At 32.2% G+C, this 144,179-nt stretch overlaps 2 protein-coding genes and 2 long non-coding RNA genes across 9 annotated transcripts; 2 read left to right on the top strand and 2 right to left on the bottom strand.

Annotated features, from left to right (window-relative positions):
* Window positions 1–50,565: 50,565 nt before the first annotated feature.
* Window positions 50,566–51,853, bottom strand: LOC148600282 (uncharacterized). The gene is made up of 3 exons (XR_015918286.1): window positions 51,663–51,853; window positions 51,199–51,304; window positions 50,566–50,692 (listed from the first exon to the last, which is right to left on the bottom strand). It is a non-coding gene; the product is annotated as an uncharacterized LOC148600282 (long non-coding RNA).
* A 5,142-nt stretch (window positions 51,854–56,995) lies between these two features.
* Window positions 56,996–115,215, top strand: LOC148600280 (uncharacterized). Of its 6 annotated transcripts, none has more exons than XR_015917778.1 (4): window positions 56,996–57,124; window positions 57,616–57,675; window positions 64,109–64,224; window positions 114,536–115,215. XR_015917778.1 is itself a non-coding variant. In XM_088557584.1 (4 exons), the coding sequence occupies exon 4, from the start codon at window positions 107,301–107,303 to the stop codon at window positions 107,967–107,969; it is 669 nt and encodes a 222-aa protein (XP_088413710.1). In that variant the 5' UTR covers window positions 56,996–57,124; window positions 57,616–57,675; window positions 64,109–64,224; the 3' UTR covers window positions 107,970–108,241. The 6 variants fall into 6 exon arrangements, 4 of the variants coding, with proteins under 4 accessions (XP_088413710.1, XP_088413712.1, XP_088413711.1 ...); XR_015917779.1 differs by lacking the exon at window positions 114,536–115,215 and adding an exon at window positions 65,554–66,589; XM_088557584.1 differs by lacking the exon at window positions 114,536–115,215 and adding an exon at window positions 107,301–108,241.
* LOC148600281 (uncharacterized) lies at window positions 88,368–93,987 on the bottom strand. The gene is made up of 2 exons (XR_015917780.1): window positions 93,417–93,987; window positions 88,368–90,131 (listed from the first exon to the last, which is right to left on the bottom strand). It is a non-coding gene; the product is annotated as an uncharacterized LOC148600281 (long non-coding RNA).
* Window positions 115,216–132,134: 16,919 nt separating the features above from the next.
* Window positions 132,135–140,065, top strand: LOC148600279 (uncharacterized). Its single transcript, XM_088558644.1, has 4 exons — window positions 132,135–132,443; window positions 133,169–133,270; window positions 137,942–138,154; window positions 139,197–140,065. Exons 1-4 carry the CDS (start codon window positions 132,170–132,172, stop codon window positions 139,421–139,423), a joined length of 816 nt encoding a protein of 271 aa, XP_088414770.1. The 5' UTR covers window positions 132,135–132,169; the 3' UTR covers window positions 139,424–140,065.
* Window positions 140,066–144,179: the final 4,114 nt, after the last annotated feature.

Genomic DNA, 144,179 nt, shown 5'->3' with positions numbered 1-144,179 from the left:
TTTTCTTTATTTCCATTGCATTGCATGTTTCTGAAGTAGAAAAGACCAGCTAGTCAGCTTTCCATCTGATTTAAGACAGAAATATGTGTTTTAATACATGACACTGCAATATTAGAGCATTTTCACATAGTGCAGGGGTACTTATATAAAAACTCCTTTTTAGAAGCTAAAAAAGAATGAATCAACCCAAACTTGCTTCCAAAGTGCTATAGACACATTGAATGTACTTTAAAAAGAACCAGAGGCAGTGTTTTAGAGTAAACTATCAGATGGGGTAATTAAAATCGAGCCAGGACCAGGGTTGTAAAACTGCGGGTTTTGGTAAATATGCCATTTATACTAAGATTTTATCCCTACAGCCACAATATAGTGATAGATATTTTAAAATGCATGTTTTGATGCTTATGTGGTACATATGAACTCATCTGGATGTTTCTTTTTCATATCAAGTCAGGTTTTTTTCTGCTTTTAGGCTTTTTAGTGTATGACCGGCTCCAAAATAAGTGTTTTTCATCAACTCAGTAGGGGTTTAAGTGACACATTTATTCAAAATATATGTAAAAGAATGGGAAATCATGGTTGTTTTTACATTTTTAAGACATTACCCTCCCATAATCCAGAATTTCATACCAATGCAGTGCAAGGGAGTATTCCAAGAAGTTGAGACAATTGACTAACACTGTAATTTTGCCAAATGACCTTTGCCGCAGGTTAAAAACAGATTCTAAATGTTAAATTTTTCACCTTTACCCTGTCCACTGCTTATGAATAGTGTTTATTTGCTGTTATTATGACACTGTGTGTGCAAAAAACTGAAAATGAGACAATAATTAGCTCATTTGCCCAATTGTACCCTGATGCCATAAGCAATTATGAGTTTTACATTGAAAGTCCCATAGAAACCCATTTTTGGACTAAAATGCAAAAAATGAGAAAAGAAATAGTTTTTTTTGCTGCATTTCATGTTTATTCCATGAATTCTGAGAAATAAACTCCCAAAACATAGAAAAATAGCATGTTTTACAAAAATGCGACCTCTCTTATATTAGATCGGCTTATTTTGAAACTCAAGTAAAGGCTTCATCTGTGGAAAGCCTATTCATTTCTAATTCTAACTGCAAAGTTTTACAGAGATTTGTTGAAAAATAAATGATTTATGGCAATTTTTATATCAATGGTATATGTCGCGACTTCAACTTTTTGCAGATTGGGTGAGGAAGTGTCCTCTAAATAGCCACAATTCAAATATTTGACAGATTTTCTCCTTCTTTTTCCCTTTATTTCCATTGCATTGCATGTTTCTGAAGTAGAAAAGACCAGCTAGTCAGCTTTCCATCTGATTTAAGACAGAAATATGTGTTTTAATACATGACACTGCAATATTAGAGCATTTTCACATAGTGCAGGGGTACTTATATAAAAACTCCTTTTTAGAAGCTAAAAAAGAATGAATCAACCCAAACTTGCTTCCAAAGTGCTATAGACACATTGAATGTACTTTAAAAAGAACCAGAGGCAGTGTTTTAGAGTAAACTATCAGATGGGGTAATTAAAATCGAGCCAGGACCAGGGTTGTAAAACTGCGGGTTTTGGTAAATATGCCATTTATACTAAGATTTTATCCCTACAGCCACAATATAGTGATAGATATTTTAAAATGCATGTTTTGATGCTTATGTGGTACATATGAACTCATCTGGATGTTTCTTTTTCATATCAAGTCAGGTTTTTTTCTGCTTTTAGGCTTTTTAGTGTATGACCGGCTCCAAAATAAGTGTTTTTCATCAACTCAGTAGGGGTTTAAGTGACACATTTATTCAAAATATATGTAAAAGAATGGGAAATCATGGTTGTTTTTACATTTTTAAGACATTACCCTCCCATAATCCAGAATTTCATACCAATGCAGTGCAAGGGAGTATTCCAAGAAGTTGAGACAATTGACTAACACTGTAATTTTGCCAAATGACCTTTGCCGCAGGTTAAAAACAGATTCTAAATGTTAAATTTTTCACCTTTACCCTGTCCACTGCTTATGAATAGTGTTTATTTGCTGTTATTATGACACTGTGTGTGCAAAAAACTGAAAATGAGACAATAATTAGCTCATTTGCCCAATTGTACCCTGATGCCATAAGCAATTATGAGTTTTACATTGAAAGTCCCATAGAAACCCATTTTTGGACTAAAATGCAAAAAATGAGAAAAGAAATAGTTTTTTTTGCTGCATTTCATGTTTATTCCATGAATTCTGAGAAATAAACTCCCAAAACATAGAAAAATAGCATGTTTTACAAAAATGCGACCTCTCTTATATTAGATCGGCTTATTTTGAAACTCAAGTAAAGGCTTCATCTGTGGAAAGCCTATTCATTTCTAATTCTAACTGCAAAGTTTTACAGAGATTTGTTGAAAAATAAATGATTTATGGCAATTTTTATATCAATGGTATATGTCGCGACTTCAACTTTTTGCAGATTGGGTGAGGAAGTGTCCTCTAAATAGCCACAATTCAAATATTTGACAGATTTTCTCCTTCTTTTTCCCTTTATTTCCATTGCATTGCATGTTTCTGAAGTAGAAAAGACCAGCTAGTCAGCTTTCCATCTGATTTAAGACAGAAATATGTGTTTTAATACATGACACTGCAATATTAGAGCATTTTCACATAGTGCAGGGGTACTTATATAAAAACTCCTTTTTAGAAGCTAAAAAAGAATGAATCAACCCAAACTTGCTTCCAAAGTGCTATAGACACATTGAATGTACTTTAAAAAGAACCAGAGGCAGTGTTTTAGAGTAAACTATCAGATGGGGTAATTAAAATCGAGCCAGGACCAGGGTTGTAAAACTGCGGGTTTTGGTAAATATGCCATTTATACTAAGATTTTATCCCTACAGCCACAATATAGTGATAGATATTTTAAAATGCATGTTTTGATGCTTATGTGGTACATATGAACTCATCTGGATGTTTCTTTTTCATATCAAGTCAGGTTTTTTTCTGCTTTTAGGCTTTTTAGTGTATGACCGGCTCCAAAATAAGTGTTTTTCATCAACTCAGTAGGGGTTTAAGTGACACATTTATTCAAAATATATGTAAAAGAATGGGAAATCATGGTTGTTTTTACATTTTTAAGACATTACCCTCCCATAATCCAGAATTTCATACCAATGCAGTGCAAGGGAGTATTCCAAGAAGTTGAGACAATTGACTAACACTGTAATTTTGCCAAATGACCTTTGCCGCAGGTTAAAAACAGATTCTAAATGTTAAATTTTTCACCTTTACCCTGTCCACTGCTTATGAATAGTGTTTATTTGCTGTTATTATGACACTGTGTGTGCAAAAAACTCAAAATGAGACAATAATTAGCTCATTTGCCCAATTGTACCCTGATGCCATAAGCAACTATGAGTTTTACATTGAAAGTCCCATAGAAACCCATTTTTGGACTAAAATGCAAAAAATGAGAAAAGAAATAGTGTTTTTTGCTGCATTTCATGTTTATTCCATGAATTCTGAGAAATAAACTCCCAAAACATAGAAAAATAGCATGTTTTACAAAAATGCGACCTCTCTTATATTAGATCGGCTTATTTTGAAACTCAAGTAAAGGCTTCATCTGTGGAAAGCCTATTCATTTCTAATTCTAACTGCAAAGTTTTACAGAGATTTGTTGAAAAATAAATGATTTATGGCAATTTTTATATCAATGGTATATGTCGCGACTTCAACTTTTTGCAGATTGGGTGAGGAAGTGTCCTCTAAATAGCCACAATTCAAATATTTGACAGATTTTCTCCTTCTTTTTCCCTTTATTTCCATTGCATTGCATGTTTCTGAAGTAGAAAAGACCAGCTAGTCAGCTTTCCATCTGATTTAAGACAGAAATATGTGTTTTAATACATGACACTGCAATATTAGAGCATTTTCACATAGTGCAGGGGTACTTATATAAAAACTCCTTTTTAGAAGCTAAAAAAGAATGAATCAACCCAAACTTGCTTCCAAAGTGCTATAGACACATTGAATGTACTTTAAAAAGAACCAGAGGCAGTGTTTTAGAGTAAACTATCAGATGGGGTAATTAAAATCGAGCCAGGACCAGGGTTGTAAAACTGCGGGTTTTGGTAAATATGCCATTTATACTAAGATTTTATCCCTACAGCCACAATATAGTGATAGATATTTTAAAATGCATGTTTTGATGCTTATGTGGTACATATGAACTCATCTGGATGTTTCTTTTTCATATCAAGTCAGGTTTTTTTCTGCTTTTAGGCTTTTTAGTGTATGACCGGCTCCAAAATAAGTGTTTTTCATCAACTCAGTAGGGGTTTAAGTGACACATTTATTCAAAATATATGTAAAAGAATGGGAAATCATGGTTGTTTTTACATTTTTAAGACATTACCCTCCCATAATCCAGAATTTCATACCAATGCAGTGCAAGGGAGTATTCCAAGAAGTTGAGACAATTGACTAACACTGTAATTTTGCCAAATGACCTTTGCCGCAGGTTAAAAACAGATTCTAAATGTTAAATTTTTCACCTTTACCCTGTCCACTGCTTATGAATAGTGTTTATTTGCTGTTATTATGACACTGTGTGTGCAAAAAACTCAAAATGAGACAATAATTAGCTCATTTGCCCAATTGTACCCTGATGCCATAAGCAACTATGAGTTTTACATTGAAAGTCCCATAGAAACCCATTTTTGGACTAAAATGCAAAAAATGAGAAAAGAAATAGTTTTTTTTGCTGCATTTCATGTTTATTCCATGAATTCTGAGAAATAAACTCCCAAAACATAGAAAAATAGCATGTTTTACAAAAATGCGACCTCTCTTATATTAGATCGGCTTATTTTGAAACTCAAGTAAAGGCTTCATCTGTGGAAAGCCTATTCATTTCTAATTCTAACTGCAAAGTTTTACAGAGATTTGTTGAAAAATAAATGATTTATGGCAATTTTTATATCAATGGTATATGTCGCGACTTCAACTTTTTGCAGATTGGGTGAGGAAGTGTCCTCTAAATAGCCACAATTCAAATATTTGACAGATTTTCTCCTTCTTTTTCCCTTTATTTCCATTGCATTGCATGTTTCTGAAGTAGAAAAGACCAGCTAGTCAGCTTTCCATCTGATTTAAGACAGAAATATGTGTTTTAATACATGACACTGCAATATTAGAGCATTTTCACATAGTGCAGGGGTACTTATATAAAAACTCCTTTTTAGAAGCTAAAAAAGAATGAATCAACCCAAACTTGCTTCCAAAGTGCTATAGACACATTGAATGTACTTTAAAAAGAACCAGAGGCAGTGTTTTAGAGTAAACTATCAGATGGGGTAATTAAAATCGAGCCAGGACCAGGGTTGTAAAACTGCGGGTTTTGGTAAATATGCCATTTATACTAAGATTTTATCCCTACAGCCACAATATAGTGATAGATATTTTAAAATGCATGTTTTGATGCTTATGTGGTACATATGAACTCATCTGGATGTTTCTTTTTCATATCAAGTCAGGTTTTTTTCTGCTTTTAGGCTTTTTAGTGTATGACCGGCTCCAAAATAAGTGTTTTTCATCAACTCAGTAGGGGTTTAAGTGACACATTTATTCAAAATATATGTAAAAGAATGGGAAATCATGGTTGTTTTTACATTTTTAAGACATTACCCTCCCATAATCCAGAATTTCATACCAATGCAGTGCAAGGGAGTATTCCAAGAAGTTGAGACAATTGACTAACACTGTAATTTTGCCAAATGACCTTTGCCGCAGGTTAAAAACAGATTCTAAATGTTAAATTTTTCACCTTTACCCTGTCCACTGCTTATGAATAGTGTTTATTTGCTGTTATTATGACACTGTGTGTGCAAAAAACTCAAAATGAGACAATAATTAGCTCATTTGCCCAATTGTACCCTGATGCCATAAGCAATTATGAGTTTTACATTGAAAGTCCCATAGAAACCCATTTTTGGACTAAAATGCAAAAAATGAGAAAAGAAAAAAGTTTTTTTTGCTGCATTTCATGTTTATTCCATGAATTCTGAGAAATAAACTCCAAAACATAGAAAAATAGCATATTTTACAAAAATGCGACCTCTCTTATATTAGATCGGCTTATTTTGAAATTCAAGTAAAGGCTTCATCTGTGGAAAGCCTATTCATTTCTAATTCTAACTGCAAAGTTTTACAGAGATTTGTTGAAAAATAAATGATTTATGGCAATTTTTATATCAATGGTATATGTCGCGACTTCAACTTTTTGCAGATTGGGTGAGGAAGTGTCCTCTAAATAGCCACAATTCAAATATTTGACAGATTTTCTCCTTCTTTTTCCCTTTATTTCCATTGCATTGCATGTTTCTGAAGTAGAAAAGACCAGCTAGTCAGCTTTCCATCTGATTTAAGACAGAAATATGTGTTTTAATACATGACACTGCAATATTAGAGCATTTTCACATAGTGCAGGGGTACTTATATAAAAACTCCTTTTTAGAAGCTAAAAAAGAATGAATCAACCCAAACTTGCTTCCAAAGTGCTATAGACACATTGAATGTACTTTAAAAAGAACCAGAGGCAGTGTTTTAGAGTAAACTATCAGATGGGGTAATTAAAATCGAGCCAGGACCAGGGTTGTAAAACTGCGGGTTTTGGTAAATATGCCATTTATACTAAGATTTTATCCCTACAGCCACAATATAGTGATAGATATTTTAAAATGCATGTTTTGATGCTTATGTGGTACATATGAACTCATCTGGATGTTTCTTTTTCATATCAAGTCAGGTTTTTTTCTGCTTTTAGGCTTTTTAGTGTATGACCGGCTCCAAAATAAGTGTTTTTCATCAACTCAGTAGGGGTTTAAGTGACACATTTATTCAAAATATATGTAAAAGAATGGGAAATCATGGTTGTTTTTACATTTTTAAGACATTACCCTCCCATAATCCAGAATTTCATACCAATGCAGTGCAAGGGAGTATTCCAAGAAGTTGAGACAATTGACTAACACTGTAATTTTGCCAAATGACCTTTGCCGCAGGTTAAAAACAGATTCTAAATGTTAAATTTTTCACCTTTACCCTGTCCACTGCTTATGAATAGTGTTTATTTGCTGTTATTATGACACTGTGTGTGCAAAAAACTCAAAATGAGACAATAATTAGCTCATTTGCCCAATTGTACCCTGATGCCATAAGCAACTATGAGTTTTACATTGAAAGTCCCATAGAAACCCATTTTTGGACTAAAATGCAAAAAATGAGAAAAGAAATAGTTTTTTTTGCTGCATTTCATGTTTATTCCATGAATTCTGAGAAATAAACTCCCAAAACATAGAAAAATAGCATGTTTTACAAAAATGCGACCTCTCTTATATTAGATCGGCTTATTTTGAAACTCAAGTAAAGGCTTCATCTGTGGAAAGCCTATTCATTTCTAATTCTAACTGCAAAGTTTTACAGAGATTTGTTGAAAAATAAATGATTTATGGCAATTTTTATATCAATGGTATATGTCGCGACTTCAACTTTTTGCAGATTGGGTGAGGAAGTGTCCTCTAAATAGCCACAATTCAAATATTTGACAGATTTTCTCTTTTTTTTTTTCTTTATTTCCATTGCATTGCATGTTTCTGAAGTAGAAAAGACCAGCTAGTCAGCTTTCCATCTGATTTAAGACAGAAATATGTGTTTTAATACATGACACTGCAATATTAGAGCATTTTCACATAGTGCAGGGGTACTTATATAAAAACTCCTTTTTAGAAGCTAAAAAAGAATGAATCAACCCAAACTTGCTTCCAAAGTGCTATAGACACATTGAATGTACTTTAAAAAGAACCAGAGGCAGTGTTTTAGAGTAAACTATCAGATGGGGTAATTAAAATCAAGCCAGGAACAGGGTTGTAAAACTGCGGGTTTTGGTAAATATGCCATTTATACTAAGATTTTATCCCTACAGCCACAATATAGTGATAGATATTTTAAAATGCATGTTTTGATGCTTATGTGGTACATATGAACTCATCTGGATGTTTCTTTTTCATATCAAGTCAGGTTTTTTTCTGCTTTTAGGCTTTTTAGTGTATGACCGGCTCCAAAATAAGTGTTTTTCATCAACTCAGTAGGGGTTTAAGTGACACATTTATTCAAAATATATGTAAAAGAATGGGAAATCATGGTTGTTTTTACATTTTTAAGACATTACCCTCCCATAATCCAGAATTTCATACCAATGCAGTGCAAGGGAGTATTCCAAGAAGTTGAGACAATTGACTAACACTGTAATTTTGCCAAATGACCTTTGCCGCAGGTTAAAAACAGATTCTAAATGTTAAATTTTTCACCTTTACCCTGTCCACTGCTTATGAATAGTGTTTATTTGCTGTTATTATGACACTGTGTGTGCAAAAACTCAAAATGAGACAATAATTAGCTCATTTGCCCAATTGTACCCTGATGCCATAAGCAATTATGAGTTTTACATTGAAAGTCCCATAGAAACCCATTTTTGGACTAAAATGCAAAAAATGAGAAAAGAAATAGGTTTTTTTGCTGCATTTCATGTTTATTCCATGAATTCTGAGAAATAAACTCCCAAAACATAGAAAAATAGCATGTTTTACAAAAATGCGACCTCTCTTATATTAGATCGGCTTATTTTGAAACTCAAGTAAAGGCTTCATCTGTGGAAAGCCTATTCATTTCTAATTCTAACTGCAAAGTTTTACAGAGATTTGTTGAAAAATAAATGATTTATGGCAATTTTTATATCAATGGTATATGTCGCAACTTCAACTTTTTGCAGATTGGGTGAAGAAGTGTCCTCTAAATAGCCACAATTGAAATATTTGACAGATTTTCTCATTTGGTTTTTTTATCTCCAACGCATTGCATGTTTTTGAAGTAGAAAAGACCAGCTAGTCAGCTTTCCATCTGATTTAAGACAGAAATATGTGTTTTAATACATGACACTGCAATATTAGAGCATTTTCACATAGTGCAGGGGTACTTATATAAAAACTCCTTTTTAGAAGCTAAAAAAGAATGAATCAACCCAAACTTGCTTCCAAAGTGCTATAGACACATTGAATGTACTTTAAAAAGAACCAGAGGCAGTGTTTTAGAGTAAACTATCAGATGGGGTAATTAAAATCGAGCCAGGACCAGGGTTGTAAAACTGCGGGTTTTGGTAAATATGCCATTTATACTAAGATTTTATCCCTACAGCCACAATATAGTGATAGATATTTTAAAATGCATGTTTTGATGCTTATGTGGTACATATGAACTCATCTGGATGTTTCTTTTTCATATCAAGTCAGGTTTTTTTCTGCTTTTAGGCTTTTTAGTGTATGACCGGCTCCAAAATAAGTGTTTTTCATCAACTCAGTAGGGGTTTAAGTGACACATTTATTCAAAATATATGTAAAAGAATGGGAAATCATGGTTGTTTTTACATTTTTAAGACATTACCCTCCCATAATCCAGAATTTCATACCAATGCAGTGCAAGGGAGTATTCCAAGAAGTTGAGACAATTGACTAACACTGTAATTTTGCCAAATGACCTTTGCCGCAGGTTAAAAACAGATTCTAAATGTTAAATTTTTTACCTTTACCCTGTCCACTGCTTATGAATAGTGTTTATTTGCTGTTATTATGACACTGTGTGTGCAAAAAACTCAAAATGAGACAATAATTAGCTCATTTGCCCAATTGTACCCTGATGCCATAAGCAATTATGAGTTTTACATTGAAAGTCCCATAGAAACCCATTTTTGGACTAAAATGCAAAAAATGAGAAAAGAAATAGTTTTTTTTGCTGCATTTCATGTTTATTCCATGAATTCTGAGAAATAAACTCCCAAAACATAGAAAAATAGCATGTTTTACAAAAATGCGACCTCTCTTATATTAGATCGGCTTATTTTGAAACTCAAGTAAAGGCTTCATCTGTGGAAAGCCTATTCATTTCTAATTCTAACTGCAAAGTTTTACAGAGATTTGTTGAAAAATAAATGATTTATGGCAATTTTTATATCAATGGTATATGTCGCGACTTCAACTTTTTGCAGATTGGGTGAGGAAGTGTCCTCTAAATAGCCACAATTCAAATATTTGACAGATTTTCTCCTTCTTTTTCCCTTTATTTCCATTGCATTGCATGTTTCTGAAGTAGAAAAGACCAGCTAGTCAGCTTTCCATCTGATTTAAGACAGAAATATGTGTTTTAATACATGACACTGCAATATTAGAGCATTTTCACATAGTGCAGGGGTACTTATATAAAAACTCCTTTTTAGAAGCTAAAAAAGAATGAATCAACCCAAACTTGCTTCCAAAGTGCTATAGACACATTGAATGTACTTTAAAAAGAACCAGAGGCAGTGTTTTAGAGTAAACTATCAGATGGGGTAATTAAAATCGAGCCAGGACCAGGGTTGTAAAACTGCGGGTTTTGGTAAATATGCCATTTATACTAAGATTTTATCCCTACAGCCACAATATAGTGATAGATATTTTAAAATGCATGTTTTGATGCTTATGTGGTACATATGAACTCATCTGGATGTTTCTTTTTCATATCAAGTCAGGTTTTTTTCTGCTTTTAGGCTTTTTAGTGTATGACCGGCTCCAAAATAAGTGTTTTTCATCAACTCAGTAGGGGTTTAAGTGACACATTTATTCAAAATATATGTAAAAGAATGGGAAATCATGGTTGTTTTTACATTTTTAAGACATTACCCTCCCATAATCCAGAATTTCATACCAATGCAGTGCAAGGGAGTATTCCAAGAAGTTGAGACAATTGACTAACACTGTAATTTTGCCAAATGACCTTTGCCGCAGGTTAAAAACAGATTCTAAATGTTAAATTTTTCACCTTTACCCTGTCCACTGCTTATGAATAGTGTTTATTTGCTGTTATTATGACACTGTGTGTGCAAAAAACTCAAAATGAGACAATAATTAGCTCATTTGCCCAATTGTACCCTGATGCCATAAGCAATTATGAGTTTTACATTGAAAGTCCCATAGAAACCCATTTTTGGACTAAAATGCAAAAAATGAGAAAAGAAATAGGTTTTTTTGCTGCATTTCATGTTTTTTCCATGAATTCTGAGAAATAAACTCCCAAAACATAGAAAAATAGCATGTTTTACAAAAATGCGACCTCTCTTATATTAGATCGGCTTATTTTGAAACTCAAGTAAAGGCTTCATCTGTGGAAAGCCTATTCATTTCTAATTCTAACTGCAAAGTTTTACAGAGATTTGTTGAAAAATAAATGATTTATGGCAATTTTTATATCAATGGTATATGTCGCGACTTCAACTTTTTGCAGATTGGGTGAGGAAGTGTCCTCTAAATAGCCACAATTCAAATATTTGACAGATTTTCTCCTTCTTTTTCCCTTTATTTCCATTGCATTGCATGTTTCTGAAGTAGAAAAGACCAGCTAGTCAGCTTTCCATCTGATTTAAGACAGAAATATGTGTTTTAATACATGACACTGCAATATTAGAGCATTTTCACATAGTGCAGGGGTACTTATATAAAAACTCCTTTTTAGAAGCTAAAAAAGAATGAATCAACCCAAACTTGCTTCCAAAGTGCTATAGACACATTGAATGTACTTTAAAAAGAACCAGAGGCAGTGTTTTAGAGTAAACTATCAGATGGGGTAATTAAAATCGAGCCAGGACCAGGGTTGTAAAACTGCGGGTTTTGGTAAATATGCCATTTATACTAAGATTTTATCCCTACAGCCACAATATAGTGATAGATATTTTAAAATGCATGTTTTGATGCTTATGTGGTACATATGAACTCATCTGGATGTTTCTTTTTCATATCAAGTCAGGTTTTTTTCTGCTTTTAGGCTTTTTAGTGTATGACCGGCTCCAAAATAAGTGTTTTTCATCAACTCAGTAGGGGTTTAAGTGACACATTTATTCAAAATATATGTAAAAGAATGGGAAATCATGGTTGTTTTTACATTTTTAAGACATTACCCTCCCATAATCCAGAATTTCATACCAATGCAGTGCAAGGGAGTATTCCAAGAAGTTGAGACAATTGACTAACACTGTAATTTTGCCAAATGACCTTTGCCGCAGGTTAAAAACAGATTCTAAATGTTAAATTTTTCACCTTTACCCTGTCCACTGCTTATGAATAGTGTTTATTTGCTGTTATTATGACACTGTGTGTGCAAAAAACTGAAAATGAGACAATAATTAGCTCATTTGCCCAATTGTACCCTGATGCCATAAGCAATTATGAGTTTTACATTGAAAGTCCCATAGAAACCCATTTTTGGACTAAAATGCAAAAAATGAGAAAAGAAATAGTTTTTTTTGCTGCATTTCATGTTTATTCCATGAATTCTGAGAAATAAACTCCCAAAACATAGAAAAATAGCATGTTTTACAAAAATGCGACCTCTCTTATATTAGATCGGCTTATTTTGAAACTCAAGTAAAGGCTTCATCTGTGGAAAGCCTATTCATTTCTAATTCTAACTGCAAAGTTTTACAGAGATTTGTTGAAAAATAAATGATTTATGGCAATTTTTATATCAATGGTATATGTCGCGACTTCAACTTTTTGCAGATTGGGTGAGGAAGTGTCCTCTAAATAGCCACAATTCAAATATTTGACAGATTTTCTCTTTTTTTTTTTCTTTATTTCCATTGCATTGCATGTTTCTGAAGTAGAAAAGACCAGCTAGTCAGCTTTCCATCTGATTTAAGACAGAAATATGTGTTTTAATACATGACACTGCAATATTAGAGCATTTTCACATAGTGCAGGGGTACTTATATAAAAACTCCTTTTTAGAAGCTAAAAAAGAATGAATCAACCCAAACTTGCTTCCAAAGTGCTATAGACACATTGAATGTACTTTAAAAAGAACCAGAGGCAGTGTTTTAGAGTAAACTATCAGATGGGGTAATTAAAATCAAGCCAGGAACAGGGTTGTAAAACTGCGGGTTTTGGTAAATATGCCATTTATACTAAGATTTTATCCCTACAGCCACAATATAGTGATAGATATTTTAAAATGCATGTTTTGATGCTTATGTGGTACATATGAACTCATCTGGATGTTTCTTTTTCATATCAAGTCAGGTTTTTTTCTGCTTTTAGGCTTTTTAGTGTATGACCGGCTCCAAAATAAGTGTTTTTCATCAACTCAGTAGGGGTTTAAGTGACACATTTATTCAAAATATATGTAAAAGAATGGGAAATCATGGTTGTTTTTACATTTTTAAGACATTACCCTCCCATAATCCAGAATTTCATACCAATGCAGTGCAAGGGAGTATTCCAAGAAGTTGAGACAATTGACTAACACTGTAATTTTGCCAAATGACCTTTGCCGCAGGTTAAAAACAGATTCTAAATGTTAAATTTTTCACCTTTACCCTGTCCACTGCTTATGAATAGTGTTTATTTGCTGTTATTATGACACTGTGTGTGCAAAAAACTCAAAATGAGACAATAATTAGCTCATTTGCCCAATTGTACCCTGATGCCATAAGCAATTATGAGTTTTACATTGAAAGTCCCATAGAAACCCATTTTTGGACTAAAATGCAAAAAATGAGAAAAGAAATAGGTTTTTTTGCTGCATTTCATGTTTATTCCATGAATTCTGAGAAATAAACTCCCAAAACATAGAAAAATAGCATGTTTTACAAAAATGCGACCTCTCTTATATTAGATCGGCTTATTTTGAAACTCAAGTAAAGGCTTCATCTGTGGAAAGCCTATTCATTTCTAATTCTAACTGCAAAGTTTTACAGAGATTTGTTGAAAAATAAATGATTTATGGCAATTTTTATATCAATGGTATATGTCGCAACTTCAACTTTTTGCAGATTGGGTGAAGAAGTGTCCTCTAAATAGCCACAATTGAAATATTTGACAGATTTTCTCATTTGGTTTTTTTATCTCCAACGCATTGCATGTTTTTGAAGTAGAAAAGACCAGCTAGTCAGCTTTCCATCTGATTTAAGACAGAAATATGTGTTTTAATACATGACACTGCAATATTAGAGCATTTTCACATAGTGCAGGGGTACTTATATAAAAACTCCTTTTTAGAAGCTAAAAAAGAATGAATCAACCCAAACTTGCTTCCAAAGTGCTATAGACACATTGAATGTACTTTAAAAAGAACCAGAGGCAGTGTTTTAGAGTAAACTATCAGATGGGGTAATTAAAATCGAGCCAGGACCAGGGTTGTAAAACTGCGGGTTTTGGTAAATATGCCATTTATACTAAGATTTTATCCCTACAGCCACAATATAGTGATAGATATTTTAAAATGCATGTTTTGATGCTTATGTGGTACATATGAACTCATCTGGATGTTTCTTTTTCATATCAAGTCAGGTTTTTTTCTGCTTTTAGGCTTTTTAGTGTATGACCGGCTCCAAAATAAGTGTTTTTCATCAACTCAGTAGGGGTTTAAGTGACACATTTATTCAAAATATATGTAAAAGAATGGGAAATCATGGTTGTTTTTACATTTTTAAGACATTACCCTCCCATAATCCAGAATTTCATACCAATGCAGTGCAAGGGAGTATTCCAAGAAGTTGAGACAATTGACTAACACTGTAATTTTGCCAAATGACCTTTGCCGCAGGTTAAAAACAGATTCTAAATGTTAAATTTTTCACCTTTACCCTGTCCACTGCTTATGAATAGTGTTTATTTGCTGTTATTATGACACTGTGTGTGCAAAAACTCAAAATGAGACAATAATTAGCTCATTTGCCCAATTGTACCCTGATGCCATAAGCAATTATGAGTTTTACATTGAAAGTCCCATAGAAACCCATTTTTGGACTAAAATGCAAAAAATGAGAAAAGAAATAGGTTTTTTTGCTGCATTTCATGTTTATTCCATGAATTCTGAGAAATAAACTCCCAAAACATAGAAAAATAGCATGTTTTACAAAAATGCGACCTCTCTTATATTAGATCGGCTTATTTTGAAACTCAAGTAAAGGCTTCATCTGTGGAAAGCCTATTCATTTCTAATTCTAACTGCAAAGTTTTACAGAGATTTGTTGAAAAATAAATGATTTATGGCAATTTTTATATCAATGGTATATGTCGCGACTTCAACTTTTTGCAGATTGGGTGAAGAAGTGTCCTCTAAATAGCCACAATTGAAATATTTGACAGATTTTCTCATTTGGTTTTTTTATCTCCAACGCATTGCATGTTTTTGAAGTAGAAAAGACCAGCTAGTCAGCTTTCCATCTGATTTAAGACAGAAATATGTGTTTTAATACATGACACTGCAGTATTAGAGCATTTTCACATAGTGCAGGGGTACTTATATAAAAACTCCTTTTTAGAAGCTAAAAAAGAATGAATCAACCCAAACTTGCTTCCAAAGTGCTATAGACACATTGAATGTACTTTAAAAAGAACCAGAGGCAGTGTTTTAGAGTAAACTATCAGATGGGGTAATTAAAATCGAGCCAGGACCAGGGTTGTAAAACTGCGGGTTTTGGTAAATATGCCATTTATACTAAGATTTTATCCCTACAGCCACAATATAGTGATAGATATTTTAAAATGCATGTTTTGATGCTTATGTGGTACATATGAACTCATCTGGATGTTTCTTTTTCATATCAAGTCAGGTTTTTTTCTGCTTTTAGGCTTTTTAGTGTATGACCGGCTCCAAAATAAGTGTTTTTCATCAACTCAGTAGGGGTTTAAGTGACACATTTATTCAAAATATATGTAAAAGAATGGGAAATCATGGTTGTTTTTACATTTTTAAGACATTACCCTCCCATAATCCAGAATTTCATACCAATGCAGTGCAAGGGAGTATTCCAAGAAGTTGAGACAATTGACTAACACTGTAATTTTGCCAAATGACCTTTGCCGCAGGTTAAAAACAGATTCTAAATGTTAAATGTTTTACCTTTACCCTGTCCACTGCTTATGAATAGTGTTTATTTGCTGTTATTATGACACTGTGTGTGCAAAAAACTCAAAATGAGACAATAATTAGCTCATTTGCCCAATTGTACCCTGATGCCATAAGCAATTATGAGTTTTACATTGAAAGTCCCATAGAAACCCATTTTTGGACTAAAATGCAAAAAATGAGAAAAGAAATAGTTTTTTTTGCTGCATTTCATGTTTATTCCATGAATTCTGAGAAATAAACTCCCAAAACATAGAAAAATAGCATGTTTTACAAAAATGCGACCTCTCTTATATTAGATCGGCTTATTTTGAAACTCAAGTAAAGGCTTCATCTGTGGAAAGCCTATTCATTTCTAATTCTAACTGCAAAGTTTTACAGAGATTTGTTGAAAAATAAATGATTTATGGCAATTTTTATATCAATGGTATATGTCGCGACTTCAACTTTTTGCAGATTGGGTGAGGAAGTGTCCTCTAAATAGCCACAATTCAAATATTTGACAGATTTTCTCCTTCTTTTTCCCTTTATTTCCATTGCATTGCATGTTTCTGAAGTAGAAAAGACCAGCTAGTCAGCTTTCCATCTGATTTAAGACAGAAATATGTGTTTTAATACATGACACTGCAATATTAGAGCATTTTCACATAGTGCAGGGGTACTTATATAAAAACTCCTTTTTAGAAGCTAAAAAAGAATGAATCAACCCAAACTTGCTTCCAAAGTGCTATAGACACATTGAATGTACTTTAAAAAGAACCAGAGGCAGTGTTTTAGAGTAAACTATCAGATGGGGTAATTAAAATCGAGCCAGGACCAGGGTTGTAAAACTGCGGGTTTTGGTAAATATGCCATTTATACTAAGATTTTATCCCTACAGCCACAATATAGTGATAGATATTTTAAAATGCATGTTTTGATGCTTATGTGGTACATATGAACTCATCTGGATGTTTCTTTTTCATATCAAGTCAGGTTTTTTTCTGCTTTTAGGCTTTTTAGTGTATGACCGGCTCCAAAATAAGTGTTTTTCATCAACTCAGTAGGGGTTTAAGTGACACATTTATTCAAAATATATGTAAAAGAATGGGAAATCATGGTTGTTTTTACATTTTTAAGACATTACCCTCCCATAATCCAGAATTTCATACCAATGCAGTGCAAGGGAGTATTCCAAGAAGTTGAGACAATTGACTAACACTGTAATTTTGCCAAATGACCTTTGCCGCAGGTTAAAAACAGATTCTAAATGTTAAATTTTTCACCTTTACCCTGTCCACTGCTTATGAATAGTGTTTATTTGCTGTTATTATGACACTGTGTGTGCAAAAAACTCAAAATGAGACAATAATTAGCTCATTTGCCCAATTGTACCCTGATGCCATAAGCAATTATGAGTTTTACATTGAAAGTCCCATAGAAACCCATTTTTGGACTAAAATGCAAAAAATGAGAAAAGAAATAGTTTTTTTTGCTGCATTTCATGTTTATTCCATGAATTCTGAGAAATAAACTCCCAAAACATAGAAAAATAGCATGTTTTACAAAAATGCGACCTCTCTTATATTAGATCGGCTTATTTTGAAACTCAAGTAAAGGCTTCATCTGTGGAAAGCCTATTCATTTCTAATTCTAACTGCAAAGTTTTACAGAGATTTGTTGAAAAATAAATGATTTATGGCAATTTTTATATCAATGGTATATGTCGCGACTTCAACTTTTTGCAGATTGGGTGAGGAAGTGTCCTCTAAATAGCCACAATTCAAATATTTGACAGATTTTCTGTTTTTTTTTTTCTTTATTTCCATTGCATTGCATGTTTCTGAAGTAGAAAAGACCAGCTAGTCAGCTTTCCATCTGATTTAAGACAGAAATATGTGTTTTAATACATGACACTGCAATATTAGAGCATTTTCACATAGTGCAGGGGTACTTATATAAAAACTCCTTTTTAGAAGCTAAAAAAGAATGAATCAACCCAAACTTGCTTCCAAAGTGCTATAGACACATTGAATGTACTTTAAAAAGAACCAGAGGCAGTGTTTTAGAGTAAACTATCAGATGGGGTAATTAAAATCGAGCCAGGAACAGGGTTGTAAAACTGCGGGTTTTGGTAAATATGCCATTTATACTAAGATTTTATCCCTACAGCCACAATATAGTGATAGATATTTTAAAATGCATGTTTTGATGCTTATGTGGTACATATGAACTCATCTGGATGTTTCTTTTTCATATCAAGTCAGGTTTTTTTCTGCTTTTAGGCTTTTTAGTGTATGACCGGCTCCAAAATAAGTGTTTTTCATCAACTCAGTAGGGGTTTAAGTGACACATTTATTCAAAATATATGTAAAAGAATGGGAAATCATGGTTGTTTTTACATTTTTAAGACATTACCCTCCCATAATCCAGAATTTCATACCAATGCAGTGCAAGGGAGTATTCCAAGAAGTTGAGACAATTGACTAACACTGTAATTTTGCCAAATGACCTTTGCCGCAGGTTAAAAACAGATTCTAAATGTTAAATTTTTCACCTTTACCCTGTCCACTGCTTATGAATAGTGTTTATTTGCTGTTATTATGACACTGTGTGTGCAAAAAACTCAAAATGAGACAATAATTAGCTCATTTGCCCAATTGTACCCTGATGCCATAAGCAACTATGAGTTTTACATTGAAAGTCCCATAGAAACCCATTTTTGGACTAAAATGCAAAAAATGAGAAAAGAAATAGTTTTTTTTGCTGCATTTCATGTTTATTCCATGAATTCTGAGAAATAAAGTCCCAAAACATAGAAAAATAGCATGTTTTACAAAAATGCGACCTCTCTTATATTAGATCGGCTTATTTTGAAACTCAAGTAAAGGCTTCATCTGTGGAAAGCCTATTCATTTCTAATTCTAACTGCAAAGTTTTACAGAGATTTGTTGAAAAATAAATGATTTATGGCAATTTTTATATCAATGGTATATGTCGCGACTTCAACTTTTTGCAGATTGGGTGAGGAAGTGTCCTCTAAATAGCCACAATTCAAATATTTGACAGATTTTCTCTTTTTTTTTTTCTTTATTTCCATTGCATTGCATGTTTCTGAAGTAGAAAAGACCAGCTAGTCAGCTTTCCATCTGATTTAAGACAGAAATATGTGTTTTAATACATGACACTGCAATATTAGAGCATTTTCACATAGTGCAGGGGTACTTATATAAAAACTCCTTTTTAGAAGCTAAAAAAGAATGAATCAACCCAAACTTGCTTCCAAAGTGCTATAGACACATTGAATGTACTTTAAAAAGAACCAGAGGCAGTGTTTTAGAGTAAACTATCAGATGGGGTAATTAAAATCAAGCCAGGAACAGGGTTGTAAAACTGCGGGTTTTGGTAAATATGCCATTTATACTAAGATTTTATCCCTACAGCCACAATATAGTGATAGATATTTTAAAATGCATGTTTTGATGCTTATGTGGTACATATGAACTCATCTGGATGTTTCTTTTTCATATCAAGTCAGGTTTTTTTCTGCTTTTAGGCTTTTTAGTGTATGACCGGCTCCAAAATAAGTGTTTTTCATCAACTCAGTAGGGGTTTAAGTGACACATTTATTCAAAATATATGTAAAAGAATGGGAAATCATGGTTGTTTTTACATTTTTAAGACATTACCCTCCCATAATCCAGAATTTCATACCAATGCAGTGCAAGGGAGTATTCCAAGAAGTTGAGACAATTGACTAACACTGTAATTTTGCCAAATGACCTTTGCCGCAGGTTAAAAACAGATTCTAAATGTTAAATTTTTCACCTTTACCCTGTCCACTGCTTATGAATAGTGTTTATTTGCTGTTATTATGACACTGTGTGTGCAAAAAACTGAAAATGAGACAATAATTAGCTCATTTGCCCAATTGTACCCTGATGCCATTAGCAATTATGAGTTTTACATTGAAAGTCCCATAGAAACCCATTTTTGGACTAAAATGCAAAAAATGAGAAAAGAAATAGGTTTTTTTGCTGCATTTCATGTTTATTCCATGAATTCTGAGAAATAAACTCCCAAAACATAGAAAAATAGCATGTTTTACAAAAATGCGACCTCTCTTATATTAGATCGGCTTATTTTGAAACTCAAGTAAAGGCTTCATCTGTGGAAAGCCTATTCATTTCTAATTCTAACTGCAAAGTTTTACAGAGATTTGTTGAAAAATAAATGATTTATGGCAATTTTTATATCAATGGTATATGTCGCGACTTCAACTTTTTGCAGATTGGGTGAGGAAGTGTCCTCTAAATAGCCACAATTCAAATATTTGACAGATTTTCTCTTTTTTTTTTCTTTATTTCCATTGCATTGCATGTTTCTGAAGTAGAAAAGACCAGCTAGTCAGCTTTCCATCTGATTTAAGACAGAAATATGTGTTTTAATACATGACACTGCAATATTAGAGCATTTTCACATAGTGCAGGGGTACTTATATAAAAACTCCTTTTTAGAAGCTAAAAAAGAATGAATCAACCCAAACTTGCTTCCAAAGTGCTATAGACACATTGAATGTACTTTAAAAAGAACCAGAGGCAGTGTTTTAGAGTAAACTATCAGATGGGGTAATTAAAATCGAGCCAGGACCAGGGTTGTAAAACTGCGGGTTTTGGTAAATATGCCATTTATACTAAGATTTTATCCCTACAGCCACAATATAGTGATAGATATTTTAAAATGCATGTTTTGATGCTTATGTGGTACATATGAACTCATCTGGATGTTTCTTTTTCATATCAAGTCAGGTTTTTTTCTGCTTTTAGGCTTTTTAGTGTATGACCGGCTCCAAAATAAGTGTTTTTCATCAACTCAGTAGGGGTTTAAGTGACACATTTATTCAAAATATATGTAAAAGAATGGGAAATCATGGTTGTTTTTACATTTTTAAGACATTACCCTCCCATAATCCAGAATTTCATACCAATGCAGTGCAAGGGAGTATTCCAAGAAGTTGAGACAATTGACTAACACTGTAATTTTGCCAAATGACCTTTGCCGCAGGTTAAAAACAGATTCTAAATGTTAAATTTTTCACCTTTACCCTGTCCACTGCTTATGAATAGTGTTTATTTGCTGTTATTATGACACTGTGTGTGCAAAAACTCAAAATGAGACAATAATTAGCTCATTTGCCCAATTGTACCCTGATGCCATAAGCAATTATGAGTTTTACATTGAAAGTCCCATAGAAACCCATTTTTGGACTAAAATGCAAAAAATGAGAAAAGAAATAGGTTTTTTTGCTGCATTTCATGTTTATTCCATGAATTCTGAGAAATAAACTCCCAAAACATAGAAAAATAGCATGTTTTACAAAAATGCGACCTCTCTTATATTAGATCGGCTTATTTTGAAACTCAAGTAAAGGCTTCATCTGTGGAAAGCCTATTCATTTCTAATTCTAACTGCAAAGTTTTACAGAGATTTGTTGAAAAATAAATGATTTATGGCAATTTTTATATCAATGGTATATGTCGCGACTTCAACTTTTTGCAGATTGGGTGAGGAAGTGTCCTCTAAATAGCCACAATTCAAATATTTGACAGATTTTCTCTTTTTTTTTTTCTTTATTTCCATTGCATTGCATGTTTCTGAAGTAGAAAAGACCAGCTAGTCAGCTTTCCATCTGATTTAAGACAGAAATATGTGTTTTAATACATGACACTGCAATATTAGAGCATTTTCACATAGTGCAGGGGTACTTATATAAAAACTCCTTTTTAGAAGCTAAAAAAGAATGAATCAACCCAAACTTGCTTCCAAAGTGCTATAGACACATTGAATGTACTTTAAAAAGAACCAGAGGCAGTGTTTTAGAGTAAACTATCAGATGGGGTAATTAAAATCGAGCCAGGACCAGGGTTGTAAAACTGCGGGTTTTGGTAAATATGCCATTTATACTAAGATTTTATCCCTACAGCCACAATATAGTGATAGATATTTTAAAATGCATGTTTTGATGCTTATGTGGTACATATGAACTCATCTGGATGTTTCTTTTTCATATCAAGTCAGGTTTTTTTCTGCTTTTAGGCTTTTTAGTGTATGACCGGCTCCAAAATAAGTGTTTTTCATCAACTCAGTAGGGGTTTAAGTGACACATTTATTCAAAATATATGTAAAAGAATGGGAAATCATGGTTGTTTTTACATTTTTAAGACATTACCCTCCCATAATCCAGAATTTCATACCAATGCAGTGCAAGGGAGTATTCCAAGAAGTTGAGACAATTGACTAACACTGTAATTTTGCCAAATGACCTTTGCCGCAGGTTAAAAACAGATTCTAAATGTTAAATTTTTCACCTTTACCCTGTCCACTGCTTATGAATAGTGTTTATTTGCTGTTATTATGACACTGTGTGTGCAAAAAACTCAAAATGAGACAATAATTAGCTCATTTGCCCAATTGTACCCTGATGCCATAAGCAATTATGAGTTTTACATTGAAAGTCCCATAGAAACCCATTTTTGGACTAAAATGCAAAAAATGAGAAAAGAAATAGTTTTTTTTGCTGCATTTCATGTTTATTCCATGAATTCTGAGAAATAAACTCCCAAAACATAGAAAAATAGCATGTTTTACAAAAATGCGACCTCTCTTATATTAGATCGGCTTATTTTGAAACTCAAGTAAAGGCTTCATCTGTGGAAAGCCTATTCATTTCTAATTCTAACTGCAAAGTTTTACAGAGATTTGTTGAAAAATAAATGATTTATGGCAATTTTTATATCAATGGTATATGTCGCGACTTCAACTTTTTGCAGATTGGGTGAGGAAGTGTCCTCTAAATAGCCACAATTCAAATATTTGACAGATTTTCTCCTTCTTTTTCCCTTTATTTCCATTGCATTGCATGTTTCTGAAGTAGAAAAGACCAGCTAGTCAGCTTTCCATCTGATTTAAGACAGAAATATGTGTTTTAATACATGACACTGCAATATTAGAGCATTTTCACATAGTGCAGGGGTACTTATATAAAAACTCCTTTTTAGAAGCTAAAAAAGAATGAATCAACCCAAACTTGCTTCCAAAGTGCTATAGACACATTGAATGTACTTTAAAAAGAACCAGAGGCAGTGTTTTAGAGTAAACTATCAGATGGGGTAATTAAAATCGAGCCAGGACCAGGGTTGTAAAACTGCGGGTTTTGGTAAATATGCCATTTATACTAAGATTTTATCCCTACAGCCACAATATAGTGATAGATATTTTAAAATGCATGTTTTGATGCTTATGTGGTACATATGAACTCATCTGGATGTTTCTTTTTCATATCAAGTCAGGTTTTTTTCTGCTTTTAGGCTTTTTAGTGTATGACCGGCTCCAAAATAAGTGTTTTTCATCAACTCAGTAGGGGTTTAAGTGACACATTTATTCAAAATATATGTAAAAGAATGGGAAATCATGGTTGTTTTTACATTTTTAAGACATTACCCTCCCATAATCCAGAATTTCATACCAATGCAGTGCAAGGGAGTATTCCAAGAAGTTGAGACAATTGACTAACACTGTAATTTTGCCAAATGACCTTTGCCGCAGGTTAAAAACAGATTCTAAATGTTAAATTTTTCACCTTTACCCTGTCCACTGCTTATGAATAGTGTTTATTTGCTGTTATTATGACACTGTGTGTGCAAAAAACTCAAAATGAGACAATAATTAGCTCATTTGCCCAATTGTACCCTGATGCCATAAGCAATTATGAGTTTTACATTGAAAGTCCCATAGAAACCCATTTTTGGACTAAAATGCAAAAAATGAGAAAAGAAATAGTTTTTTTTGCTGCATTTCATGTTTATTCCATGAATTCTGAGAAATAAACTCCCAAAACATAGAAAAATAGCATGTTTTACAAAAATGCGACCTCTCTTATATTAGATCGGCTTATTTTGAAACTCAAGTAAAGGCTTCATCTGTGGAAAGCCTATTCATTTCTAATTCTAACTGCAAAGTTTTACAGAGATTTGTTGAAAAATAAATGATTTATGGCAATTTTTATATCAATGGTATATGTCGCGACTTCAACTTTTTGCAGATTGGGTGAGGAAGTGTCCTCTAAATAGCCACAATTCAAATATTTGACAGATTTTCTCCTTCTTTTTCCCTTTATTTCCATTGCATTGCATGTTTCTGAAGTAGAAAAGACCAGCTAGTCAGCTTTCCATCTGATTTAAGACAGAAATATGTGTTTTAATACATGACACTGCAATATTAGAGCATTTTCACATAGTGCAGGGGTACTTATATAAAAACTCCTTTTTAGAAGCTAAAAAAGAATGAATCAACCCAAACTTGCTTCCAAAGTGCTATAGACACATTGAATGTACTTTAAAAAGAACCAGAGGCAGTGTTTTAGAGTAAACTATCAGATGGGGTAATTAAAATCGAGCCAGGACCAGGGTTGTAAAACTGCGGGTTTTGGTAAATATGCCATTTATACTAAGATTTTATCCCTACAGCCACAATATAGTGATAGATATTTTAAAATGCATGTTTTGATGCTTATGTGGTACATATGAACTCATCTGGATGTTTCTTTTTCATATCAAGTCAGGTTTTTTTCTGCTTTTAGGCTTTTTAGTGTATGACCGGCTCCAAAATAAGTGTTTTTCATCAACTCAGTAGGGGTTTAAGTGACACATTTATTCAAAATATATGTAAAAGAATGGGAAATCATGGTTGTTTTTACATTTTTAAGACATTACCCTCCCATAATCCAGAATTTCATACCAATGCAGTGCAAGGGAGTATTCCAAGAAGTTGAGACAATTGACTAACACTGTAATTTTGCCAAATGACCTTTGCCGCAGGTTAAAAACAGATTCTAAATGTTAAATTTTTCACCTTTACCCTGTCCACTGCTTATGAATAGTGTTTATTTGCTGTTATTATGACACTGTGTGTGCAAAAAACTGAAAATGAGACAATAATTAGCTCATTTGCCCAATTGTACCCTGATGCCATAAGCAATTATGAGTTTTACATTGAAAGTCCCATAGAAACCCATTTTTGGACTAAAATGCAAAAAATGAGAAAAGAAAAAAGTTTTTTTTGCTGCATTTCATGTTTATTCCATGAATTCTGAGAAATAAACTCCAAAACATAGAAAAATAGCATGTTTTACAAAAATGCGACCTCTCTTATATTAGATCGGCTTATTTTGAAATTCAAGTAAAGGCTTCATCTGTGGAAAGCCTATTCATTTCTAATTCTAACTGCAAAGTTTTACAGAGATTTGTTGAAAAATAAATGATTTATGGCAATTTTTATATCAATGGTATATGTCGCGACTTCAACTTTTTGCAGATTGGGTGAGGAAGTGTCCTCTAAATAGCCACAATTCAAATATTTGACAGATTTTCTCCTTCTTTTTCCCTTTATTTCCATTGCATTGCATGTTTCTGAAGTAGAAAAGACCAGCTAGTCAGCTTTCCATCTGATTTAAGACAGAAATATGTGTTTTAATACATGACACTGCAATATTAGAGCATTTTCACATAGTGCAGGGGTACTTATATAAAAACTCCTTTTTAGAAGCTAAAAAAGAATGAATCAACCCAAACTTGCTTCCAAAGTGCTATAGACACATTGAATGTACTTTAAAAAGAACCAGAGGCAGTGTTTTAGAGTAAACTATCAGATGGGGTAATTAAAATCAAGCCAGGAACAGGGTTGCAAAACTGTGGGTTTTGGTGAATATGCCATTTATACTAAGATTTTATTCCTGCAGCCACAATATAGTGAAAGATATTTTAAAATGCATGTTTTGATGCTTATGTGGTACATATGAACTCATCTGGATGTTTCTTTTTCATATCAAGTCAGGTTTTTTTCTGCTTTTAGGCTTTTTAGTGTATGACCGGCTCCAAAATAAGTGTTTTTCATCAACTCAGTAGGGGTTTAAGTGACACATTTATTCAAAATATATGTAAAAGAATGGGAAATCATGGTTGTTTTTACATTTTTAAGACATTACCCTCCCATAATCCAGAATTTCATACCAATGCAGTGCAAGGGAGTATTCCAAGAAGTTGAGACAATTGACTAACACTGTAATTTTGCCAAATGACCTTTGCTGCAGGTTAAAAACAGATTCTAAATGTTAAATTTTTCACCTTTACCCTGTCCACTGCTTATGAATAGTGTTTATTTGCTGTTATTATGACACTGTGTGTGCAAAAAACTCAAAATGAGACAATAATTAGCTCATTTGCCCAATTGTACCCTGATGCCATAGGCAATTATGAGTTTTACATTGAAAGTCCCATAGAAACCCATTTTTGGACTAAAATGCAAAAAATGAGAAAAGAAATAGGTTTTTTTGCTGCATTTCATGTTTTTTCCATGAATTCTGAGAAATAAACTCCCAAAACATAGAAAAATAGCATGTTTTACAAAAATGCGACCTCTCTTATATTAGATCGGCTTATTTTGAAACTCAAGTAAAGGCTTCATCTGTGGAAAGCCTATTCATTTCTAATTCTAACTGCAAAGTTTTACAGAGATTTGTTGAAAAATAAATGATTTATGGCAATTTTTATATCAATGGTATATGTCGCGACTTCAACTTTTTGCAGATTGGGTGAGGAAGTGTCCTCTAAATAGCCACAATTCAAATATTTGACAGATTTTCTCCTTCTTTTTCCCTTTATTTCCATTGCATTGCATGTTTCTGAAGTAGAAAAGACCAGCTAGTCAGCTTTCCATCTGATTTAAGACAGAAATATGTGTTTTAATACATGACACTGCAATATTAGAGCATTTTCACATAGTGCAGGGGTACTTATATAAAAACTCCTTTTTAGAAGCTAAAAAAGAATGAATCAACCCAAACTTGCTTCCAAAGTGCTATAGACACATTGAATGTACTTTAAAAAGAACCAGAGGCAGTGTTTTAGAGTAAACTATCAGATGGGGTAATTAAAATCAAGCCAGGAACAGGGTTGTAAAACTGCGGGTTTTGGTAAATATGCCATTTATACTAAGATTTTATCCCTACAGCCACAATATAGTGAAAGATATTTTAAAATGCATGTTTTGATGCTTATGTGGTACATATGAACTCATCTGGATGTTTCTTTTTCATATCAAGTCAGGTTTTTTTCTGCTTTTAGGCTTTTTAGTGTATGACCGGCTCCAAAATAAGTGTTTTTCATCAACTCAGTAGGGGTTTAAGTGACACATTTATTCAAAATATATGTAAAAGAATGGGAAATCATGGTTGTTTTTACATTTTTAAGACATTACCCTCCCATAATCCAGAATTTCATACCAATGCAGTGCAAGGGAGTATTCCAAGAAGTTGAGACAATTGACTAACACTGTAATTTTGCCAAATGACCTTTGCCGCAGGTTAAAAACAGATTCTAAATGTTAAATTTTTCACCTTTACCCTGTCCACTGCTTATGAATAGTGTTTATTTGCTGTTATTATGACACTGTGTGTGCAAAAAACTGAAAATGAGACAATAATTAGCTCATTTGCCCAATTGTACCCTGATGCCATTAGCAATTATGAGTTTTACATTGAAAGTCCCATAGAAACCCATTTTTGGACTAAAATGCAAAAAATGAGAAAAGAAATAGGTTTTTTTGCTGCATTTCATGTTTATTCCATGAATTCTGAGAAATAAACTCCCAAAACATAGAAAAATAGCATGTTTTACAAAAATGCGACCTCTCTTATATTAGATCGGCTTATTTTGAAACTCAAGTAAAGGCTTCATCTGTGGAAAGCCTATTCATTTCTAATTCTAACTGCAAAGTTTTACAGAGATTTGTTGAAAAATAAATGATTTATGGCAATTTTTATATCAATGGTATATGTCGCGACTTCAACTTTTTGCAGATTGGGTGAGGAAGTGTCCTCTAAATAGCCACAATTCAAATATTTGACAGATTTTCTCTTTTTTTTTTCTTTATTTCCATTGCATTGCATGTTTCTGAAGTAGAAAAGACCAGCTAGTCAGCTTTCCATCTGATTTAAGACAGAAATATGTGTTTTAATACATGACACTGCAATATTAGAGCATTTTCACATAGTGCAGGGGTACTTATATAAAAACTCCTTTTTAGAAGCTAAAAAAGAATGAATCAACCCAAACTTGCTTCCAAAGTGCTATAGACACATTGAATGTACTTTAAAAAGAACCAGAGGCAGTGTTTTAGAGTAAACTATCAGATGGGGTAATTAAAATCGAGCCAGGACCAGGGTTGTAAAACTGCGGGTTTTGGTAAATATGCCATTTATACTAAGATTTTATCCCTACAGCCACAATATAGTGATAGATATTTTAAAATGCATGTTTTGATGCTTATGTGGTACATATGAACTCATCTGGATGTTTCTTTTTCATATCAAGTCAGGTTTTTTTCTGCTTTTAGGCTTTTTAGTGTATGACCGGCTCCAAAATAAGTGTTTTTCATCAACTCAGTAGGGGTTTAAGTGACACATTTATTCAAAATATATGTAAAAGAATGGGAAATCATGGTTGTTTTTACATTTTTAAGACATTACCCTCCCATAATCCAGAATTTCATACCAATGCAGTGCAAGGGAGTATTCCAAGAAGTTGAGACAATTGACTAACACTGTAATTTTGCCAAATGACCTTTGCCGCAGGTTAAAAACAGATTCTAAATGTTAAATTTTTCACCTTTACCCTGTCCACTGCTTATGAATAGTGTTTATTTGCTGTTATTATGACACTGTGTGTGCAAAAAACTCAAAATGAGACAATAATTAGCTCATTTGCCCTATTGTACCCTGATGCCATAAGCAATTATGAGTTTTACATTGAAAGTCCCATAGAAACCCATTTTTGGACTAAAATGCAAAAAATGAGAAAAGAAATAGGTTTTTTTGCTGCATTTCATGTTTATTCCATGAATTCTGAGAAATAAACTCCCAAAACATAGAAAAATAGCATGTTTTACAAAAATGCGACCTCTCTTATATTAGATCGGCTTATTTTGAAACTCAAGTAAAGGCTTCATCTGTGGAAAGCCTATTCATTTCTAATTCTAACTGCAAAGTTTTACAGAGATTTGTTGAAAAATAAATGATTTATGGCAATTTTTATATCAATGGTATATGTCGCGACTTCAACTTTTTGCAGATTGGGTGAGGAAGTGTCCTCTAAATAGCCACAATTCAAATATTTGACAGATTTTCTCTTTTTTTTTTCTTTATTTCCATTGCATTGCATGTTTCTGAAGTAGAAAAGACCAGCTAGTCAGCTTTCCATCTGATTTAAGACAGAAATATGTGTTTTAATACATGACACTGCAATATTAGAGCATTTTCACATAGTGCAGGGGTACTTATATAAAAACTCCTTTTTAGAAGCTAAAAAAGAATGAATCAACCCAAACTTGCTTCCAAAGTGCTATAGACACATTGAATGTACTTTAAAAAGAACCAGAGGCAGTGTTTTAGAGTAAACTATCAGATGGGGTAATTAAAATCGAGCCAGGACCAGGGTTGTAAAACTGCGGGTTTTGGTAAATATGCCATTTATACTAAGATTTTATCCCTACAGCCACAATATAGTGATAGATATTTTAAAATGCATGTTTTGATGCTTATGTGGTACATATGAACTCATCTGGATGTTTCTTTTTCATATCAAGTCAGGTTTTTTTCTGCTTTTAGGCTTTTTAGTGTATGACCGGCTCCAAAATAAGTGTTTTTCATCAACTCAGTAGGGGTTTAAGTGACACATTTATTCAAAATATATGTAAAAGAATGGGAAATCATGGTTGTTTTTACATTTTTAAGACATTACCCTCCCATAATCCAGAATTTCATACCAATGCAGTGCAAGGGAGTATTCCAAGAAGTTGAGACAATTGACTAACACTGTAATTTTGCCAAATGACCTTTGCCGCAGGTTAAAAACAGATTCTAAATGTTAAATTTTTCACCTTTACCCTGTCCACTGCTTATGAATAGTGTTTATTTGCTGTTATTATGACACTGTGTGTGCAAAAAACTGAAAATGAGACAATAATTAGCTCATTTGCCCAATTGTACCCTGATGCCATAAGCAATTATGAGTTTTACATTGAAAGTCCCATAGAAACCCATTTTTGGACTAAAATGCAAAAAATGAGAAAAGAAAAAAGTTTTTTTTGCTGCATTTCATGTTTATTCCATGAATTCTGAGAAATAAACTCCAAAACATAGAAAAATAGCATGTTTTACAAAAATGCGACCTCTCTTATATTAGATCGGCTTATTTTGAAATTCAAGTAAAGGCTTCATCTGTGGAAAGCCTATTCATTTCTAATTCTAACTGCAAAGTTTTACAGAGATTTGTTGAAAAATAAATGATTTATGGCAATTTTTATATCAATGGTATATGTCGCGACTTCAACTTTTTGCAGATTGGGTGAGGAAGTGTCCTCTAAATAGCCACAATTCAAATATTTGACAGATTTTCTCCTTCTTTTTCCCTTTATTTCCATTGCATTGCATGTTTCTGAAGTAGAAAAGACCAGCTAGTCAGCTTTCCATCTGATTTAAGACAGAAATATGTGTTTTAATACATGACACTGCAATATTAGAGCATTTTCACATAGTGCAGGGGTACTTATATAAAAACTCCTTTTTAGAAGCTAAAAAAGAATGAATCAACCCAAACTTGCTTCCAAAGTGCTATAGACACATTGAATGTACTTTAAAAAGAACCAGAGGCAGTGTTTTAGAGTAAACTATCAGATGGGGTAATTAAAATCGAGCCAGGACCAGGGTTGTAAAACTGCGGGTTTTGGTAAATATGCCATTTATACTAAGATTTTATCCCTACAGCCACAATATAGTGATAGATATTTTAAAATGCATGTTTTGATGCTTATGTGGTACATATGAACTCATCTGGATGTTTCTTTTTCATATCAAGTCAGGTTTTTTTCTGCTTTTAGGCTTTTTAGTGTATGACCGGCTCCAAAATAAGTGTTTTTCATCAACTCAGTAGGGGTTTAAGTGACACATTTATTCAAAATATATGTAAAAGAATGGGAAATCATGGTTGTTTTTACATTTTTAAGACATTACCCTCCCATAATCCAGAATTTCATACCAATGCAGTGCAAGGGAGTATTCCAAGAAGTTGAGACAATTGACTAACACTGTAATTTTGCCAAATGACCTTTGCCGCAGGTTAAAAACAGATTCTAAATGTTAAATTTTTCACCTTTACCCTGTCCACTGCTTATGAATAGTGTTTATTTGCTGTTATTATGACACTGTGTGTGCAAAAAACTGAAAATGAGACAATAATTAGCTCATTTGCCCAATTGTACCCTGATGCCATTAGCAATTATGAGTTTTACATTGAAAGTCCCATAGAAACCCATTTTTGGACTAAAATGCAAAAAATGAGAAAAGAAATAGGTTTTTTTGCTGCATTTCATGTTTATTCCATGAATTCTGAGAAATAAACTCCCAAAACATAGAAAAATAGCATGTTTTACAAAAATGCGACCTCTCTTATATTAGATCGGCTTATTTTGAAACTCAAGTAAAGGCTTCATCTGTGGAAAGCCTATTCATTTCTAATTCTAACTGCAAAGTTTTACAGAGATTTGTTGAAAAATAAATGATTTATGGCAATTTTTATATCAATGGTATATGTCGCGACTTCAACTTTTTGCAGATTGGGTGAGGAAGTGTCCTCTAAATAGCCACAATTCAAATATTTGACAGATTTTCTCTTTTTTTTTTCTTTATTTCCATTGCATTGCATGTTTCTGAAGTAGAAAAGACCAGCTAGTCAGCTTTCCATCTGATTTAAGACAGAAATATGTGTTTTAATACATGACACTGCAATATTAGAGCATTTTCACATAGTGCAGGGGTACTTATATAAAAACTCCTTTTTAGAAGCTAAAAAAGAATGAATCAACCCAAACTTGCTTCCAAAGTGCTATAGACACATTGAATGTACTTTAAAAAGAACCAGAGGCAGTGTTTTAGAGTAAACTATCAGATGGGGTAATTAAAATCGAGCCAGGACCAGGGTTGTAAAACTGCGGGTTTTGGTAAATATGCCATTTATACTAAGATTTTATCCCTACAGCCACAATATAGTGATAGATATTTTAAAATGCATGTTTTGATGCTTATGTGGTACATATGAACTCATCTGGATGTTTCTTTTTCATATCAAGTCAGGTTTTTTTCTGCTTTTAGGCTTTTTAGTGTATGACCGGCTCCAAAATAAGTGTTTTTCATCAACTCAGTAGGGGTTTAAGTGACACATTTATTCAAAATATATGTAAAAGAATGGGAAATCATGGTTGTTTTTACATTTTTAAGACATTACCCTCCCATAATCCAGAATTTCATACCAATGCAGTGCAAGGGAGTATTCCAAGAAGTTGAGACAATTGACTAACACTGTAATTTTGCCAAATGACCTTTGCCGCAGGTTAAAAACAGATTCTAAATGTTAAATTTTTCACCTTTACCCTGTCCACTGCTTATGAATAGTGTTTATTTGCTGTTATTATGACACTGTGTGTGCAAAAAACTCAAAATGAGACAATAATTAGCTCATTTGCCCAATTGTACCCTGATGCCATAAGCAATTATGAGTTTTACATTGAAAGTCCCATAGAAACCCATTTTTGGACTAAAATGCAAAAAATGAGAAAAGAAATAGTTTTTTTTGCTGCATTTCATGTTTATTCCATGAATTCTGAGAAATAAACTCCCAAAACATAGAAAAATAGCATGTTTTACAAAAATGCGACCTCTCTTATATTAGATCGGCTTATTTTGAAACTCAAGTAAAGGCTTCATCTGTGGAAAGCCTATTCATTTCTAATTCTAACTGCAAAGTTTTACAGAGATTTGTTGAAAAATAAATGATTTATGGCAATTTTTATATCAATGGTATATGTCGCGACTTCAACTTTTTGCAGATTGGGTGAGGAAGTGTCCTCTAAATAGCCACAATTCAAATATTTGACAGATTTTCTCCTTCTTTTTCCCTTTATTTCCATTGCATTGCATGTTTCTGAAGTAGAAAAGACCAGCTAGTCAGCTTTCCATCTGATTTAAGACAGAAATATGTGTTTTAATACATGACACTGCAATATTAGAGCATTTTCACATAGTGCAGGGGTACTTATATAAAAACTCCTTTTTAGAAGCTAAAAAAGAATGAATCAACCCAAACTTGCTTCCAAAGTGCTATAGACACATTGAATGTACTTTAAAAAGAACCAGAGGCAGTGTTTTAGAGTAAACTATCAGATGGGGTAATTAAAATCGAGCCAGGACCAGGGTTGTAAAACTGCGGGTTTTGGTAAATATGCCATTTATACTAAGATTTTATCCCTACAGCCACAATATAGTGATAGATATTTTAAAATGCATGTTTTGATGCTTATGTGGTACATATGAACTCATCTGGATGTTTCTTTTTCATATCAAGTCAGGTTTTTTTCTGCTTTTAGGCTTTTTAGTGTATGACCGGCTCCAAAATAAGTGTTTTTCATCAACTCAGTAGGGGTTTAAGTGACACATTTATTCAAAATATATGTAAAAGAATGGGAAATCATGGTTGTTTTTACATTTTTAAGACATTACCCTCCCATAATCCAGAATTTCATACCAATGCAGTGCAAGGGAGTATTCCAAGAAGTTGAGACAATTGACTAACACTGTAATTTTGCCAAATGACCTTTGCCGCAGGTTAAAAACAGATTCTAAATGTTAAATTTTTCACCTTTACCCTGTCCACTGCTTATGAATAGTGTTTATTTGCTGTTATTATGACACTGTGTGTGCAAAAAACTCAAAATGAGACAATAATTAGCTCATTTGCCCAATTGTACCCTGATGCCATAAGCAATTATGAGTTTTACATTGAAAGTCCCATAGAAACCCATTTTTGGACTAAAATGCAAAAAATGAGAAAAGAAAAAAGTTTTTTTTGCTGCATTTCATGTTTATTCCATGAATTCTGAGAAATAAACTCCAAAACATAGAAAAATAGCATGTTTTACAAAAATGCGACCTCTCTTATATTAGATCGGCTTATTTTGAAATTCAAGTAAAGGCTTCATCTGTGGAAAGCCTATTCATTTCTAATTCTAACTGCAAAGTTTTACAGAGATTTGTTGAAAAATAAATGATTTATGGCAATTTTTATATCAATGGTATATGTCGCGACTTCAACTTTTTGCAGATTGGGTGAGGAAGTGTCCTCTAAATAGCCACAATTCAAATATTTGACAGATTTTCTCCTTCTTTTTCCCTTTATTTCCATTGCATTGCATGTTTCTGAAGTAGAAAAGACCAGCTAGTCAGCTTTCCATCTGATTTAAGACAGAAATATGTGTTTTAATACATGACACTGCAATATTAGAGCATTTTCACATAGTGCAGGGGTACTTATATAAAAACTCCTTTTTAGAAGCTAAAAAAGAATGAATCAACCCAAACTTGCTTCCAAAGTGCTATAGACACATTGAATGTACTTTAAAAAGAACCAGAGGCAGTGTTTTAGAGTAAACTATCAGATGGGGTAATTAAAATCAAGCCAGGAACAGGGTTGTAAAACTGTGGGTTTTGGTGAATATGCCATTTATACTAAGATTTTATTCCTGCAGCCACAATATAGTGAAAGATATTTTAAAATGCATGTTTTGATGCTTATGTGGTACATATGAACTCATCTGGATGTTTCTTTTTCATATCAAGTCAGGTTTTTTTCTGCTTTTAGGCTTTTTAGTGTATGACCGGCTCCAAAATAAGTGTTTTTCATCAACTCAGTAGGGGTTTAAGTGACACATTTATTCAAAATATATGTAAAAGAATGGGAAATCATGGTTGTTTTTACATTTTTAAGACATTACCCTCCCATAATCCAGAATTTCATACCAATGCAGTGCAAGGGAGTATTCCAAGAAGTTGAGACAATTGACTAACACTGTAATTTTGCCAAATGACCTTTGCTGCAGGTTAAAAACAGATTCTAAATGTTAAATTTTTCACCTTTACCCTGTCCACTGCTTATGAATAGTGTTTATTTGCTGTTATTATGACACTGTGTGTGCAAAAAACTCAAAATGAGACAATAATTAGCTCATTTGCCCAATTGTACCCTGATGCCATAGGCAATTATGAGTTTTACATTGAAAGTCCCATAGAAACCCATTTTTGGACTAAAATGCAAAAAATGAGAAAAGAAATAGGTTTTTTTGCTGCATTTCATGTTTATTCCATGAATTCTGAGAAATAAACTCCCAAAACATAGAAAAATAGCATGTTTTACAAAAATGCGACCTCTCTTATATTAGATCGGCTTATTTTGAAACTCAAGTAAAGGCTTCATCTGTGGAAAGCCTATTCATTTCTAATTCTAACTGCAAAGTTTTACAGAGATTTGTTGAAAAATAAATGATTTATGGCAATTTTTATATCAATGGTATATGTCGCGACTTCAACTTTTTGCAGATTGGGTGAGGAAGTGTCCTCTAAATAGCCACAATTCAAATATTTGACAGATTTTCTCTTTTTTTTTTCTTTATTTCCATTGCATTGCATGTTTCTGAAGTAGAAAAGACCAGCTAGTCAGCTTTCCATCTGATTTAAGACAGAAATATGTGTTTTAATACATGACACTGCAATATTAGAGCATTTTCACATAGTGCAGGGGTACTTATATAAAAACTCCTTTTTAGAAGCTAAAAAAGAATGAATCAACCCAAACTTGCTTCCAAAGTGCTATAGACACATTGAATGTACTTTAAAAAGAACCAGAGGCAGTGTTTTAGAGTAAACTATCAGATGGGGTAATTAAAATCGAGCCAGGACCAGGGTTGTAAAACTGCGGGTTTTGGTAAATATGCCATTTATACTAAGATTTTATCCCTACAGCCACAATATAGTGATAGATATTTTAAAATGCATGTTTTGATGCTTATGTGGTACATATGAACTCATCTGGATGTTTCTTTTTCATATCAAGTCAGGTTTTTTTCTGCTTTTAGGCTTTTTAGTGTATGACCGGCTCCAAAATAAGTGTTTTTCATCAACTCAGTAGGGGTTTAAGTGACACATTTATTCAAAATATATGTAAAAGAATGGGAAATCATGGTTGTTTTTACATTTTTAAGACATTACCCTCCCATAATCCAGAATTTCATACCAATGCAGTGCAAGGGAGTATTCCAAGAAGTTGAGACAATTGACTAACACTGTAATTTTGCCAAATGACCTTTGCCGCAGGTTAAAAACAGATTCTAAATGTTAAATTTTTCACCTTTACCCTGTCCACTGCTTATGAATAGTGTTTATTTGCTGTTATTATGACACTGTGTGTGCAAAAAACTGAAAATGAGACAATAATTAGCTCATTTGCCCAATTGTACCCTGATGCCATAAGCAATTATGAGTTTTACATTGAAAGTCCCATAGAAACCCATTTTTGGACTAAAATGCAAAAAATGAGAAAAGAAATAGGTTTTTTTGCTGCATTTCATGTTTATTCCATGAATTCTGAGAAATAAACTCCCAAAACATAGAAAAATAGCATGTTTTACAAAAATGCGACCTCTCTTATATTAGATCGGCTTATTTTGAAACTCAAGTAAAGGCTTCATCTGTGGAAAGCCTATTCATTTCTAATTCTAACTGCAAAGTTTTACAGAGATTTGTTGAAAAATAAATGATTTATGGCAATTTTTATATCAATGGTATATGTCGCGACTTCAACTTTTTGCAGATTGGGTGAGGAAGTGTCCTCTAAATAGCCACAATTCAAATATTTGACAGATTTTCTCTTTTTTTTTTCTTTATTTCCATTGCATTGCATGTTTCTGAAGTAGAAAAGACCAGCTAGTCAGCTTTCCATCTGATTTAAGACAGAAATATGTGTTTTAATACATGACACTGCAATATTAGAGCATTTTCACATAGTGCAGGGGTACTTATATAAAAACTCCTTTTTAGAAGCTAAAAAAGAATGAATCAACCCAAACTTGCTTCCAAAGTGCTATAGACACATTGAATGTACTTTAAAAAGAACCAGAGGCAGTGTTTTTGAGTAAACTATCAGATGGGGTAATTAAAATCGAGCCAGGACCAGGGTTGTAAAACTGCGGGTTTTGGTAAATATGCCATTTATACTAAGATTTTATCCCTACAGCCACAATATAGTGATAGATATTTTAAAATGCATGTTTTGATGCTTATGTGGTACATATGAACTCATCTGGATGTTTCTTTTTCATATCAAGTCAGGTTTTTTTCTGCTTTTAGGCTTTTTAGTGTATGACCGGCTCCAAAATAAGTGTTTTTCATCAACTCAGTAGGGGTTTAAGTGACACATTTATTCAAAATATATGTAAAAGAATGGGAAATCATGGTTGTTTTTACATTTTTAAGACATTACCCTCCCATAATCCAGAATTTCATACCAATGCAGTGCAAGGGAGTATTCCAAGAAGTTGAGACAATTGACTAACACTGTAATTTTGCCAAATGACCTTTGCCGCAGGTTAAAAACAGATTCTAAATGTTAAATTTTTCACCTTTACCCTGTCCACTGCTTATGAATAGTGTTTATTTGCTGTTATTATGACACTGTGTGTGCAAAAACTCAAAATGAGACAATAATTAGCTCATTTGCCCAATTGTACCCTGATGCCATAAGCAATTATGAGTTTTACATTGAAAGTCCCATAGAAACCCATTTTTGGACTAAAATGCAAAAAATGAGAAAAGAAATAGGTTTTTTTGCTGCATTTCATGTTTATTCCATGAATTCTGAGAAATAAACTCCCAAAACATAGAAAAATAGCATGTTTTACAAAAATGCGACCTCTCTTATATTAGATCGGCTTATTTTGAAACTCAAGTAAAGGCTTCATCTGTGGAAAGCCTATTCATTTCTAATTCTAACTGCAAAGTTTTACAGAGATTTGTTGAAAAATAAATGATTTATGGCAATTTTTATATCAATGGTATATGTCGCGACTTCAACTTTTTGCAGATTGGGTGAGGAAGTGTCCTCTAAATAGCCACAATTCAAATATTTGACAGATTTTCTCTTTTTTTTTTCTTTATTTCCATTGCATTGCATGTTTCTGAAGTAGAAAAGACCAGCTAGTCAGCTTTCCATCTGATTTAAGACAGAAATATGTGTTTTAATACATGACACTGCAATATTAGAGCATTTTCACATAGTGCAGGGGTACTTATATAAAAACTCCTTTTTAGAAGCTAAAAAAGAATGAATCAACCCAAACTTGCTTCCAAAGTGCTATAGACACATTGAATGTACTTTAAAAAGAACCAGAGGCAGTGTTTTAGAGTAAACTATCAGATGGGGTAATTAAAATCGAGCCAGGACCAGGGTTGTAAAACTGCGGGTTTTGGTAAATATGCCATTTATACTAAGATTTTATCCCTACAGCCACAATATAGTGATAGATATTTTAAAATGCATGTTTTGATGCTTATGTGGTACATATGAACTCATCTGGATGTTTCTTTTTCATATCAAGTCAGGTTTTTTTCTGCTTTTAGGCTTTTTAGTGTATGACCGGCTCCAAAATAAGTGTTTTTCATCAACTCAGTAGGGGTTTAAGTGACACATTTATTCAAAATTTATGTAAAAGAATGGGAAATCATGGTTGTTTTTACATTTTTAAGACATTACCCTCCCATAATCCAGAATTTCATACCAATGCAGTGCAAGGGAGTATTCCAAGAAGTTGAGACAATTGACTAACACTGTAATTTTGCCAAATGACCTTTGCCGCAGGTTAAAAACAGATTCTAAATGTTAAATTTTTCACCTTTACCCTGTCCACTGCTTATGAATAGTGTTTATTTGCTGTTATTATGACACTGTGTGTGCAAAAAACTCAAAATGAGACAATAATTAGCTCATTTGCCCAATTGTACCCTGATGCCATAAGCAATTATGAGTTTTACATTGAAAGTCCCATAGAAACCCATTTTTGGACTAAAATGCAAAAAATGAGAAAAGAAATAGGTTTTTTTGCTGCATTTCATGTTTATTCCATGAATTCTGAGAAATAAACTCCCAAAACATAGAAAAATAGCATGTTTTACAAAAATGCGACCTCTCTTATATTAGATCGGCTTATTTTGAAACTCAAGTAAAGGCTTCATCTGTGGAAAGCCTATTCATTTCTAATTCTAACTGCAAAGTTTTACAGAGATTTGTTGAAAAATAAATGATTTATGGCAATTTTTATATCAATGGTATATGTCGCGACTTCAACTTTTTGCAGATTGGGTGAGGAAGTGTCCTCTAAATAGCCACAATTCAAATATTTGACAGATTTTCTCTTTTTTTTTCTTTATTTCCATTGCATTGCATGTTTCTGAAGTAGAAAAGACCAGCTAGTCAGCTTTCCATCTGATTTAAGACAGAAATATGTGTTTTAATACATGACACTGCAATATTAGAGCATTTTCACATAGTGCAGGGGTACTTATATAAAAACTCCTTTTTAGAAGCTAAAAAAGAATGAATCAACCCAAACTTGCTTCCAAAGTGCTATAGACACATTGAATGTACTTTAAAAAGAACCAGAGGCAGTGTTTTAGAGTAAACTATCAGATGGGGTAATTAAAATCGAGCCAGGACCAGGGTTGTAAAACTGCGGGTTTTGGTAAATATGCCATTTATACTAAGATTTTATCCCTACAGCCACAATATAGTGATAGATATTTTAAAATGCATGTTTTGATGCTTATGTGGTACATATGAACTCATCTGGATGTTTCTTTTTCATATCAAGTCAGGTTTTTTTCTGCTTTTAGGCTTTTTAGTGTATGACCGGCTCCAAAATAAGTGTTTTTCATCAACTCAGTAGGGGTTTAAGTGACACATTTATTCAAAATATATGTAAAAGAATGGGAAATCATGGTTGTTTTTACATTTTTAAGACATTACCCTCCCATAATCCAGAATTTCATACCAATGCAGTGCAAGGGAGTATTCCAAGAAGTTGAGACAATTGACTAACACTGTAATTTTGCCAAATGACCTTTGCCGCAGGTTAAAAACAGATTCTAAATGTTAAATTTTTCACCTTTACCCTGTCCACTGCTTATGAATAGTGTTTATTTGCTGTTGTTATGACACTGTGTGCAAAAAACTCAAAATGAGACAATAATTAGCTCATTTGCCCTATTGTACCCTGATGCCATAAGCAATTATGAGTTTTACATTGAAAGTCCCATAGAAACCCATTTTTGGACTAAAATGCAAAAAATGAGAAAAGAAATAGGTTTTTTTGCTGCATTTCATGTTTATTCCATGAATTCTGAGAAATAAACTCCCAAAACATAGAAAAATAGCATGTTTTACAAAAATGCGACCTCTCTTATATTAGATCGGCTTATTTTGAAACTCAAGTAAAGGCTTCATCTGTGGAAAGCCTATTCATTTCTAATTCTAACTGCAAAGTTTTACAGAGATTTGTTGAAAAATAAATGATTTATGGCAATTTTTATATCAATGGTATATGTCGCGACTTCAACTTTTTGCAGATTGGGTGAGGAAGTGTCCTCTAAATAGCCACAATTCAAATATTTGACAGATTTTCTCTTTTTTTTTTTCTTTATTTCCATTGCATTGCATGTTTCTGAAGTAGAAAAGACCAGCTAGTCAGCTTTCCATCTGATTTAAGACAGAAATATGTGTTTTAATACATGACACTGCAATATTAGAGCATTTTCACATAGTGCAGGGGTACTTATATAAAAACTCCTTTTTAGAAGCTAAAAAAGAATGAATCAACCCAAACTTGCTTCCAAAGTGCTATAGACACATTGAATGTACTTTAAAAAGAACCAGAGGCAGTGTTTTAGAGTAAACTATCAGATGGGGTAATTAAAATCGAGCCAGGACCAGGGTTGTAAAACTGCGGGTTTTGGTAAATATGCCATTTATACTAAGATTTTATCCCTACAGCCACAATATAGTGATAGATATTTTAAAATGCATGTTTTGATGCTTATGTGGTACATATGAACTCATCTGGATGTTTCTTTTTCATATCAAGTCAGGTTTTTTTCTGCTTTTAGGCTTTTTAGTGTATGACCGGCTCCAAAATAAGTGTTTTTCATCAACTCAGTAGGGGTTTAAGTGACACATTTATTCAAAATTTATGTAAAAGAATGGGAAATCATGGTTGTTTTTACATTTTTAAGACATTACCCTCCCATAATCCAGAATTTCATACCAATGCAGTGCAAGGGAGTATTCCAAGAAGTTGAGACAATTGACTAACACTGTAATTTTGCCAAATGACCTTTGCCGCAGGTTAAAAACAGATTCTAAATGTTAAATTTTTCACCTTTACCCTGTCCACTGCTTATGAATAGTGTTTATTTGCTGTTATTATGACACTGTGTGTGCAAAGAACTCAAAATGAGACAATAATTAGCTCATTTGCCCAATTGTACCCTGATGCCATAAGCAATTATGAGTTTTACATTGAAAGTCCCATAGAAACCCATTTTTGGACTAAAATGCAAAAAATGAGAAAAGAAATAGGTTTTTTTGCTGCATTTCATGTTTATTCCATGAATTCTGAGAAATAAACTCCCAAAACATAGAAAAATAGCATGTTTTACAAAAATGCGACCTCTCTTATATTAGATCGGCTTATTTTGAAACTCAAGTAAAGGCTTCATCTGTGGAAAGCCTATTCATTTCTAATTCTAACTGCAAAGTTTTACAGAGATTTGTTGAAAAATAAATGATTTATGGCAATTTTTATATCAATGGTATATGTCGCGACTTCAACTTTTTGCAGATTGGGTGAGGAAGTGTCCTCTAAATAGCCACAATTCAAATATTTGACAGATTTTCTCTTTTTTTTTTCTTTATTTCCATTGCATTGCATGTTTCTGAAGTAGAAAAGACCAGCTAGTCAGCTTTCCATCTGATTTAAGACAGAAATATGTGTTTTAATACATGACACTGCAATATTAGAGCATTTTCACATAGTGCAGGGGTACTTATATAAAAACTCCTTTTTAGAAGCTAAAAAAGAATGAATCAACCCAAACTTGCTTCCAAAGTGCTATAGACACATTGAATGTACTTTAAAAAGAACCAGAGGCAGTGTTTTAGAGTAAACTATCAGATGGGGTAATTAAAATCGAGCCAGGACCAGGGTTGTAAAACTGCGGGTTTTGGTAAATATGCCATTTATACTAAGATTTTATCCCTACAGCCACAATATAGTGATAGATATTTTAAAATGCATGTTTTGATGCTTATGTGGTACATATAAACTCATCTGGATGTTTCTTTTTCATATCAAGTCAGGTTTTTTTCTGCTTTTAGGCTTTTTAGTGTATGACCGGCTCCAAAATAAGTGTTTTTCATCAACTCAGTAGGGGTTTAAGTGACACATTTATTCAAAATATATGTAAAAGAATGGGAAATCATGGTTGTTTTTACATTTTTAAGACATTACCCTCCCATAATCCAGAATTTCATACCAATGCAGTGCAAGGGAGTATTCCAAGAAGTTGAGACAATTGACTAACACTGTAATTTTGCCAAATGACCTTTGCCGCAGGTTAAAAACAGATTCTAAATGTTAAATTTTTCACCTTTACCCTGTCCACTGCTTATGAATAGTGTTTATTTGCTGTTGTTATGACACTGTGTGCAAAAAACTCAAAATGAGACAATAATTAGCTCATTTGCCCTATTGTACCCTGATGCCATAAGCAATTATGAGTTTTACATTGAAAGTCCCATAGAAACCCATTTTTGGACTAAAATGCAAAAAATGAGAAAAGAAATAGGTTTTTTTGCTGCATTTCATGTTTATTCCATGAATTCTGAGAAATAAACTCCCAAAACATAGAAAAATAGCATGTTTTACAAAAATGCGACCTCTCTTATATTAGATCGGCTTATTTTGAAACTCAAGTAAAGGCTTCATCTGTGGAAAGCCTATTCATTTCTAATTCTAACTGCAAAGTTTTACAGAGATTTGTTGAAAAATAAATGATTTATGGCAATTTTTATATCAATGGTATATGTCGCGACTTCAACTTTTTGCAGATTGGGTGAGGAAGTGTCCTCTAAATAGCCACAATTCAAATATTTGACAGATTTTCTCTTTTTTTTTTCTTTATTTCCATTGCATTGCATGTTTCTGAAGTAGAAAAGACCAGCTAGTCAGCTTTCCATCTGATTTAAGACAGAAATATGTGTTTTAATACATGACACTGCAATATTAGAGCATTTTCACATAGTGCAGGGGTACTTATATAAAAACTCCTTTTTAGAAGCTAAAAAAGAATGAATCAACCCAAACTTGCTTCCAAAGTGCTATAGACACATTGAATGTACTTTAAAAAGAACCAGAGGCAGTGTTTTAGAGTAAACTATCAGATGGGGTAATTAAAATCAAGCCAGGACCAGGGTTGTAAAACTGCGGGTTTTGGTAAATATGCCATTTATACTAAGATTTTATCCCTACAGCCACAATATAGTGATAGATATTTTAAAATGCATGTTTTGATGCTTATGTGGTACATATGAACTCATCTGGATGTTTCTTTTTCATATCAAGTCAGGTTTTTTTCTGCTTTTAGGCTTTTTAGTGTATGACCGGCTCCAAAATAAGTGTTTTTCATCAACTCAGTAGGGGTTTAAGTGACACATTTATTCAAAATATATGTAAAAGAATGGGAAATCATGGTTGTTTTTACATTTTTAAGACATTACCCTCCCATAATCCAGAATTTCATACCAATGCAGTGCAAGGGAGTATTCCAAGAAGTTGAGACAATTGACTAACACTGTAATTTTGCCAAATGACCTTTGCCGCAGGTTAAAAACAGATTCTAAATGTTAAATTTTTCACCTTTACCCTGTCCACTGCTTATGAATAGTGTTTATTTGCTGTTGTTATGACACTGTGTGTGCAAAAAACTGAAAATGAGACAATAATTAGCTCATTTGCCCTATTGTACCCTGATGCCATAAGCAATTATGAGTTTTACATTGAAAGTCCCATAGAAACCCATTTTTGGACTAAAATGCAAAAAATGAGAAAAGAAATAGGTTTTTTTGCTGCATTTCATGTTTATTCCATGAATTCTGAGAAATAAACTCCCAAAACATAGAAAAATAGCATGTTTTACAAAAATGCGACCTCTCTTATATTAGATCGGCTTATTTTGAAACTCAAGTAAAGGCTTCATCTGTGGAAAGCCTATTCATTTCTAATTCTAACTGCAAAGTTTTACAGAGATTTGTTGAAAAATAAATGATTTATGGCAATTTTTATATCAATGGTATATGTCGCGACTTCAACTTTTTGCAGATTGGGTGAGGAAGTGTCCTCTAAATAGCCACAATTCAAATATTTGACAGATTTTCTCTTTTTTTTTTTCTTTATTTCCATTGCATTGCATGTTTCTGAAGTAGAAAAGACCAGCTAGTCAGCTTTCCATCTGATTTAAGACAGAAATATGTGTTTTAAGACATGACACTGCAGTATTAGAGCATTTTCACATAGTGCAGGGGTACTTATATAAAAACTCCTTTTTAGAAGCTAAAAAAGAATGAATCAACCCAAACTTGCTTCCAAAGTGCTATAGACACATTGAATGTACTTTAAAAAGAACCAGAGGCAGTGTTTTAGAGTAAACTATCAGATGGGGTAATTAAAATCGAGCCAGGACCAGGGTTGTAAAACTGCGGGTTTTGGTAAATATGCCATTTATACTAAGATTTTATCCCTACAGCCACAATATAGTGATAGATATTTTAAAATGCATGTTTTGATGCTTATGTGGTACATATGAACTCATCTGGATGTTTCTTTTTCATATCAAGTCAGGTTTTTTTCTGCTTTTAGGCTTTTTAGTGTATGACCGGCTCCAAAATAAGTGTTTTTCATCAACTCAGTAGGGGTTTAAGTGACACATTTATTCAAAATATATGTAAAAGAATGGGAAATCATGGTTGTTTTTACATTTTTAAGACATTACCCTCCCATAATCCAGAATTTCATACCAATGCAGTGCAAGGGAGTATTCCAAGAAGTTGAGACAATTGACTAACACTGTAATTTTGCCAAATGACCTTTGCCGCAGGTTAAAAACAGATTCTAAATGTTAAATTTTTCACCTTTACCCTGTCCACTGCTTATGAATAGTGTTTATTTGCTGTTATTATGACACTGTGTGTGCAAAAAACTCAAAATGAGACAATAATTAGCTCATTTGCCCAATTCTACCCTGATGCCATAAGCAATTACGAGTTTTACATTGAAAGTCCCATAGAAACCCATTTTTGGACTAAAATGCCAAAAAATGAGAAAAGAAATAGGTTTTTTTGCTGCATTTCATGTTTATTCCATGAATTCTGAGAAATAAACCACCAAAACATATAAAAATAGTATGTTTTACAAAAATGTAACCTCTCTTATATTAGATCGGCTTATTTTGAAACTCAAGTAAAGGCTTCATCTGTGGAAAGCCTATTCATTTCTAAGTCTAACTGCAAAGTTTTACAGAGATTTGTTGAAAAATAAATGATTTATGGCAATTTTTATATCAATGGTATATGTCGCGACTTCAACTTTTTGCAGATTGGGTGAAGAAGTGTCCTCTAAATAGCCACAATTCAAATATTTGACAGATTTTGTGATTTTTTTTTCTTTATTTCCATTGCATTGCATGTTTCTGAAGTAGAAAACACCAGCTAGTCAGCTTTCCATCTGATTTAAGACAGAAATATGTGTTTTAATACATGACACTGCAGTATTAGAGCATTTTCACATAGTGCAGGGGTACTTATATAAAAACTCATTTTTGGAAGCTAAAAAAGAATGAATCAACCCAAACTTGCTTCCAAAGTGCTATAGACACATTAAATGTACTTTAAGAACAACCAGAGGCAGTGTTCTAGAGTAAACTATCAGATGGGGTAATTAAAATCAAGCCAGGACCAGGGTTGTAAAACTGTGGGTTTTGGTAATATGCCATTTATACTAAGATTTTATCCCTACAGCCACAAAATAGTGAAAAGATATTTTAAAATGCATGTTTTGATGCTTATGTGGTACATATGAACTCATCTGGATGTTTCTTTTTCATATCAAGTCAGGTTTTTTCTGCTTTTAGGCTTTTTAGTGTATGACCGGCTCCAAAATAAGTGTTTTTCATCAACTCAGTAGGGGTTTAAGTGACACATTTATTCAAAATATATGTAAAAGAATGGGAAATCATGGTTGTTTTTACATTTTGAAGACATTTCCCTCCCATAATCCAGAATTTCATACCAATGCAGTGCAAGGGAGTATTCCAAGAAGTTGAGACAATTGACTAACACTGTAATTTTGCCAAATGACCTTTGCCGCAGGTTAAAAACAGATTCTAAATGTTAAATTTTTTACCTTTACCCTGTCCACTGCTTATGAATAGTGTTTATTTGCTGTTATTATGACACTGTGTGTGCAAAAAACTCAAAATGAGACAATAATTAGCTCATTTGCCCAATTGTACCCTGATGCCATAAGCAATTACGAGTTTTACATTGAAAGTCCCATAGAAACCCATTTTTGGACTAAAATGCCAAAAAATGAGAAAAGAAATAGGTTTTTTTGCTGCATTTCATGTTTATTCCATGAATTCTGAGAAATAAACCACCAAAACATATAAAAATAGTATGTTTTACAAAAATGTAACCTCTCTTATATTAGATCGGCTTATTTTGAAACTCATGTAAAGGCTTCATCTGTGGAAAGCCTATTCATTTCTAAGTCTAAGGAATCAGGAAGAAACACACTGAAAAAGAAGGAACTACAGAAGTCAAGGGAAATTAACTGTGATCTCGTAGCTGTAGTTATAGGTACCAGTATCGTATTGTATATCCCTGAGCGGGTGTACGTCAAAACATGGATGCTATAAAAATATAGTGCATTTTCTTTTTGCCTCTCTACAAACTAATGTTTTGTCTAAAGATATGAAGAATGACTTATAAAATAGAGCAATCATCACACTGTAAGATGAAGAACTTTTTGAAAAAAAAATCTAACATAATAACATTAAAATGTTCCACTGGAAAGGTTGGTTTGGTGAGTGCAAAATGAAAGTGAAAGTAGGGAAAATGGCTATTTATAGTTCAAGACTACTTTTCTGTCCGATCTTCGTGGACTCACCCTATTTTCTTTGCGGGAAATTATTTTTTCACATGTCCTTAGAAATGCTACATAAGTGAAAGTTTTATTGAATCAATTTACATATTTTTTTTTAAATCCTAAAAATATGCACTTCACTATAGAAGTCTATGGGAAAATCAATACGATACTGAGACCTATACCAGGGGATATCATAGGGAAAGGGGAAGGAAACAGAGAAATATACCGCAAGAAAATGACGATTATTTTCTCTCGGAAAAGCTTCGGGTTCTGTAAAAATGCCCGATAAATATATAAAGTAACGCTGTGTTCTCGCTAACGAGATGTTCATTTCATTGGCTGTAAACTTAGCCGAAACATAACGAATATTGTAATTAGCCACGTGCATAACAGCTTTGTTTTTTAGGTTAAACCTCTAGATTCGCCATCCTTTATATAATAATTTACAAATAATATTCAAACCGTAGACATTTATTTGAAAATTTAAACAAAGCAAATACATCTATCCAAGGGATCATTTTTTTCTGTAAGTGGAAAAGGGGGGTTCAGTTTTTTTATAACTTCAAACAGGGGGGGGGGCATTTTTTTGCACATGAATTTCAAGGGGGATCCAAATTTTTAGTTAAGCAGAGCATTACACCAGTCAAATTAAAACATATTTCACCACCATTAAACATTTTATTTCATTGTCACATGCATGATCTCTGGTAAAATCAAGTTCACACATCAACATAACCATCAGGACCTAAAACATTTTCAGTTACTAAATCAAATTGGTCCGACTTATCTGCTGACGATTCAATTTCCTTACCAATATCTTCAATCTCAATAGCTGTGTATGATTCTGCTTGATTTTGATCAGACTATTCCAAAGTATCAAGTTTTGGAATTGAAGACTTGAATTTTTTATTGTAAGAATTCTTTAACATCTCAACTGCTTTGCTTCAAAGAGTAATCAAGGGAACTACGGTTATACGGTAATAGGAAGAATGGGACAAAGACCAGACATGGAAAACAGACCTACAAAGAACAAGAAATTTTGTTAAAATCAAATATACAAATTAACAAAAGCAAATGAGCGACTATGACTCCACTAAAAATTTGGAGCATGGACCAGTAGGGTAAGCGTCCTGTGCTTTTCTAGAAACATCCGCCGAGTTGCTTATAAAAAGTCAAGTCCGGGGTAGACGAAAGAGGAAAGGAAAACCGTGACACGTTGAACAAATCAGTTTTCATGGCGCAGATGGATACACCGTAGCGATCCACGATTTCATGATGACGACCATAACATAAAACTTCTATAGGGATGACTTCAATCTTGTAGCTACACAACCCTGTTCCAAAAGTTTATTTGTTATAATTCTAGCGCGATACAAAAACTCTGCGTAGTTTTGGCAAGCTCAGGCATAATGTTTGATTTGTGATATGAAAACTCATGTTTAATACGCATGTTTAATAGAGGGGGTATCACATTTAAAAAAAAATGTTTTTAAGGGGGATAAGAAAATATCATGGGGGTCAAGAAAATTTTATATGATTTCAAAATGACCAGTCCCCCCTCTCAGGTAAATAATGATAAATTTCTATATCCATTTGAATCGTAAGGGGGGAAAAGGGGGCTATATAGTCAAATTTTGTGTCCTGGATCTTTTTATGTAATATTCAAACCAGAACTTTTTTTCGCCTATTGCATCTTTGTATTTATATAAAATCATATATAATTCTCCTGCCTTTCTTTTTAAAATGTGATCCTAGCGCCGACCCCCACTCATAAATATTAACATGGTTACTCGGAGGCGTATTCAGGTGGGGAGTGGCAGGTGTGCGCCCCTATAATTTGCAAGGCATGGGTTGTCATCTACATTGCACCCACTCTATAATATTTCAAAAAATTAACCTCAAAATTTGTGTCACCTCGCTCCGCCCGACATAATTTTTACTGTGCGCCCCTATCTAAAATCCTGGATCCGTCTCTGTTACTCCTACAACGTAAGAGGTTGGAATTCCGTTCCTCTATACCCCAGGATGGCACCAAGTCAGAAAATAGCTTGCCAGACAACCTGTAGCATTGCTGGAGTACAACATGGTTTGCTACCTAAGCATTGTATTGCTTTTTTTATATATATTTTTTTATTGCTTTTATGGAGTATATTAAAATAGTTTCAAAACAGGCAACTTGTTTCATGCTAAACGGTTAAAGCAAAATATGATGAGGCCTATTTACAGGTTAGTGAACAGGAACGGCTCCAGACACTTTGAAAAGGAGGGGTGCAAGCCAATGTGATGGTGATGCCAAGACATTATTTTCCATGTTTTGTCAATTTTACACATGAAAATGACAAATTTTCTGGTAAAAAGGAGGGGTGCCAACCCCCTCTGATCAATGAACAGGTATTACCAGCACAGTTGACTAATAATTATCATTCGATAAGATGTCCTATTAAACAGGTGCATCATGAGCGTATGGTATGATTATCCTCACCTCAACATCTCTCTTAACTTGTGAACAAAAATCACAATTTACTGGTCTTGTAGAGTTTATGCAAGGAAAACATGAATTCAGATCAATTCAATGTAAATTATAGGTACAAGTACATGGCATTATTATGATTAGCTCAAAATTCAACAATAAATCCTTCTTTTCCAAAATTTTTAATGTCTGTGAATGTTTATATTTTATTCTATTTACCCATGGAACTTTTTTTTCATTGATTGGTTGTGGTTTAAATGCATATTGCAATTATTTCTTGCATTTCAGGACAAGAATGTTTTACTGTATGAAATGATCCTGCCTTATACTACTCTACCATTATGACATTTTGAGGCGGTTTCATAGTGCTACCTCACAGAATCAACATTTGCTTAGCCAAATAGTTGTTACACAAAATTACTTGTTTGAGAAGCAGTGAAAGATTTAGCACTCACTAGTCATAAGTAGAAAACTTAAATACATGTATCATTTATGTTTGCCAATGAGATAGTCATTCAAAAAACCAAGCAAGTAACGATTAAGCTTCTACAAGTGAAATCACCGCATGGTTATCAATAATGGGCAAACCACATACCATTAAGCAATCTATAATAAAGGCCCAAAAACAAATAAATTAAAACTATTTACAAAAGATTATAATCAACCTAATCTATAGAAAACAACAAAGTAATTTTTTTAGCTCAGTTGATAGAGTGACAGCTTGCAGTGCAAGGGATTCTAGGTTGTATTCCAGGATGGTACTGTCAAGAAGTATACATGGCTTTTATTGTATACATGTATGAAAGTGACTTTTACTTTTGAAGCACAACACATTTAAACCTTGTACATTTGCATAAGAAATATAATTTTGAAAATATTTATTTTCAAACTTCAGCTTCATATCAGCTTTCATTACAGTGAAAGCAGAGATTTGAACAGCATTGAAGATCATCTAAATTCTACATGTATGAATTCTTTTCAGTCATATATATGCCATGGATGACCTGAAAGTATACAAATCAGTAATAAATATACATAATACTCATATTCAAAGTTATTGTGATTCATGATTCCTGTATTGAAGTAGACCTCTAGTTAAGTAAACCCTACATTATATGGCTCATTGGATGTTTATTTTCTTCAAACAAAACATCCCATTATGTTAAAATATTATGTCTATGTTACAACCTTCATTTAAGTGTCATGGGAACTGTAGTGCTACATTATAAGCATATGGGATCTATCTACATTACACATGTAGAAATGTAGAAATAATACAAATACATTTCTAAAATAAATTGACTAATGAGAGTTTATAGTGTACAATCAAGACTTTGAAAGTAGGGGTCCAAGCTATTGATTTCCTCATTTTTGCAAAAATTGTCCACATTACTTCCAACATTTCCCAACAGAAGAGGTGGTTCCTACCTTTGGAACACCCCAAATCAATATTAATTAAAAAAAAAAAACAAGGCATAAAAATATTGTATACAGAACCTCAAATACCTACACAATCTATTATCATACTTCATTTGAATAGAGCTTCCTGTTATGTATGACTTGTGTGGTAACTTGTATCATTGGTAGGTGAACATGATGGCTGCATCCAAAATTTTCTGGAAAATATCAAAACGTATTTCCTTTTAATATAGAAAGAGATACTGAAAATCAACATGGATAGACTTTTATCATACTGTCATGACTGCGGTATAATTGTACATGTTCATGACAACATACTGTGCAAAAGAAATCTGATGAGTTACAGATATGCAATGTAAGTCAACAGCTTGTATTTATGGATCTATTCAAAAAGTAAATAAAATATAGCATGATAAACTTCTTAAAAAATTGAAAATTGTGTCTTATATAAGGTCATACAAATGTATATGTTAATCATGTTTAGATTAATTTCCAAATCATATAATTCATGTAGTTTACCTCAAGTTATGAATGAAATATTCTCATATGACTTACATGTACAATACCATGGAACATTATTGTTTTTGATTGCTCTTGGTCAACTATTCAGCAATACTTGTTTCACTGGAGTTTCCTTGACCTTGTACATGTGTGGCAGAGTGGAATTTAACCAGGAATTGACTGTGGATATAATATTCATTTAATGTTACTCTTTCTATATATTTGTGTATTGTATTTTATTTATTATATGATATATGATTTGAGATTAATAAACGAATGGTTTATATGTTTATTGAAACTTGCTCACATTTATATTAAAATGTATACATATTGTTACTTGTATCAGTGTAATTGATAATCATTTACTTTGACTGATGGATTTACATATCAGCTGATGAGCTATTTATAGAACTCTTTTTTTCTCTTTTATTTATTGGTCAATTCAGGTCACATGTACTTTAAAATTCTCTTTGGGGTTTCCTTTGGAATGTGAGTATTATTCTCTTTCAGTTTGCTGAGCTGGATGGCAGACATATTGATTTCCTTGAGATTTTTATAACTTAGTCTATAATTTCTGACTAGTATTTCAACATAAATCTACTTTGGAAGTTTAGTTGTATTGCTGAGTTTCTGGAACTTGTATTTGAGGTTTGTTTCTATATTTCTAGCACTTTATCCCACTAAAAGGCTAAAAACCACTAATTCCACTTCCCATAGGCTTCTATGCTAATTTCACAATATTCAATGGCTTCTCTGGACTTTACCTTAACTTTAACCTGCAGATGACTATATATCAGCATGATTCTACATATGTCAGCTCACAATCCTCAGAATGGCATGTGGGGTTAGCAGACTTGCAGTGCAGTACTGGTCACCGGAAGTGAAGGGTCTATAAATAGCATGGGAAATCCCAGTGTTTTCACAAGATAGGGGTATATTTAAAAATCATTATAGAGATTAGGCTTCACATCACAAGAAGTAAAATGCACCTATAAAATGTACAGAAATGTTTTTCCTTTCAGAAACTGTTTAAATTTTTAAAATAAGATGAGAACGTTTTTCACAGCACTATGAGGAACAGGGGTAATTTCTGCGTAGGACTATTTTTGCGTACGTTCCAAGTGCTCATTGGTTGAATTGGTGGTCTGTAACCTAAAATAACTTTGTCTTAACTGAGCAGCTAGTATGAGGTTGAATGTTTAGTTTGAATTTGAGAATGAATTTGCAGTATGAAAATGAACTGAGTGAATGAGTAAAATCTATTTAAACCATTTAAAGAGACAAAATAATATAAAGGATTATAAATATTTAAAATAGTTAATAATTGAGCTATTAAACCAAAAGTTTCAAAAGAGACAAATCTTGAATGAATGTGATTTCTTATAAATAAATAGGATATAAATAATTGATTAAATGGTTAAATTTTGATATGTTAAATAATATTTTTATTTAGTGATGTACTCAAAGTGTTTGGTATTTGTAATGAATGTTATTATTGTTCCATGAACGCATCAGTTATGAAACATATATTTGCTTCAGGTTTTGTATGATGTGTCATACTGTATTATACCAGACAGTTAACCTGACCTTTTCATCTATTTGAGAGGTAAGCAGTAAGTTGTGTTTTTATTATAATTTTTTGTGTTAACATACCATTTGTGGCAATGTTTGGCAAACTTATGTTTTGCTGTTATTTTAAATCTTACATGTTGCATACAATTAATAGAGTATAAGAGATCTGTACAGAAAACTATTATGTCAGAAGTTACAAAATTATATTGGTATGAGATTTATGTCAATCATGAATAATTATAATTCATACATGTAGACGCAAGATATATTGAATCTTAGAGACAGACAAATACATGAAAACATAATCTATATTTTATTCTAACAATATTGTACAGGTTGACTGAATATGTTCTTTATTTAAAAAATAGAGTTATCTTTCTTTTCTCTGTACTTAAAGTATTTTATTGTATTACAGGGTCAATTAATTTATTTGTAACAGATTCCAATCTGCCTTATCAATAAAAGAACCCTAAATCATCCATGTGTATTTTGTGGATCCCAATATGGTTTCACATGAATTTATTTTTGTTCTCAAAAATTAAATATGGGGTACTGTATACACACATAACAGATTCTTGTAAGGTTTTGTTTGTGTTACCCTATAATCAAGTAACTGTACAACTCATCATGTTCAACAAGTTTGTATCATAGACTGTTTCATTTAAATGAAAATCAACAGTCATTGACTTAACGACAACTCTTCATGTCTTAATAAAAATATTTGTATGGACTTGCGAACATGTATACAGTATACGTATAAGGCTTAAGAAAGTTTTTTGTGTACCATATCTACTGTAATTTGAACTGCATTCATTTACTTAGACTACAGCACATGATTTAGACAAATTATAATTAACAAATAAATGGTATATGATAAACACTTAAGTTATTTATCATAATGCTTCATTATTGTAACTATGTTCGAGCTAAATAAAATATTTGTATTTTCATTATGGCGGCACTGTAAACAATAATGAATGCATATCATTAATGTTCGTTCGTTTTGCTAATTAATTTTTTGATGTATAAAATATAAAAACAAAAAAATATAGCAAACAATTGAAATAAAAACAAACTGTCATGTTCGAAATGAAAAAAATATACTCAAATAAAACATTAATTTAGCGACAAATATGCCGAAGTTCATAAGCAAGCTGCTGATAAAAAAATACAATGGAGAAAATTTTAAATAGTTTGGTGTTTTTTGTAGAAGATTTGGAATTATCTCAAACTACGATTTTCAGGTTCATTTGTATTCACCTTGGTGGAATATATGTCCATATGTGAGTACACGAAACTCAAATTCAGACGACCCCCCAATCTGACGGCATGGTTTTTCACAAAAAGCGTTTGGAGTTGTGATTTTAGTTCAAAAGTCATGTAAAAGTCCGAGAATCCTGAATTCCTGTTTCCATGGGCTGCTTATACCGCCTTATCTCGCCACTGGGACGATGTCATAGCGGGGAATGAACCGTATACTAAAGCGTCTTGTATCATGCATGATTTCGCCACCCCGTTTCGCCACAGACAATACATATCCGAGGTTTTCTCTGTAATTATCCTTTCGTATAATACTGGTTGTTTTATCGATGCAGAAACGCATAAGATGAGCATTCCAGTAACGTAGTAAATAGTTGTACAAAAATAAATTTAGGTAAATGCTATATGTAATATAAATCCTTGGGCTAGCGAATGAAACTGCACTTTCTCGGGACTTTGTCTTCATTAAACATAGTACATGTACATTTTAATACCCAGCTCTGACGTAAAATGCTGGCATTTCCGTCCGTCCATAGGATAGTACCATATCAGAAAATAACTTCCATGCAAGCGAACCTCTATCTCGGGCTGCAGTAATTCGATATTGTAATGTAAATTAAAGCATGGACTGTAAAGCCATTGGTGACAGTTACACTCATAGACCTGTAATTAATTATAACTCCCTGTTACATGTACGGTTTTAATTCACTAGTAAAATCATAAAAACCTTATATAAATTAATAGAAAAAAAAACTCATTCACTAGTAAGCACATCCTTCTAGTAAATATAATTATATACACGGACTTTTATAATAGCCTATCAAAATCCTTTTGTTATTATATCCAAAAAAAGAAGTATTAAAAACGATATAATTGGATTAATGTGGATAATTTCATGTAAAATTTTGGTGAAAATGAGGAAATATTATACTTTGACACACCCCTTTTTTCTAGACTCCCACCCTTTTTAGAACCCATTTTTCAAAATCTCGGTTAAGTTTACGTACGGCACTACACTAGCCAGGTGACGAATAGAAACGCCCTGAGGTAATTATAAAACATTTAATTGTTTTATGGCTCACACTGAACAGTTTATTCCTTCTACATTTTGTTGGTGTTCAAGGAATAGGTGTTAGTGGTTATCACAGCAAATGTGCATGCTGATCAAAACATCCATACTAATAAACAGTGTACATGTGAAGCACAATAGACGTTTGAATTAGTTTTAGTAGTCCAATAACTTGGATATTTCAATCTGCTATTCTACTTTATGTAGGAACACTAGTACTAAGCACTAGTACTAGTTACTAAGTATGAAGTTTTTGTTCATTTTAATAAAATATTTGTAATTGCTACACAATATATATGTTCATATTAATTAGTTGAAACGTTAGAATGATAAAGAATCTCAGCTCAGATAAACAGCTCGATATTCCGTTTTACTGCTAATTAAAGCAGTAAAACGGAATATCGAGCTGTTAATACTTGTGGTCATTTTCTCGTAATAAACGAAAATTTGAGTTTCACACATATATTTTAACTGCAGATTTTGATTTTTTAAATTCATCGTAAAGATCAATTCATATCAATTTCTGTATAAGTTAAGTAAGGCAATCATGCTCACCAGTACAATGTTACAACAAACAACAGTACACATCCCAGTATTCTAATAAATGAACAGAATATAATACACGTTAGAATTGCAAATACACAATCACAGATAAAGTTATTAAGTTAAGACTATAATTGCATGGAAAAGGAACCTACATAAATTAGGCATCACCTTGTTCCAGTGATTTTAAAATATAAGCATGTACTATATTTTGAAAGAGTAGGGACTTCTAAAATAATAAGGCTAAACATACTGGCGTCACAACTCAATACAAAATTAAAAACATCCTCGACACTTTTCATTGTGCACAAAGCACACTATCTATTTGACATCTCTATACCATATAGTAACGCCCAGTTTCAACAAACAAGGAATGTGATGATTTTCTTAATTTACATCTAGTGAGACATTTTTTGTAATAAGTTCGTTTTGTTAAATATTTTTGCAGACTTGGTACAATTTCAACAATATATTTGTACAAATAACACTTAGGAAAGCCCTGAAAGGTTCCGTTCAGATCAAATGTTAAGTACCAGTCAAAATAAAATTCAGACACTGCTAATGGAGAAATGATTCATGTTGGATAAAAAGTAATTTACGGTGAAGAAACACCTACCAAAACAAACGATGCTTCTGTGAAAATTTCATGTACAATCTACATTTTTGTACATACTTTTTCTTTATTTAGCGCGACAAACAAATAAAAAACTAAGACTGATTGATTATGTGATCAGTAACTGTTTCTAATCAAGAAATAAAATTTAATTTGGTTGGTTTTTGACGTGCTGTCTGATTTTTAAAAAGCCTGCTGAAAAATGTACTTATGATTAAAATATTAGTAGTGTGAAATGTGGTGCACGATAGAACGTTTCCATGTGTTGTTATCTTTTGGTCCGCGGTCAAATCTTATCATGTTACATTATACCATAATTCGTTGCTTTCCCCTGTATTTCCAAACTCATTGAGAAACTCTTCGCAGAAGAATAAGCACGCGAGAATAAGAACTTTGGCTGCTTTCAAAATCTTTGATGTAATTAATATTCTAAACTCGTTCTTTCCAAAATAGAAACAGGTCAGTATCATTCATTCCCGAGTATTCGATATTGTCGTTTACTAGCCGGAAATAAATGTGAGTTGAAGGATCACTCGGTCATTACCGTTTTACTACTACTAGTGGGGATGCATGTACTGGACAACAAGAGCAGGTCTCACTTCCAGCTAATGTTTACTAAAACCGTGTAAACATTATGGTTTTTCAAAGGGTATGGTCTGGGATTAGACCCCCCTTTTTTGTTGGACGTTTTTTTTTCAATATTTTAGGCAAATGTGGCAGAGTCAAACTTTATAGTTTGCATATTTTAAGCAATGATTTTTATTTATGTACTGCAATGGTAATTCTTCTACAAGTGATGGAATACATATCGAGTGAAAAATATGACTAAACACAAAAACAGTATAAGCAATGACCATTTTTGAATGCTGGAATAATACATTTTGTATGTGATTGTCTCTAGAAGTTATTTCTTTACAGTCTGAATTCATTACTTTTACTTTTCTTTCTAGAATGGCACACTGATGTTCCATAAGTTTATCTGTGCATGCAGTGAGACAAACTAGATAGAGGTAGGTACTTTCTCACATAAAATACAGTACAAATGTTGTTTTTTTTGTTAAAATGTAGATATGGATAGTTATTGGTACAAATGTAACTTTTTTATGTTGTTAATCTTCTGTATTAAGAATTCAGAAAGGCTTTATATTTGAAACTAACAATATAGATATTATCATTTGAACCGTTATAGATGCAGTGCTTCTAGACCCAAATTTAGTACAGAGTTTTGATTTCATCATTTTAAATATAAAAATACTGGTTTTGTTTTTCAACTTGATGGAAAACTTGACTAGAAAAAGTATATTGCGAAATCATCCCAAAAAATTGAATGTTTCTACAGATAGAAAACTTTTTCAGGTTCAAAAGGTTCAATTCGTTTTATGGATACCCTTTCGGAACATGATTTGAAATTTAGGAATTATGACCGAAAAAAAAATGTGCTTTTTCATTTAATGATTTTTCCAATTTTTTCCCTTCAACATGCGTAAAATAATCAATTTCCACTGTGCCAACATGTTTAAAATTTGAAAATTTTCACTAAAAAACATTAATTATGAAATCATCCGAAAAAAAAAAAAATTTTTCATTGCAGAAAACTTGTTTCCAGTTCAAAATGTTTAGTGTGACGTATGGATGCCCTTCTGGGACATGATTTGAAATATTGAAATTATGATCGAAAAAAAATGTGCTGTTTTATTTGAATTTTCCAATCTTTTTCTTCAAAATGCGTAAAATAATTGATTTCCACCATACCAACATGATTAAAATTTTGAAATCTTGACTAGAAGAAGAATATTAGAAAATCGCCCAAAAAAATTGAATTTTTTACAGATAGAAACCTTTTTTCAGGTTCAAAAGTTTCAATTCAATATATGGATACTTTTTCGGGACATGATTTAAAATGTTGGAATTATGACCAAAAAAAATGTGCTCTTTCATTTAATGATTTTTCCAATTTTTTTCCCTTCAAAATGCATAAAATGATCAATTTCCACTGTGCCAACATGTTTAAAATTCGAAAAATTTTCACTAATAAACATAAATTACGAAATCATCCAAAAAAAGAAGTAAATTTTCTTCATTGCAGAAAACTTTTTTCCAGTTCAGAATGTTCAGTTCGATGTATGGATGCCCTTTTGGGACATGATTTGAAATTTTTAAATTATGATAGAAAAAAAATGATTTTTAATGCTTTTTAATTTGATGATTTTTCGATTTTTTTTCCTTCAAAATGCGTAAAATAATCGATTTCCACTGTATCAACATGATTAAAATATCGAAATCTTGACTAGAAAAAGAATATTCCGAAATCGTCCGAAAAAATTATTCTACAGATAGAAACCTTTTTTCAGGTTCAAAAGGTTCAATTCGATGTATGGATACCTTCGGGACATGATTTGAAATTTTAAAATTATGATAGAAAAAAAATGTGCTTTTTCATTTGATGATTTTTCCAATCTTTTCCCTTCAAAATGTGTAAAATGATCGATTTCCACCTTACCAACATGATTAAAATTTCGAAATCTTGACCAGAAAAAGTATATTGCAAAATCGTCCCATAAAAACTGAATTTTTCTACAGAAAGAAAACTTTTTCAGGTTCAAAAGGTTCAATTCGATGTATGGATACCCTTTTGGGACATGATTAGAAATTTGGGAATTATGATAAAAAAAAATGTGTGTTTTCATTTGAAGATTTTTCCAATTTTTTCCCTTCAAAATGTATAAAATAATCGATTTCCACCGTACCAACATGATTAAAATATCGAAATCTTGACTAGAAAAAGAATATTCCGAAATCGACCAAAAAAATTCTATTATTCTACAGATAGAAACCTTTTTTCAGGTTCAAAATGTTCAATTCGATGTATGGATACCCTTTCGGGATATGATTTGAAATTTTAAAATTATGATAGAAAAAAAATGTGCTTTTTCATTTGATGATTTTTCAATTTTTTTTCCCTTCAAAATGCGTAAAATGATCGATTTCCACCTAGTCCAAATTTCCTCTGACCGTGCAACCCTCCTCTTTTTTATTTGGATATTGATATGTCGGGTTGGGGTCAGAACGATGTACCATACAAAAATTTGGAGATTCAGCAGTACCGTGGAGTACCGCCCTTCACGCACTTCTTACGACTTTCATGTTGTAATCGTGTAGGTGGTGCATACCTGTTCGATTCAGGATTCATTTTTCCTTATGCTGATATAAGTTTTATCAGCTATTGGTAATCAAATCTCGGTAAAAAGTAGTTTGAAAGCCTTAACCCAGGGTCAGCAGCCATTTACTTTCGATTACCAACTTTGCGTGACGCAAGCGAGATTTGGTCGTATATGCAAATGAGATTCTGTCATACACAGATGGTCATGTGAGATCAACAAACACCGCCTTCTTAGGTTGTCTAAAGAAGCGTATGTACTGGTACAACAAAATATCATGAAAACACCTGATTGGATCCAATTTACAATTGTTTGGTGTTCTTGCTGCAATACTTTTGGTTGAACTGTGAATTTTTCAGATGTGTAAAATATTACTTGTGGCACCCCATCCTAAGAATACCCTAATTTAATTGTTTAAACTCAGTTTTCGAGCAGGTTATTAAAATATTTATTGGATATGCATTGGGAGGTGTGTGTGTGTGGGGGGGGGGGCAGAGGCCAATCATATACATTATCAGCTGGATTTTAAATTGCTTTATATTTTTAAATAGCCATTTATAAATGTGTTTTGGACTTATTTTTAATCTTCAATTGCTTAGATTCTTAATATATTGAAGTTAACATAATGTTTTTTTCAATGTGAGATTTTAACTGGCAGTGTAACTCGTGATGAACTGGATGTCTGTATACCTGTTTCTTGTGTTTTTTTTTTTTTTTTTTTAGATTCTATGGGGGAGGAAGGGCTTAGGGAACCCATTTATATTAAGCTTGTGAAATATTTTTTTCTTTCACTGCCAAATATCTCTGCATGTATTTATATATAGCATATGTAAGCTTTTTTGTTTCATTATGTTCATGTCTGACTTTCTACACACAAATGTAGTACTTGCAACTAGCTTAAAACCATTCAAATTTCCTCTGATCCTGCAACTCTCCTTTTTTAGCTCACTTGGCCAAAGGCCATGTGAGCTTTTGCCATCACTTGGCGTCCGTCGTCCGTCCGTCCATCGTCCGTCCGTCCGTAAACTTTTACATTTCAATCTTCTTCTCTGAAACCACAGGGCCAAATAAAACCAAACTTGACACAAATGTTCACTGGTATGAGGGGATGAAAGTTTGTGATTTTGGTGCCGATCGGAAATTCAAGATGGCCGCCACCGAGGATCTTAGTTTAACATTGGACCCTATGGGAGAAACATGTAAAAATCTTCTTCTCTGAAACCACTTGACCAAATTAAACAAAACTTGACACAAATGTTCACTGATATGAGCGAATGAAAGTTTGTGATTTTGGTGCCAATCGGAAATTCAAAATGGCCGCCACCGAGGATCTTAGTTTAACATTGGACCCTATGGGAAAAACATGTAAACATCTTCTTCTCGGAAACCACTTGACCAAATTAAACAAAACTTGACACTATTAAATGTTCACTGATATGAGGGGATGAAAGTTTGTGATTTTGGTGGCGATCAGAAATTCAAGATGGCCGCCACCGAGGATCTTAGTTTAACATTGGACCCTATGGGAAAAACATGTAAAAATATCTTCTTCTCGGAAACCGCTTGACCAAATTAAACAAAACTTGACACAAATGTTCACTTTTATGAAGGGATGTAAGTTTGTGATTTTGGTGCCAATCGGAAATTCAAAATGGCCGCCACCGAGGATCTTACTTTAACATTGGACCCTATGAGAAAAACATGTAAAAATCTTTTTCTCGGAAACCGCTTGACCAAATGAAACAAAACTGGATACAAATGATCGTTGGCATGAGGAGATGAAAGCTTGTGATTCTTTTGCCATTTCAAAATGGCTGCCACTGTGGATCTTAACTTAACCAAAGTTTCCGCTCGAGAAAATATACATCTAGAGGTCGCCACATGATCTTCAACAAGTGGGAAATTTCCTCCATGTAGCAAGCTCTAAATTGCCCCAATAAAAACAAAGTGGATAAATCAGTGAACACAATACTGAGGGGGGGCTGGAGGGGGTCTGATCCCGGAATCCCGACTTTATTTTTACTAAATCCCGAAATCCCGAACAACAAAGGAACTTAAAAACTGCTAAAATCCCGATTCCCGGTGGATTTATTTCCCGAAATCCCGGGCTTAATTCTCAGAAATCCCGAAATCCTGAGCTTAAAAACCTCTGATCCCAGCATCCCGAAAAAGGTCCGGCCCTTCCTCAATACTATATCAGTTTATCATTTATGGTAAGAAACTAAAATGTTTTAAAAAAAGACAACTACATGCCAGTGACTATATTTCCTGCCTTGGGACAGGCGCAAACAATATGCAGCAGGGTTAAACTAGTTTTGTTGGATCCAAACCCTCCCCCTCTATACGGTCAAAGGCTAAAATAAATACAAAGTTAGACACACAGTAAAAATCAACCTGAAATACATCCAATTCATTAGAAAAGTACCTCAACAATTATTAACAATCACATAGAAGACAAACAAATGAGGTATAAACAATGAATGCTCGCAGTTACTGAAAGCAAGCTCAGGACACAAATAAGGATGACAAATCTTCAAGCCTCCCAACACAAAAAATATCAGTTACAAAACTTCCAAAGGATTTAGAACTGCAACATCATAGACTATGTTGGTCTAGCAAGAAGTTGTGCAATGACTAAAATGCTAAAATATGAATGATTAAGTTATAATGTAATGATCTAATAAGAGTATCAATATTTTTTCCTACAAAGACAAGATTTAATGATCTGACAACAATGTCGAATTTATATCCTTTATGAATCAGTCTATTTAAATAATTCTTAAGATTTGATGGACATTGTTTGCATTTATGTGCCTTGTAAACTATATTTTCATACAAAACTGGATGTGAAATGCCTAGTTTAATAAGATTAGTTTTTTAGCAAAGTAATCATGTTGGAGGCTAAGAAACGCTGTGTTTTGCAGAAATTTCATGGATTCCGCAAAACAATGGCAATTTCTGCATTTTTAAAGGCCTGGTTCCGGATTTTAGTATGTTCGGGTTGCAAACTATGCATTATGTCCCCTTTCCAACCTGTCCCATGCAATAATTCCTGTTTACCAATGCTTTAAATTGCAAGAAAATCTTCATCTAAGGAAAATTCCTTGTAAATTTACGCAAAATTATATGAAATATTTAGCAAGTAATTAAACCAGGTGAGCGATACAGGCTCACGTGAGCCTCTGGTTTAATTAGTTATGAATATGTTGACTTGGGATATCCAAATAAAAAGAGGGTCGCAGTTTCAGAGGAAATTTGGTCTAAGTTAAAGATTAATATTATTTTCAGAAAAAAATCCAGCCATATCTCTTTGCATTTTATAAAAACTATCAGTAATACATATATGTACTACCTCATATGAATGTATGGTTGATTCTTACAACTGAATACCATTGTGGTTCTCTTGACTACATGTAAGTCCTAATAAGTTACCATAGATGAGGATATAAATTACAAATTATACTCTTTGGTCATAATAAAAGATATCTACATGATTCACAGGTCTGAGTCCAAGTTATCTCAAATATTTATACAACCCCAAAAATTGTTCACTCGCATATTGGTTTGGATTTGTTGTGGTCATCTGGAGACACTTGGTTTTTGTGAAAATTTTAGTATTAGTTGGTTGATCTTTATAAATTTTAAAACAAGGTTGAAAACTACAACAGGAAGAAAGGTTGGTATAAATTTTGGGGGTTAGAATTAGGGGCATAAATGGGTCCCAAAACAAGAAGTTCATTGAATTTAACAATACAACTCTAATAAAAGTATAACAATGCCTATGATATTGTTTCACAATATTCTATACCACAATAAACAGACTTGTATTGATTGTTTGGGTTGTGACTTAAGCCAAGTAAGAATAAGGGGCCCTAAACAAGTATTTTTCCCCTTGATTCAAGAAATAAAGGGGAAAAATACTTGTTTATTTCTGGTTTGGTTTTGAAAAAAATTTGTAGGTGTCACATCAAAATCCTTGCCTGCATTTTTCAATTAGATTTCAAATATCTTTTACAGTTTACAAATTATAAAGGAAGACATGCCCAAACAAATCATTTTTTTTTAAATTTTTGGTGCATTTTCAAGTTGTTTTTTTTTTTTTATAACATTCCTTATGAAAGTCCATGCCTACATTTTTCAATCAGATTTCAGATATTTCATACGGTTTTTAAGTTAATAGGTGCAATTTTGAAACTTTTTTTTCCAGTGGATGCCATTTGAAATCCGAGCCTAAATACAAGAGCTTTAAGAAGTATGCCTACCAAACTAACCCTATTTTTTTTAGATAATGAAGTACAAAGTGATCCATGAATACACTCTAAAGCAGACCTTTTTGACTTATATTGAATTTCAAAATGTGCGATATTGTGTCCAAATGATTTGTTGTGTCCATAATGAACTGTAAGTATCTATGTTAAGTTTGTCAATAACTAATATTGTGTCCACACTTGCAGAGTTTAATTGTCTGTGGTTGTATCATGCTGCATTTGGCAAAGCTTTTTATTTTAACTTGGACACATTCTTGTATTGTAGGGTTTCACATTTTCTTTCAATTTGTTTAATTGCTGAGGAGTTTTCTTCACCTAAGTATGTTTTGGCGAAAGTTATAACATTCACATTAATTAATTAAAATTTTATTTGGAATTTACTTGAGTACCTACATGTTTAGACAAAATGTTGCACTTGTCTCTATTACTATGTGCATGCATCATAAATAAAACATGTTCATACACTAGTAAACTTACTTGCATCTTCCAGTGACAATATTCTTGTAGGATTTACAGGGCAGGGATTTGATGTCAGATAAGAAATTTATGTTGCACAAGCACAAATATTTAGTTTTAATTCAGAAGCAACTGAAATCAATATTTCATTTTGAAAAAAAAATGCCTTGTTTAGTAATTGAGGAACATAGAAACATTATTATTCTACTTTTCAATGGAGGAGTAAAATATTCCTTTCAGGAATTTGAAACGTTTTTAAAAGATCACTCTCCCCTTGCTAATAAAATGATTGATGCTCCAGAGATTGAACTAAGACAGAATAATAAAATGTAAGACATGGTCCATTTTACAAATCGTTTCTGTGCATCAATGCCAAAAACATCATTCTGTACAAAAAACATTGTGATTTTAGGATTTGAAAGCCAACACAAATATTAGCTGTTTCAATTTGCAGATATACAAATATACATGTACATCTATATATAACTTTTAATTGTTTGATAAAACTGACACCTCAGATGCCTCAATTAGCTCCAATACAACAGGTATGTCCTTTTTTTATGTCTTTGGTTGAAGTTGCAGTTAGAGTGAGGATTGTGGAATCTATTATAATTTGAATAATTCCAACTTTTCGATGGTCCTCTCTAAAATCTAAACACCTGTAAAATTAAATATGTTTTTTATTGTGTAATGTAAAAAAACTTAATATATAATGTGTGCCAACTCAAACAGTAACCATTACAAAAAATGCCCTTCTTCATGTAAAACATAAGTTAATACACAATGGCAGGCAGATACCAGTACACTGTGGGTTTGCTTTTATTAAAATATATACTAACTTGCTAGTAATTTTACATGTTGTAATTGCCATTTTATGTACATCTACAAGACATTCATGTAGATTTCTAACTGTACTGCATACATTTCTTTTTGTCATTATACACAACATACCATTCTGATATGCAATGTGCCTCATCATATGCAACTAAACATGTTTTTTTTTCAGAATATGTTTCTGACAGTATGTATCTAATGCTTTTTAATCACATATTCAGGTGATGCCAGGATAATGGTAACACAACCTTCTTTGATACTTGAAGCAAAAATCAGTTAATTGAAAAGTTGTCATTTCTAGTGATCATGCTAAATATACACAATTAAACAGAACTGTTTATGGACTTGAATCATTCATTGATTTCACATAACATTTCCGATACATGGATATGTTGCATTTTTGACAAGACACTCTCACTTTTTTCCCATTCCTAATTCATTTGTCCATAGTTACATAGGAAAATAATCGATTTCCATTGTACTAACATGATGAAAATTTCGAAATCTTGACTCTATTGCAAAATCGTCCCAAAAAATTGAATTTTTCTACAGAAAGAAAACTTTTCTTCAGGTTCAAAACGTTCAATTTGATGTATGGAAACCCTTTCGGGACATGATTTGAAATTTTAAAATTATGGCCGAAAAAAATGTGCTTTTTAAAATTATGATTGTTTCAATTTTTTTCCTTCAAAATGCGTAAAATGATCAAATTCCACCTTGCCAACATGTTTAAAATTTTAAAATTTTCACTAAAAACATAAATTATGAAATCATCCGAAAAAAGATAAATTTTCTTTATTGCAGAAAACTTTTTTTTCCAGTTCAAAACGTTCAATTCGATGTATAGGTACCCTTTCGGGACATGATTTGAAATTTTAAAATTATGCTTTTTTATTTGATTATGTCTTCAATATTTCTTCTTCAAAAAGCAAACAATGATTGATTTCCACCGTGCAAAAATAAAAAAAAACATTGACGGACACTGATTACGGTTAACGTTATATATCTCGTGCAAGGAATAGTTTGACCGCTTTGACCGACGGTACATTTTTGTTGACCAAGTACCATACAAACATTATGCACTTAACATTGGTTCCTTTGATTATTTTTTCAGTATCGGTTTTTTCTATAGATGCAAGAATGACAAATCGGTGTTAGGGGAGATAACTCAAGGCACGTTAACATGCTAATTCCCCGCAAGTCCGTAACGCATTGATCTAGTGATTTAGATTTAGTGTGAAGTGTCGTAACAATGTGTCGCATACTCTTCTTGCCAAATCCGTTTTGGGAAGTTACGGAAGAAAAAAAATGATCAAAATAATCGCAGTACTTAAGGTCCTCCTCCTGTGGGGAAAGACCTTAATGAAGAAAACGTTTCTGCTGTGCGAATTTCTAAAGTCTATACCATGTCAAGACAAACTGACCCAGAGTCCAAATTGAGATACTACTGAGAAAATAAATGCATTAATGACGTCATTTGTACTATTGCGTTCCAAAAGATAATTATAGTGTATGTAGGGGGTGGGGGTAGAAACTTTTGGGAGTATTTCTAGGCATAAATATTCTAGTATGAATCTACTTCCTACAAATCTGAATGAAAGCAAACATCGGCCATTCGTGGACATTATACATGTACCATTTCACACATAATTGGTGTACTTGAAATATTCAGCAAAGTCGTTATATACAGAACATATATTTTTTGTCAAAATACGAGATGTTGAAGAAGGATTTTTTTACATAGTAAAGTTTTAACAAATATAATAATGAAAAAAACATACGGAAGAAAATACTAAAAAAATTAAAGACCGATTTCTTGACCAGAGATACATACACGGTGATATGAACAAAAATTACACCTTTTTTGCAAATAGGAAATTATTGGTCGTGGTGATGTATAGCAATGTTATTTCAGTGGCGGATCCAGAAAGAAATTTGGGGCGCATGGGCATAAGTGAAGTTCATTATCTGATATTTTTCACTACTGAATCCATAGTACAAAAGTCGAGTTCCAACTAATGGCGTGATTAGTGTCTAGATACTGAATGATCTTGTAGATCAAAAGTCTTCGTAAGTCAAGTTTTGAATATAAAAACAGAGAACGGGATTTCACTATTTTTTTCACAACTACTGCATTTTATGTGATAAAGTATATGGTGTCATCGTTAGTAATATCACATTAAGACAATGGATCGCCCTTTTCCTGATAACAACTTTTAATTATATTTTTTTCTTTTATTTATATATTTTCCAGACATGTTTTGTAAGCAGGTAATACATGGACCATGTACATGACTCGCTATCAGGGTCAAAAATAAGTATTTATGCTTCGGTATGTTTGCCAATATGCATGTGTCAAGAGGGGGGGGGGTGTAATATGATGAATATAAATATTAGACATAGTCGACAACACGCAACGATGTTAAGGTACTTTTCAGGATTTCCTTATTTTTTCACTGGGAATATACAGTACATCGTTAACATGTATAATAACTATCATTAAACGTCAATATCATTATTCTAAATGATTTACATGATTACTTGAAAACCAGAGAGCACCTTGCAATATTTATTTTTTTCTTAAAGATCTAGAACTCACCGATTCAAGAGTTTAGTCTACAACACCAGTGGCGGAATTAGGCGGGGGAGTGCCCCCTCGCTAAAATTTGCAAAGCATGGGTTTTCAGGGGTAGATTTAGGCGGTTTTAGGTTGAAACTTATTTCAATTGACGGACACTGATTACGGTTAACGTTAGATAACTCGTGCAAGGAATAGTGTGACCGCTTTGACCGACGGTACATTTTTGTTGACCAAGTACCATACAAACATTATGCACTTAACATTGGTTCCTTTGATTAATTTTTCAGTATCGGTTTTTTTCTATAGATGCAAGAATGACAAATCGGTGTTAGGGGAGATAACTCAAGGCATGTTAACATGCTAATACCCCGCAAATCCGTAACGCATTGATCTAGTGATTTAGATTTAGTGTGAAGTGTCGTAACAATGTGTCGCATACTCTTCTTGCCAAATCCGTTTTGGGAAGTTACGGAAGAAAAAAAATGATCAAAATAATCGCAGTACTTAAGGTCCTCCTCCTGTGGGGAAAGACCTTAATGAAGAAAACGTTTCTGCTGTGCGAATTTCTAGTCTATACCAGGTTACAGACCACCAATTCAACCAATGAGCATTTGGAACGTACGCAAAAATAGTCCTACGCAGAAATTACCCCTGTTCCTCATAGTGCTGTGAAAAAAGTTCTCATCTTATTTAAAAAATTTAAACAGTTTCTGAAAGGAAAAACATTTCTGTACATTTTATAGGTGCATTTTGCTTCTTGTGATGTGAAGCCTAATCTCCATAATGATTTCTAAATATACCACTATCTTGTGAAAACGCTGGGATTTCCCATGCTATTTATAGACACTTCACTTCCGGTGACCAGTACTGCACTGCAAGTCTGCTAACCCCACATGCCATTCTGAGGATTGTGAGCTGACATATGTAGAATCATGCTGATATATAGTCCTCTGCAGGTTAAAGTTAAGGTAAAGTCCAGAAAAGCCATTGAATATTGTGAAATTAGCATAGAAGCCCATGGGAAGTGGAATTAGTGGTTTTTAGCCTTAAGCTGAAGCCATGGCAAAATGAAAAGTTTCTTGAAATAGCTTTAAACTACTTGAAGATCTTGTTAACTTTGGCATGAGAGGAATACACTACAAAAATCCTTCAAAATATGCATTTTTTTAAGTTGTAGGTCCAAATTATGGAAAATTGGTCTTTTTGGCTGATTTTTATGTCCTATCTTGTAAAAAGTGTAGAAAATTTAGTAAAAATATCAAATATTAAACTTTGAGGGCTATATTTACCTAAATATGGTGGTAATAAGCACTTGAAATCAAGTTCTGTGTAGATTTGAGCAAAAATTAGGTTAGAAATGAGGAAAAACTCACTTTCATTACTGCGGTTAAGGCCATATAAGCATTCCCCTATGGCAACATGGAAAATCCAATATTGAGTACTTTTTTTGCTTTAGGTGCCCTTTACTGGTCATTTTTTATTGTGAAAACACTGTATTTACAAATTTAAAGCCAAATATATCACCTTTTGTGAAAATTTAAAGATTTAGGATTTTTGACATGTGATCAAGAAAAAGGGGGAGGCATGTCAGAAATAAATTTTTAAAAATAGACCAATTTCTCAGAAAATGATTACTTTTAAATCTATCTCTTTAGTCCTCTGCAGGTTAAAGTTAAGGTAAAGTCCAGAGAAGCCATTGAATATTGTGAAATTAGCATAGAAGCCTATGGGAAGTGGAATTAGTGGTTTTTAGCCTACCATGTCAAGACAAACTGACCCAGAGTCCAAATTGAGGTACTACTGAGAAAATAAATGCATTAATGACGTCATATGTACTATCGCGTTCCCAAAGATAATTATAGTGTATGTAGGGGGTGGGGCAGAAACTTTTGGGAGTATTTCTAGGCATAAATATTCTAGTATGAATCTACTTCCTACAAATCTGAATGAAAGCAAACATCGGCCATTCGTGGACATTATACATGTACCATTTCACACATAATTGGTGTACTTGAAATATTCAGCAAAGTCGTTATATACAGAACATATATTTTTTGTCAAAATACGAGATGTTGAAGAAGGATTTTTTTACATAGTAAAGTTTTAACAAATATAATAATGAAAAAAACATACGGAAGAAAATACTAAAAAAATTAAAGACCGATTTCTTGACCAGAGATACATACACGGTGATATGAACAAAAATTACACCTTTTTTGCAAATAGGAAATTATTGGTCGTGGTGATGTATAGCAATGTTATTTCAGTGGCGGATCCAGAAAGAAATTTGGGGCGCATGGGCATAAGTGAAGTTCATTATCTGATATTTTTCACTACTGAATCCATAGTACAAAAGTCGAGTTCCAACTAATGGCGTGATTAGTGTCTAGATACTGAATGATCTTGTAGATCAAAAGTCTTCGTAAGTCAAGTTTTGAATATAAAAACAGAGAACGGGATTTCACTATTTTTTTCACAACTACTGCATTTTATGTGATAAAGTATATGGTGTCATCGTTAGTAATATCACATTAAGACAATGGATCGCCCTTTTCCTGATAACAACTTTTAATTATATTTTTTTCTTTTATTTATATATTTTCCAGACATGTTTTGTAAGCAGGTAATACATGGACCATGTACATGACTCGCTATCAGGGTCAAAAATAAGTATTTAGCTTCGGTATGTTTGCCAATATGCATGTGTCAAGAGGGGGGGGTGTAATATGATGAATATAAATATTAGACATAGTCGACAACACGCAACGATGTTAATGTACTTTTCAGGATTTCCTTATTTTTTCACTGGGAATATACAGTACATCGTTAACATGTATAATAACTATCATTAAACGTCAATATCATTATTCTAAATGATTTACATGATTACTTGAAAACCAGAGAGCACCTTGCAATATTTATTTTTTTCTTAAAGATCTAGAACTCACCGATTCAAGAGTTTAGTCTACAACACCAGTGGCGGAATTAGGCGGGGGAGTGCCCCCTCGCTAAAATTTGCAAAGCATGGGTTTTCAGGGGTAGATTTAGGCGGTTTTAGGTTGAAACTTATTTCAATTGACGGACACTGATTACGGTTAACGTTAGATAACTCGTGCAAGGAATAGTGTGACCGCTTTGACCGACGGTACATTTTTGTTGACCAAGTACCATACAAACATTATGCACTTAACATTGGTTCCTTTGATTAATTTTTCAGTATCGGTTTTTTTCTATAGATGCAAGAATGACAAATCGGTGTTAGGGGAGATAACTCAAGGCATGTTAACATGCTAATTCCCCGCAAATCCGTAACGCATTGATCTAGTGATTTAGATTTAGTGTGAAGTGTTGTAACAATGTGTCGCATACTCTTCTTGCCAAATCCGTTTTGGGAAGTTACGGAAGAAAAAAAATGATCAAAATAATCGCAGTACTTAAGGTCCTCCTCCTGTGGGGAAAGACCTTAATGAAGAAAACGTTTCTGCTGTGCGAATTTCTAGTCTATACCAGGTTACAGACCACCAATTCAACCAATGAGCATTTGGAACGTACGCAAAAATAGTCCTACGCAGAAATTACCCCTGTTCCTCATAGTGCTGTGAAAAAAGTTCTCATCTTATTTAAAAAATTTAAACAGTTTCTGAAAGGAAAAACATTTCTGTACATTTTATAGGTGCATTTTGCTTCTTGTGATGTGAAGCCTAATCTCCATAATGATTTCTAAATATACCACTATCTTGTGAAAACGCTGGGATTTCCCATGCTATTTATAGACACTTCACTTCCGGTGACCAGTACTGCACTGCAAGTCTGCTAACCCCACATGCCATTCTGAGGATTGTGAGCTGACATATGTAGAATCATGCTGATATATAGTCCTCTGCAGGTTAAAGTTAAGGTAAAGTCCAGAAAAGCCATTGAATATTGTGAAATTAGCATAGAAGCCCATGGGAAGTGGAATTAGTGGTTTTTAGCCTTAAGCTGAAGCCATGGCAAAATGAAAAGTTTCTTGAAATAGCTTTAAACTACTTGAAGATCTTGTTAACTTTGGCATGAGAGGAATACACTACAAAAATCCTTCAAAATATGCATTTTTTTAAGTTATAGGTCCAAATTATGGAAAATTGGTCTTTTTGGCTGATTTTTATGTCCTATCTTGTAAAAAGTGTAGAAAATTTAGTAAAAATATCAAATATTAAACTTTGAGGGCTATATTTACCTAAATATGGTGGTAATAAGCACTTGAAATCAAGTTCTGTGTAGATTTGAGCAAAAATTAGGTTAGAAATGAGGAAAAACTCACTTTCATTACTGCGGTTAAGGCCATATAAGCATTCCCCTATGGCAACATGGAAAATCCAATATTGAGTACTTTTTTTGCTTTAGGTGCCCTTTACTGGTCATTTTTTATTGTGAAAACACTGTATTTACAAATTTAAAGCCAAATATATCACCTTTTGTGAAAATTTAAAGATTTAGGATTTTTGACATGTGATCAAGAAAAAGGGGGAGGCATGTCAGAAATAAATTTTTAAAAATAGACCAATTTCTCAGAAAATGATTACTTTTAAATCTATCTCTTTAGTCCTCTGCAGGTTAAAGTTAAGGTAAAGTCCAGAGAAGCCATTGAATATTGTGAAATTAGCATAGAAGCCTATGGGAAGTGGAATTAGTGGTTTTTAGCCTACCATGTCAAGACAAACTGACCCAGAGTCCAAATTGAGGTACTACTGAGAAAATAAATGCATTAATGACGTCATATGTACTATCGCGTTCCCAAAGATAATTATAGTGTATGTAGGGGGTGGGGCAGAAACTTTTGGGAGTATTTCTAGGCATAAATATTCTAGTATGAATCTACTTCCTACAAATCTGAATGAAAGCAAACATCGGCCATTCGTGGACATTATACATGTACCATTTCACACATAATTGGTGTACTTGAAATATTCAGCAAAGTCGTTATATACAGAACATATATTTTTTGTCAAAATACGAGATGTTGAAGAAGGATTTTTTTACATAGTAAAGTTTTAACAAATATAATAATGAAAAAAACATACGGAAGAAAATACTAAAAAAATTAAAGACCGATTTCTTGACCAGAGATACATACACGGTGATATGAACAAAAATTACACCTTTTTTGCAAATAGGAAATTATTGGTCGTGGTGATGTATAGCAATGTTATTTCAGTGGCGGATCCAGAAAGAAATTTGGGGCGCATGGGCATAAGTGAAGTTCATTATCTGATATTTTTCACTACTGAATCCATAGTACAAAAGTCGAGTTCCAACTAATGGCGTGATTAGTGTCTAGATACTGAATGATCTTGTAGATCAAAAGTCTTCGTAAGTCAAGTTTTGAATATAAAAACAGAGAACGGGATTTCACTATTTTTTTCACAACTACTGCATTTTATGTGATAAAGTATATGGTGTCATCGTTAGTAATATCACATTAAGACAATGGATCGCCCTTTTCCTGATAACAACTTTTAATTATATTTTTTTCTTTTATTTATATATTTTCCAGACATGTTTTGTAAGCAGGTAATACATGGACCATGTACATGACTCGCTATCAGGGTCAAAAATAAGTATTTAGCTTCGGTATGTTTGCCAATATGCATGTGTCAAGAGGGGGGGGTGTAATATGATGAATATAAATATTAGACATAGTCGACAACACGCAACGATGTTAAGGTACTTTTCAGGATTTCCTTATTTTTTCACTGGGAATATACAGTACATCGTTAACATGTATAATAACTATCATTAAACGTCAATATCATTATTCTAAATGATTTACATGATTACTTGAAAACCAGAGAGCACCTTGCAATATTTATTTTTTCTTAAAGATCTAGAACTCACCGATTCAAGAGTTTAGTCTACAACACCAGTGGCGGAATTAGGCGGGGGAGTGCCCCCTCGCTAAAATTTGCAAAGCATGGGTTTTCAGGGGTAGATTTAGGCGGTTTTAGGTTGAAACTTATTTCTCGTTAATTTACCACAAAAGATATTTGCATTGCACCCACTCCAGAAGAATATTTCATAAAATTAACCTCAAGTATTTCAAACTGTGCGCCCCCTAATCTAAAATCCTGGATCAGCCCCTGAACATAGCTAAAAAAAAAATTGAATATCTTGTTCCCATTATAAAAGCACAACAATTTCAGTTTTTCGAATATATATATCTATATCTATATCTATATGTATAAGTTTGCCTGCACCAAGTCCAACGCCCTGATTGCTCACTTTCGCCAGTATTTTCACGAAAATAACAAAATTTTCTAACAAAAGGTTGTTTTCTAACCCCAATGCATATACTGGCACCAATATTGTGCTTTTTTATTTGTGCTTCTTCCAATTTTTTTCCTCCAAAATGCGTAAAATAATCGATTTCCACCGTACAAACATGATTAAAATTTCGATATCTCGACTGGAAAAAACTATTTTGCAAAATCGTCCCAAAAAATTGAATTTTTCTGCGGATATAATTTTTTTACCAGTTCAAAACGTTTAATTCGATGTATTGATGCCCCTTTTGGAACATGATTTGAAATTTTAAAATTTTGATAAAAAAAAAATGTGCTTTTTTTATTTGATGCTTTTTCCAATTTTTTTCCTTCCAAATGCGTAAAATGATCGATTTCCACCGTACAAACATGATTAAAATTTCGATATCTCGACTGGAAAAAACTATTTTGCAAAATCGTCCCAAAAAATTGAATTTTTCTGCAGATATAATTTTTTTACCAGTTCAAAACGTTTAATTCGATGTATTGATGCCCTTTTGGGACATGATTTAAAATTTTAAAATTTTGATAAAAAAAAAATGTGCTTTTTTTATTTGATGCTTTTTCCAATTTTTTTCCTTCCAAATGCGTAAAATGATCGATTTCCACCGTACAAACATGATTAAAATTTCGATATCTCGACTGGAAAAAACTATTTTGCAAAATCGTCCCAAAAAATTGAATTTTTCTGCAGATATAATTTTTTTACCAGTTCAAAACGTTTAATTCGATGTATTGATGCCCTTTTGGGACATGATTTAAAATTTTAAAATTTTGAACGAAAAAAAGTGTGCTTTTTTGATTTGATGCTTTTTCCAATTGTTTTCCTTCCAAATGCGTAAAATGATCGATTTCCACCGTACAAACATGATTAAAATTTCGATATCTCGACTGGAAAAAACTATTTTGCAAAATCGTCCCAAAAAATTGATTTTTTCTGCAGATATAATTTTTTTACCAGTTCAAAACGTTTAATTCGATGTATTGATGCCCTTTTGGGACATGATTTAAAATTTTAAAATTTTGAACGAAAAAAAATGTGCTTTTTTGATTTGATGCTTTTTCCAATTGTTTCCCTTCCAAATGCGTAAAATGATCGATTTCCACCGTACAAACATGATTAAAATTTCGATATCTCGACTGGAAAAAACTATTTTGCAAAATCGTCCCAAAAAATTGAATTTTTCTGCAGATATAATTTTTTTACCAGTTCAAAACGTTTAATTCGATGTATTGATGCCCTTTTGGGACATGATTTAAAATTTTAAAATTTTGAACGAAAAAAAATGTGCTTTTTTGATTTGATGCTTTTTCCAATTGTTTTCCTTCCAAATGCGTAAAATGATCGATTTCCACCGTACAAACATGATTAAAATTTCGATATCTCGACTGGAAAAAACTATTTTGCAAAATCGTCCCAAAAAATTGAATTTTTCTGCGGATATAATTTTTTTACCAGTTCAAAACGTTTAATTCGATGCATTGATGCCCTTTTGGGACATGATTTAAAATTTTAAAATTTTGAACGAAAAAAAATGTGCTTTTTTGATTTGATGCTTTTTCCAATTTTTTTCCTTCCAAATGCGTAAAATGATCGATTTCCACCGTACAAACATGATTAAAATTTCGATATCTCGACTGGAAAAAACTATTTTGCAAAATCGTCCCAAAAAATTGAATTTTTCTGCGGATATAATTTTTTTACCAGTTCAAAACGTTTAATTCGATGTATTGATGCCCCTTTTGGAACATGATTTGAAATTTTAAAATTTTGAACGAAAAAAAATGTGCTTTTTTGATTTGATGCTTTTTCCAATTGTTTCCCTTCCAAATGCGTAAAATGATCGATTTCCACCGTACAAACATGATTAAAATTTCGATATCTCGACTGGAAAAAACTATTTTGCAAAATAGTCCCAAAAAATTGAATTTTTCTGCGGATATAATTTTTTTACCAGTTCAAAACGTTTAATTCGATGTATTGATGCCCCTTTTGGAACATGATTTGAAATTTTAAAATTTTGATAAAAAAAAAATGTGCTTTTTTATGTGATGCTTTTTCCAATTTTTTTCCTTCCAAATGAGTAAAATGATAGATTTCCACCGTACAAACATGATTAAAATTTCGATATCTCGACTGGAAAAAACTATTTTGCTAAATCGTCCCAAAAAATTGAATTTTTCTGCGGATATAATTTTTTTACCAGTTCAAAACGTTTAATTCGATGTATTGATGCCCTTTTGGGACATGATTTAAAATTTTAAAATTTTGAACGAAAAAAAATGTGCTTTTTTGATTTGATGCTTTTTCCAATTGTTTTCCTTCCAAATGCGTAAAATGATCGATTTCCACCGTACAAACATGATTAAAATTTCGATATCTCGACTGGAAAAAACTTTTTTGCAAAATCGTCCCAAAAAATTGAATTTTTCTGCAGATAGAATTTTTTTTTCCAGTTCAAAACGTTTAATTCGATGTATTGATGCCCTTTTGGGACATGATTTAAAATTTTAAAATTTTGAACGAAAAAAAATGTGCTTTTTTGATTTGATGCTTTTTCCAATTGTTTTCCTTCCAAATGCGTAAAATGATCGATTTCCACCGTACAAACATGATTAAAATTTCGATATCTCGACTGGAAAAACTATTTTGCAAAATCGTCAAAAAAAATTGAATTTTTCAGCAGATATAATTCTTTTACCAGTTCAAAACGTTTAATTCGATGTATTGATGCCCTTTTGGGACATGATTTAAAATTTTAAAATTTTGAACGAAAAAAAATGTGCTTTTTTGATTTGATGCTTTTTCCAATTGTTTTCCTTCCAAATGCGTAAAATGATCGATTTCCACCGTACAAACATGATTAAAATTTCGATATCTCGACTGGAAAAAACTATTTTGCAAAATCGTCCCAAAAAATTGAATTTTTCTGCGGATATAATTTTTTTACCAGTTCAAAACGTTTAATTCGATGTATTGATGCCCCTTTTGGAACATGATTTGAAATTTTAAAATTTTGATAAAAAAAAAATGTGCTTTTTTATGTGATGCTTTTTCCAATTTTTTTCCTTCCAAATGAGTAAAATGATCGATTTTCACCGTACAAACATGATTAAAATTTCGATATCTCGACTGGAAAAAACTTTTTTGCAAAATCGTCCCAAAAAATTGAATTTTTCTGCAGATAGAATTTTTTTTTCCATTTCAAAACGTTTAATTCGATGTATTGATGCCCTTTTGGGACATGATTTAAAATTTTAAAATTTTGAACGAAAAAAAGTGTGCTTTTTTGATTTGATGCTTTTTCCAATTGTTTTCCTTCCAAATGCGTAAAATGATCGATTTCCACCGTACAAACATGATTAAAATTTCGATATCTCGACTGGAAAAAACTATTTTGCAAAATCGTCCCAAAAAATTGAATTTTTCTGCAGATATAATTTTTTTACCAGTTCAAAACGTTTAATTCGATGTATTGATGCCCTTTTGGGACATGATTTAAAATTTTAAAATTTTGAACGAAAAAAAATGTGCTTTTTTGATTTGATGCTTTTTCCAATTGTTTTCCTTCCAAATGCGTAAAATGATCGATTTCCACCGTACAAACATGATTAAAATTTCGATATCTCGACTGGAAAAAACTATTTTGCAAAATCGTCCCAAAAAATTGAATTTTTCTGCGGATATAATTTTTTTACCAGTTCAAAACGTTTAATTCGATGCATTGATGCCCTTTTGGGACATGATTTAAAATTTTAAAATTTTGAACGAAAAAAAATGTGCTTTTTTGATTTGATGCTTTTTCCAATTTTTTTCCTTCCAAATGCGTAAAATGATCGATTTCCACCGTACAAACATGATTAAAATTTCGATATCTCGACTGGAAAAAACTATTTTGCAAAATCGTCCCAAAAAATTGAATTTTTCTGCGGATATAATTTTTTTACCAGTTCAAAACGTTTAATTCGATGTATTGATGCCCCTTTTGGAACATGATTTGAAATTTTAAAATTTTGAACGAAAAAAAATGTGCTTTTTTGATTTGATGCTTTTTCCAATTGTTTCCCTTCCAAATGCGTAAAATGATCGATTTTCACCGTACAAACATGATTAAAATTTCGATATCTCGACTGGAAAAACTATTTTGCAAAATCGTCAAAAAAAATTGAATTTTTCTGCAGATAGAATTTTTTTTTCCAGTTCAAAACGTTTAATTCGATGTATTGATGCCCTTTTTGGGACATGATTTAAAATTTTAAAATTTTGAACGAAAAAAAATGTGCTTTTTTGATTTGATGCTTTTTCCAATTGTTTCCCTTCCAAATGCGTAAAATGATCGATTTCCACCGTACAAACATGATTAAAATTTCGATATCTCGACTGGAAAAAACTATTTTGCAAAATCGTCCCAAAAAATTGAATTTTTCTGCAGATATAATTTTTTTACCAGTTCAAAACGTTTAATTCGATGTATTGATGCCCCTTTTGGAACATGATTTGAAATTTTAAAATTTTGATAAAAAAAAAATGTGCTTTTTTATGTGATGCTTTTTCCAATTTTTTTCCTTCCAAATGAGTAAAATGATCGATTTTCACCGTACAAACATGATTAAAATTTCGATATCTCGACTGGAAAAAACTTTTTTGCAAAATCGTCCCAAAAAATTGAATTTTTCTGCAGATAGAATTTTTTTTTCCATTTCAAAACGTTTAATTCGATGTATTGATGCCCTTTTGGGACATGATTTAAAATTTTAAAATTTTGAACGAAAAAAAGTGTGCTTTTTTGATTTGATGCTTTTTCCAATTGTTTTCCTTCCAAATGCGTAAAATGATCGATTTCCACCGTACAAACATGATTAAAATTTCGATATCTCGACTGGAAAAAACTATTTTGCAAAATCGTCCCAAAAAATTGAATTTTTCTGCAGATATAATTTTTTTACCAGTTCAAAACGTTTAATTCGATGTATTGATGCCCTTTTGGGACATGATTTAAAATTTTAAAATTTTGAACGAAAAAAAATGTGCTTTTTTGATTTGATGCTTTTTCCAATTGTTTTCCTTCCAAATGCGTAAAATGATCGATTTCCACCGTACAAACATGATTAAAATTTCGATATCTCGACTGGAAAAAACTATTTTGCAAAATCGTCCCAAAAAATTGAATTTTTCTGCGGATATAATTTTTTTACCAGTTCAAAACGTTTAATTCGATGTATTGATGCCCCTTTTGGAACATGATTTGAAATTTTAAAATTTTGATAAAAAAAAAATGTGCTTTTTTATGTGATGCTTTTTCCAATTTTTTTCCTTCCAAATGAGTAAAATGATAGATTTCCACCGTACAAACATGATTAAAATTTCGATATCTCGACTGGAAAAAACTTTTTTGCAAAATCGTCCCAAAAAATTGAATTTTTCTGCAGATATAATTTTTTTACCAGTTCAAAACGTTTAATTCGATGTATTGATGCCCTTTTGGGACATGATTTAAAATTTTAAAATTTTGAACGAAAAAAAGTGTGCTTTTTTGATTTGATGCTTTTTCCAATTGTTTCCCTTCCAAATGCGTAAAATGATCGATTTCCACCGTACAAACATGATTAAAATTTCGATATCTCGACTGGAAAAAACTATTTTGCAAAATCGTCCCAAAAAATTGAATTTTTCTGCAGATATAATTTTTTTTACCAGTTCAAAACGTTTAATTCGATGTATTGATGCCCTTTTGGGACATGATTTAAAATTTTAAAATTTTGAACGAAAAAAAATGTGCTTTTTTGATTTGATGCTTTTTCCAATTGTTTTCCTTCCAAATGCGTAAAATGATCGATTTCCACCGTACAAACATGATTAAAATTTCGATATCTCGACTGGAAAAACTATTTTGCAAAATCGTCCCAAAAAATTGAATTTTTCTGCGGATATAATTTTTTTACCAGTTCAAAACGTTTAATTCGATGTATTGATGCCCCTTTTGGAACATGATTTGAAATTTTAAAATTTTGATAAAAAAAAAATGTGCTTTTTTATGTGATGCTTTTTCCAATTTTTTTCCTTCCAAATGAGTAAAATGATCGATTTTCACCGTACAAACATGATTAAAATTTCGATATCTCGACTGGAAAAAACTTTTTTGCAAAATCGTCCCAAAAAATTGAATTTTTCTGCAGATAGAATTTTTTTTTCCATTTCAAAACGTTTAATTCGATGTATTGATGCCCTTTTGGGACATGATTTAAAATTTTAAAATTTTGAACGAAAAAAAGTGTGCTTTTTTGATTTGATGCTTTTTCCAATTGTTTTCCTTCCAAATGCGTAAAATGATCGATTTCCACCGTACAAACATGATTAAAATTTCGATATCTCGACTGGAAAAAACTATTTTGCAAAATCGTCCCAAAAAATTGAATTTTTCTGCGGATATAATTTTTTTACCAGTTCAAAACGTTTAATTCGATGTATTGATGCCCCTTTTGGAACATGATTTGAAATTTTAAAATTTTGATAAAAAAAAAATGTGCTTTTTTATGTGATGCTTTTTCCAATTTTTTTCCTTCCAAATGAGTAAAATGATCGATTTTCACCGTACAAACATGATTAAAATTTCGATATCTCGACTGGAAAAAACTTTTTTGCAAAATCGTCCCAAAAAATTGAATTTTTCTGCAGATAGAATTTTTTTTTCCATTTCAAAACGTTTAATTCGATGTATTGATGCCCTTTTGGGACATGATTTAAAATTTTAAAATTTTGAACGAAAAAAAGTGTGCTTTTTTGATTTGATGCTTTTTCCAATTGTTTTCCTTCCAAATGCGTAAAATGATCGATTTCCACCGTACAAACATGATTAAAATTTCGATATCTCGACTGGAAAAAACTATTTTGCAAAATCGTCCCAAAAAATTGAATTTTTCTGCAGATATAATTTTTTTACCAGTTCAAAACGTTTAATTCGATGTATTGATGCCCTTTTGGGACATGATTTAAAATTTTAAAATTTTGAACGAAAAAAAATGTGCTTTTTTGATTTGATGCTTTTTCCAATTGTTTTCCTTCCAAATGCGTAAAATGATCGATTTCCACCGTACAAACATGATTAAAATTTCGATATCTCGACTGGAAAAAACTATTTTGCAAAATCGTCCCAAAAAATTGAATTTTTCTGCGGATATAATTTTTTTACCAGTTCAAAACGTTTAATTCGATGTATTGATGCCCCTTTTGGAACATGATTTGAAATTTTAAAATTTTGATAAAAAAAAAATGTGCTTTTTTATGTGATGCTTTTTCCAATTTTTTTCCTTCCAAATGAGTAAAATGATAGATTTCCACCGTACAAACATGATTAAAATTTCGATATCTCGACTGGAAAAACTATTTTGCAAAATCGTCCCAAAAAATTGAATTTTTCTGCAGATATAATTTTTTTACCAGTTCAAAACGTTTAATTCGATGTATTGATGCCCTTTTGGGACATGATTTAAAATTTTAAAATTTTGAACGAAAAAAAGTGTGCTTTTTTGATTTGATGCTTTTTCCAATTGTTTCCCTTCCAAATGCGTAAAATGATCGATTTCCACCGTACAAACATGATTAAAATTTCGATATCTCGACTGGAAAAAACTATTTTGCAAAATCGTCCCAAAAAATTGAATTTTTCTGCAGATATAATTTTTTTTACCAGTTCAAAACGTTTAATTCGATGTATTGATGCCCTTTTGGGACATGATTTAAAATTTTAAAATTTTGAACGAAAAAAAATGTGCTTTTTTGATTTGATGCTTTTTCCAATTGTTTTCCTTCCAAATGCGTAAAATGATCGATTTCCACCGTACAAACATGATTAAAATTTCGATATCTCGACTGGAAAAACTATTTTGCAAAATCGTCCCAAAAAATTGAATTTTTCTGCGGATATAATTTTTTTACCAGTTCAAAACGTTTAATTCGATGTATTGATGCCCCTTTTGGAACATGATTTGAAATTTTAAAATTTTGATAAAAAAAAAATGTGCTTTTTTATGTGATGCTTTTTCCAATTTTTTTCCTTCCAAATGAGTAAAATGATCGATTTTCACCGTACAAACATGATTAAAATTTCGATATCTCGACTGGAAAAAACTTTTTTGCAAAATCGTCCCAAAAAATTGAATTTTTCTGCAGATAGAATTTTTTTTTCCATTTCAAAACGTTTAATTCGATGTATTGATGCCCTTTTGGGACATGATTTAAAATTTTAAAATTTTGAACGAAAAAAAGTGTGCTTTTTTGATTTGATGCTTTTTCCAATTGTTTTCCTTCCAAATGCGTAAAATGATCGATTTCCACCGTACAAACATGATTAAAATTTCGATATCTCGACTGGAAAAAACTATTTTGCAAAATCGTCCCAAAAAATTGAATTTTTCTGCGGATATAATTTTTTTACCAGTTCAAAACGTTTAATTCGATGTATTGATGCCCCTTTTGGAACATGATTTGAAATTTTAAAATTTTGATAAAAAAAAAATGTGCTTTTTTATGTGATGCTTTTTCCAATTTTTTTCCTTCCAAATGAGTAAAATGATAGATTTCCACCGTACAAACATGATTAAAATTTCGATATCTCGACTGGAAAAAACTTTTTTGCAAAATCGTCCCAAAAAATTGAATTTTTCTGCAGATATAATTTTTTTACCAGTTCAAAACGTTTAATTCGATGTATTGATGCCCTTTTGGGACATGATTTAAAATTTTAAAATTTTGAACGAAAAAAAGTGTGCTTTTTTGATTTGATGCTTTTTCCAATTGTTTCCCTTCCAAATGCGTAAAATGATCGATTTCCACCGTACAAACATGATTAAAATTTCGATATCTCGACTGGAAAAAACTTTTTTGCAAAATCGTCCCAAAAAATTGAATTTTTCTGCAGATATAATTTTTTTACCAGTTCAAAACGTTTAATTCGATGTATTGATGCCCTTTTGGGACATGATTTAAAATTTTAAAATTTTGAACGAAAAAAAGTGTGCTTTTTTGATTTGATGCTTTTTCCAATTGTTTCCCTTCCAAATGCGTAAAATGATCGATTTCCACCGTACAAACATGATTAAAATTTCGATATCTCGACTGGAAAAAACTATTTTGCAAAATCGTCCCAAAAAATTGAATTTTTCTGCAGATATAATTTTTTTTACCAGTTCAAAACGTTTAATTCGATGTATTGATGCCCTTTTGGGACATGATTTAAAATTTTAAAATTTTGAACGAAAAAAAATGTGCTTTTTTGATTTGATGCTTTTTCCAATTGTTTTCCTTCCAAATGCGTAAAATGATCGATTTCCACCGTACAAACATGATTAAAATTTCGATATCTCGACTGGAAAAAACTTTTTTGCAAAATCATCCCAAAAAATTGAATTTTTCTGCAGATAGAATTTTTTTTTCCATTTCAAAACGTTTAATTCGATGTATTGATGCCCTTTTGGGACATGATTTAAAATTTTAAAATTTTGAACGAAAAAAAATGTGCTTTTTTGATTTGATGCTTTTTCCAATTGTTTTCCTTCCAAATGCGTAAAATGATCGATTTCCACCGTACAAACATGATTAAAATTTCGATATCTCGACTGGAAAAACTATTTTGCAAAATCGTCAAAAAAAAATGAATTTTTCTGCAGATATAATTCTTTTACCAGTTCAAAACGTTTAATTCGATGTATTGATGCCCTTTTGGGACATGATTTAAAATTTTAAAATTTTGAACGAAAAAAAATGTGCTTTTTTGATTTGATGCTTTTTCCAATTGTTTTCCTTCCAAATGCGTAAAATGATCGATTTCCACCGTACAAACATGATTAAAATTTCGATATCTCGACTGGAAAAAACTATTTTGCAAAATCGTCCCAAAAAATTGAATTTTTCTGCGGATATAATTTTTTTACCAGTTCAAAACGTTTAATTCGATGTATTGATGCCCCTTTTGGAACATGATTTGAAATTTTAAAATTTTGATAAAAAAAAAATGTGCTTTTTTATGTGATGCTTTTTCCAATTTTTTTCCTTCCAAATGAGTAAAATGATCGATTTTCACCGTACAAACATGATTAAAATTTCGATATCTCGACTGGAAAAAACTTTTTTGCAAAATCGTCCCAAAAAATTGAATTTTTCTGCAGATAGAATTTTTTTTTCCATTTCAAAACGTTTAATTCGATGTATTGATGCCCTTTTGGGACATGATTTAAAATTTTAAAATTTTGAACGAAAAAAAGTGTGCTTTTTTGATTTGATGCTTTTTCCAATTGTTTTCCTTCCAAATGCGTAAAATGATCGATTTCCACCGTACAAACATGATTAAAATTTCGATATCTCGACTGGAAAAACTATTTTGCAAAATCGTCCCAAAAATTGAATTTTTCTGCGGATAGAGGATTTTTTGCGAAATAGTTTTTCCAGTCGAGATATCGAAATTTTAATCATTTTGGAAATCGATTATTTTACGCATTTTGAAGGGAAAAAATTGGAAAAAGCATCAAATAAAAAAGCACATTTTTTTCGATCATAATTTTAAAATTTCAAATCATGTCCCAAAAGGCCATCAATACATCGCATTAAACGTTTTGAACTGGATAAAAAATTGTTATCTGCAGAAAAATTCAATTTTTGGGACGATTTTGCAAAATAGTTTTTCCAGTCGAGATATCGAAATTTTAATCATGTTTGTACGGTGGAAATCGATTATTTTACGCATTTACAAGGAAAAAAAATTGAAAAAGCATCAAATAAAAAAAGCACATTTTTTTTCATCATAATTTTAAAATTTCAAATCATGTCCCAAAAGAGCATCAATACATTGCATTAAACGTTTTGAACTGGATAAAAAATTTCTATCTACAGAAAAATTCAATTTTTGGGACGATTTTGCAAAATAGGTTTTCCAGTCGAGATATCGAAATTTTAATCATGTTCGTACGGTGGAAATCGATTTCTTTACGCATTTTAAAGGAAAAAATGCAAATGAAAAAGTCCGTTTTGTTTCGATCATAATTTTAAAATTTCAAATCATGTCCAAAAAGGGTATCCATACATCGAATTGAACGTTTTGAACCGTAAAAAAGTTTTCTATCTGGAGAAAAATTCATTTTTGGTACGATTTCGAAAATTAACGTTTAGGAAAACGTATTTGTTTTGCAAGTAAATAGGAGGGTGTCTTCTAGCTATTCCAACATTTTAAAAATATACTCTGGATTTTCCTACATGCAGAGAACAATGGATGTTGTTTCAATAATTATTGTCGAATTAATTTTACAGGTAAATTCAACATTGGATTTAAACATTTTATTATCAAAATTATAATTTGTTTTAGAGAAATGTGAGACTCTTTTTGCCAAATTTGTAACTTTTTTCATGGTAATAAACATATAAAATATAGACTTAAAATGTTGAAATATTGGAAAGAAGATAGAGACTGAAAATTAAATTCAGTTAATTAATAAACAAACGAAGCCGTCCATGCCTGCATCTTGCTCCAGTACCAAGCCGATGGTAAACGTGTCCCAAGAAAACGCAAATACTGAGAGATCGACTCCAGACTGACAACACTAAAGATTCGTCTACAGAACCAGGAACTCACATCAGTCGTTTGCTTACGCTGCTTCTCATCTTTTGCATCTGGAGTAGACTTGTGAACTTTTGATTAGTGCTTGAGCTGTTATGCTTTTGTATGTTTTATTTATGCATTTATTGTATGATTCTTTTAAACAAATCATGTGTACTTAAACTTTATTTACTGCTTTTTCATTTATTTACAACGTTATCAGTGATTGAATATTATGTACTTATAAAGTGTGTATTATCAATGACTTATTGTCATCATCAATATTGAATATTTAATAAAATTGTGAAAAAAAAATCTTATTTTTTTTATTTGTTAAAAAAGAAAACTTTAAACACTTTGCAAGTCTAAAATTAATAAGAATTTTCACATGAAACCTTTACAGATCCCATATAAAATTTCATACATACAGCAAAAATGTGACAGGTAACTCCAACACATTTAGAATTCCAATTAAAGTTTTGTTTTTACAGTATACACAAACTTAATTCCTTGTTTATACAGGTTACAGACCACCAATTCAACCAATGAGCATTTGGAACGTACGCAAAAATAGTCCTACGCAGAAATTACCCCTGTTCCTCATAGTGCTGTGAAAAAAGTTCTCATCTCATTTAAAAAATTTAAACAGTTTCTGAAAGGAAAAACATTTCTGTACATTTTATAGGTGCATTTTGCTTCTTGTGATGTGAAGCCTAATCTCCATAATGATTTTTAAATATACCCCTATCTTGTGAAAACACTGAGATTTCCCATGCTATTTATAGACACTTCACTTCCGGTGACCAGTACTGCACTGCAAGTCTGCTAACCCCACATGCCATTCTGAGGATTGTGAGCTGACATATGTAGAATCATGCTGATATATAGTCCTCTGCAGGTTAAAGTTAAGGTAAAGTCCAGAGAAGCCATTGAATATTGTGAAATTAGCATAGAAGCCTATGGAAAGTGGAATTAGTGGTTTTTAGCCTTAAGCTGAAGCCATGGCAAAATGAAAAGTTTCTTGAAATAGCTTTAAACTACTTGAAGATCTTGTTAACTTTGCCATGAGAGGAATACACTACAAAAATCCTTCAAAATATGCATTTGTTTAAGTTATAGGTCCAAATTATGGAAAATTGGTCTTTTTGGCTGATTTTTATGTCCTATCTTGTAAAAAGTGTAGAAAATTTAGTAAAAATATCAAATATTAAACTTTGAGGGCTATATTTACCTAAATATGATGGTAATAAGCACTTGAAATCAAGTTTTGTGTAGATTTGAGCAAAAATTAGGTTAGAAATGAGGAAAAACTCACTTTCATTACTGCGGTTAAGGCCATATCAGCATTCCCCTATGGCAACATGGAAAATCCATTATTGAGTACTTTTTTTGCTTTAGGTGCCCTTTACTGGTCATGTTTTAATGTGAAAACACTGTATTTACAAATTTAAAGCCAAATATATCACCTTTTGTGAAAATTTAAAGATTTAGGATTTTTGACATGTGATCAAGAAAAAGGGGGAGGCATGTCAGAAATAAATTTTTAAAAATAGACCAATTTCTCAGAAAATGATTACTTTTAAAACTATTTCTTCATTAATATTGTTAAAAAACAAGTTGTGATTGATATTTTTTATTTGAAAAGTCAGAAAAAGTTCTTTGCAAATATTTAATGCATTTAAGTATGGTAGAATATTGTCACTTTTTTGCTCGCACAACTTGGTTACCCTATATTTAAAAATCAAATATTTAAAAAAGTGCTTGTCACATTTCACTGAAACTTTGCAAATGCATTCAGTATGTGTGTAGGAAGATACCTGTATAGTTATTTATTTTTTCTAAGACAAAAAGTGACTCTTTAGGTTACAGACCACCAATTCAACCAATGAGCATTTGGAACGTACGCAAAAATAGTCCTACGCAGAAATTACCCCTGTTCCTCATAGTGCTGTGAAAAAAGTTCTCATCTTATTTAAAAAATTTAAACAGTTTCTGAAAGGAAAAACATTTCTGTACATTTTATAGGTGCATTTTGCTTCTTGTGATGTGAAGCCTAATCTCCATAATGATTTTTAAATATACCCCTATCTTGTGAAAACACTGAGATTTCCCATGCTATTTATAGACACTTCACTTCCGGTGACCAGTACTGCACTGCAAGTCTGCTAACCCCACATGCCATTCTGAGGATTGTGAGCTGACATATGTAGAATCATGCTGATATATAGTCCTCTGCAGGTTAAAGTTAAGGTAAAGTCCAGAGAAGCCATTGAATATTGTGAAATTAGCATAGAAGCCTATGGAAAGTGGAATTAGTGGTTTTTAGCCTATACAACCGTTCCGGCTATTCCTACATGGATTTTATAATTTTTACCTATAAATTTTAGAATGTTGGAATAGCCAGAATAAACCAATAGGAGCAATTAGACTAAAAAATGAAACTGTTAGAGCTCTAGGATTTAAGCTAACGTCTGTACAGGTAGCGTGGACTAAGAAAAACAAGGCAAAGTTTAAAACAAAACATTGGTAAATTGACGGCTATTTTACTACTTTTGCTTGCTTCCTAGTATGCTTGTAACCATAAGTGTACACACTTTTTTGTTAATTTTACACCCTACAGAAGTAAATTTTCAATGAATGCAACGTCAAAACCTATTTGATCGGGGTTATATCTTCCATTGAGTTGAATGATATAATAATAAATAATACAGAAACGGAGAAGTCTCCTTTCAGGGTTCACGAGGGACAGTGGCTAGATATTCATATTAGTGCAAGTGCCTCCTTGTCTCATCAGGTTATAGACGACATCCATACCTTTGACAGTTTTTCTCTTGGCATGCTCGGTGTAGGTGACTGCATCACGAATTACATTTTCCAAGAAAACTTTCAAGACCCCACGAGTCTCTTCATCGATAAGCCCAGAGATACGTTTGACACCACCTCTTCGTGCAAGACAAAGGATAGCTGGTTTGGTGATATCTTAGATGTTATCACGCAAAACTTTCCTTTGTCGTTTGGCGCCTCCTTTTCCTAGTCCTATATATATATATATATATACCTCCTTTACCGCTTCCTGACATATGATAACTATGTAATAAAACGATATCAGTACATGATTGATGTCAGGAGGAAAAAAATAATAACTCTCTGCCGGACTAATTTGCCATTCCGGAAGCAGCAAATTTGGCATGCTTAAAGAAAAGTGTAGAAGGATTTTTTTTACTGATCATGTAGTACTATAGTAGCCTAAGCATATCTGACATGCAAAGAGATAAAAAAAATAGCAAGAAAAAATTATGAAGGATTTAAGTCAGATTCCATATGGGAAATTAATTTTCCCATGGGAATATCTGGAGTTCCCATGGAAAATTTACATTTTCCAAGGGAAGTGTAGAGTTCCTATGGGAACTTGTTTTCCCATGGGAGGATTAATTTTTTCCATAGGATCTTTTGTTCCCAAGGGAAGAGTGGACTCTTCCCATGGGAAATCTGATAAGTTATATTAATCATTCTAAAGATTCATTTTTTTCTACAATTTCATAATTACAAACAACATTTGATTTCTTCAGATAAATATGTTTTAACCAAGGGAGGTAACTTTGCTGCATTCAGCAAAGGGGAGATAATTTTTATGAACTATTACACATCTTTTTTAAAATATCACAACTTAATTGTGTCTTCAATTCTTAAACTGATTTAAAAAGAAATCCAATAAACCTTATCACGAGTTTTGAAAAATTAACAATTACAAGAACATTTTAATTACAAAAACATTTTGCAAGAAATAGAAAAAAAACAATTTTTGTTTAATGTGTATTATTTCTTCGAACAGTAGTATTACTGTTTATGTAATATCTACAACAAAATACTTTGAATAGAATGATATCAAAAGGTATAACAATCACCACACATACGTGCATTTTCTTTCTCAGTGATAAGTCACAACTGCATTCCATTGGTGTGTCTTCAAACAGGTCTTTTCTTGTATTAAAGAATGAACAATTTTCACAATGAAATAAATCTGTCCTGTTAGTACTAGTACAATCAAAAGATATAACAGACTCCACATAAAAGTTTTAGAAATATCTGTGATCAGGTAGAATAATTATCCACTGATGAATCTCACACAAGGTCTTGAACTAAAGCATATCACTTGGTATCTGATCTGCACAATTCTTTTGCATGAGTCGTCCAAAAACAATCAAATCTTTGAATAAATAATCTTGTATATATATGGCTGGTATCTTGATCTTCGTGTAACTAAGGCATGCTTTCGGTAACCCTGAAAAAAAAATACCTTAGAATATGAACAATGGTGCATTTTTTCATAACTGTTCAGAAATTTGTATGTACGTTTACCATAGTAACAGTGTATATGTACTTTTAACATAGTAACAGTTGAAGATTGTTCAATAATTTGTCAAGCTTCAAAAACAAGACATTTTCAAGAACAAGCAACTCAAAATAAGTTCATTACAAATATATCTATGTTGTTTTAGTGAATTTCAATTCAACCCTTTCTAAGTACTAAAACCACAGTTTTAAAATTCATATTTCACATAAAATGTGACAAAAAGCTCTATTTTTCTGTCAATTAAACTTACACATTAAACATTGAATAGAACAAAAGTAATATAGTACATCTGTTTCTACCTAGGACAGAATGTTGGATGGACAAACTGACAAACATGGTGATTTCAATATAATACCACCCATTTGTTGATGGTAAAACTACTTCCACAAACTTAAAATTTCAAATGCATCTGGTTAACTTTCACCTTCTGGTATGCTAGGTGTGGTAATTACTTGCAATTACACAGGTAAACCATTACAGGTAAATCTTCCTGTATAATGGGATTTGACAGGTTATGCACTTATCTAGGCCATAGAGGTATATCAGCTACCAAATTTCTAGAAAGTGATAATTACAAGAAGAACATGTATAGAAGATCAAGGATGAAAAAATAGAATTGAATAGACAGATTTTTGTAACTGCTCTATGTGCAACAGAGCTAAAAATCAGGATAAAAGGTATCTGAATGTCTAAAAAAGTCTTTGATTATCAATTAATACATATGGGAAAGACAATATCCTGAAACTTTGTAACATAGCCTAACTATTTACCTTTATGTAAAGACAAGTCCCTAAAGATAGTGATCATATGATTTGATTGTTGATGAAGCACATCTACCTAGTCAAATATATTTAATATAAGATAGATCATGACCGAAATGTGTATTTAACAGGCCATCAAAAACTGTTTAAAAACTTTACTTAAGGACCGTTTTCAATTGCTGGTTAGATTATGGGTTATACAAGACTTCGGGTCAATTCACTCTAAACAAACCATTTAGCAGTTTATGTTGCAGTGTAAACCGACCCAAAGTTGATTATATCCCTTCATTTAACCGACAATTGAAAACTGATCTTATATTTTAACTTTAAAACACCAAAAAACAAGAAAAAATTACTATATATTGTTTATATAATATAAAATGCATATTTTTTTAAACAGGGTTCAATAAGTGCTGTCAACTGTCAATGGATTGTACCATTTGAAATTTACATGCATGCTTTAAGTGTATTGGGATACTTAATTGAAGTAGTTCCATAGTCAAGGGGGCTGGCTAAAATATCAAGTTAAATTGTATGAAATGGACAATATTGCTCCATAATGCTGAATTATTAGAATTTCACAAAACATTAAAATATGCATTGATAAAAGTGAATTTTAACCTTATATAAATTTACTTCCTTGAGAAATCATATGCATGATACATGTTTATAACTGGCTAACAGAGATTTAAAATTATGAATAGAAATAATATTCATCTTATATTCACCCATAAAACTGTCACCAGAAAAACAAAAAAGCCCATGCAGTGCACAACTTAAAAGAAAGCTACCTAGATGATGTTTGCTGATTTCTATCGCATGAAAAATGAGATGAAATGTCAACAAAATATGATATATCAAGTAAAAAATAGAATGCTAGCTGACATTCAAGAACCAAGAGCTTCACTTCCAATGGTACTAAATTAAATTTTTAAAAACCGTTCAGTTCAATTATTGAATGTAGGACATTTCTGCCAGTGGATTTTTCGGCCTAGGAAATTTAGACCTTGGACGTTTTGAACAGGAAATTTTGAAAAGGTGGATGTTCCAGCATTATACAAGTATATTTATTTCTCTCTTTTGATGATTTAGAATAGACTTTTTTTTGTTATTTAAAATAAAATAATGGCCAGGGTTGATGCATTGTTTGATTAAACTGACAATGAAGTGTAATAATAAGTACTGTCCAAACATGATAGTATATATGCACTGTAATTACTCAATAATTGAAACCATTAATTACCCATTACCTAGTAATTTTCCACGAAAGAATTGAAATAAATCATCTCTTTTTAAACTTTATCTAACAGTCATTTTGTGTTAAATTTCTAATGTTAGTTTGCTCTGAAGTAAAGGTGTGTGCAGTTTTAAAGAGAGTAATAAATTTGTTTTATTTGAAATCTCAATTAAAAACCAAATACTGAATAAATTTTATCTGCAAAGAATAGCATATAGTACTAAAGTTAAATATTTTCAAGCAAAACAGCCGTTTTCTGAAAAACTCAAAAATCCTATACATGTCTGCCCACCCAATTATCTCCTACTGGAGTTCACCAACAGTAATAATAATCACATTTACATGTGATGCCTACTCTTCATAAAATCATTACCAAAATCCCTTGAGCAGTTTACACCAAATAAAATCTAAATCGTATTTGGTATTTCAACATTTAGACCGACTTTGAAGCAAGAAAATGCATTGCCATTGGCTACTCCTACAACGTAAGAGGTTGGAATTCCGTTCCTGCATACCCCAATCTCTTACTTCCGAGCGCCATATTGCATAACGCTCGTTCCGCCGTTCTTTGAAATCAACTCAATTATAGTAAACTATTTACCATTTAAAACGTTTTATACAGTTTCTTTACCATAACACAGGAGGTGACTAAACTGAAGAAAAACAAATGACCTTCCTGATGAGAAAATCCAGTCATCCTGGAAATCCTTGGTAAATGCAGTAAATATGAACTTCGTATTTGGTTTTTAACTTTTTGAGTGTTTAATTCCGGTTGACAAAATTACTGATTTTAAAATTTACGAAATGAACATATCAAATTAACCACCTAATTCAAAATTGCTGGTCATTTTGACACCTGTCTTTATTACAAATGTTTTCTAGGTATTTAACAAATATTTGTGATTTTTATCACTCGATTTCCGATAGGTTTAACATCTTTTATGAAAATTAAAGACTTAAAATATTTTAAAACACGTGTTTAGCTAATTCGCATTTGCGGTGGCTATAAACGTGTCAGATGCTAGAGGTCAGGATGGCACCAAGTCAGAAAATAGCTTGCATTGCTGGAGTATGCCATTGGCTATCTTAATCAGTAATGAGAGAGCTTGTTTTGTTTTGACCACCAAATTCATACATTTTGTCTTGATTAATATGGTTGCAAGGTTGCATAAAGCATTTACGCAAAAAGCTTGTCTCAATTATCAATATCCTTACCGAATAAATTGATGTTTTCCTCTTAGTTATTATGTAAGAAACGAGAACGGGATGTAAGACAGGGGAATGTAGCAACGTGTAAAGTAAAATTATGAATAGCGAAGGCCCTTTCGCCACTTGCCAGTATCGCCCGTTTGACAATAGTTTTCAAAGAGGCTGTACATACCCGAATCATGAATCTTGATTTTATGTTGATAGTTTTTGGTCAGTATAGGGTCTCCCGCGGACGTTCCTTTTTTGTTTGTTTGTTCTTTTGTTTTGTTTTGTTTTTTTAGTTTTTAGTTAAAATAAGGACTACAAGGTATCATAAACCTATAACTAGTTTTATTAATGTATACAATTCCTTTATAATGTGATAGAATGATGATAAAAAATGTCAGTATGAGCAAGTAGAAATATTTGGATAAGTCAGGAGATAAATGTGAGATAGTAATACCAAGAACTCAGAATTGGAATTAAATTAGATGGTCAAAATGTGTATAGGTATGGATGGGAGTCAAATGGGAGTATTTTATATTAGGGTATATCAAAAGCAAAGCGAAACTCAAATTTATATATATTGATAGTATGAAAAGTTTGGTTGCATGCCCAAAGTTTATGAATAAAGCAAAAAATGCATGTAAATTTTGACTGCTGGTCTTTTCAAAATGCCCTTCTGTTTCGAAAATTTTAATAATCTGTGCAAAACTTTGGCAAAAATGGGTAGATAATATCATATGTTTTGGAACCCATTTCCAAATTCTCTGGATCTGCGCTTGGTAAATAAACTATACTCCGATATGGATATTACATGTAAGATATCCGAATATGTTGATATGGTATTTGTAATTGATTAGTCTGAAAACCATGTGCCAGAATCTGACCATGTCCAATCTCATATATGCATATACATGTACATGTATAGCCATGGAGTGTTAATTCCCTCAAATATCCCAACTTTTTTATCATTCTTATAAATCATGATTTTAAAAACACTTTTCACATGGAATGCTAGAATTTTTATTGTAATATGTGCACACATGTATAAATTTGTTGATTAGAGTCCCGGATACAGGTCGGTACATATTTCCTGTTTATTAAATTCTAATTAACGGGCGTTTTATTCGATTGTGTTCTGTAATACAATACCTCTGATTAATTTTAATAACACAGTGGCGGACCCAGAGGGTATCCCCGGGATCGGAATCCCGATCTATTAAAATCATGCTAAACATATAATCTTTTTTAACAGTACTTTCCCCGTTAAATTAATATAATCATTTGTTTCGACCATCTGATTTATACGCATTCAAGACAGAAAAAAAATATTGAATAAAATTCAATAAAATAATATAATTTTGTGGATAATTCCCAAAAATATAATTATGTAAGACCTTTTTGTCCTAATTTTCACTAAAACCAAGACTGTGACTTTCTGTCCTACGTTCTTTTCCTTAAGCCATACATCCTAATCATCACTTGTGTTCACTTGTTTGTTTTCGCGTGTGTCAATTGAGAAAAAATGCAACCCTTCAATTCATCTCATCTGTTAATTTATGTTGCCACAGATGTTTGTCGTAAAGTTTGGCCAATAGTTTTCCTTTATCATCGATTTCCAAGTGTAGGTCAAGATATGAGGCTGACTTCACAGTGTCTCAAGTTCTTTTGGGTAGATGCGATGTATCAAATCCCCGAAATTAGGATTGTTTAAAGATAATACGTCATCTATATAGCGGAAACTGAGATTGAAGGATCTAGCCAAACGATATTCTTTTTTTCTGATCAGATCAGCTATAAAGTCAGCCTCATAAGAGTGAAGGAATAGGTCAGCAAGTAAAGGAGCACAATTTGTTCCCATTGGAATGCCGACCGTTTGTTGAAAAACACGTCCACCACACTGGACAAATATGCTGTCGATTAAAAATTCCAGCATTTTGTAAACATCTTCCTCTGTATATTTGGAAGATGATTTGGAATTATTTCTTACAAAGTATGAGGAATCTCTACCAAGAACTATATATTTGTATCTAGGTGTGCCATCTTTTTTGGAAAAACAACGATGTATAATGTTTTTAAGTCGGGATTTTAACTGAGTATGGGAAATAGAAGTATACAGTGTTGAAAAATCATAGGTTTTAATGCTATTATATTCAGATAAGTCTTGAACTGATTGTCTCCAAAAGATCTTTCGAATTTTTCAGGATCCACATTGAATTAATACCACTACGGGAGTAACAAGTGTTGTGGTAGGACTGTAGACCCTCTTTGACAGTTGTGAGTATAGAAGTTAAAAGTTTTGAAAGAGGTTTGGTGGTACATTTTGCAGATCCAGCTATGAAACGTTGTTTGTATGGATTCTTGTGACGTTTAGGAATCCAGTACATAAACGGTAAATCACAATCATCGTCCTTGGTAGAGAGACCAAAAGACGATAGCACAGATTTATGGTTTTCCACAATCTCTTCTTTGGACAGAGTAGTAGCAGTGTAGGTCCTATCACTGCTATTATTTTCTACGTCTACCTCTGATAATAAACATTGGATATAAAACGTTTTGCAGACAAAAACAATGTTGTTTTGGGCTTTGTCTGCTGGTACGACAACATACTTGTCATGTATATTAGACAATGTTTTTGCTACATCGGGATCTTTGAAAACTGATGTAGCATTGGCACTCATTGACCTACTTAAAACCTTCATTCGTTTCAAAATTAAAGACCTCACGGCCCTTAACCACTCTGACAGAGAATCAATGTCTTCTTGTTCTCGTTTTATCCATTTTCTTGCATAGTCCTCGACGGCATCCATAAGAACTTTAAAGTTATAATTCCAATTTATGGAGCGTGGTTCACGGTACTTGGGACCTTTAGAACGGATATTACACAGAGATTCGTTTTCGATAATGGTTAAATCTCCCGTAACGACGTGACCAGAAGGACCATATTTGAATGGAGAGGTTTTTGCAAGGTTTAGCCTTGAAGTCCTCAATCTCGAGGTTCTACAATAGCCTTTTATAATTGAAAATTTTGGATGCGATGGGTGAAGTATAGGAATATGAAATAATTGGTATGGATTTGTCTTTGAAATATGGGGGAATTTTGTTGGTAACGTTTTTGTGATGGAGGATGTTAGCCAAATTAATTGCATCTCTACCTTTGTTGACAAACGGTAGCCAGGAGACTTATTTTAAAGCAAACCTAAACAAAATCAGTCTTTTTTAAAAACTACAAGAGTTTATTTTAAAGGGAAAATAAAAAGGCCGACTTTATGTTTTATTTTTATTATCTTCAGTATTATTAAAATCTTCAGGTCTTGAAGTACTTGTAGGAAAACCATTGACATCAATCGAAGTCGATACATACAATATCACGAGACAATGCAGAGAACACCTAATTAAACTTATATATACTAGGTATATGCATGCATGTGTGTGTGTGTGTGTGTATTTTTCATGTTGACTTTCTTATTACATTGCATCTTTAGTTTGTATTTAATTGTTTAAAGTATTGTCATCATATCTCTTAAAGAGAATTTGAAGACACAAAGGAATAAAAAAGGAAAAGAGCAGTTATACTGGTTAAACCGAAACAAAAACAAAATGTGCTAACACAAAAATGTCTTATTGGGTGAAACAAATTGCAAAATAAAAGTATAAGTTACATGATCAAATCAATTTAATTAAAAAACCTCAATCTGAATTAATTTGATGTTCCTATGCACAAAATAAATGAATAAAATGTGTTGTGTTGCAGGGGCGTTTCAGTACACCTGCATCCTAATACATTCCATTCATTTAGTTTACGCATATAAACATATATATAAATATTGAATAAAATTCAATAAAATAACATAATTTTGTGGATAATTCCCAAAAATATAATTATGTAAGACCTTTTTGTCCTAATTTTCACTAAAATCAAGACTGTGATTTTCTGTCCTACGTTCTTTTTCTTAAGCCATACATCCTAATCATCACTTGTGTTCACTTGTTTGTTTTCGCGTGTGTCAATTGAGAAAATTTACTACCCTTCAATTAATCTGTTAATTTATACATATGCATAGTACTAGATATTTAACTTCCTAATTAGTTTATCAAAGAAGGTACAAAATGTATGAACATATTCATCATAAAAACATATTCTATCTTCGATTGATAAACCTTCGTATCCGTCAGTTTAAATTTATATAGGTGCCACATCACATATGCCGGATAATTCAGTCGTTCGTCACATTCTCTGATTTTCTACAAGGCGCCTGCTGAAATACAGGCGCGGATCCAGGATTTTAGATTGGGGGGGGGGGCACAAATTAAAAATTTCTTGAGGTTAATTTTTTCTTCCAGAGTGAGTACAATGTACATATCTTTTGTGGTAAAATAGCGAGAAATTAAAGTTTCATACTAGAACCGCCTAAATCTACCTCTGACAATCCATGCTTTGCAATTTTAGGGAGGGGGAGCACGCCCGCCACGCATCCACCCGAATCCGCCCATGAAATCTGCACAAAAGTTACATTACATTTTAGATATTCTAAAAGTATAATAAAAATGAAAGCTATTTTGTGTGAATGCTTATATAATCCCAATGATATAGCTACCAACTTGGTCAATAGGCCTGTAATTAACTTAATCCAGACACTTCAGTGGCACAACTCAAAAAAGGGTTCTGGGCTGAAAACTCCTGTTGTGATTTTTGATTTTGTGCTATATGGTGAAATAATAGCTAGAGTCTCATCCTTTTCAAAATTTCCGACCCGCCTTGCAATTTATGTACATTGCATGTTTGGTCCGGCCCCGTGCAGGTCCGGGTGTGAAAAGAATAGGCCTGCAGCAGCGCTAAGCTTGTCGTATAAGGCGACTAAATAGTGCTCAGAAACCTAGCCGGGGACTAGGCGCTCTGCCCACAGAGCAACTGGGATGTGTGCCCCAGGTGGTGGAATGGGGTACCCCTGACATGTTACATGCTGGGGTTGTCAGGCTATAATACGGAAAACCTGACCGCATACCATAGTGGTGCCCCATGTTGGGAAAGATGCCACATTTCTCGCATGTTAAAGAACCCTGCTGTGGTATTCGATAGGAGTAGGAACCTTTGTGCTCCGCCACAGGAGGCTAAATTGCCTGACCTTACCCATCCCCCCTTTTTCCAGTGGCAATCAAAATTTGTCAACCCTATTATCCTTGTGACCCATCCTTTTTTTTCATTTCAAGTTCATTTTATCATCCATTTCATGTTCATTGTCTGAATATAGCTGAAATATTGCTGCTCGGACGTTAAACCCCAACAAACAAACAAACAAACGTTTGGTGCGTCAAAAACCGTTTAAAAACTTTACTTAAGGACCGTTTTCAATTGCTGGTTAGATTATGGGTTATACAAGACTTCGGGTCAGTTTACTCTAAACAAACCATTTAGCAGTTTATGTTGCAGTGTAAACCGACCCAAAGTTGATTATATCCCTTCATTTAACCGACAATTGAAAACTGATCTTATATTTTAACTTTAAAACACCAAAAAACAAGAAAAAATTACTATATATTGTTTATATAATATAAAATGCATATTTTTTTTAAAAAGGGTTCAATAAGTGCTGTCAACTGTCAATGGATTGTACCATTTGAAATTTACATGCATGCTTTAAGTGTATTAGGATACGTAATTGAAGTAGTTCCATAGTTAAGGGGGCTGGCTAAAATATCAAGTTAAATTGTATGAAATGGACAATATTGCTCCATAATGCTGAATTATTAGAATTTCACAAAACATTAAAATATGCATTGATAAAAGTGAATTTTAACCTTATATAAATTTACTTCCTTGAGAAATCATATGCATGATACATGTTTATAACTGGCTAACAGAGATTTAAAATTATGAATAGAAATAATATTCATCTTATATTCACCCATAAAACTGTCACCAGAAATACAAACAAGCCCATGCAGTGCACAACTTAAAAGAAAGCTACCTAGATGATGTTTGCCGATTTCTATCGCATGAAAAATGAGATGAAATGTCAACAAAATATGATATATCAAGTAAAAAATAGAATGCTAGCTGACATTTAAGAACCAAGAGCTTCACTTCCAATGGTACTAAATTAAATTTTTAAAAACCATTCAGTTCAATTATTGAATGTAGGACATTTCTGCCAGTGGATTTTTCGGCCTAGGAAATTTAGACCTTGGACGTTTTGAACAGGAAATTTTGAAAAGGTGGATGTTCCAGCCAAAGTATATTTATTTCTCTCTTTTGATGATTTAGAATAGACGTTTTTTTTGTTATTTAAAATAAAATAATGGCCAGGGTTGATGCATTGTTTGATTAAACTGACAATGAAGTGTAATAATAAGTACTGTCCAAACATGATAGTATATATGCACTGTAATTACTCAATAATTGAAACCATTAATTACCCATTATCTAGTAATTTTCCACGAAAGAATTGAAATAAATCATCTCTTTTTAAACTTTATCTAACAGTCATTTTGTGTTAAATTTCTAATGTTAGTTTGCTCTGAAGTAAAGGTGTGTGCAGTTTTGAAGTGAGTAATAAATTTGTTTTATTTGAAATCTCAATTAAAAACCAAATACTGAATAAATTTTATCTGCAAAGAATAGCATATAGTACTAAAGTTATATATTTTCAAGCAAAACAGCCGTTTTCTGAAAAACTCAAAAATCCTATACATGTCTGCCCACCCAATTATCTCCTTCTGGAGTTCACCAACAGTAATAATAATCACATTTACATGTGATGCCTACTCTTCATAAAATCATTACCAAAATCCCTTGAGCAGTTTACACCAAATACAATCTAAATCATATTTGGTATTTCAACATTTAGACCGACTTTGAAGCGAGAAAATGCATTGCCATTGGCTACTCCTACAATGTAAGAGGTTGGAATTCCGTTCCTGCATACCCCAATCTCTTACTTCCGAGCGCCATATTGCATAACGCTCGTTCCGCCGTTCTTTGAAATCAACTCAATTATAGTAAACTATTTACCATTTAAAACATTTTATACAGTTTCATTACCATAACACAGGAGGTGACTAAACTGAAGAAAAACAAATGACCTTCCTGATGAGAAAATCCAGTAATCCTGGAAATCCTTGGTAAATGCAGTAAATATGAACTTCATATTTTTTAACTTTTTGAGTGTTTAATTCCGGTTGACAAAATTACTGATTTTAAAATTTACGAAATGAACATATCAAATTAACCACCGAATTGCCTTTACCAACTTTAAGTTCATTTTGTCAAAAATATATTGTATTTCGTAAAATTAGTGACCTAATTCAAAATTGCTGGTCATTTTGACACCTGTCTTCATTATAAATGTTTTCTAGGTATTTAACAAATATTTAGGATTTTTATCACTCAATTTCCGATAGGTTTAACATCTTTTATGAAAATTAAAGACTTAAAATATTTAAAAACACGTGTTTAGCTAATTCGCATTTGCGGTGGCTATAAACGTGTCAGATGCTAGAGGTCAGGATGGCACCAAGTCAGAAAATAGCTTGCATTGCTGGAGTATGCCATTGGCTATCTTAACCAGTAATGAGAGAGCTTGTTTTGTTTTGACCACTAAATTCATACATTTTGTCTTGATTAACATGGTTGCAAGGTTGCATAAAGCATTTACGCAAAAAGCTTGTCTCAATTATCAATATCCTTACCGAATAAATTGATGTTTTCCTCTTAGTTATTATGTAAGAAACGAGAACGGGATGTAAGACAGGGGAATGGAGCAACGTGTAAAGTTAAATTATGAATAGCGAAGGCCCTTTCGCCACTTGCCAGTATCGCCCGTTTGACAATAGTTTTCAAAGAGGCTGTACATACCCGAATCATGAATCTTGATTTTACGTTGATAGTTTTTGGTCAGTATAGGGTCTCCCGCGGACGTTCCTTTTTTGTTTGTTTGTTCTTTTGTTTTGTTTTGTTTTGTTTTGTTTTGTTTTGTTTTTTAGTTTTTAGTTAAAATAAGGACTACAAGGTATCATAAACCTGTAACTAGTTTTATTAATGTATACAATTCCTTTATAATGTGATAGAATGATGATAAAAAATGTCAGTATGAGCAAGTAGAAATATTTGGATAAGTCAGGAGATAAATGTGAGATAGTAATACCAAGAACTCAGAATTGGAATTAAATTAGATGGTCAAAATGTGTATAGGTATGGATGGGAGTCAAATGGGAGTATTTTATATTAGGGTATATCAAAAGCAAAGCGAAACTCAAATTTATATATATTGATAGAATGAAAAGTTTGGTTGCATGCCCAAAGTTTATGAATAAAGCAAAAAATGCATGTAAATTTTGACTGCTGGTCTTTTCAAAATGCCCTTCTGTTTCGAAAATTTTAATAATCTGTGCAAAACTTTGGCAAAAATGAGTAGATAATATCATATGTTTTGGAACCCATTTCCAAATTCTCTGGATCTGCGCTTGGTAAATAAACTATACTCCGATATGGATATTACATGTAAGATATCCGAATATGTTGATATGGTATTTGTAATTGATTAGTCTGAAAACCATGTGCCAGAATCTGACCATGTCCAATCTCATATATGCATATACATGTACATGTATAGCCATGGAGTGTTAATTCCCTCAAATATCCTAACTTTTTTATCATTCTTATGAATCATGATTTTAAAAACACACTTTTCGCATGGAATGCTAGAATTTTTATTGTAATATGTGCACACATGTATAAATTTGTTGATTAGAGTCCCGGATACAGGTCGGTACATATTTCCTGTTTATTAAATTCTAATTAACGGACGTTTCATTCGATTGTGTTCTGTAATACAATACCTCTGATTAATTTTAATAACACAGTGGCGGATCCAGAGGGTATCCCCGGGATCGGAATCCCGATCTATTAAAATCATACTAAACATATAATCTTTTTTAACAGTACTTTCCCCGTTAAATTAATATAATCATTTGTTTCGACCATCTGATTTATACGCATTCAAGACAGAAAAAAATATTGAATAAAATTCAATAAAATAATATAATTTTGTGGATAATTCCCAAAAATATAATTATGTAAGACCTTTTTGTCCTAATTTTCACTAAAATCAAGACTGTGATTTTCTGTCCTACGTTCTTTTTCTTAAGCCATACATCCTAATCATCACTTGTGTTCACTTGTTTGTTTTCGCGTGTGTCAATTGAGAAAATTTACTACCCTTCAATTAATCTGTTAATTTATACATATGCATTGTACTAGATATTTAACTTCCTAATTAGTTTATCAAAGAAGGTACAAAATGTATGAACATATTCACCATAAAAACATATTCTATCTTCGATTGATAAACCTTCGTATCCGTCAGTTTAAATTTTTATAGGTGCCACAACACATATGCCGGATAATTCAGTCGTTTGTCACATTCTCTGATTTTCTACAAGGCGCCTGCTGAAATGCAGGCGCGGATCCAGGATTTTAGATTGGGGGGGAGGGGGGGCACAAATTAAAAATTTCTTGAGGTTAAGTTTCAACTTAGAACCGCCTAAATCTACCTCTGACAATCCATGCTTTGCAAATTTTAGGGAGGGGGAGCACGCCCGCCACGCATCCACCTGAATCCGCCCATAAAATCTGCACAAAAGTTACATTAAATTTTAGATATTCTAAAAGTATAATAAAAATGAAAGCTATTTGTGTGAATGCTAATATAATCCCAATGATATAGCTACCAACTTGGTCAATAGGCCTGTAATTAACTTAATCCAGACACTTCTGTGGCACAACTCAAAAAAGGGTTCTGGGCTGAAAACTCCTGTTGTGATTTTTGATTTTGTGCTATATGGTGAAATAATAGCTAGAGTCTCATCCTTTTCAAAATTTCTCGATCCGCCTTGCAATTCATGTACATTGCATGTTTGGTCCGGCCCCGTGCAGGTCCGGGTGTGAAAAGAATAGGCCTGCAGCAGCGCTAAGCTTGTCGTATAAGGCGACTAAATAGTGCTCAGAAACCTAGCCGGGGGCTAGGCGCTCTGCCCACAGAGCAACTGGGATGTGTGCCCCAGGTGGTGGAATGGGGTACCCCAGGCGTGTTACATGCTGGGGTTGTCAGGCTATAATACGGAAAACCTGACCGCATACCATAGTGGTGTCCCATGTTGGGAAAGATGCCACGTTTCTCGCACGTTAAAGAACCCTGCTGTGGTATTCGATAGGAGTAGGAACCTTTGTGCTCCGCCACAGGAGGCTAAATTGCCCGACCTTACCCATCCCCCTTTTTCCAGTGGCAATCAAAATTTGTCGACCCTATTATCCTTGTGACCCATCCTTTTTTTCATTTCAAGTTCATTTTATCATCCATTTCATGTCCATTGTCTGAATATAGCTGAAATATTGCTGCTCGGACGTTAAACCCCAACAAACAAACAAACAAACGTTTGGTCCGACTACAGGATTTATGATAATTTGTCTATCCGTTTCACTCCCTGGCAACCATTATCCCCGCTCCCGCCAGATATGTGCAGCCCAAGATACCAAGATGGCGGAACCACAAAGTAGGTATAGGTACCAGTATCGTATTGCATATCCCTGAGCAGGTGTACGTCAAAACATTGATGCTATAAAAATACAGTGCATTTTCTTTTTGCCTCTCTACAAACTAATATTTTGTCAAAAGATATGAACAATGACTTATAAAATAGAGCAAACATCACACTGTAAGATGAAGAACTTTTTTAAAAGAAAATCTAACATGATATCATAAAAATGTTCCACTGAAAAGGTTGGTTTGGTGAGTGCAAAACGAAAGTGAAAGTAGGGAAAATGGCTATTTATAGTTCGAGACTACTTTTCTGTCCGATCTTCGTGGACTCACCCTATTTTCTTTGCGGGAAATTATTTTTTCACATGTCTTTAGAAATGCTACATAAGTGAAAGTTTTATTGAATCAACTTACATATTTTTTCAAAAATCCTAAAAATATGCACTTCACTATAGAAGTCTATGGGAAAATTAATACGATACTGAGACCTATAGAATTGCGAGGTAAAAGTGTGATTTCTGGTTTTGGGAATGGAAATTTATATGTGCATACAGATATTGACTATCTCGTTTTTATAGCCATACAATGAAGTATATTACCGAAATCAACAGTTGACATTTTGGTTATAAAGGGGAGTAATGGAGAGTTCCAACGACAAATTTTGTCGGAAAAAAATTTCGGAATAACGTTGAATATCTTCGTATACTTTCACTTTCGTGTCAATATCTATGGCTTCTTAACTGTACAGAAATGTGTTACTACTAAATTAGTTTAAAAAACCATCACTAAAGATCAATGTATTTTGTGTTTGTTTACAAATTGTCCCCCTTTGTTTATGTGGCAATTAAGGTACCAGTATCGTATTGCATATCCCTGAGCGGGTGTACGTCAAAACATGGATGCCATAAAAATATAGTGCATTTTCTTTTTGCCTCTCTACAAACTAATGTTTTGTCAAAAGACATGAACAATGACTTAAAAAATAGAGCAAACATCACACTGTAAGATGAAGAACTTTTTTAAAAGAAAATCTAACATAATATCATAAAAATGTTCCACTGAAAAGGTTGGTTAGGTGAGTGCAAAACGAAAGTGAAAGTAGGGAAAATGGCTATTTATAGTTCAAGACTACTTTTCTGTCCAATCTTCGTGGACTCACCCTATTTTCTTTGCAGGAAATTATTTTTTCACATGTCCTTAGAAATGCTACATAAGTGAAAGTTTTATTGAATCAATTTACATATTTTTTAAAAAATCCTAAAAATATGCACTTCACTATAGAAGTCTATGGGAAAATTAATACGATACTGAGACCTTAATGCCTTCAGCGCAGACAGAGTTGTCTATCTTAGTGGTCGTTAATGAATTACTTTGAACAATTAATGTAAAAATCATGATGTTAAAATTATATTATTTACATTTATATGAATAATATACATTTTTGATTTTCAGTAAAGTAAAAAAAGTATAACTAAATACCAAAAAAATCTTCCACACCTTTTGTAATGGGTTTCTCTCCCCTATACTATAATACTCCTGCTCCCGCTCCAGGCATGCAATTGCTACGGCCGAAATCGGAATATGGCCCATGCCGGAATGGGACGCATCCTGAATCGGAATAACGTTGAATCGCGCGTTATTCCGATTCAGGATGCGTCCCATTCCGGCATGGGCCATATTCCGATTTCGGCCGTAGCAATTGCAGGTCGTCCGATTCCGGAATGGGACGATCTCGTTTATAGATATTTCAGTGCATATTTCGAGATTTGTAAAGGGAACTTGCTAAATTAGCTCTTATCACTTTTTTTCATGTTCAATTGAAAAATCGCTACAGAACAACACCTTATTTATCCATAAATACTTAAAAAACGGTGCATTCAAGTGATTTTTCTTTTTACACTCAATAATTTTACTGAACTTTAAACAATAAGCGGGTATACCACCTGTTAAATATTCATTCATTTAATTACGTTACTTTTTATTTATTATTTTAGTTACTTTATATTCTTTTTGTGTTTTTCTTTTCCCATGTCTGGTCTTTGCCCCTTGATTACATTCTTTTGATTTTCAATAGAATTTTGGTTCCCTTAATGACTTTTTAACTATACACTACATTAATACCATATGTTTTATTTTATATTGTTTAATTTTGTTGCTATAGAAATATTTCTATTTGAATTTATTTCTTTAATAATTTAATTTTTATGTATATGACCGAAAAAATAAGTTCAGCATTTATAATTTACATTGGACAGGGGAGCTGAAAAAGACTTGTAGTCACATTTCTGTTCTTTTGTTTTTCGGCTACATGTTTAGCATGATGGAACATTTTAATCCTATTTGACTCTATCACATATCATGGTGCCAATGATATGCAAAACACTTAGTAATGTTTGATATATTTAAATATTTTGGCAATATTGTATTACAGATAATTTATATTTTCTATTAGTTCCACCATTTTCATCAGAATTAGAGTAAATGAGTTATTTGTTCATGGGTTGATTGAACTGAACAAGAATAAAGAACCATGAAAAGTCCTAAAGATCATTTTTTTTCCCTTTTTCTTAGGGTGTAATTCATTGTTACAATCACTATGAAATCTATCTGGGAAGGTTGGTGTGTTCCCCGAACGCCTACTGGATTAAAACAACATCTCATTAGGTATAGGGATTAAGAGGCCTCTCAAGGGGTGTGTAATTATTAATTTACCTGTAAAATTACCTTTAATTGAAAAGTAGACATTCATAATTTAATAATGTGTAGTGATGGACCCTTTAATTTAGTATAACATTTATATAATTTTCTATATCTATATATATAAAATAAGAATAAAATTGTAGATTTGCAATAAACTATATTTCATAATTTCATATAAATAAATAAAAGCTAACAACATTATTCATGATGTTTAAAAAATAATAGAAAATTTAATATTTTGCAATAATTATTTTCAAAGTAAGCATTATCTAACAGTTATTATACTGAGCAAATATTAAAAAAAAATAAATTCATAAAACAAACTAAGTGGTCCAAGCTTTGCACAATTTGAAGCAATTAAGCAAATAATTAAATGATTAAAGTCTGGAACTTAACAAGCTGCCTGTAATTGCTGTCCAGTGATTCGTGTTCATCATGTCAGCTTATGTGAACAAAATGATGAGATATGGAGTAAGTGTAATTGAGACAAATCACATTAAAGATTTTGTAAAAAGTGCAAGTGAATTACACATTTTTGTAACTGTTATGACCTTGGGCTTGCAGATAAATACTTAGAATTTACTATATTGACATGTTTTCTATAAGAGTTTTTTGTAAATTGATAACAAGTAACAATTACATCAATTATAATGTATACTTTTTATTATAGATGGCAGAACATGGACTTCAATTCACTGCAACCAAGGCATATCTAGACTTCGAGACAGCTGCTCACAATGCGATCAAAGATGTGTTTCCAGGCGTACATACTAATGGATGTTTCTTTCATTACGCTCAGGCCATCTGGAAAAAGACACAAGCCAGTGGACTACAAATACCGTACCGAGACAACAATGATGTGAAAACGTTAGTGAGACGTGCTGCTATTCTTCCTCTTATACCCATGGACGCCATTGAGGATGTTTGGTTCCAGGCTCTTGAAGACCGTGACGACGCCAACATCACACAAATAACTCAGACTTTTACAGATTATGTCACAGAGCAGTGGGTGGAAGGAGACCGAACATGTTGGAACCACTTTGGAACACAAGGACCCAGAACCAACTACAACATCGAAGGGTGGCACAGCAAAATAAAGAAGATGACACAACAAGCCCACCCCAACATATTTACTGCAATTAAGATGTTTAAAGATGTTCAAAATGCCAACGACATCAACAGAATACAGAGAGCAGCCGGTGAAACTACCAGACCATGCGCCAAGAAATACATGAACATCGACCGCCGTCTCGCCACATTGAAGAACCGTTACCAAACAGGAATCATAGATTTAATGACGTATGCTGACTCTGCTTCCGAACTTCTTCACCTTGCTTGAACATTTCTACGAACTTAAAAAATGTGATTCATGTTTTCATTTGTGACATTAGTGCTGTACTGTGATATGTGCTTAGAATAATTATGTTGTTACTTGTTGGAAATTCATGTTTTATATTGATATTTATATTAAATTACATATAACATTTGGATAACATGAAATTGAAAACAGCGGAATAGTGCTGTACTGATAATGTATGTCATTTATTGTTATAACTTTATGTTGTATGCTTATTTATATTTTATATGACATTTAATGAAATAAAATTGAAATCTTACATTTAGTCTTTTATAATTATAATAAAAATATATTTCATAGGTGAAAACAACAAATGTAAAATTTAAAAAATATAGCCATATTATCATCAATAAATTAAATTTTAATCTTTGATGATAATATTTGTATATTTTATATTTTAATCTTTGATGATATTTGTATATTTTATATTTTTGTTGTTGTCATCTATTAGATATAGATTTGTAGAATTTGACATAAATTCACAAAAAATACAGGTAACTTTAATTGTATGCCCCTTTATATGGCCTCTTCATCCATAAAATTAATGACATATTGTTTTAATCCAGTAGGCGTTCGGGGAATAAACCGCAAGGTTTAATAATAAAGTTCTTTTTTCAATTTTATTCGTACATTAGTTTTTACCTTTTCATATTTAGCTGTTTTTGTATATATTTTTGAATTGGGTGTTAATACTTTTCTAAACTTTCGACCTCGTTATAGGGATCAAACTGTACTAAAATATTTACATTGTATTTTTAAATTGAAGATGTGTACTAAATAAAAAAAATGTTAATATTTGTTTAAATATGTTCTATAGAGGTAAGACATTTGTACTGAATATGATGTAATAAATTAAATTTTAAGATTAGAAAGAAATTCATAAATCCAGGTATAAAGACTATACATGGAAAACAAACACACAAAAAGCTTATACTAATCAAAAAGGTACAAAGATGAGCAAATCGCGTAAATCCTCAAAATTTGGAGCATGGACTAGATGCAATTGCAAAGTAAGCATGCTTTGCTTTTAATAAAGCCTCAGACACAGTAGGTGTACAAGGTGTACAAGTCACCACGATATATGTTGTCCATTTGTAAAAACCAAGACCATGGTAGAATTGATCACATAATGTCTGTTCAACTGCGACCTTAAGCCAGTTAATATTTACTTTAATGTGTTCGTTCTATAAGTAACTAAGACCCGTATCATCAAAGATAGATTTAACATGACAGTTATTCCACCTAAATTAGGTTGGATTATTTTCAAGCAATTTTAACATAAGCCGAAGCATTATACTTGACAGTTTTTGTTCTTCTTGCATAGTTCTTTCCCAAAAGCTAACCATTTTTACTTTAACAAATATTTCAAGTGGAATTCTACCCAACTCTCCATAAAACATAAAATTTTGAGTGCTGCTTTTCAGCTTAAAGATATTTTTACAAAATTTAAGATGCACCTTTTCAATGTTTTGCTTATTTTCAAAAACCCAGACCTCAGAGGAATATAACAGTATTGGTGATATCAAAGTATCAAATAACTTCAACTGTAAATCTATTGGCAGTGGAATGCTTCTTAGTTTCCTATAGAGAACAAACAGAGCTTTTTGGGCTTGATCTATTAGATGCTTTCTTGCAATAGTGAAACTGCCGTTGTAACTGAAAACCGTGCCTAGATATGTATACGACTCTCCTATTTTTGTATTTTTGTTATATATTTGGAATTGAAAATGTTGTTTATACTTTATTTTACTGAAGACAACAACTTTTGTCTTTTCAGTATTAACTTTAACTTCCATTCTTTACAGTAATTAGCAAACACATCCAATGCTTTTTGCATAGCTTCCTTTGTTTCTGATATTATAATTGTATCATCTGCATAAAGCATCACAAGTATTTTGACATATACATCAAACATTTCAGAGCATGAACTTTCTATCAAATCTAGATTTTGTACTTCACAGTCTTGTAAAAAGATTTCTAGATCATGCAATAAAATTGAGAACAAAAAATGCGACGTTTTCTCCTTGATGCCTAATACAAGACTTGATATTCTGATCCATATTGAAAATAACTGAAAATATTTTCCCTGTTACGTTGGATTTTTGAACTTTCAGCCACAGACCGTCTCTCCAAACTGTGTCAAATGCTTTTTTAAAGTCAACAAATGTGCAAAATAGTTTTTTGAAAAATATATAGCTAAAAGGGAGTGTAACACAAAAGTGTTGTCAACAGTAGAATAACCCTTTCGAAATCCAGTCTGTGATTCAGATAAGAGCTCAATCTCATCAGAAAACTTAGTAAGTCTTTCATTCAAAATGGATGAGAAGGTTTTCCCTAAGCATGAATTTAGTGTAATTCCTCTATTGTTATTTGGATCTTATAAATAGGTACAATTAGTTCTTGTGGCCAAAGTTCTGGTACAATACCTGTATCGAGTACGAAATTAAAAATCTTTAAGTATACAGGTATTAGCACCAAAACAGTGTTTTTAAGATATTCATTAAGAATATCATCAACTCCACAAGCTTTGCCATTTCTTAGATTTCTAATATTTTTATTTTTAACTATTTCGTCCTAAGTGATTGGACCACTAAGTAATTTGTTCAATTCACTTGGTAAGTTGTTGACAAAATTTTCAAAATTCTACTTCGGTGTCCATTTTGGTATCCGGCTTGTATTACATATTCCTGAGTGATGTACGCAAATGACTATTATTTTTCATCAGAAGTACAGGGTAAATATCAAGCTATGACACAAAACACTAGTTTTTGAGGAAAAACAGTATTTTAATGAAACATAATGCTTCAGAAAAGGTGTTTACTTTATGACCTCAAAATAAAAGTGAAAGTAGAAAAGGTTTCTTTTTAGTTTGACCAGTCCTGGTGTACCAAAGTTTGTGCTTTTTTTTTCTAAAATGGACCTAAAATTATTTTTGACATTTCCTTAATTGAAAAACATGGTCAAAAGTTGAAACTCCTTGTCTATTTAAAAAAAAATCATGAAAATTTAAGATATACTATAGAAGCCAGTGAGGCGAAGAATACAAGACTGAGACCTGATAACCACAGTTTCAGTGGAAAGTGAGATTTTTAGTAAGTGAGTTTCAATTTTTCCTAGAAGCTTTCAAACAACAATATATCATATTTTATACTAAATGGAGCAACCTTAAATGGAATAAAGTGATTCAAGGCCTCATGTTTTACTTTTATGGCATATTATTACTAAATTTGGAAATTAGCAATGTTTTTTATGGATTGCAATTGTTATTGTCAAAAGTTTTCTCAACACAACTATATAAGAAATAAATAGGGTGACTTAAATTGCTGAAATATAAACAGTTTTGATATTTTTTACATGTGTAATACTTGGAGTAAAGACTTGACTTGAAAATGGTTGAATTGTACTTGTTACACATGACATATAAAAACTGATGTTTTTTTTTTTTTGCATTTTCACTTTTATTCTACTTTAACTGCGCAAGAAGTGCTGTACTACAGCCATTTGATTGATTAAAAGTGAAAACTGGACCATAAAACATTTTTTATCTCATAAATGACCATTTCTAATGGTACTTCCACTTAAATATTTATGCGACTTATAAAAAATTGGTGGTAATGACATATAAAAAATGAATTTTCTTCAATAGAGTCTGAAGTAAGTAGAAACTTTGATGTTTTCTGTGTATGTTATTTACTGTTCTTGCAACTTATAAATCTGTTTCTGTGAGATATTTCTCCTTTTGTAATTACCGAGTACATTTATACATGCCCGGGGTACCAATTGTGACTGAAAATCAGCATTTTTGGGAACTAAGATGTCTTTTTCATTAAAATAATGATAATTATTCAACATTTTGACCCTATTGTGCCTTTGTGTAAACAAGAAATTCAATTTTGTGCAATTGTTTGTTTCAGTAAGCAGATTTTAAATTATCAAGAGGCTCCCTTGTGTTAATGCTAAAAAAAAGGGGGGGTCCGAACTAGACTTTTGTGAATATCGGCAAAAAAAATTGAGATTTTGAAACATTTGGTGTTCATAGAATAATTAAGGCATTTGTTTTATCAATACAGACTACCTTTAATGTTTAAAAAGGTAACTACTTTTTTTTATCAAAACTTGTCTTTTTTGCAAAATTTGAGATATTTGACTTAACACTGTTAAAGGGTACCTATTTGAAAATTGGAACAAAAATTCACAGGAAAGCAGGAGGACAGAGATATTTTGTCTTTAAGTTGGAAATTGAACAAAGTTATAGAAAAACAACAACATTTAAAGATATCTAAAAGTTTTAATAATAGGTATCAGTCTTGTATTACATATTCCTGAGCGGGTGTACGTCAAAACATGGAGGCTGAAAATACAGTGCGTTTCCTTTTTGCCTTTTCCTGTTTTTGTTTGTCGGCAAATGGCTATCATTTTTCATGAAAAGTAAATATCAAGCGATGACACAAAAAACTTGTTTTTGAGGAAAAAAAACAGTACTTTTATGAAATATAATGCTTCAGAAAAGGTGTCTATTAAATGAGCTCAAAATAAAAGAGAAAGTAGAAAAGGACTATTTTTAGTTTGACCAGTCCTGGTGTACCAAAGTTTGTGCCTTTTTTTCTAAAATGAACCTAAAAATTATTTTTGACATTTCCTTAATTGAAAAACATGGTCAAAAGTTGAAACTCCTTGTCTATTTTTTTTTAAATCATGAAAATTTAAGGTATACTATAGAAGTCTATGAGGCAAAGAATACAAGACTGAGACCTTTAGCTGCGTATGTCATATTCAAATAAATACCGTCTAGGAACTTGAAATACCGTTATTTATCTAATAAACTAGATCGTCCCATTCCGGAATCGGACGGCCTAAAACGGAATAACGTAGAATCTCGCGTTATTCCAATTCAGGACGCGTCCCATTCCGGAATGGGAAACTTCCGATATCGACCGTAACACAATTAATGGTGAACATAATTGTCAAGTGAGTTATCTAATAGTGGTATAAGTAACTTTCGGTCATCTATTGGCATGAACTGTCATGGAACTATTTTTGTATAAGATTGATCCCAGTCTATTCTTTCTATATTGGACAAAGTTATGTCCCCAGCCATTTCATTGCAATTATGAACTTACCTCTCTTCTGGGTATTACTGAGAGGGAGATTCAGAAATTGCGAATAGGGGGTGGGGGTTACTTACCTAACAAGGGTAGGGCATTCATCAGTGGTGGGATAGGAGGCATGAATCAAATTTGAAAATGTGGGGGTAGATTTTCAAGAAATCCTTCCCAAATTGTAGGGGGTTTTCCTCCACCCCATCTGGATCTGGCACTGCTCTAGTTATTTCAATATTTTTTATAAAATAACCAAAACTTTACAAGGATATGGGGGCTGCATAGCATGGCATAGCATGGGATGGTACACCTGGGGTCTACCTTTGGATCTGCCTTTGCTGGTATATCCTTGATTATTTCTAGCCTCAAAAGAAAACATGCTTAAGGAAAGGTGTGTAGATATTCAAGTTTGGAATAACAACCCAAAATTGAATAAAAACTTAAACTCAACTCAAACTTGGATTTTTTGCCTTTCCCTCTGGAAAATGTTTTTTCAATTATGTCTGATTAAATAGAACATTGATCTTGGCTTTTGTTGTTTTAATCTTATTTTTCTGATGCATTTTAACACTGAAATATGGCTTGGCAAAAAGTGAGGTTATTTGATGTGTACTGAATGATAAAAAAGCATGTCTCTGAAATAATTTATTTCTATAAAACATCTGCACATGATCATTTGTGTATGGAAGCATTTGAATAGTAGCTTTTGAGTATATATAGTAGAATTAAAACCCTGATTTCATCCAGTATGGAACAAATCTCCATTGAAAATTAAAACTAAATGCAGTTTGAAGTGAGAAAAGACAGTTTTTTGTGGTACAATTTGTGAAAAATTATGATTTCTTGTACAATCCCCCCCCCCAGTTCAGGAGGTGTATGCGAGAGATGCCTGATATTGTTACGTTTAAACATGTATACAGTTTAGCAAATAGTTCATAATGTTGAGAACCATATACAAATTAGATGATAACTCCAAAATTAATCTGTACCATGTGCAGCTGAGATCTTTTGAATGTTTTTCGGCAACCAATAAGTCCATATACTGCAGTTTGACTCAAGTATCGTGACCTAATTGTTATAACATACTTTCCCAATGTAGTCACATTCTTAATTTAAAAAAATGAGATGGTAGATACATCTAAGATAGCACACAAATAAAAATCTTAAAATATATATGCTGAATATAATAAAAATGATATGTCAAAATATGTATCGCATGCAGTATCAACCAGAGACTCCTATATCATCCCAAGGGCCACCGGACAAAGGGGTGACATAGGTTGAGGGTTGATGCCATATGTGATAAAGATTTTGACACATTCAATGTATAATGTATACATGTTATATATATATATATATTTTTTCCCTCTTAAAATATGCTTTATATTTACTATAATGTTACAAATGTATTGGTAATTTTCAATTTTTCTCCTTTCTTTTTTTCTTTAGGTGTGTAACATGGCTGAAATTAAAAAGACTTGAAAATCAACTTGAAATCTGATGTATTATAAAGCTGATGCCAGAGAATATTCAGCCAGTGTTGCCATAATAGTAGTACCCGTATGTTCAACATGGGTACGAAGATAATTAACTGTAAAACTCACTACTTTCCATTCATCTCTGACTTGTTTGTCAAAATAGTTGTTCTATTTAATAATTTGATATTTTGTTTTCTGAAGTATTGCTTTCTCACTGTAAGCATACTGAATTTCACATGTACAATTTGTGTGGATGATAAACACATAAAAGTGAGGCAAAACTAATACAGCAAGCTATTTTGTTTCATAACCAGTCGATGTAGATACTAGAAAATATGTCTATTGGAACGTTATGGATTAGCCTTGTAAATGTAATATATATTACAGTGTGTCATGTTATTTCTTTATTTTCAATCGTTTGTTAATTAGCCTGGTGATTTTATTATTTTTTGTACAGAGAGCTATATTAGTCTGGATTACCTATTTCTTTGTTATTTAGTCAACACACTATCTTACACTATGCTTACATGTGTGATAAAAGAGAAAAAAAAATTGCAGGATTATCAAAAGAAGATGCAGTAAACATCTATAAATTACATGGAGATCTAGATGCAAAGAATATGCTATGCAGCTTTTGGTGATCTCTTCATCCCTTCGGGTCCTGCGTATGGAGTGTTCATATCACAACTCATACGTTATGCCAGAGCTTGCCGAAACTACGCAGACTTTTTGTATCGCGCTAGAACTCTAACAAATAGGCTTCTGGAACAGGGTTATGTTGCTACAAGATTGAAGTCATCACTACAGAAGTTTTATGGTCGTTATCATGAACTCGTGGATCATTATGGTGTATCCATCAGCACCATGAAAACTGATTTATTCAACAGATCAAAGTTTTCCTTCCCTCGTTTGTCTACCCCGGACTTGACTTTTTATGAGCAACTCGGTGGGTGTTTCTAGAAAAGCAGAGGACGCTTACCCTACCGGTGCACCTGGTCCATTCTCCCAGTTTTTAGTGGAGTTTGTATGTATGATTTTAGTTACTTTATGTTCTTTGTTGTGTATGTCTGTTTTCCATGTCTGGTCTTTGTCCCTGGATAACATTCTTTTGATTACCGCTATAACCTTGGTTCCCTTGATTACTCTTTCAGACCAGAGTACTGTATGTTACAAGACATGACCTGTTTAAAGATACACTAGTGGATTTCAGTTGTTATTAATGGCTCATACTTTTTAAAAGAGAGAGAAAAAACTTGTGGTGATTGTTATACCTGTTGATATGCTATTCAAATTGTTTTGTTGTAGATATTACATAAACAGTAATACTTCTGTTTGAAGAAACAATACACATAAAACAAATTGTATGTTTCAATTTCTGGTAAAATGTTCTTGTAATTGTTAATTTTTTTCAAAACTCATGATATGGTTTAATGGATTATTTTTTAAAACAGTATAAGTATGAACGATACAATCAAGTTTTTTAAAAAATATATATTTATAAAAAAATATGTGTAATATTTCATCAAAATTATCTCCCCTTTGCTTAATGCAACAGAATTACCTCCCTTGGTTAAAACAAATTTATCTGATGAAATCAAATGTTATTTGTACTTTTGAAATTATAGAAAAAAAAATGGATTTTCAGAATGATTAATATAGCTTATCAGATTTCCCATGGGAAGAGTCCACACTTCCCATGGGAACAAAAGTTCCTTTGGGAAAAGTGAATCCCCCATGGGAAAACAAGTGAATGAAGATTTCCCATAAGAAATGTGTGATTTTCCCATAATAACTCGAGATTTTCCCATGGGAAATCTGACTTAAAATCCTTAATAACTTTTTTATTGATAGTGTTTTCATCTCTTTGCATGTCAGGTATGCTTAGGCTACTTAAGTACTACATGATCAGCTAAAAAAAATCCTACTAGTTTTCTTTAAGCATGTCAAATTTGCCGTTTCCGGAATGGTAAATTTGTCCCACAGAGAGTTTGATATATATAACTAGCGCAACCGTGATAGAAAGCCAATCAAGTATTTGTTAAGTAACTTTTCATTGGACAAAATTGTGTGTGTGACGAGGAATGGAATGTTTTGTAGGAAAGAAAAAAGCGGGGTCAATTTTTCAAATTTAGGAAATAATAGACATTTCACAAAACGTACACACAGACAACGCATGTTTAAACATGATTTATAAAACAACATAGTTATTTAACATGTGTCCAGATAATTCGGTGTGCCTTATAACTCAATGCATTGACAAAAATTCGCATATGTATATATGTGCATGTAGCCGTTGTTAAACGCACCAGTTCGTAGAATAATGCCAAATTTCTGTATTTCTTTCTGTTTCGATTATTTAAAATGACAGACAAAGCTTTTCAATATGCTTCTGTGTTGGAAGTCAGACTATTGACGGTCCGTTATACGGGGAAATTCATCCTTTTTATTTTCTTCTTTCTTTTATGTCATTGCAGTGAAGATCGGTGTCGGACTTTTCAATTATAAATGAAAAGGTCCACTTAAATGGGAGCGAGTGACTGGATTGTGTATTCGGTGAGTGCACAGAAAGCAAAAAAAAAACAAAAAAAAAAAATTATTATTCATATTCATTCTGTATTTATTTAAATATATATATATATATATATAAAATACAGAAACGGAGAAGTCTGCTTTCATGGTTCACAAGGGTCAGGTGAATAATAAAATAAAAAAAATAATATTGTGTTTATGGCTGAGCGAAATTCTCCGGTTCAAACGACAGGGCTTAAGGAATTTTATGAAGTGATAATTAAAATTAAAATTCTAAGGTATGTAGACTGGCTGAAAGGTGTGAGTAGTGCTACCTCTTAGTAACAGGCTTTACTTATTCACTTATACAGTCAATGTATAGTGTGTTAAGATGTTTATTGTTCAGAAAGTAAACGCGAATTTCCTATACTATATAAAAGACCCTTACAAAGAAAAAAAAAAATATCATGATAAAATAAATAACGATAAAAAGTATCAGAAAAAAATATATTAGTCTTTGATAATTTTATATGAAGAAAAGGAAACAAGTTAATCTAGATGTAATAATAGAATTTTTAAACATAAAGGGAAGGTGTTTCCATGAACAGAGATACTCTTACTTTAATATATCAACACATATTATTTTAAAAATTTTACTACGATATCCATGAAAGTTACACACAACGATCACATTTTTATTCCAAATGTATAAATGGAATGAGTTCATGTGTATTATAAATCCGTCAACGCTATGACGAGAAAGCAATTTGGCCTATCGAAATCACATGAAATATAGATAGAGAATATTTGTACACGTATCAACTTACATGTATCTGCCGTTGAGTTAAATATGTTTATCCTAAATTTTAGACTAAAATCAATATGGGTAAAGGCTAACATTGCTTCGAAAAACGACGAGAATAAAACAATGCGAGAAGTTAATGCATCTATGATTATTTTTATTAAAAAATACACGTAACAAATTAAGTCTGCAAAATTTTATCTTTCTAGAACAATTACAACATATGTTGCTAAGTATTTAAAAATAATGCACGTCTCAAATCGATTTTTTTCCCGTCAAATTTGAGCGAAACTCATCTTATATTCAAAGGTTAAGCACCAAAGTAGGCTTTATTAAACACAGTTGCTTTGTAAGTTTCATTTTTAATTTTAATCACTCCTGTACGGAGCAAATTAAGTTCACATATGTTGCTAAGCATTTGAAAATAATGCACGTCTGAAATCACAAATTCGTTTCCGCGACAAATTTGATCGCAACTGACTTTTATTCAAAGGTTAAGCACCAAAGCATGCTTAATTAAACGCAGTTGCTTTGTAAGTTTCATTTTTGAGTATGCTAGTACCCATAATGGTTCACACAAAGTGAACTGTTTTCGTCAATTTTACACTCATAAGAAGTAAATTTTCAAAGAATGCAACCTCAAAACTTATTTGATCGGGGTTTTATCTGGCGTTGAGTTAAATGTGACCATGTTAAATTTTAGACTAAAAACAATTATGGGTAAAGGCTAACATTGCTTCGAAAAACGACGAGAATAAAAAATTGCTACCAGTTAATGCATCTATGATTATACTTGTATTAAAAATACATCTAAAAAATTAAGTCTGCAAAATTTTATCTTTCTAGAACAATTACAACGTATGTTGCTAAGCATTTGAAAATAATGTACGCCTCAAATCGAAAATTTTTTTAGAGTCAAATTTCAGTGCAACTGACTATCTTATATTCACAGTGTAAGCACCGAAGTATGCTGTATTAAATGCAGTTGCTTTGTAAGTTTCGTTTTTTACTTTAATTGCTGTACGGAGCAATTTAACCCAAAAATGCTCTAGGATGTAAGTTAACGTCTGTAGAGGTAGCGTGGAGTAAGAAAAACAAGCCCAAATTTGAAACTAAACAGTGATCAACGGACAGCTATTTTACTGCTTTTGCTTGCTTTCTACCATGCTTGTAACCAAAAGGGTTCACACAAGGTGAACTTTTTTTGTCAATTTTACACCCTAAAGAAGTACATTTTCAACGAATGCAACGTCAAAACCTATTTGATCGGGGTTTTATCTGCCGTTGATTTGAATGTGTTGATGCTAATTTTTAGACTAAAAACAATTATTGGTAAGGGCTAACATTGCTTCGAAAAACGACGATAATAAAACATTGCGAGAAGTTCGACGAGAATAAAAAATTGCTACCAGTTAATGCATCTATGATTATATTTTTATTAAACATACACCTTGCAACTTATGTCTGCCAAATTTTATCTTTCAAGAACAATTACAACAGATGTTGCTAAGCATTTGAAAATAATGCACGTCTGAAATCGAAATTTTTTTCCGCGTCAAATTTGAGCGCATTTATATTCAAAGGTTCAGCACCAAAGTATGCTGTATTAAACGCAATGCTTTGTATGTTTCATTTTTGAGTTCCTATACGGAGCAAATAAGCTCAAAAATTAAACTTTTATACTCTAGGATTTACGCTAACCTCTGTAAAGATAGCGTGGACTAAGAAGAACATATTCATAGTGTTTGAAATCAAACAGTGGTCAACTGACAGCTATATTACTTCTTTTGCTTGCTTCCTGGTATGCTTGTAACGATAAGTGTTCACACAAAGTGAACTTTTTTGTCGCTTTTACACCCTAAAAAAAGTAAATTGTCAAAGAATGCAACGTCAAAATCTATTTGATCGGGGTTTTTTCTGCCGTTGAGTTAAATGTGTTTATGCTAAAAATAATTATGGGTAAGGGCTATCATTGCTTAAAAAACGATGAGAATAAAAAATTGCGACCACTTATATTATATTATATTAGATTATATTTTTATTAAAAATTCACTTAGTCTATGCTATCTCTACAGACGTTAAAACATTGAGTTTCATTTTTGAGTTTAATTGCTCCGTACATGAGCAATTAAAGTCAAAAATGAAACTTACAAAGCAACTGCGTTTAATAAAGCATGTTTCGGTGCTTAACCTTTGAATATGAGATAGTCGGTTGTGCTCAAATTTGACGCGGAAAAACATTTTCGATTGAAGACGTACATTATTTTCAAATGTTAACAACATATGTTGTAATTGTGGTAGAAAGGTAAAATTTTTCAGATATAATTTGTAAGTTGTGTTTGTATTAAAAATATAATCATAGATGCATTAAATGGTCGTAATGTTTTTTATTCTCGTCATTGTTCGAAGCACTGTTAGCCCTTACCCATAATTTTGTTTAGTCTAAAATTTAGCATAAACACATTTAACTCAACAGCAGATAAATACCCGATCAAATAGGTTTTGACGTTACATTCTTTCAGTTTACATATTTAGGGTATAAAATGTACAAAAAAAACCTTCTCTTTGTGTGAACCCTAATGGTTCCAAGCATACCAGGAAGCAAGCAAAAGCAGTAACATAGCTGTCAATTGACCACTGTTTGATTTCAAACTTTGGAGTTTTTTTTTTCCGTAGTCCATGCTATTTCTGCAAACTTTAGCCAAAATCCAAGAGCTCTAACAGTTTCATTTTTGAGTTTAATAGCTCCGCACAGCGACCAGTTACTGGAGCAATTAAAGTCAAAAATGAAGCTTACAACTGCGTTTACAAAAGCATGCTTTGTTGCTTAACCTTTGAATTTGAGATAGTCAGTTGGCTCAAATTTGACGCCGAAAAAATTGTTTCGATATGAGACGTGCACTATTTTCAAATGCTTACCAACATATATTGTAATTGTTGGAGAAAGATAAAATTTTGCAGACTTATTTTGTAAGGTGTATTTATAATAAAAATATGATCATAGATGCATTAACTGGTCGCAATTGGTTATTCTCGTCGTTTTCCGAAGCAATGTTAGCCCTTACCCATAATTGTTTTGAGTCTAAAATTTAGCATAAACACATTTAACAAATTCTTTGAAAATTTACTTCTTTAGTGTGTCAATTTGACAAAAAAAATTCACTTTGTTTGAACCCTTATGGGTACAAGCATACTAGGAATCAAGCAAAAGCAGTAAATTAGCTGTCAATTGACCACTGTTTGGTTTCAAACTTTGGATTTTTCTTTTTAGTCCATGCTATCTCTATAGAGTTAGCTTAAATCCTAGAGCTTTAAAAATTTCATTTTTAAGTTTAATTGCTCCGTACAGGGGCAATAAAAAACAAAAATGAAACTTACAAAAACAACTGCGTTAAAAAAAGCATACTGTGGTGCTTAACCACTGAATATAAAATAGTCAGTTGCACTCAAATTTGATGCGGAAAAACATTTTTCGATTTGAGCCATGGATTATTTTCCAATGCTTAGCAACATATGTTGTAACTGTTCTGGAAAGATGAAATTGTTCAGACTTATTTTGTAAGTTGTATTGTTAATAAAAATATAATTAATGATACATTAACTGGTCGCAACTTTTTATTCTCGTCGTTTTTCGAAGGAATGTTAGCCTTTACCCAAAATGTTTTTTAGTCTACAATTTAGCATAAACGCATTTAAGTCAACGGTAGGTATAACCCCGATTTTGACGTTGCATTCTTTAAAAATTTACTTTTTTAGGTTGTAAAATTGGCCAAAAAAGTTCAGTTTATGTGAATCCTTATGGTTACAATAATACTAGGATTCAAGCAAAAGCAGTAAATTATCTGTTCATTGACTACTGTCAGGTTTCAAACTTTGGAGATGTTATTTAGTACACGCTATCTCTACAGACGTTAACTTAAATCCTTGAGCTCTAACAATTTCATTTCTGAGTTTAATTCCTCCGTACAGGAACAATTAAAGTTAAAAATGAAACCTACAAAGCAACTGTGTTAAATAAAGCATACTTTGGTGCTTAACCATTGAATATAAGATAGTCAGTTGCGCTGAAATTTGACATGGAAAAAAATGTTCGATTTGAGACGTGTATTTTTTTCAAATGCTTAACAACATATGTTGTACTTGTTCTACAAAGATAAAATTTTGCATACTTAATATGGAGGGTGTATTTTTAATACAAATATAATCATAGATGAATTAACTGATCGCAATTGTTTACTACCGTCGCTTTTTTAAGCAATGTTAGCCCTTACCCATAATTGGTTTTAGTATAAAATTTAGTATAAACGCATTTAACTCAACGGCAGGTAAAACGCCGATCATATAGATATTGTAATAAACCGGTGGACCGACAACAGAAGAAACAACAACGACTAATTTTATAAACTGTATTGTATAAAAACCTATGGAAAAAGAAATTGAATATTAGGTGCAAAATTATCAATTGATTTGTTAGGGACGAGTACTCACATCTACGATATTTGGCATTTGTTTTTTTGTTTTTGTTTTTTTTTACTAAAATAACATTTCATAGTTCGTTATAAGGAAATCATTTGATTTCAATAACTTGATATTTTACCTAGATAACGTAATTTGTGTGTCATACACTCTTACTGTAGCGAAATGTGTACTTTTTGATCGCAACTTTTCTACTTTCATTTCGCTGTCAGCCATGCTTTTGTGTCATGTGATTAAATATAAAAAAATAGTTTTTCGCATTGGTACTAATTGTGAACGTACCCCATGATGATAAGAAAATCATAAAATATGTTGAATATTTCATTTTTACATTATAAACGTTGCTTTGAATTGCTATTAAAGTATTTTTGAGATAACTATAACCAAACTTAAAGGAATTAGATTTCTTGGAATTAGTACGCGCGTCGTCTGCATTTTGACGCTATAGTCCCAACTCAGCGTAAAGTCAAAGTATTTATTTACTAAACTATTTTTCATAGAACTAAAGTAATAATAAGTTTTTATAACCCATTACTTTAACTAAATTTACTTGTCAGGCAAATTTATTGTCTCTAACTATATAATATAAGGGACTTCGGGATTTTTGTTAGAATTCCTGAGATTTAAGGATTTTTCCTGTCATTTATTGTAATTTTCTATTGGCTATCAGGAATTTTTTAATCCAACTCTTGTTTACTATTGGTTGTCAGGAAATTTCAGTGTATATAAATACAGAGAATCTCAGTGTAATGGCGGATAACTCGCAAAGTACTTCTCAGAAGCTGCCAAACCAATACACTTGCCAAAATATTCAGAAAGTTATATAGACAGTGTTGGAATTTGAATGTACCAAAACAGCGCATCTTGAATGGTTAATATCAGTTATATAGATAAAATAATTTAAGTTATAAAAAGAAATATGGGTTAGACGCTATCAATCCCGGCAGTTATCCCCCACCATACTGAGAATCCAAATGCTATGCGTTGTTTAGACTACATATGTTCCCGCATATGGTGCTATGGAAACTTGTGGACCATGATAAAGTTGTCTTCCTTGTTATTGAGTATTTTGCTTCTCATAATGATCCTGACAAACGAGAGAGTAAATAAAAGGAGTGTCAACAGAACGGGACCGCTACTGTCGGCCGGCGAGCCCCGCTCGTGTTACAATATAGACATTGCATTCTTTGAAAATTTACTTATTTAGGGGTAAAATTGACAAAACAAATTCACTTTGTGTGAACCCTTATCGTTACAAGCATACTAGGAAGCCAACAAAAGCAGTAAAATAGCTGTCAATTGATCACTGTTTGGTTTCAAACTTTGGAGTTGTTTTTTTTTAATTCACGCTATCACTATAGACGTTAGCTTAAATCCTAGAGCTCTAAAAGTTTCATTTTTGTGTTTAATTGCTCCGTACATGAACAATTAAAGTCAAAAATGAGACTTACAAAGCAACTGCGTTCAATAAAACATACTTTGGTGCTTAACCTTTGAATATAAAATAGTCAGTTGCGCTCAAATTTGACGCGGAAAAAAATTCGATTTGGGACGTGCACTATTTTCAAACGCTTAGCAACATATGTTGTAATTGTTCTAGAAAGATAAAACTTTGCAGACTTAATTTTTCAGGTGTATTTTTAATAAAATATAATCAAAGATGCATTAACTGGTCGCATTTTTATTACTCTCGTCGTTTTTCGAAGCAATGTTAGCCCTTACACATAATCATTTTTAGTCTAAAATTTAGCATAAACGCATTTAACGCAACGGCAGGTAAAACCTCGATCAAATAGATTTTGACGTTGCATTCTTTGAAAATTTACTTTTTTAGGGTGTAAAGGAGTAATCAAGGGAACCAAGGTTATAGCGGTGATCAAAAGAATGTAATCCAGGGACAAAGACCAGACATGGAAAACAGATATACAGAACAAAGAACATAAAGTAACTAAAATGATACAAAATTGACAAAAAAATTCACTTTTTGTGAACCCTTACAAGCATAGTCCACGCTATCTCTACAGACGTTAGCTTAAATCCGAGAGCTCATTTTCGGGTTTAATTGCTCCGTATAGGAACAATTAAATTCAAAAATGAAACTTACCAAGCAACTGCGTTTAATAAATTATACTTTGGTGCTTAACATTCTTAAGGGTGTAAATTTGACAAAAAAAGTTCACTTTGTGTGAACCCTTATGGTTACCCCGGCGGGGTCGGGGTAAGATTTTTTCATTTTACCACACAATCCGAGTAACTTTCCCGGTACCATTGTAAAGCTGAGACACTGGGCTACACATTGCCATATACATATATCAGTTTACTGTAGAAAGAAGACGTTCGTCAAATCAAAAACTTACAAATTGATTTTTGCCTCAATGAGGTATAAAATTAGCCAAAAAATACAAAAATGCTTCAGTTTATTTTTTGGCGACAAAGATTCGTAAATGGGAGGTATAAGGGTACCTGAAAATTATATTTTGGTTGATGAGTGGGGGTGAACGAGGGGTTATCCCAGCCCGCGTACTATGACACGTTGAACAAATCAGTTTTCATAGCGCAGATTGATACACCGTAACGATCTACATGATGACGACCATAAAACTTCTGTAGTAATGGCTTCAATCTTGTAGCAACAATCCTGTTCCAGAAGCCTATTTGTGAGAATTATAGATATAAAAAGTCTGCGTAGTTTCGGAAAGCTGTGGCATAACTTTTGAGATGCGATAAGAACACTCCATACGCGAGTGCTGAAGGGATGTTGGCATAGATGAAAGGAAAGTTGACATTTCTGAATGAAAAGTCAACACGTTTGCCGTAAAGTTTTGTCAATAGTTTTCCTTTACCGTCGATTTCTAAGTGAAGGTCAAGATATGAGGCCTATTTAACAGTGTCTGTAGTATCCTTTATCTCAAGCACTTTGGGATAGATGCGATGTATCAAATCCCCAAATAAGGATTGCTTAAAAAACAATACACGTCATATACATGGTGGAAACTGAGATTAAAGGATCTAGCTAAACGATATTCTTTCTTTCGGATCAGATCAAAGCTATAAAATCATTTTTATTTTGGATCATAAAGGTTTTGTATGCTGCATTTTGTTTAACAGTATAAACCGACAGATAACCTGTTGTGAGTATTATAAAGTAATACATACATTAAGCATTTATTTGTTTCGATACTTTTTGTATTCACTTTATAAAAAAACAGGATATAAACAGTAAACACAAATAATAACAGCAGAGTGCCAGATTCAAAGTTTAAAAAAAAACGTCTGTGTAAATTCATTTTTTTATATATGTATAAGTCTACATTTATATTATTTGTACTGTATTTGGGTGCGGTTAATGCACACATTTTTCAATAGAAATCATTCTCCATGGCATTGTACTGCATATAATACATCAATTCATAAGACTTGGTCATTCAAGTCTTATACGTATGTACTGTACAATGTTCTCCCCAGGCCATTATAGTGCTGTACTTTGCAGCGCTATGATTTCTTAGCACTGTCCTATAAGTAATTAATTATAGTAAGAATGCACTATGGGCACTGTGCTATATTTTTAAGAAGGCCAACAGAGCTGTGTTATGCCAGTAAGCACTGTGCAATTTAAAAATTATAGGGAGAACATTAGTACTGCTGTATGAGAAAAAATGAATATATTTTATTTAATTTGTAGGAAAAACATGTACCATATCAAATAGATTATTGGAGCAATAAAGTGCAAAAAAAGATCTTTTATCTTACAAAATTATTCTGCAAGAGTAATCAAGGGAATCAAGAGTATAACAGAATTCAAAAGAATTTTACAGATTTTCCCTCCAAAAATGTACTGTGTACAATACATTATTGTGCATTATTCACAACCAAATACAATATTCAGTAAATTTAAATGAAATGAACATGTACAAAATGTAAGTACTAGTCTGACAAATGTATTTCATATAGTAAAACAATATTTAAAAGTAAAAATAAATTTTCCTTTGCAGATGAATATAAGTATACAACTATAGTAATTACTGTACGATAAATTTAGTATTTAACTGTACATGTGATTTAACATAAAATTTTGCTTCCAAAAATGAATAAAAAAATCTCAAAAGTTGACATTTTATTTCTTTATATTTGTGTATATTTTATAACATTTTCAAAGTTGCACTCTCCAAAATTAATTTTCATTAATTGAATAAAGCTTTTGACATGTCAAAATATTTGTTTGTCATTTACAATTTGCAAGTTATATTTATCTATCTATCTCATTTTCTTTTGCTTGTTGCATTTGTAAAAAAAATATATTTACTTGTTGGTGAGTCCTCTTCGTCTGCGGATATTTGTTTTACTGGATACAATATCATAACTGTATGTTGAAAATGTTAAATTACATGTAGTGTATCTTTTTGTCTGGGTATTATTGTTTTATTTTTAATTTTACCATAATACATGTAAATGATATTTTATATGTATATAGTATATTTTTATTTTCAACTAAAACAAATTATTTTTTAAAACACCTTCTCCAGTTTGATAATATTGTAGACACAACGGTATACGCAATGTCATAAATCTTGCTCAATGTCTGTTAGTTTTAAGTCGCACTCCAGATAAGAATCATGCAAGTTGTGATTCATGGTTGGAAAGCGTACATATTTTTATTGTTCATATTTTGTTTAAAATGTTATAGTAAACAGAAATTAACATGTGGTTTTACACTTAACCCTTGTTCTCAGGCGAGAATAAAAATATCAAAATTCTCCATTGCCTCCAAACCTGTTTGATTTTTATATGGAACTGTATTTAGATATCTATCTAGCAAACTATTTCCTGTTTTATTCTTCTAAATTAGGTAAACTAGTCGCTCTTCAAATTACTTATTTATCAAGTCTTCATCACACGTTCCATTATTCCATATCACACTTTCCTTCGTTTGATCTTACCAACATTTCAAATGCTGCGTATCTCCTTTTCCTATCCAACGTACCTAACTCCCTCATTCCCCAATCCCTATCAACGTACCTAACTTCCTCATTCCCCATTTCCTATTCGAAACATTGTCACTCTGTTCAGAATTATCACGGACTACTTGTTACCATGATTGGGAATTTGATTCTAAATCATTCTGTATTTACTCAATATTTAAAATCTTTACATGATCAATAACTTTGTTCATAAACAGTGTGACTAATTAATTCTGATCACCGATTCCTAAGGCCTCATGCCCCATAACTAGCTTCCGACTATCCTATACTCAGTTTAATGGGAAGTTCATTCCATTTTATGTCTGGACGATTACACAATATAAAATCACTAGCCAAATTTAAGGTGATCATTTTAAATCAAACTATGTAAGCTAAACTTTATTTTGATATATTCGCACGAGTGTTTATGCTCAAAAAAATATCAATCAATCATTCGAATTAGCATTACAAGAGTGAAAAAAACTTACCTTTCATCAATTATATCCCATGATTGCAACCTTACTTATATATCGCCAATGATATAACTATTTGCAAATTCATTTCATAACCAATGTAATGATGTTATTGCAAACTCAGTTTACCACATATGTAATATGATCGTTGCAATTTACTTTTTACCAATGCATTAAAAGCAAATTTTTGGTCGCTTCCTCCGCGGAATTATATATTTATATATAAAATATATACAGAATGCTTTTGTTTTCGTGTCCTAATTAGATGGTTCTAGATTAGTTCGATATCAACTGTCCACTATTTATAATTTTTACGGGAATACAATATCTTTTTCTTGTTTCTGTCTTTCTTTTCTTTTCTTTTTTTTTTCTTTTTTTTTAAAGATATGTTTACATGATAGGGTAAGTAAGCTTTCTTGGAAACTGATTATTTCTTTGGGGGGGGGGGGGGCTAACTCGCACTGATATCTAATGTAACATTACCAGCCCTAAGACCAACTCAGCTTGACCTACATGTTTTATATCAAAAATTTTTTTTATGAAAAAAATCGACAAAAAGTGTATCAGTATGTTTAAACGTGTGTGCATTATAAAAACATTATAAAAACAACATAACTCAAAAATACAAATCCCTATAAATGAAAAATAACTCAAGTTTTCTTCTATTATTTTTTTTAATTTGTACTGGTGCGTTTTATGTCCATGTTGTAGTTACTTAATTAATACATATAAATAATTACACTCAATTATTCTGGGTTATAGTGCAATAAGTCCCGTGGCAGTTTCGTTAGATAATTAAGTTATAACATTCGTTTGTGACATTGAATTTGTATTTTCTCAAAGAATTTTAAAACGTGATTTTTCAAGACAGACGAATATCCCTTGGGAGGCAATTTAACCGTTGTCAATTTTAAAATATTGTCGCAAAAATAACAGTAAATCTCATTCTGAGGAACACCGCATCTCCTCTAGAAAAGTCAGGCAACATTTGTCGGTGTCTAGCTATTCCAACATTTTAAAAATATATATTCTGGATATTCCTACATGCAGAGAACAATGGATTGTTTTAGTAGGTTTTGTTGTTTTAATAATTATTGCCTAATTAATTTTACAGGTAAATTTGGGATTCAACATTGGATTTAAACATTTTATTAGCAAAATTATAATGTGTTTTAGAGAAATGTGGGGCTATTTTTGCCAAATGTATAACTTTTTTCATGGTAATAAACATATAAAATATAGACTTAAAATGTTGAAATATTGGAAAGAAGATAGAGACTGAAAATTAAATTCAGTTAATTAATAAACAAACGAAGAAGCCATCCATGCCTGCACCTTGACCCAGTACCAAGTCGATGGTAAACGTGTCCCAAGAAAACGCAAATACCGAGAGATCGACTCCAGACTGACAACACTAAAGATTTGTCTACTGAACCAGGAACTCACATCAGTCGTTTGCTTACGCTGCTTCTCATCTTTTGCATCTAGAGTAGACTTGTGAACTTTTGATTAGTGCTTGAGCTGTTGTGCTTTGTATGTTTTATTTATGCATTTATTGTATGATTCTTTTAAACAAATCATGTGTACTTTAACTTTATTTACTGCTTTTACATTTATTTACAATGTTATCAGTGATTGAATATTATGTACTGATAAAGTGTGTATTATCAATGACTTATTGTCATCATGAATATTGAATATTTAATAAAATTGTGAAAAAAAATCTTATTTTTTTTATTTGTTAAAAAAGAAAACTTTAAATGACACCTAAACACTTGCAAGTCTAAAATTCATAAGAATTTTCACATGAAACCTTTACAGATCCCAAATAAAATTTCATACATACAGCAAAAATGTGACAGGTAACTCCAACACATTTAGAATTCCAATTAAAGTTTTGTTTTTACAGTATACACAAACTTAATCCCTTATTTATACAACCGTTCTGGCTATTCCTAGATGGATTTTATAATTTTTACCTATAAATTTAAGAATGTTGGAATAGCCAGAATAAACCCATTTGTCATGTTGTGATGTCATTTTCTTTTTGATTTACTATACATCTAATGACATTAGGTTTCTAGTTGTACATAGAAGTTCTATGCCTTTTAATGTGTTTCTTTAAATGAACTACTTAATCTATTATATTCTATACTCGAGTTTATAATTAAGTGATGAATATTTTTATTCCATCAGGTTACCATGTATGCAATACTATACATTGCAAAATCATGCCTGTATATCAATAGACAACAAATAAATAACAGGTAACAGAATGGGCGACCTTATCTTACACCGTTTTTGTACCATTACTTAATGATTGACACTACAAACATTTCGTCATATCATATTTATTGTCATACATGGTTTAGATTTGGACGTAGCTGGTTGCCTGGACATATTATACATGGCTTTTCCAAATTTTAAATACAGGTAATTAGCTAAATGGTATTGTCACAAAATGTTTTAAAATATCGAGAATATATTAAAACAAGTATATTCGATAATTCAGATAATTTCGTAAGGACTACTAGTATTATTTCATTATTTATTTCAAAGTGCATTTATTTCTATGTAGGATACAAAGGTTCTTATATTTATGGAAATATTAAGAAAAAAGTATGTTCTAACACACTTTCGGACTAATATATCCCGAAATATGTACTAGTCTAAAGGAAAATACAAAATGCTACAAAAACCAGTATCCCAAATACATTATAATCACGCTTCGTAACTGATATTAAATTACTCAGAATAGAATTAATATCTTTGTCCGAAAAGGTGACAACCCGAAGCGTTTTCAATTTGCATGTAATATGTCTTTATCTTGATAAGAAGTGATATAGAAGGTTATTCAATCCATAGATAAAATCAAGAGCTAGCAGTAATTTGTAATTTTACGGTTTAATACGTAAGTAACTAAATACTAATTCGTAGAAGTATATACAGAGTATGTCAAATTTTAAACATATCGTTCCTAAACTCAACAACCTCACCAAAGAGTTTAATGAATTAATGTGTACAAAGTAATCATTATTTTTTATAACGCTACTCCAGTAATACTAAACAAATATAGCATTTTGTTTGTCTATGCCTGAATCTAACAAATAAAAACGTATTAAGTTGCATTAATCGTGTCAATGTCATAGGAAACATAACGTCCATTTCAATTAATACATAAATATATTGTAAGACATGTATCTATTACGTCATGTACATGTAACAATTCAATACAAACATAGAAGCCTACGGTCTTTGTATAAGAACTCATTTTACGAATAGCAACTATGATCTTTCAGTGAAAAACTGTTCATGCAAAAAGAAAAAGAAAAAAATCAATTATGTATATTGCAAATATCTGCGTTACATACGGGATACATTTCAGAACTTTAGAAATATTCATTCTCTCGATAGAAATTCAAAAAAATCCTTACAAAATATGTAAATCAAGAGTTTGAGTAGTTTCCTAAATTCTATTAAAATTGCCTTAAGTAACAAAAACAACTTTTCTAAAAACAGCCTATATACATATCAGACAAGAGGTGATTCGTGCATGTCAAAAACCTCTTAAATGTACAAATAGATACAGACCAAATAACTTCCATAAATTTGCACTTTCGAGATAAAATTCATATCTTTTGTACGTTGATAGACACTATGCACGCGATATGATATCGCTCTTCATTTGATTAATTTAAGTATGGGATGAATGTTTGGTTTTCTCAAGACTGCAGATCTCTATGGAGAAAGGACTTAAGTTATGTAGATCGAAAAAGAATCGTTTGTTTGATTAATTTTTTTCTGGGTCAAGTCTACAGACGTTGAAGTTCATATCGGCTGATACTAAAAAAAAATACTAGTTTTAATTCCGAAATTTTATCTTACCCCCCCCCCCTTTAGTCTAAATTGTTTTACTTACACTAGCCCTTTGAATATCTAGACATGCGTACAGTATATTACATGTAACAGTGAAACTGAAACTGTGATGGGATGCTGCTAACCCCAAGTACAGAGACACTGTCCTTAACGGCAAACTAAGCAAAAAGATCATTTTTTTTTCGGCTACATTCGATTTTCCGCCCGATATGTGAGTAACGACACGACAAACCAAAACGTTTCCGAGCACGGAAAATCTGTTACATTCTCAAAAATCGAATTACAAACAATAAGTTATTAATAGCACATTTTTAGCACATTTTAATTGACCGAGCTTATTATAAGCAAATGAGATGAAATATGTAAACATAACTATAACGAACCAACTTTTGAACAATTATATACATGTCAAATTGATCAATTAATATATCTTTTTCTCTTTCTAACGCATTTGTTATTCATCAATTTCAGCTTTTAGATGTACACGTGAAACAGTCTGTCCGTCTGTTATCATGGCGGTTTCAATATTGAAGCAAAACGTCTCATCAGCCAAAGTACAGGATATTGCAGCCGCCAATAATATAACACCTAATGAATTAAACACAAAAGATTCGCACGGTCGTACAGTGTTATTTTACGCTGCCCGATTTGGGAAAGTTAATGCTGTGAAAAACTTGATCAAAGCTGGTGGTGACCCAAATGTGTCAGACGTTGATGGGAGTTCACCGATACATGAGGCAGTGGAACGATGTCATTACGATATTGTCAAAGTGTTATTAAAACAAAGTAGGTATCACATACTTCAGTAAGAAAACTTCAAAACATAACAAAACAAATGAGAAAACACTAATTATTTAGTCAGTTCATTAAGATCAAATGTGAGGGACAGAGCAGTCAAAACCATGGCTATGATTTTTGTTATATTGGTTCAAGTACATTTTCATTAAAACATGACCATACATATTTATAGAACTAAATTGTTCCATTCAGACATTGACCATATATACGCTAGTACAATAAGTTTGAAATGTACATTAAGAACATTGTGATGTACGAAATGCGTGCATCATACTGCTGTTCCCGGAAGTTTCAAGTTAAATGCAATTCAGTCCTTGGTTTTCAATGTTTCTAACAAAAGAAATTTCGAAATAGAAAATCAGTAAATCGAGAACGATGCCCAATTCAAATGTTGATTTAAAGGACTTAAAACCATAGGTACATGTTAATGTGTCTATTAGGACGGGATTGAATCATCATTTATTCGATGAACTGTTCATTAATTATAAGATTGTCCTTCTCTTTACATTCTGGCCAAAGAAATTATTGTTATCGAATTTTCAATATGTTTCCACCAAAGTTGAAGTCGGCCTTGATTGTATGACACTTATTGAACTTTAATAGAACAGTGTTCTATCCACGAGTGGTCACATTGGAAATCATGTTATTTTTTAGTTAGATGTGAATATAGTTTCTCCTCCTACCTTACATTTCACATATTTAATTTGTTGTAGGTGTTATAGATGTTGATGCTAAAAACAAACATGGACAAACGCCGTTGATGAAGGCGGTCATCTTTGACGATGAAGAAATGGTTAAAGTGCTTCATAAAGCTGGTGTGTAATTACGTGATATTCTCTGTAAGAATCAAACAGTCGTTGAATCATGGTGAAAAAAACACCCAAGTATTTCTATGAAACCTTATTTAAAATGTTATCTGAAATGCAAAAATGGCATTCATTTCTTCTTTTTAAGTATTAGTATTTCGAAATATAAATTATATGAAATTAATTGCAATTTCATCATGATAAAGAGATATCTCAATTCCTCAATCATTCTGTTGTAGTTCTTCATCCTTTAATACTTCTAAGATGAACAAACTGTCAAATCGTCTTCAATAGACCATGAACTATATGCCCTCAATATCAAATTCGTGTGCTTTATTTTGAGCATGATTCATTGTTTTAAAACTTTATCCGGCTCTTATATTCAAGTACGTAAAGATTTTACCAAGTTTTTTTTTTTGGTCAGTTTAAGAATTTTGATTTTGTTTAAATGCATGTTAAACGAAGAAAGAATTAGACAGTCTTAGTTATGAATAGATCTCTCTATCAGAACTAAAAGATTAAAATAATCATAGACCTGTATTTTTAAGAGGTTTGCAGCTAACTAAAATATCATATCAACACGCGGCGGAGAACGAGATCTCGTACATGTACTTACACAAACAACAATATCAACTTTACTTTGATGATAAAAACTAAAAAAGTATTGCGAGTGTTGAAATAAATGCTTCAATTTCCCATTCTACGATATCTTAGCTTCATGTTCATACTATATTGTTCTTTGTACAAAACAAACATAAAATAAGAATTGAAAAGCAAGTTCCCTAACCCCGCCCCCACTCAGATTTTTAAGAAAATAAAAATAATTCAAAATTAAATTCATTTTTTTTTCACATTAACTTTTTTTGTTTTTTGTTTTTTTAAAGATAATTAAATAAAATTTTTATTTCTCATTTTTTTTCGTCTCCTGGTCGTCTGCCATGATTATTTCAGATCATTTCATCAAAAGGGGAAAAAGTAGATTAATAACTAAGGAGAAAGGTCAGGGAATCTCGTTCTCCGCTGCGCGACTATTCTATCGATAAACTGGCTAATTAACAAGTTCCTCATCGCTTTAATTACAGGTCTGAAATAATCAATAATTGACTTACAATCAAAAGACATGACACGCAATACTTTGCCGCGAAATACTTAATTTAATACCCCAGGTCAATGTTATATACATGTACATGTATAATATGTATTCATACATGTAATAGTCTCATGATATGGTACAACATCTCGTCTCACACATATATACACATGTAACCCCTCCCCTCCAAAAATAATGCTTTCAATTGTCGGATTTTTTTCCGCTAGCTTCTTTTCAAGTACATTTTTTATGTATCTATTGAGATAATTGTGTGTGAAATACAAAAATCATAAAAATAACGCTTTGTTCGATTTTTTTCCCGCTAGCTTCCTTTCACGTACAATTCTATGTATCTATTGAGATAATTGTGTGTGAAATACAAAAATCATAAAAATAATGCTTTGTTGGATTTTTTCCGCTAGCTTCCTTTCATGTACATTTTTGTGTATCTTTTGAGATAATGGTGTGTGTTATACACATATAATCATATTGGCACCATTCTCCTACACGAACATAAAAGTTGCCAAAGTTATATTCCACGTTTTGCATGGTAATCATTTTTAATAGCTGAATATATCATTGATAATTTGAACCTTGATAAAATCATAAATGTCATTGTGTTTATTTGTAGGACCTAACTATTCGAGTTTAATTAAGACATTAATTGTTTTCTACAACACAGTAGACACATTATAATATGATATTGAAGGCGAAAGTTCGTTTCCCATATTTTATTTAATCTTTACTTTTCTTCCCAGTAAGATATTGTATGTTTTGCTGGTGCAAATCACTGTGACAGGATGTCAACAACAAAACATTATATCAAAACGTCAGTTGGTAAAAAATATACTACTAAGAAACACATTTGTTTAAAATTTTTGATAACCATTATAATTTTAGCTATTTCACTGAATACTCATGGTGGAGTTTTGATACATATACAATGATAAGAATTCTACATATCTATAAGACGCGCATTCGTAAAAACTAAAGTGCCGTCACTCCCTATTTAAGCGCATGAACTATGTACATTGTATACCTCTAAAATAGAATTGATTAAAGTAGTAATATGGTTCTAGTCTCCGTTCATAGATACTACGTAAGGCTACTAACGTGACGCAACAGGCAACATGGTTATTAATAGTTTCTGATAAATTTGAAATGATTCTCTAATTTATCACAGCGTGAATACATTATTGGTTAATGTTTACGGTTTATAGCCATATTTTGTTCTTTGTTTGTGAATACAAATTATAAATCTATTATACATGTATATAGATGATTAATCGATAAATCAATGACTATATTAAAACAAAGGCAAACAATGGATGACCTTGTCTATTTCCGTCTTTCGTTTGAAAACAAAACGATAAAATACAATTAGTAATGTGAAATGCAAGTATAAGCTGTTCAATAAAAAATATGAAGAAAAGGAAAGTATATAAAAAAATTCATAATTTATCTTTTACTAAGACTTATGAGTGATTCTGAGTGATTCTCCTTTATGTTCTCAGTCTTGTTCAATTTTTTGGTCGTTTCTTTTCTATTTTTTTACTATCAAATCAAGTATTAAATATTAGGCACAATTAATTATGTATAAGCGCGATGCAAATTAAAAATAAACCTCTATGCTTGTTAAGGTCCACAATTATACTACATGTACAAATAAAATAACATTACCCCTATGAAAACTTATAAATTTAATCACTAGATATAATAAATCAGTCAATACGCGGATCAACAACTTAAAACGTTTCTGGTGGTAGCTAGACTTATGATAAACATTTTCGTGATAACATGCGAGAAAATAACCAATAATATTGGTATTTTTATTACATTTTGTCCCTAGACTTATAATAGGATGTCATACATTGACAGATGACATATGGTTTCCGCTTCATTAATGATAATTTGTTTGGTAAAAGACGTTGATTTTTTATTATGTACATTAAACAAACGGAACTTATACCATCTCTATTCCACATTGAGTTAAAAAAAAGTACGTGCACTGTACAAAGTATAGGAAAAATTTATACCTTTGAGACTAAATATTTTACGTATATTTCATGCATACATTTTCCACGACAGTTAGTTGCCTATATTTTCGAACAATGACTAATGGAACTATCATCATGATAATCTCTTTGTACTCGCCTACAGTCGTAACTGTCCCTTTCAAATATTCACTATATAATGCATGCTTTGCTTGCGTATATCATGTTAATTATTGGGAACAAATGTCACAGAGATACAATTGTTGGTACATATATTGGCCTTCAATCCGTCTACATGTTAAAATGTATAGATTCATGTACATGTCTCAGTTGTTTCACATCTGAAAATGTCTTATATATGTGTGTTTTCGGGTCAGTTGAAAGATAAGTCTATGTTTCAGTTACATTTTGTACGCCTTGAATGACTGGCGCCATACGTTAATAACTACTTTAACTGCGTAGGAAATCAAATCAAACAATTGATGCAATCAACATGTATTTATATGCCTTGTATATGTACATATATCATATATTTAGATTATAATATAAAGAATCTTTTTGTATGTGCATATATCGCACCCCTTCACGGACTTGCATATTTGAATTATAGTTAAAATATATGATATTATCATTTACTTAAGAGTGAATAAGTAATATTTCTTACTGTATTATAAAGCAAATAAAAGGGCAAGAATTTGATATTTTCCCATACTGCTGATATCAAAATGTTATAGTATAACATGTTTCGGAATGTTAGTTTCTCTTCATCGGTCAGAAATAATAATTCTCATAATTAACTTGTATCATCTTAAACAGAGTTGATTCCTTTTTATCAAATAAAGAGTACAACAAACTAAGAAGTGTTTTTATCTTCGATTAAGCCGCTTTTGAACATTTTACAAAACCGTCTGTCCGATGGGATGCCACGATATCGTCTCTTTTTTCCCAAATTGAAATGTTCCAACTCTCATTGTCGCAAACGCTTGTCGTTGTTGTTATTGTTTTGTTATATATATGCCTTGTTTTGAAGTGTTTTCATATATAAATTGCCTTTATTTTACCATCCTGTTTTGAAGCATATGACAAAAAGACCATTACATAACTTATTTTTTTATATCAGATGCATTATTAGCCCTTGGTTGATATTGGCCTTCGAGCCGAGAACTCTTGGGTCAATACCTGACCTTGGGCTAATGATACATATGATATCATAAAAGTTACGTAAAAATCTAGTTTAATGAACATGACATGTCAAAATCTGAATCATATGTGGTGTCAACCCTCGACCTATATCACCCCGCGGGCCGGTGACCCTTGCGGTGATCTAAGAGTCTCGGGTTGTTACCGCATGTAATTTTAATCTTAAAACCGGCATCGCATACCCTATATCACACACCTACATGTAGATCTATATCGCACCCCCTTTTTCGCACCCATTCTTTATCACACAATATATCAATCCTCTACTTATATCACCCGGTGTATGATACAGACATGCAATATTCGGTATGTATCGATAATAATTATGCTGAAATTTTTATTCTATTTTCTGAATACTGAATGTAAATTAAGATTTATACTTTTTTTCAAATTAAGGTGCCAATCTAGACGAGGCTGATTCAACTGGTAAAACCGCTTTCTTAATAGGCATGAGCGAAGGCGGACAGAAAACGACGGAATATCTGATGAAAAATGGCTGCAATATAAACAAAGTTGATCACCTTGGACAGACAGCATTATATTTAGGGGTACTTTCTCCAAGCAAAGCTACAAGGAACTCAGAAATAATTCGAAAAATGTTAAAAGCAGGTAGATGCCAAGTTTCGTTAATTGCATTCACGAATTTAAGAATTAAAACTTACCTTATTTAAACTATAATCAATACTTTTGCCCCCTATCTACTAATAGTTTGATCTTCTCTACGCCAAGTCTTTGTTATAATCCGACAAAATGCCAAAACTGTGAAACATGCGTGTTAAATCAAATTGATCAACTGACAATTAACTTTTCTCTTTGAATTGGCCACTATGTGATCTCTGCAACACTGGATATTTTTCATTAGAATGCTAGAAAACTGAGGTTTTTGAAAGTTACATGTTTCTACCCCTACATGTTCATTTGAAGTACATATCAATGAAATCATAACTAGTTTTACCAAATTATATGGAGTACATTATGTATGTATGGTGAAAATGGTGGGTTGGTTCATATGATATAATTGTGTACTTCATATCATGTTTCACTCACTGCCTGATTTTTTGTTTGTTTGATACTTACATGTAAGTTGCCCTCGATGTAAGAATCATGCAAAATGTGATTCATGGCTGGAAAGTCTACATATTTTTATTTTTAATATTTTGTTTTAATGATACAGTAGGCAGAAAGTAGCATGTAACTTTTCATATAACCCATGTTCTTGTGAGATAAAAAAAAATATATAGAATGTACTCTATACTTCAAAATTAGGGGAATAACTCAGTAAATGACACAAAAATACAATCAAAACTATTGGATTTTAATGTGAATTATCTCCCAAAGGCAGACAGATTGGAATTCCAATTACACAATTTATTATATAGACCTGTATTGCAAGTTAATAAAAAAATACAAATGTTTCGCCCCCTTTTTTGGGGCGGGGAGGGGGTGTATCCCATATTGCAGAATTTACATAATTCTTACAAAATTTGCTACTTACATTATTGTTCTCTTTAATACGATTGATAAATTATATTTTTCATGTATATACATTGCTTGGCACCATCAATAATTATCTAAATAGTTAATTATTACTTATGATTTCAACATTGCCAAGTTTGCTCGTGTTTCCCAACATGGTTTACATGTATTTCAGGATACACGTTGGAAAAAGACAGATACTGGTTGAAAAAAGCAGGAGTAGATGTCGAGTCTTTTCAACATCAAAACTTTTTCCAGAGGTTAGCCGGTAGGTTCATGAGGTCAGCTCAGCGACGACGGTTTAGCGAATGCATCAACGAAAGACAGAGAAGTGCGACTGTAGTTCAGGGAGACAAGCATGCGCAACGCTTCGAATCCAGAAGTAAATCGTTCAACCTTTAAGATGTTGTTCTAATAATCTACTGCTCTTAATACCATTCTCATTTCCATAATAATAAAATATACTTTATGTCGAGGGTGAATCACGCATGGGTCAATCGGAGGTACCGGTCAAATTAGACAATAACTTTTTTTTGTACATGCAAGATTAAACAAATATAATGAAACACACAATGGAACGAACATAATGAAATTAAACAAACTGTATTATGTAAGATTTTCGTTCGCTTTAAAATTATCTAAAATAACCTTCCCAAATCGAACATTTAATGTTCCAGACATCTGGCTGGACCAAGCACTGAATGATCTGATAGCACAACTTAGTCATGCATGTACATGTAAATGTACACTGAATATTGAACAGTGCATATTGAACACCAGACTAAACCGAATTTTGAATATTCCAAACACCTGGCTAAATGTTCTAGGTTTTATCAACACTTTTTATGAACACTTGACATACCGAACATAAACGTTTGTCTATTGTTTTAGTGGGGATCCTTAACGATGTAGACTAATGTGAACAATGCCATGTCTAAACGAATTACTCGTAAACCATTTACTTGAACATTTTAGTCTGTTTTCAGCTCGGTTTGGTTTAGACAGGTTTATATTGACTGATACATGTATCTCGTATTCATAGAAAACGTTCAATATGCCATCATGAATCAATCTGTTTTTGTCTTTTCCTTTACTCAGATTGAATAATTATCCATTATTCTTTTAAATCATAAACGGATTATGATTTGTTCATGTATACTATTTGAGACTAGATATTTTTGGTTTTTGATGTGTCAATTTCTGTAAGAATCAGGCAGTGGATGAAACATTGTATGAAGGAGTCCACCATTTTGAAAGTTTAAACTGAGTATTTGCACTATCAGAATAATCAAGAGAAATAGACACGGTTATCATTTTGTAGAATTGCGTTACAATTCATTGAAATGCACTGAAAATGAACATTTCAAGAGTACATTACTCTGTCAAAAACCTGATTTTCTAATATTCTATTGAAAAATACCTGAACAAAGGCAGTGATGCAGAGATCAAGTAGGGACTTTTTCATATAAATCATTATCCTTAAATGAAATTATATTGTTAGATCGATGGGGATCTTGACATGAATGTTTCTGACTTTCCCATTTTGTCTCATTCTTACAAAAACTTACACATACGTACTCATCCATATAAAATTCATGCACTGTAGATGTGATTCATTGACATATACATATGCAATATTTTTACATTACTATAGTTCTTCCTGTATATAGATCTATATTTGGATGGAAAGCATACATTCATCTTCCACTTTATTCAACTAAATCAAGAACAATAACTCTTTCAAATTGCCAATTTCGTGTACTGTGTAACAGCATATATTTTTATCTCATGAGTGTAACAAACAAAAGACAAGCGAAGACTTGTTTTGTGATACAAGTATGTAAACGTTTCGGAATTTATCATTTAAGTGAATTTGGCGTTTTTTTATCATGCATGAATCACCTTCTGTCTGATTATTTTTAAGACTGCTTCATTGTACATGTACTATAGACTAATTTTACAGAGAGAAATTAATAATTGAAGTTACTGAGGGTCTCTAGTTTTGAAGACTGTCTCTCATTAAACATTTTAATTTTGTGATCTATACTTATTATGTGTACATAGAAACGTTTAATGCAAAAATGGTAGAAATCCCGTTGTAACATTAAATGAAATAAAATTAAATGCCCACTAGCTCCGATTTATCATTCGTCGCCAAAGAAAACATGGAAAACAGTTATTTTTTGTTGGTTTGATTATATTTTGTTGCCTATTCTATAAGTCTGGGACATGAGGGTGGGGTGTTGTATTCGTATGGTTTTTTTTTTGCTTTTTTGTTGTTTTATTGTGTTACTTTTGTTGTTTTGTGTGCTTGTTTACATGTTTGTGTTTGTTTCTTCTTGCTGCTGTTTGCATTTATTTTGGAGGTTGTTTGATTCAGTTATTTTGTTGTTTTTGCTTTTTCTGTCCAAACCTCTCTTTAACCATTTTTGAGTTCATCCTGCTCAGCTATATGTACACATGGAGCTGATCTTAACATATAAAAAGGGTCACTGGTAAACATGTACCAAGACAACAAAAAAACATACAAAAGACAGGAGAGTGTGTAGAGATTTTTAAAGGGGGTCATATGCATTTACCTAATTTACATGAATTAACACAAACTTCGAACAAACTTTAAACCATAACCGAACTAGAGGGTTTATTCTTAATAAAAAAGTGCATACCATAGACATACATTGTAACAAAATTTTACCATTACACTTCATTTGAAAAATTAACGCCCATAAACCACAAATCTAATCTAATTAGCATAAATTATGCCTTGTTCCTGCATTTTGAATGGTTGTCCACCTTTTATGACCTCAGTGACGACTGTTTTTATAATAGTGACGTGTAAATTCCATGTTCATATCGTAAATAACATGGCTACCATAGCTTCGACAAGTTTTTTTTAAAGATAGAGATGTCATACCACTATTTCGGGTCTCCATTACTTTCTATGTTGAATTCAGCTATTGATAAAGCTAAAAAAAATATTTGAATACAGATTGTGCTGGAAGGGTTTCATTATGATGGTCACCCTTTACCTTAACTCTCACAAAGATGCCAACATGCCTTATGTGCCTTCTAAGAAAGAGCGTAAAGTGAAAATAGACAAGTGCAGAAATCACTACTTTCGTTTTGAAATTTAGCCATATCAAGAGGCGAAGAGTTTTTGTTCAGAATTTCTTTACCCTCTACTGAATAATGAAAAGGTAGTTTGTATATTGCTGTTGATTCATTTTGTTTTCAGATGACAACAATATTGTATACCTCTACGAAACCGGAGAATGATAGGGTACCATGTTGGGACTACTTCAAGTCATTAAGAACTACTTTCTTGTTTCCGAAATAGTGGTATTACACCTAGAGTCGTTTAGAGGCTTAAAACGTATTATCTGATTTAATCCTTTCTTTGTCGGCATTGTATATTCAAAACAACATTTTTTGAAAGAATATAGTTATTAGCGGCCCGTAAATACTATGGTTATTGAAACTGGCAACCATGTCACGTTGTCGGTTGAATGCCGCCATTTATATTGTCGATTTTTGATGTCAATTTAACTAAATGAAAATCTACAAGAAAAATAATATTAATATATTTCAGATAGTTAGGAATTGGAATAATAAGGATTAACACGGTTTTTCCATGAATTAAGGATGTGTAACATATCGGACCATTCACCCAAAACCTGGGGATTTTTTTCGTTAGTGAATGTTCGGATTTTACACATCGATAAATTCCGGGAAAATAACAATGTTTAGGCTAAAAACCACTAATTCCACTTCCCATAGGCTTCTATGCTAATTTCACAATATTCAATGGCTTCTCTGGACTTTACCTTAACTTTAACCTGCAGAGGACTATATATCAGCATGATTCTACATATGTCAGCTCACAATCCTCAGAATGGCATGTGGGGTTAGCACTTGCAGTGCAGTACTGGTCACCGGAAGTGAAGTGTCTATAAATAGCATGGGAAATCCCAGTGTTTTCACAAGATAGGGGTATATTTAGAAATCATTATGGAGATTAGGCTTCACACCACAAGAAGCAAAATGCACCTATAAAATGTACAGAAATGTTTTTCCTTTCAGAAACTGTTTAAATTTTTTAAATGAGATGAGAACTTTTTTCACCGCACTATGAGGAAAAGGGGTAATTTCTGCATAGGACTATTTTTGCGTACGTTCCAAATGCTCATTGGTTGAATTGGTGGTCTGTAACCTAAAGGGTCACTTTCTGTCTTAGAAAAAATATAGAACTATACAAGTATCTTCCTATACACATACTGAATGCATTTGCAAAGTTTCAGTGAAATGTGACAAGCACTTTTTTAAATATTTGATTTTTAAATATAGGGTAACCAAGTTGCACGAGCAAAAAAGTGACAATATTCTACCATACTTAATTGCATTAAATATTTGCAAAGAACTTTTTCTGACTTTTCAAATAAAAAAAATCAATCACAACTTGTTTTTTAACAATATTTATAAAGAGATAGCCTTTAAAAGTAGTCATTTTCTGAAAAATTGGACTATTTTTAAAAATTTATGTCTGACATGCCTCCCCCTTTTTCTTGATCACATGTCAAAAACCCTAAATCTTTAAATTTTCGCAAAAGGTGATATCTTTGGCTTTAAATTTGTAAATACAGTGTTTTCACAATAAAACATGGCACGTTAAGGGCACCTAAAGCAAAAAAAGTACTCAAAAATGCATTTTCCATGTTGCCATAGGGAAATGCTTATATGTCCTTAACCGCAGTAATGAAAGTGAGTTTTTCCTCATTTCTAATCAAATTTTTGCTCAAATTTACACAAAACTTGATTTCAAGTGCTGATTACCACCATATTTAAGTAAATATAGCCCTCAAAGTTAAATATTTGATATTTTTACTAAGTTCTCTACACTTTTCACAAGATAGGACATAAAATTCAGCCAAAAAGACCAATTTCCCATAATTTGGACCTATAACTTAAAAAAATTGCATATATTGAAGGATTTTTGTAGTGTATTCCTCTCATAGCAAAGTTTACAAGATCTTCAAGTAGTTTAAAGCTATTCCAAGAAACTTATCATTTTTCCATGGCCTCAGCTAAAGAGTCACTTTCTGTCTTAGAAAAAATATATAACTATACAAATATCTTCCTATACACATACTGAATGCATTTG

This window comes from Perna viridis, chromosome 13 (assembly GCF_037379345.1).
Source record: "Perna viridis isolate PV_CMFRI_1.1 ecotype Kerala chromosome 13, ASM3737934v1, whole genome shotgun sequence".
Classification (NCBI taxonomy): Eukaryota; Metazoa; Mollusca; class Bivalvia; order Mytilida; family Mytilidae; genus Perna; species Perna viridis.
The sequence above is the reverse complement of the archived record's forward strand: the minus strand, read 5'-3'. Positions and strand labels throughout refer to the sequence as shown.

What these genes read in the sequence shown, in the direction of transcription:
- LOC148600280 (XM_088557584.1), top strand. Translation starts at nt 107,301, where the DNA reads ATGGCAGAACATGGACTTCAATTCACTGCAACCAAGGCATATCTAGAC.
- LOC148600279 (XM_088558644.1), top strand. Translation starts at nt 132,170, where the DNA reads ATGGCGGTTTCAATATTGAAGCAAAACGTCTCATCAGCCAAAGTACAG. An exon ending in CAAAGTGTTATTAAAACAAA is followed by an intron (nt 132,444 to 133,168) that starts GTAGGTATCACA and finishes AATTTGTTGTAG; the next exon opens with GTGTTATAGATGTTGATGCT. An exon ending in TCGAAAAATGTTAAAAGCAG is followed by an intron (nt 138,155 to 139,196) that starts GTAGATGCCAAG and finishes CATGTATTTCAG; the next exon opens with GATACACGTTGGAAAAAGAC.